A 111,072-nucleotide genomic window follows, 5' to 3' on the forward strand; every position below is an offset into this window, starting at 1 on the left:
AAAACATAACTAATGGATACATTGGAAAATTGCAAATGAACTGCAACGGTTTAAAAAAAATGATGAATAAAAAGCAGAAAGGGTAAAAGGTTCGAAAAAATATATTTTACTGCACTGAGAAAAAGGAAATTTGAGATTAAATGAGAGTTTAAAGTTCGAAGATTTTAAAAATGTGATTTTATCATAAGTGCATCAATACAATGTTCCAAACTTCTCACCGTTCAACAGAATGGTCATTCATTTTTTAAATGAATGAACGGATCCGTTCATTTTAAGGATTCTTTCTTTTTGACCCGTTCGTTCATGAACGACATGTCTCTAGTTCTAATTATCCCTCGACTTTTGACTAAAGTTCAAATTGTGCAGAATTTTAAGGGCTTTAGTATGATGCAAAAACCTAACAAATATGACCTTTTTTAGATTGGATACTCTCAAATTAATGATTTTCGTTTTAATTGGAAACAAATCATTGAATACTTTTTTTCTAAGCGAAAAGTTCATCCAGGCACCCTTGAAACCATGTACACTGCTTGAAAATGCTAAGGAACTATTACGTTATTTTGGAATAGTTAAGAATAGATAATGATTAAAGAAACAGAACGAAATATATAGTTACTAAGGAGGATGTGCCTTTATTAAATAATACAGATATTACTGTATCAATGAAGTAAACTTAAAAATAAAAAAATAATAATACTTAAATGATTTTCATACAACCACAAAAAAATGATCTAGATCACAATGATGGAGACAAGAGTATCTTAATATGATGTATGATTACCAGGGACGCTAATGCACAATATACATCTGTTTTCCATACTCCCCACTAATTATTGAGGAATGCTTGGGAGATGTTTTCCCACTCCTCTCTTAATGCGGATTTGAGTTCTTGTACTGTTTTGGGAGGGACGGTTCTTCGCGCAACCCGTCTGCCAAGAGCCTCCCAAGCAAGTTCAATTGGATTCAAGTAGGGAAAGTAAGCAGGCCACTGCATACAGAGAATGTTTTCACTTTGCAATGTGTCTGACACTTCAATGCTCCAGTGTGACCGTGTATCGTTGTCCGTAAAGAGAAAGTCTGGACCTAACGCCCCCCTAAAAAGACGAACATAGTTCATCATAACATCTCTGCAATAAATTTGCAACTTATCGCTTTCTTATTCAAAAATGTGAAGCGGTGTTCTGCCATTGTGCATGATGCCTGCCCACACCATGACGCCTGGGCCGTAACGATCACGTTCACAAACAAATTTTTGTGCTTAATGTTTTCCACGCTCTCTCCACAGTAGTTGATGACCAGAATCACATGTCACACTGAAACAAGATTCGTCAGAGAACATCACTCTAGACCAATTCTGACGATCCCATCAACATGTTCCTTACACCAGCGTAATCTCTCTTGATGACGGCGTGGTTGAACTTGGATGCAATGTACGGGCTTCCCTGCATACAAACCGACCTTATTTACTCGCTGTGAGATGGTTCCTGCAGGAACATGCATACTGGTAGTGGTTGTTGTATTTGCAGCTATCTGTCCAGGAGTGAAATTTCTGTTCCTTTTTGCCATGTGGGCTACATAGTGATTCTCTGAAGGTGTGGTGCTCCTACCACGACCCCCGACATGCTTTTGAAAAACATTTCCACCAGCGGCCTTCTTTAATCGGGAGATGGCACTTTTTGATACACCCATTGCAACAGCCACAGTGGTGACACTTTGACCTGCTTCCAGTCGTCCAACTGCTCGTCCACGATCGTAGATACTCAAATGATGCCTTGCTGACAGCTTACTCTTAAGTATTTCAAGAAACAAACAGAATTTCAGAGAAAAACCTTTTTTAACATCCAGCACTATTTTCGTTAAAAACCAAACAGCATGAATTTTCGTACGAATCTTGAGCATGTATATACTGTCTTTTATACAGATAACGAGTCTTGGTCTACCACGCCATCTGAACTTAAATTTATTTCCATTGGCCAGGTGGTTGAGGTACAAATTTGCATAAATTACTTGTTCCTTAGCAATTGTCCAGCAGTCTATATAAAATTTCATAATGATCGGTTTAAGTAGTTAAAGCATGAAAAGGTAACAAATGGTCACTTTCGCGTATATAATATTAGCAAAGATTATCATGCTATGGCTTGAGTTTCATTGCTAATGACTTCAGGAACGTTACTCGATCACTGAATTGGTTACTATACGTATGAGGTTTTTAAATTTTTTTGTCAATTATTTTATTCCCAGTCCGACTCTGATTGTGTGCATACCTATGTTCAAAATCCCTGTAACCTAATTAAATTAGTAGTTTTCCTAGATTGATTTAAAAGGGAGGGGAGGGGGGAGGAGAAAGAGAATAAATGAACAATTTGGGAATAGTTTTTAAAAAAAAGTTTTCCAGCATTAAAATGTTATAACTTGCCTCTTTTTTATATCTATTTAAAATTTGTTAACAGTTTGAGTTCTTTTTTTTTAAACTAGAGGTCTCTGTCCCCTACTCACCAAACTGTGAAGATTGTTTCTGAATCTTATTTAGTTTGCTAAGATTTAAATTGTGTGTTACAAAGAATCAGATCAAAAAGCATGTTACAGTTAGAACAAAATAAAAAAAATTCCCCTCCCCTACCGTAGAAAATAGAATTTATGTTAAGGGCTCATTGTAATTAGACCAATAATAATATCAAACTCCCACCCAAAGAAGGAAATAAAAAATTATGAAAATACACTTAATTAAATAATTTTTTAAAAACGCTTCAAAGAGATCTCTTTTCCGGGGTCCAAGCTAACTTGTATTAAATTTCACAACTATGTGAGTGTTAAAGGATATTTTAAGCAATTTATGTGAAATTTTGGTGGGGAACTGAAGGTGGGATAGAACACAAGCTCAATTTCTTTGACATTTCATATGAAGAGATAACTCAAAGGAGCAAAATGAATAAAATTATTAACAGTGTATCATTTCTCAATGTAATAAAATATCTTTCTGTAGCAAAAAATAATTCTACATTGGTTCTCTAGTTTCTTTTTTAAAAAGGTTTTTTGGAACCAACTTATATTAAAATTGTATTATTTTTACAGTTCTACCCCCCCTCCCCCCACATACTACAGTACTGATGTGCACAGGGAGTTAAAATAGTATTTAGGCACTAACAAACTTGAAATGTTTTGTGAATTTTTTGTTAATATTTGTTTATAAGTTCTTATGTGTTGCTTATTTCAGAGGCTCCCATAGTGGTTGTGCCACAAGGTATCCATGGTTTTAATATAAATACAAATAATAGAGATAGACTTGGATGCCATGAGAAAGTTTTGTTTCTTCAGAGGGCCTGTTAACCGGAAAAGTTTGAGAACCCCTGGCTTCTATGAAAATTTTCCATTAGGTAGGGTGATTTTTTTCCTCTTTTTGTTATAATTGAGTGAAAATAACCTGTTTTTTCTTGATGGTTGTTGAAAAGTTTATTTAATTTCTTACTTCAACAGGAGGAAGGATTAATTTAAAAACATGGATCTGAAGAAAATGTGTGAAGAGGTTGGAAATGGTAATAAATATTTATTGCAAATTACTTTCTTATGCTGGTACTGCTAGTATTTAATATAAATTACCTTCAGTACTCCCACGTTATGAGCTTCCTTGTAATTTTGGAAAATTTCACTTTGTCTTCAGAAAATTTTACTTGGTACTTACACCCCTTGTTCTGTTATGAAACAAATAAGGAGATGCTATATTCAAAAATATGCATTTTTAAAAGCTTTTATGTAAATGCATTGTTAAAATTAAAAATCTACTCAATGCGATAACTTCTTGCAATTTTTACTTTCTTCAACTGTTGCCGGAAAATTAATTTTGAAATTAAAAGAAAAAGACAAAAGGAAAAAAATTAAAGGAAGAGACAAAGTTTGTATCAAAAATCAACATTCTAGCAAATTTTGCATCGAGACCCATTGCATATGACATAAATAATACTAAAATATTGATATTATATAAATGTTTAGATCTATATCGGGGCATTACCCGACTTATGTTTTTAGGAGGATTTTACCAAGCACATTTCTCGTGGTATATTTAATCACTAAAATATGTTTTCCTTCATCTATGTTATTGATATTTGTTACTATAGATCACTTAAATGAGGGGACATAAATTTAAAGTCATTTACATGAGCAACTTTCAAGGATATCTATCTTTTAAATGAAAAAAAAAAAAAAAGAGAAAAAATCTGATGTGTACAAGGGTTTGCACTGGGTTCAAAAGTTCTTTCGCATACCTCTGACCCTCTATTTACAAATAGTCCTCTGACTATTTGTAAATAGAGAAAAACCTGAAGTATTTGAAGGAAAATAAATCTTAAAGGCTCTCTTTAAAAAAATCTTACTAATGTATTTTCTGGTTTTAATACACATCTAGCATGTACTGGTATTAGCATCCTACTTTTAACTCTTTCTCAATGCTCATTTAGATTTTACCAATAATCCAATGTCGGTTTAGCTTGTAGACTATGTTTTGGTTTCTAATGAGCTTTGCAGACTGCTGAAAAGAGTTCTGGTACTGCTGCATGTGGTATTAAAAATCGGAAAGTAAATGCTGTTTTGTTATGCAAGAAATGATGTTTCCAATAACTACAATAGAAATAAATACTTCAGGTAAAGCTGAGTTTGTGCAATTCTTTAATTATAATGATTTTACTTTTAAAATGAAATTGAAAAATAAATAAGTAAAAAATAAAATAGTAAGATCAATTTTTTCAGCAAAAGAAGTAATAAAAGGTGTTTTGTGGAATAATTTTGAAAAATTTTGGAGAGGTTTTGAACTCTAAAAATAAAAACCTACCTCATGAATACGACCCTGATCTATATATGTGCAGAAAATAATTTTCTGAATTTTGATTTCAGTTTCTTGTTTTTATTTATTTAGTTTATTTTAACAAGAGCTTGAATTTTTAGATTTGAATTCTTATTTCTCACACTGCTTTGATAGTAAATATATTTTAGATTTGTATAAACCTACTTGAATTAATTAAAAACCTTGTAAAATTTATTACTATTATTAAAAATATTAAGTAATCTAACTGATGATTAGTTCATTATTCATGCAATTTTTCATGTGATGAGATTTTTTGTAATTTTATTTATGTATTTCCTCTAGAAATCAGGAACACGAATTTTGAATTGCAGCAGTTTTATGAGCAAGAACTTCCAGTTTTATTCAAACATCCGTTGGACAAAATTCCTTTAGCCTTGCTTCGAGAAATGGCTGAACAGCTTCATTACACTCTTTTAGATTATGGGAAAGGAGAATGGCAGGCAATTGTGCAAAAAATGGGTCTTGAAGATAATCGTCAAATTAGGGTAAGATTTATTTTAGTGTTAGTATTTCTACATTTCACATTCCCCGTGTGGTGACTGGGGTGCCCCAAAGGTGACCATGTCGTAACCAATTGGCAAGAATAGTTCCAATGTATCCCCATGCATATCGTAAGAGGCGACTAAAATGGGCTGGGAGAAGGGTTAACAACCCTACCCTGTAAAAATAAAGGAGCCAAATCAGTCCCCTGTTTTCGAGTGCTCCAGGTCTTTGATCTCCAGGGGCTGTACCACATTTTCTTTTATCATGAGCTCCTAATTGCTCTCATAAATTCAAAATTAGAAATCCAGACTTCTGTTCCGTTTTTAGATCCGAGTTAATTGCCAGTGACGAAACTCTCAGAATTATCAAGATAGTAACATTATCTGCTGAAATATGGTTTTTATCCGACAGCCGCAGTACTATCCAACATCTTACCAATTGGACAAACGTTGGAGACAAAACAACCGTTTAAATCCTTAGAAATCTTAAAGAACTCACCCAGCATCATGAGATATACCTACAATGGATTACATCCCTCATTGGTCTCTTTGGCAATGACACAGTAGACCTCCTGGCAGGGTTGGCCGGATTGGACCCAATGGGTTTTTTTGAAAAAACCCATTATTTAGCCCACTTTTGTTTTTGTTTTTTTTAATTTTGAGAAGTTTTTAAAAAAATTAATTAATTTAAATACTTTTATAATTTAAACTTCTTTTTTATTTGTTCTTCATCACAGACAATGTAAAAAAAAAAAGATCTTTGAACTTTAATAGTATTTCTTAACTCTTAGCGCATTAAAAAAAATACTTCAAAGATTTTAAATAAATATATTTAACTTTTTCTTAAACTGATCAATAAATAACTCAAATTTTCTTGACTAAGTCCTGTCACATCTGATTTCCTCAATATTTGTAGATTGTACAGAGGAAACTACTCTTGCTAAAAGGCTTTCATGTGAATTGTTTTCTGCAAACCAACACGTCACAAATCTCGAATAAACAAGGTATATTTTTTAGAAATTAATAGGCTTTACAAACGGTCGGACAGAAAACAGAATAGGATGTACAGTATTTATATTATTTTACGAAAAAGTTTAATATTTCTTACTCTGTGTACAGAAATAGAAAAACGGCCAACATAAAATTCAAAGAAATGTCTTGAAGCTGGAATTCAGTAAAAAGGGATTTAAACTACTTGAGGTTCCACAGTAGTTTTGCATAACAAAATGAAATACAATAAAGTAAAATGCCAAAAAAAAAAAAAAAAAAATGTAGCAATTAAAAGCGAAGAATAGATTTTATCACTCAAGAAGTAACTTGCCTTAACTGATGGTAATCATGGAAACTAAAAACGCTGAAACTTCACTATTCTTGGGTTTCGTCGTCTTTTATACTTTTCTTCAGAAAACGCTGAGTTTTAACTAGTTTTCCAACTTTTTTTACCCCACGACAATTTTTGCGCTTTGTTTGTATACTTACACTACAATATGCCACAAGTACCCCACATTTTGCCTAAATGGGACGAAAAAACCCAATTTCTTTTAAAAAAACCCAGCTTTAGTTGGGTTTTTTTGGGTTTTATTTAAAAAAAACCATGGGCCCATGGGCTTTTTTAAAAAAACCCGGGTTTTTGCCAACCCTGCCCCCTGACCAAGGAAGGTGTCACTGAAAATTTGGTGTCATGAAGAACTTTGACCTTCTCAGAAATTTTTTCTGAAATGAAAACTTTGAACCAAGAATTTTAGAAGACTCCTCTGACTCACTCCTGGTACAATAGGCAGTCCCCAGGTGGCATACAAGCTACCTTTACTCCTGTTTGGTCATAGGAAAATTTCAGGCCCTCTCATTGACTTATTCGAGTGTCAATCAAAGCTTCAAAGACACCATTGTAATGTTGCTAGTCGTCTTTCGCACTTTGTTTCTTGTTTGTAATCTGCTAAATACGAATAAGCATTTGCAAATGATATCTTTAATTGAATGTTGCTGGCAAAAACAGCATTATTATTTCCAATCAATTTCATTCTTTGCGAAACAAATGAAAGCTGCCTTTGAGTAACTATGTTTTGAAATAAAAATAGGTGGCGCCATCTTTGGGCAAAAAAATGCATGTTTTACGACATTGTTTTGATTTAAATTGAAGTTATTTTTAAAATAATTTTCACGGTAAATTATTTTGTAGATGGAGAAGAGCGAATTCTGCAATTTTTTATATTCTTAATGATATTTAATGCAATTTGAACAGCACTTCTTAAAGAAATGATTACTTTTTAACTTAATAATAAATACTTCTAGTGAATAATTCAATACATAATAATTTCTAATATAATTTTCTCTTGTGCCAATTTTTTTCTAGCTAATTTCTATTGAATATGAGTTAGCATTCAAAAATAAGACCTTCAATTGAGTAGTGAGTGCATCTGGAAAAAGTTCCTTTTTGTTTTGGAAGAATTTCCTTCTTTACAAAAAAAAAAAAAAAACCTAATCCTTTACTTCAAAGATTATGTTTAAAAGAATCAGCTGTTCACGCACTACTATTGGATAAAGTCAGCTGAACAAAATATCATATCGTTATTGGTCAAAAGCTTTATAAAGCTCTCTAACAGGTAGTCCATTTTTTTATGTTAATCCGATTTTTTTTTGTCTATATTTTGTTTATCTTATCGTTCATTGGTTGGATTGCTTTATGTGTGTCTTCACTGGTTAAATTCATAATCCTGAATTAAATTATAAATAGTCGATGTGTACTCTTTATAAAATGCTAAAACAATTGAGATGTCTGTATTTAAAAAAGAAAGGCTTCCACCTTCATTAAATTCAATTTTTTTAAATACTTTAAAAAATTTTCAATGAATGTATGATATTTAATGTATTTGAATGATTATATTCAAATTGTTTCAGAACTATTCATGAAAACACGAAGGTCTTATCAGCAGTACAGCAAAAAAATAAGGGAAACTTTTTTGCTAATTTTGCAGAAAATATTTAACAGCTGCAATTCTCTTCATGGGCCAGTCTAAAAAATTTCGCTGTATTTTTTTATTACAATACATTAAAAGTCATATATTAATTTCAAAATTGTCTCAAAAATGGTTGAGTTTTCAAGTTTTAGAATTTTGTGAAACTTTTTTTTCCCCAAATGTATTTAGGTTAAATAGTAAATGAACTGCATGAGAAACTGCATGAAATTCTCTTGAATTGCCTCATCAACTGTGTGTGATAATTTTTTTAAATTAATTATAAATGAATTTAAGGTAACAAACGATGCAATTTCTGAAAGTTTGACTTGAAATAACATATATATAATTTTACATTATGAAACATTGCTTTTTAATGTTATTTTCAATTATTTCATTCAAGAGTTTAAATTACCTATTCCTTTTTACATAACTTTAAATATTATGAAGAATATTAAAAGATTTGCTGTTTAATTAAAAAAACTTACATTGAGAACTAGTCGACAAATGAGTTAAATTAAACTCCAATAGCTCCTTCTGCAAAAGCGCCATTTTTTACTTAAAGATAATGCTATTTATTCGTTTAATTATATACTTTACAGGTTTTTTAAAAAAAAGCAGAGCATTATTTTATTTTATGAGTTATGAAATTAGAAGGAGACAAAAAGGATATGTTTGCCAGACTCACTCAAAATTCAATTGGAAGTCTTATTCTTGAATGCTAACTCATATTCAATAGAAATTAGCTAGAAAAAAAATTGGCACAAGAGAAAATTATGTTAGAAATTATTATGTATTAAATTATTCACTAGAAGTATTTATTATTAAGTTAAATGGTAATCATTTCTATAAGAAGTGCTGTTTAAATTGCATTAAATATCATTAAGAATATGAAAAATTGCAGAATTCGCTCTTTTCCATCTACAAAATAATTTACCATGAGAATTATTTTAAAAATAACTTCAATTTAAATCAAAACAATGTCGTAAAACATGCATTTTTTGCCCAAAGATGGCGCCACCTATTTTTATTTCAAAGCATAGTAGCTCAAAGGCAGCTTTCATTTGTTTTGCAAAGAATGAAATTGATTGGAAATAATAATGCTGTTTTTGCCAGCAACATTCAATTAAAGATATCATTTGCAAATGCTTATTCGTATTTAGCAGATTACAAACAAGAAACACAGTGCGAAAGACGACTAGCAACATTACAATGGTGTCTTTGAAGCTTTGAGTGACACTCGAATAAGCCAATGAGAAGGCCTGAAATTTTCCTATGACCGAACAGGAGTAAAGGTAGCTTATATGCCCCCAGGTGGTGCCCTTTCCATCAAGGCGGATAGAGTTGTCCAAGCAACGATCAGTAAGCTTGCAAGTGGGCACATCAAGTGCCAATCTTTTCATTTAGGTGAGAAAGTTTTTGAGACCCGTACCAAATGTAGATTGGTGCAGGCATCTCCAGACCATGTTTTGATTTGTCGTGTACTGGACAGAGAGGACATTTACACCAGTCCTCTCTTGGTTTATGATTTTTTGGGGACATTCGGGCTCATGGACCTGGAGAAATAAGTCATCATCACATTTCACATAATACAAATAACTTTGAAAGAGAAGATCAGAACAGGAACTCAGAAATCAACAAAGCTGGTACCAGGCCTGTAACCTGTTGCCAAGTATAAGCATCAGGACAGGCCTTAAACTTTGTAGAGGTGCTTGAAAAAATTAAACACATACACATCAGCAGCATCATGAGGATCATGACTGATCCCCACAACAAAGCCAAAGGTAGTCTTAAACTATGTTTTTCAGATTTCAATTTCAAAAAAATACTGGGAAAGAGCCCAAGACCCCCACCACCCTATTTGGCTTGAATATTACTCTTACACTCCTCCCCTTCAGATTTGTGTGCTTTAACTTCAATAATGAACCCCCTACAAAACTAGAAACTGGATTCACCTTTGTGCTGTGTGCTTAATTCTCAATTTTTCCATGGAAGAGCATCTGGAGTATCAATCTTCTAGGTGTAATTCTTTACCATTAGGGCATTAGGCTAAAGTGCTGTCTGAATTGTCTCCTCTTCTACCTAGCCTGTGCATTATTTTTTTATTTATTTTGTATGGAAAGTTGACTCAAACCAAAAAGACTATGCATGTTAACCTTTTCGTGCCTCGAATCTTGTTCTAGAACTGAAACTTCTTTTGCTCACCCTCTGACCTTTTCCCACTAAGATAATATCGTTCTTAAGATGAAGATAAGACTGCATACTCTTAATGAAGTCTTTACTACTTCTGTATGATGACAGAACTGTATAATTGTTCGTAATAGATGTATTGGCAAATCTGAGAACGCTGGCAAATAAAAGTATTATGTTAGCTTTGTTATGGGCTGTGTTACTGATGCATTAATGAGGATTTACTGTATTTACATTTCTGTGCTTTCTGTATCTTACTTGTGTAAGAATATTTTTAAATGCGATGTTTAATAATGATCTTTTAGAATGTAACACTTTACGCCAAAGCGGCAGGAGAACTTCCCATTACTTTTGCCCTTCAAGGTCCCCTGTCACATAACAGAAGCTATGGGGACATTATCAAGTGTTTGCTTGAAGAAAATAGATTTGATGTGCTAAGGGATTTAAAGCCTTTTACTGAAAGTAAGTATTTCCTTGTTCTATTTTATTGTTCTTATTTTCATCTTTGGTTGTCGAAAAATACATTCTAAGTACAGTCGAACCGCCATACATATCGAAGTAACAAATTGCTGGAAAAAATTCGATACTTAGAAATTTCGATACATAGAAACAATCTTATTTTATCCCAAAAATCTCCTAAAACATTAAAATTAAAGCTAATTTTCGTGCATGAAACCCAATTTTTTATTTATATGAGCATCGGTTTAAATGAAGGTTAATAATTGAAAAAATAACAGAAGTTACATTTTTGTGCCTTCGTACATCTTCATTCTTTGGCAATTCAACTTGATTCGCAACATTAGGGGATTATCGTTTCAACAATGTAATCGAAAGAAAAGTAAAAAATCAATCTACTTAACTTGAATGATTTTTATTGAAGCTAAAAAGACTGGGAATGATAATCAACAGACAAAAGGGATAACTTGAAACTGATTTTAGTGTTACTGGTTACAACTAAGATTTGAAATAAACTTGAGAGAATTTAAGAACTCCAGAACGAAACAACTTCCTATCTACACACCCCTCAAAACCCAGTTTGCTTATGAGTTTCATAGCAATCTTTAGTGAACAAAATTTTCTCCCATGACCTTCATTTTTCATGAGACAAACAGTCCAAAGTGGCAAAAAAAAATCTACAAAAGCCTTGAAATTTTTTCGATATATAGAGATTTTTTTCAATATATAGAAACAATTTTTCTATGTAATGAACATAGAAATTTCTGGGATTTTGATGCATAGAAAATTTTACATTTGTGGAAGCTCGATGTATGGAGGTTTGACTGTATATTCCATTAAAGTTTCATAATTTGTAATTGTTCTCACAAATCATTTTCAAAGGAACTTCAGGTTTAGAGCAATAGTTGTTAATTCTTCAGTTCCTCCAAGAAACTAAATTAAATTTGTTTTTCTGTATAGGTTTGTATATGTCATCAGTGCAGATAGAATTCACCTTCTTTCCTTGGTCATAAGAGTCCTTTCCTGTATACTATAAACTATCATTCTGTGATTGCCAATATGGCTTAAAGTTAAGAGTTCTGGGAGGGTTTTACCCCGAAACCCACCTCGCTTCATGCCTGGTATAGGTTTTTAGGGGGGGGGGATTAATTTGAGTTAAAGAATTTTCGAGGTTGTTGACCACCTTCACAATTTTTAATCCATCGTGTCATGAAAAGCTATCTGTGTATGTGGTCTAATTTGTTGGAATAATATAAGGATTGCCCAAATGAAAACTGGACAAGTGTAATAACATCAGAATGAATGATTCAGTTAGAGCGTCACTGCAAAAGTATATAAAGGGGGGTATGAGGTATGCATCTCAAATGCTGTTCAGCAGTTAAACATGTTTGCAGTAGTGGAAATTGTACAAAAAGAAAGTTGTGCTATCCATGGATGTGTCCAGATCGGAAAGAGCGGTAATACGGTTAAGGGCGGCAAAAAACGTTAGATCTGCCTAGACCGGACCAAGCAAACATCGCGATCACCAATGATTCCATTGCCTTCGTTAATGAAATGATCCTGACTAATCGTAAGATTAAGAGACCAACTCAACCTAAGTCAAGGAATGGTTCACACTATCATCCACAAAGATCATCACAGGAAACCTTGACACAAGGCATAAAACTGGTCAATTAAAGTTAGTATTTTAGAAATTAGTCATTATTAGTCAGTGTTTACAGAATTTAGTCAGTAAAGTCAGGGTTTTTTTTTTTTTTTTTGAAAATTTACTAAATAACTAATTTTAAGATAGTGTTCATTGTCAATATCTTTTAATTTATTTTCCTAGTTTCAGAAAAGTTTTATTCATTATACAATAAATGTATGAATTAAACTAAACATTCAGTCAAAATTTGTACCGAATTAGCTGTATATTATGCTGCTGCATATTACAAACAAAGCTAGTATCTATTTCACTAAGTATGACACTTTTTTGTTACTCCAAAGTTTGTTAATTTTTTAAATTTTAGTCAGTATTGGTCAGTATTTTATAAAATTTGCTCAGTAAAGTCAGTATTTTTGACCCTCCAAGCAGTTTTACCCCCCCCCCCCTGCAAACGACCCTAAATAAATTTTTCATTGGGAAGCTTTGGAGCACCTTATAGTCCGAAGGTGTCAACCTGTGACTTCCACATCTTTGGGCCACTTAAGAGACCATTAGAGGGGAAACGTTTCCATTCAGACGATGAAGTGAAGGAAGCAGTGCAGGACTTCCCCAGGAATCAGCCTCGATCTTTTTACAGCGATGGTATTGACCTGCTGCTGCAGCGCTGGGACCTGTGAATCAATGCCCATGACGATTTCTTTTGATTTACATTAAAAGTATTATTTTTATTCAACCTGTCCACTTTTCCTTTGGGCAACCGTTATATATTGCAATGAATTTAAAATAATAGAAAATAAATATTTTCATTGAGAAAAAATTTTAAGCTTAAAGGAGACTTTGCTCCTCAGTTTGGATGTCTCAAAAAAAAGTCCATAAACACAAAACAAAAGCTCACTTTGAATTCTCTTTTTATGATCTTTTAAGACTTTTTTTTAATACCTATGAATTTTCATGCTGAGATAACCTTTCCGGACTTATTGGCCGTGGTCTAAAGGAAAAAGAAGAAAAACCAAACGTTTTGTTGAGCTCTGCAGCTGACATCATCTGTGGATGGGTTTGAAGCGACTAATGGGCTGCTCCATTCGCTCTGGTATTTAAGACAAACCACTGGTGGGTGCCGGTTCCTTATTGGATGGCGTTCCCAAACTGCTAGTGGATGCCGGTCAAGGGCGGATCCAGAAACTTCTCAAGGGGGGGGGGGGCAATAGATTTTTATTATATATATTTATATATATAACTGACCCCAGCTAGAGTGGCCCTTAGTCGATTTATTCAATTTTGTTTTTTCTAATTTAATAAATTTTTGATAAATATTATCATCTCGGAACTTAGATTTTGTGTTTTCAAAGGATACAACAAGCCTACAAGGCTACAGCAAGGGCTACAAAGGCTACAACAAGGTTTTCAAAGGCTTAAAATACAAACCGTTAATTACAGTTCACTATATTTTTGAGCCGTCTTTTCGATTTTTAATGCGTGTGTTTATGAGGCGTTAAAAATATGTATGCACGCACAGTCACATGCAGACCAAAACTTGTCGAATCAGAAAAAGAAAAAACGTAAAGAAAATACAAAATACATAAACGTACCTTGTCTAACAACATCTGGTAGCTCACTAGTTTCATGGGTTTTTTCTTTGTCTTCTTTCTTCTTGAAAAATCCTAATAAATTGATTTGTTTTCTTTTGGACATAGTCAACTTTTTGAAGTTAGATGTAACCAGTATTCAAGAGAGACAATGACTGATCATTTCCCCCTGTTTCCTAGAGTGACTCTCTACAGAATGACTGGCGTCATCAAAAAATCGGTGGCTTTGAATGTCTGATTGCAAAGGTTATGTTTCCCCCTTTCCCCTTTATGATTTGCATTTTAGCCCGTTAGACTTTTTCTTTCTCAATGAAGATCTTGAGGTTTCTGTTTCATCATATTTTCAAGCCAAAATTCAATTCCAACAAAGAAGAAAAAAATGTTATAAATTCTTATTCCTATAAAGGCAAGAAAGAATGTTCTTTTGCCTCTGAAGAATATTTTGTTTTGCAAATATTCTTTAGTTGTTTTTTTTTTTTTTTTGATTAATTTTGGTAGATGCCGGGTTATTCCTCTCTTGGCTCAAGAGAGGGGGGCGATCTCCCCCCCACCTTGTATCCGCCCTTGATGCCAGTTCCTGATTGGATGGCGGCCTTCTGTTGGATGGTGATCTCTGAGGAACCGGCACCCACCAGCGGTTTGTCTTAAATACCAGAGCGACTGGAGCAACCCATTACTTACTTAAAACCCACCCACCAATTATGTCAGCTTTAGAGCTCGACGAAACGTTTAGTATTTCTTCTTTTTCCTTTAGACCACGGCCAATAAACCCAGAAACGTTCTCTCTTCATATTTATGCCGGCCGTGAAAGCCTTAAGCATATTTTAATTTTTATGCTGTTTATTTCTTTTTGCCTCCATACATGTAGAACAGTAAGCTTTGTTTGGTACTGTTAGCATTTTTTTGATGAGACTTCATCCTCTTATTAAGCAGGGGTGCCCCTCCCCTAAGGGGAAGGGTGCATGCCCCTCAAGTCATAAATACACCCCAGAAGCAAGACCCCCTCCTCCCAAAAATGAAAAAAATACCCCTCAAAACACCCCCCTAAAAATTTCAATGGCACAGTCTGCGCCACGACCCCCCTAGGTGGGCACCTCTGTATTAAGTTTTACCTCATTAAAAAAAAAAATATTTTTCTTATTCTCTTTAGTTCATGACAGCATAATATTCCATAAAATTTTAATTGTCTACATGCCCACCATTCAGGGGAGTCAGTCGCAAAAACAGAATTAATAAATCTTGATAAAGTGGATACAACCATGTTAATTTGAAGAGCCATTGAAGCATAATGAATTTGCTCTAATATTTTCACTTTCATTGAAAAAAAAATGCCAAAACTGTTCTTTAAGTAAAGATTAAAGTTTACTTTAATTGTTCTATTTGTTTCTGATGCTTGCTTTAAATTCTTTGAATTCCTTTGTTGAGAAACTGTTTTTAACTATTTTTCCTTGTGATAACTTGCATAATCTCAGAATTTTTTTAACATTTTGATGTGAAGTTTCACTGTTTTTTATGTCTTCTCAGTTATGTTTTGATTTGGAAGGCACAGACCTTAAGTTTTGATTCCATTTTCAAAATTTGTTATGTCTTTAAAAACTAGTATTTGGTGCATGACATCAAAACACTTTTTTTAGTATATAGAACTGCGCTGCCGTGGGCAGTTAATGGGCAATAACTGCAAATTTTTCATTTTTTTTCTTGCATTTTTGTCAACTGTTGTACAAGCATTATTGTATAAACTTGCTTATTTGGTTTCTGCTGAAAAACAAGCGTGGAAAAAACTTCTAATTCCAACATCTTAAGAAAGATATTAATATATTGGAAAGGGTTCAATGATGGGCTACAAGGCTAATAAATGGACTTTCTCATTTAGACTATGATTCCAGACTTAGAAGGCTAAAAATGTACAGTCTTGAGCAAAGAAGAGACCGAGGGGACAGTTGCTGGTCGTCACTTTTGTATTTCTATTTATATCCCTATTGTTAGGATTGAATTCAACACACATTTCCCCAAGTATCTCCAAAACTCATTTCTGCAGATACTGCCGTTTATCTGCCCACAGCAGTACAGTGCAAACTCATTTATCTGGACCAACTAGGGTCAAAGGCAACCTGGAGTATCGAATATCCGTATAATCCAGGTGATATTGGCAACAAGCAAAGTAAATCCTTAAATATGTGCACTTACTGTTTATTATGACAAAAAAACCATGTTTTGTAACAAATTTGATAGAAATGTTTGCAAATGCAAGACAGTACTGAATATAAAACAATTGTCCATATTATTTATTTAAATAATGGGTCGACTGTCTTCTGTTTGAAACACCTGTTGCATCTGAATCGTGTGATGAATTGGTGATCATAACTTTTTGCTATATAGTTCCAAAAAGAGAAAACAAGAAACTGGTTGGACATGTCCATTCAATTACTGAATTGTTGCACTTTTTTGCCCTTGTCCTTTCGAAAAAATAAAAAAAAAACTGAAGTAGAAAAATAAAAGTTATCCTAGTTTGTTTCTTAATACCGCACAACCTCGTTTATCCGGCCATCATTCATCCAGATCTCTGGATAATCAGGATCAAATTTGCAACCTTTTTTGAATAAAATTTTATTTTTCATCAGTAATTATAAATCTCAAAGCGAGTAACCTGTGTGGTGAAAAGTAAAAGAATATATGTAACAAAATAATTAGACACACATTTGCAGGAAAACTGCATGTATGTGTTTCATGGTTTCTAGGAACCACTATTCTTTTATCAGATGTGTTTTCATCCATAAGTTCACTTTTTCATTGAAACAGGTGTTCCTTGTAACCCTGAAACACATGTATGCAGTTTCTTGCAAATTTGTGCCTAATTACATTGTTTTATATTCTGTTACTTGTACATGTTTTTGTATATGAATTGTTAGTTATTTAATTTTTTTTAGGAGATCTTTTAACAACTCTTTTTAAAATCTTTCCTTCTGTAAAGTTTTTTATCTCTTGATTCATTGTAAAAATTCCCTTAAAAGTGGATCATAAATGATGTCACACATTTTTTCAACATTTTTTACACCCTCTGCCCCTTTGAAGCAGAGGGACGGAGGGGACCTTTCCATGAGTTACATGTCACATTATTTTCATGAGCATATGAGAAAAGGCTTGATGTCATACTTGTTACTCTCTCCCACCCCTTTGTCACAAACTGTCACAATTTTGCAATCCCCTCCCCTTCAAATACAAATACAAAAGTGACAACCAGCAACAGGCTCTGGGCCCAGCTAGACTGGTCCTAGTCAATTTACAATCCCCAGTGAAGATCAATGGCCCTCCTAAAACTATCTACTCCCTTGCTCATTACCACCTCTTCCGTTAAACTGTTCCAAGGTTCCACTACCCTGCTAAAATAATAATTTTTCCTAATATCCATGTTAGCCTGAGATTTAAATAGCTTAAAACAATGACCCCTTGTCCTGTTTTCAGTGCTAAACTTCAGCCCCGTAACATCTTTCATTTTAATAAATTTAAACAACTGAATCATGTCCCCTCGGTCTCTTCTTTGCTCAAGACTGTACATTTTTAGCATTCTAAGCCTGGAATCATAATCTAAATGAGAGAAGTCCATTTATTAGCCTTGTAGCCCACCTTTGAACCCTTTCCAATACATTAATATCTTTTTTAAGATAAGGAGACCAAAACTGAAATGAGGTATTATTTGTGGACGGCCCTTATTAGATTTTTTCTACTAACTTTTTAGTGTTTTACTATCGTAGTTATCAGTTTTACTACATTGATGATCTTTATTTTAGAACTCATAAATGAAGGACAAAATAGCTCTTTTTCTGGGAAAACCTTATTCTATAAATTATATTCAGATCTTCAGCCACCTGCTGATTTTACGAAAGATCCCCCAAAAGAATCTTTGAAAGAAGAAATGATGCTGGAAAAGAATTCAATTGTCGCTCCGAAAAGTGAAAAAGCTTTGGAAAAAACGTCCCTTGTTGTAAAGCTGCCTAAAGAGCCAGAATACATTTCTTCTATAACTGCTTTTATTCCGCATACAACTCAAGATCAAAGAACAGCCGAAGTTGTGTTGACGGAATTGCGGAAAGGAGGCATCTTGGGAAAATTGTTGTCAGAGCTGGATCACCTATTTGCAATAAATAGATCTCGAGCTTTAAATGCTGTTCTGTGTGAGGTAATTTTAGTTATTATTAGTACTTTTTTTCTCAACTTTGAAAAAAACGAAACAAAATCACTATATAACCACATTTGAAAGTAGTAACTTGAATGTTTGCTTATTTATATTTTTTATTGTGTTACCTTAAATATTTTCTTGAATCTTCATGCAAGATTGTGTTGTGAACTATGTGTTTTATACAGAAGTGGATTTATTCATAGGAAAGCACTTTCCTGGGGGGGGGGGGGTGGCAGAGGGGGCAAATTTATGCAAATATCAATCCGATGTTTTTCATTGAGGAGTTTAGATTTAGCAAAATTTTTGCACTTGCATGTTTCAGTAAATGGCACCACTATAAAAATTATCTACTTTTAAAATAGTTATGCTATTAATTTTTATGCAGTTTTTTTTTTTTTTTATTAAATGAATAATGTCCTTGACGGTCAAAGAAAATTAGTTTGGAGGGAGAGAAATATATGGGAATGGGAGAAAATGTTTTTTTTTTTTGTCATGCGCTAAAAGGGTTTGCATTGCATTTATGCGATTTTGGGGGAGAAGTGAAGTACAGTGGACTCTCTCTATTCTGAACACTCAAGGGACCAAGCAAAAGTGTTCAGATTACAGGGGTGTTCATTATAGAGGGTTTCAAATCGTTTTCGATTCATGGCACCCTTTGAAGAATTAGCATTTTCTCACGGCTCCCTAGCCTATCTCTGTTACTTACATTGATACCATGGACATTTTGCAGCACTCTCCGCCTCTACCTACGGCACCCACTTAGAAAACCCCTGCGTTAAAGGAATGTGCTCAGCATTTTACCAAGTGAGCTATACTAGTTATTGAGATAAAGGTGCTGAATTTGGATTGGCAGCTATTGCAATGTCCAGATAAACTTAGTAGGACCTAGGAACTAAACTCCTGCATTTTTCTTTCTTTCTTTCTTTTTTAATTAAAAGAGTTTTACGTAACATTCAACTATGAAATATTACAATACAGCTATCGGTACAATACGTGTTAAAAAAGAGCAATTTTATGTTTTTGCAACGTGTAATTCTCCTGCAAGGTACGTGTTATCATCTGATTGTTTAAGCGAAAAGTTTTCCAAGTGATTCTCAGACGCATATTGCTATTAGTTGATCGTCCTTTAAAGGTCTTGAATTCTACTTGATACAATGGTTAGATTCGTGAAATAAGCAGTTCAATGGCAGTAACTTCAGGCTCGTTTGTTGCTCATGCTGAATGATTTTATGTAATGCAATAATATCCATGAAAATAATTTTTCTTCTTTTTCTCTTCATCTTTTTAAATGTTCTTCAATTATTCTGATAAAATTGTGAATGTATTTCAGATTTGCCAATTTGACTAATAGGAATTTCCTAGTACTAATTGTAAACATGTTCAGTATATAGAGAGGTAGTAGTTGAAGGGGTTAAGAAATAGTATTCATAATACTGGGGTGTTCATATTATAGGGTGTTCACAGTACAGAAAGGCGAGCCTATGTTAAGTCTGTGAAGTCTCGCCGGGACCATCGAAATGTGTTCAGAATATCGGGATGTTCACATTAGAGAGTGTTCAGATAGAGAGAGTTCACTGTACATTGCTTCCACATGAGGCTAAAAACTCTCTTTAAAAGCAGAACCCAATTTAGAAATATTAGGACTGTATTCCCAACTGATCTGTTGGGAGCCCATTGAATTGTTACAATCGAAGAAAATGTTGTGTAAGAGTCTCAATTGCACATCTTTTTGTCATTGCATAGGTGCATTGGTAGCCATCCTCCCAAGAACAATGATGTACCTCTCAAAAGTTTAATTGCTGCAGTCTGCACCATGACCCCCTCCCCATAGGCACCACTAGCATTTGCATGGCTATAGACTGCAATACACTGAGGGTGTAAATAAATGATATTCAACCTTTATTTTATGCAGGCCACGTATGCATGGTATGTTATTTTACATCGGGAACAACCATTCATTATTGATAATTAATTTGTGATTTTTTTTTCTTTGATAATCACTGAATGTATTACATAGTGGTGGTCTCTTCCTCTCCAAAACTAGTTGAAATTGCTTGCAAAAAGAAAAGTGCATTTTTAGGGTGTACCATGACCAAGTACATGCTCAAAAATAAGTTTATCACATTGTGCGAAGGTTTTGGGAGAACTTGACCAGGCAATTCAGGAAAGTTCATTGAGCTACATGTACCCTGTGAACCACAGTTTGAGTGGTGTTCATGTAAACTGACTAGAATAAGTGTGTTTCGAAAATTCTTAAACTCTAAAATAATAAAAAATGAAAACATATGAAAAAATTTTTTGTTTTGGTCTATAACTTTAGCTTATAATTTAGCTCTTAAGCTAAGAAGATTAGCTATCCAGATTTCATTATTTTAAACAGGGAAAATCAGACCCTGTTTAAAATATTGCGTATTTGTAAGCAAAGTTAAGATTCAAAAATCGGATGAATTGTGAACCAGGATCCTGTACATTGATGTGTAGATCAATGCTGTGTTGATACTAGTCAATGCTGTAATGATACATCAAGTTGGAGAAAAGTTCTGTGTTTTAAGATACTGTACGTCGACAAGTACTTATTGATATATCACTTAGCTTTAATTATCTACAAGGCTTTGAGCTATGTTGCAAATAAGCTGATTCTAGCTCTTTGCAGATTTAGTGTTAAATTTATCTTACTAAAATTAAGGCAGGCATAAAATTAATTATTCTAAAGTTTTGATCGAGTAACATGATTTAGGAGTCGTAGATTTTTTTTTTTTTGAGCTAATTATTATTAGTGCATGCCGAATAGAGGAGACTTGTGAGTCATTTAAATGCAGGTTTACCCAACAAATTTTGGCCGCAGATACAATGTCGCACAAGTTACTTTTAAAATATTTTTGTTATTTTTTTAATTTGGTTATTTAAGAAGTAAACAAATCAATAACATTGTCATTGAATTTAAGTATGCAATTAATCATGTTTTTTTTTTCATTTGAGAGATGGTTAGAATGCTTATTCTGTCTTTGCCATGGCAAGATGATATAGATTTGCACTGTGTTGAATATTATTAACTAGCGGTACCTGCACGGCTTTGCCGGTAGTAGAAAATTAAAAGGTCTTTTGGTTCGCCTGTATATTTACGAAAGACGTATGGTGAATTTCTCGCCAATTGACTTGCCCATGTTACGGTCCCACGTTATGATAACTTGATAATTTACTCGTCCATCTTATGATAATTTTGCTTGGGAAAATGTTCTTAAAATAGGAATAGAAAAAGAATAAAATTGAATTTTTGAAAAATCGCTTCGAGGTGCACACCCCCATACTACAGACTAACTTTGCCAAATTTCATGAAAATCGGCGGAATGGTCTAGGCGCTATGCGCATCACAGACATCCAGACATCCTCCAGACAGAGAGACTTTCAGCTTTATTTTTAGTAAAGATATAGTTATTTATTGCTGTGCACATGACTCGATCAAACTAAGGCCCCCATAGTAAGGAGCCGACGCATCCGCCATCTTGGATCAAAAGTCGTCTGCTGTTGATCCATTATCGTGGAGCATGCATGTAAAACAATGTTATTATTGGCTGTATTAAAGACATAAAAATGAGTGGTTGTGCCGCAGTTAATTGTACAAACAGTACAGAGAAAGGATTTCACTCAGTTAGATTCCCGAATCAGGCAAAAAGAAGAAAAAAGTGGATTATTAATTGCCAACGTGGGGGCTGACTGGAAACCTGGACCTGGAGCTCGATTGTGCGAAATGTAATCTTTATACCATAAACTCTTACGTATTTTTATTTTCAGTATGGTTGAAGGACTTATTTTGAACATTAGTTTTAGACAGTTTCAGTTCATTTCTGATTAATTTCTAATTTTATTATAAAAATCTAAGCTTAAAGAATACAAGGTTGCCAGAAATTGGACTAGTTTATTTTCTTTCGAATTCTAATACTGTTAAAGGAATTAGAGAGTTTATGCACTCATATATTGTAAGTAATAGAAGTAATAATTTAATTATTTGATTTCTAATCATAATCGAATAGTTTAAAAAAGTTTTTGACCTCAATACTAACAGGCGAAGCTGTAATAGCTCGCCAACTGAAATTGCTTCGATTTTACGACCTGTTTGTTTTGCTTTTCGCTCATTCTTGACAATGCTCATTCCCTATACTTCATAAAAGTTGTTTCTGCTCCTTTTTGTTTCGAAAGAAGAACTTCTTAATCATTTTTCTATAATAGAAATGTTGACATAAAAATTCATTCTCTGTTATTAGCGGTTCTTAACATATGGCAACAACTTTGGCGTCATTTTTAAAAAGCTGCAGAAAGTTGTTAACGTAGCTTTAAAAGCTTAAAAATCAGATGATCTTTTCAGCAACAAAAATAAAATACTCCTTTTAGGTGTACTACGTCCCCCATGGCTTTTTCAAATTTAAAAGTAAACAAGCTAGTTGAAATCTGAGAAGCTAGTTGAATACAAAGTTAGTTATTTTGTTTTCTGTAACTTCTCATACAGTATTCAACCTGGGGAGCGGGGGAATTTAAATGTAAAAGTCCTGTGTTAACTGTGTCGTGCAACATTTTTTGTACACTATTTGAAGCCTTTTACTTAAGTCTTGAATTTAAGTATACCATTTTATTAGAAAACACTTATTTTTCAGCCTCTTTATTTTTTTTACAAGCATTGTAAATATTGACTACAAGCAATTATTCATAAATTGCTACAAACTCTCTTTGTGTGTGTGTGTGTGTGAAATATTATTTATGCATTCAAAGCACTAAATAGCTCCAAACTATTAATATTTTTGAAGTCATTTATCTTGAAAATGCAGAGTGCATATCAGGGCTTGAAATTATAGTGGTTCGCTGGTCTGGGACTATCCCATTTTTTGTTAAAGATTTTAGGTCTTATAATTTTTTTTTTAACCGGAGGATCAGGCCCATCAATTCTATTTTTGGGGGGGAAAGGGGGGATTTTATCAGGAATTAATTGTAAATCCCTTTTTGAAATAAAATTTAAAACTTATTTTCCTCTATGATTTTTTGACAAACATTTCAAACCAAATTTAGGCAAACATTAAATAAATTAATACTTTTATAATATAATTAAAAAGATATGAAGTAAAGGAGGTTAAGTGACACAAATATTCTTTTTTTTTTTGCATGTACACAGTTATTTGTATTTCCTGCATATTTGCATTTTTATGTTGCGTATCTGCGTTCTTGTATTCATATATTTAGTGCATTCCAAATTCAAATCTCATTATGTATTTGCGAGAAGAAAAAAAAATGCATTGCACGAGTACGAAGCTGATCTGAAAGGAGTGATAACACGCCAAGCGAGGCAGCACGCCTGAACACCTTTTGATCCAAAATGGCTGATAAGTCGGTCTGAGTACTTATAGGGGTTCTAGATCAAGCCAAAGTGATGTCCTGCTCCAGTTCATGTTTGATGCTCCTTTCACGAAAAAAATCTGCAAATATTTTAAAGTAGTTGTTTTAAAAAGGGGAAGAAAGAAGGAAATTTACCTTATTTTGGTGCACCTAAATTATGGTGCTCAGGTCCACGGATGTGTCAATCAGACCATAGCTGTGCAGTTATGTGTATCGTTTGATAACCGTTACTTTATATCAATATTAAACGTTGGTTATCTTCAAAATTTCCAGATAAATCAAAGAAAAAGTTTCACTTCTTGCTCCCATGGATACATAATTGAAAGCAAAAGGGGTTATTACTAAAGATTTTGTCTACACTCTGTATATTGTTTTTCATACCTGCAGATAATTTTGAGTTGTGTGCGCATATATTTCTGATATTTTTATTCCTCGTTAAATATTAAAGAAAGAAAAATTTGTATTACATGCTAATTCAGCTCTTTGTTTTCCAGGTCGATTTCATCATTCCAATAATTTCAGAAGCATATATTCGGCAAGTTTGTCCTTCAGTTTGTGGGGTTCAAGACGAAGAGACTGCAAACAATTGCTTTATTTTTAACCAATTCTGTAGTGAGGTGTTATGGACTGGTTGCTTGAACTACCGTGTTCGTCCCATTCTTGTTCCAGATTTCAACCGAGAGCTACTTAATCCTTATGCCTTTTTACGTGATTGTGCTCTCGGGATTCCCGAAATACCAAAGCTGACTCGTATTTTAAAATGCACAAAATCTCTCATTCGCAATGTTAGGTCTTGATGGCTGCAAAACAGATTCTGCAAGTATGCAAAAGTATTAGGTCTTTCATTTTTTGAACAATCTTTTCTATATTTCATAAGAGGTTTGTATTTAAAGATACAGGCAAACCTGTTTTTGTGCGGTCTTTTTTTTTTGTGCGATTTTTTTTTTTTTTTTTGAGCAGTATATGAAAATTTCAATCAGATTTGACTCCATTAGCAAAATTATCTATGAAACAAGTGCGAGGTAGTATCTTCAAGAGACAGGGGCATCCCGATGGGAAGTCATTGTGTCCTTCCAAAAATTTTCTTATTCGGGAACAAAATTATCATCACTTGGTTTATTTTGATTTCGTTTAAAGAAAACTTTTTCGGTTATTTTCTGCGTAAGACTTTTTTTTATGCAGTCCCTATCCACAGCATATATATATATATATATATATATATATATATATATATATATTTTAACTGTGTTGCGGAAACAGCTTTTTATAGCTACTTGTGAAGTTTCAAACACCTTTCTAATGTGATTTTTTATGCGGTCCCTATCCACCGCATAAAAACAGGTTTGGGTGTATTGTTGTCAGGGGCGCAATGGGAAGTTACTGTGACCTCTCAAAAATTTCCTTATTTCGCAAATTTTGTCTGACAATTCCGCAGAATTTGAGTTTTATTCTGCAAAATTTGTAGTTCCATTCGGCAATTTGAGACTTTCCGCTCTCCCAAAAATTTAAGGTAGGGACGCCTATGGTTGCAATTCCAGATAACAGCTTAAATTTTATTGATGCAGTGGTGTAGTGGATTAAAAAAAGGTGGCAGGACACTTAAAGATACAAGCATAATTTAATATAATCAAAACGTGGTTTAATACTTGTATTAAAATCTAGAAAAGTGGAGTAATGTTGTGCCCTGGCATCCCTCTTGACTACGACTATACCAAGACAACTGCACTGATGCTACTGTTACAACTGCTGTCGTATACAACCTTTTTTCTAAATATGAGAAAAATATAGCGTGAGAAGAGATTGGTTCAATTTTTTAAGTTTAGAAAATTTTAATAAAAAGATATTTTTATAATTTTGTATATATGAGAAAAATATGAATTTTATGTATTTAGCAAAGTAATGCTTGGGCTAGGATAGGATTATGGCTCTGACCAAAATGCAGTGTAGCATCTCATAAATTTAATGAAGCTTCAGTTTTGCTTCAAATACAAAAGAGACATTTAACAATAAGCTCTGGGTCCAACTAGGGTCAGGGTGTTCCCTAATAGTTTTGCTTCCCCATGCGATGTTGACAAGTGCCACCCCCTCATCTTAATAATATGTATATATATACAGTGAAACCTGTATATAACAATAAACCTGTCTATAACAATATTTTTTTAGGTCCCAACAGTATCGTTGTAGACAGATTTTACTGTATATATACAGTTGGCTCTCTGTTTAACGACGGCTTTTCACGGTCCCAGATGGTCCACTATAGTGTTAAAAGCATTCTATTTAAAGACATTTTCTACTTGAGGACGATTTTTCGTAGCCCCTTGAAAGTCGTTAAACAGAGAGTCAACTGTATATATATATATATATGACCAAAAGTATTAAGACACTATCAAAAATTCACATTTTTAAGGGTTTCTCAAGAAATAAAATTGCTTTGTAACTTTTGTCATGTAGCAGGTATGCTCCAGCTGTAAACTTCCAATGAAAATTATATCACCCTTGCGTTTTGGGGGTCAGCAACAAATTGAGGAAAGCAAAAATGTTTTTTGGTCATCATTCGTCGTAAATAGCTCAGAATAAGATATAAATTTCAGAAATTGTCTTGCTTACTATATACAATCATTTTTCATACTTTTGAGAAGGTATCACTGATATTTACAAAAATATAAGCATTTCTTCCAAAACTACAAATTTCATTTGCAGGTTTTTGACTCATAACACGCAAAGTTTTTCATCAAAGCTTACGAAACTTTCAGAAAACTTCACCGTATACAAGCGAAGTATAATATTAAAATTTGAAATAAAAATGTTGAAAATTTTATAAAATAAGGACATTTAAAGCAATTAATTATCGCTGCTCATGTGCGAAAGGTATCAATTTATGACTTTCATCATCTAATACCCAACTAAATTCCTTAACTCATAAAAAAATTCCAGTTCAATATCTCAAAAATCTAGAAAGTTATCAGCAAACTAATGAGCCGAATTTGAATAATTCATAGGTAGGCGACATACTGTGAGGGGTCCTTCGCAAGTTTGTAACATTTGCTTGCAATTGTTCAGTATGATTCATGATAAAAACACCTTATTTGCGAACGATCCCTCGTGATACGTAGCCTATCCAAGAGTTACCACTGAGAGCCACAAGCCCCTTTAGTACAATGCCCCCCCCCCCCCGCACTGCGATGTCGGGGCCTGCAACTTCACCAACAGCAGGATATGTATTTAACTTTTATACAAACCCAGAAAAAAAAATTGCATTTTGATTCTTGGTTATGTCTCATTTTTATTCTAATACATAATAATCATTTTGAAACATAAGAAGATACCCTTTTTAATTGTATAACTATATGAAGCATATATGGAGTTTTATATAGGAGTATACAAACGTAAAGAGTATTTTGATGAATCTACAAAAGACTGTTCAGGTAGTTTTCTGCACAATTCCATTTTTAAAATTCATAATCAAAAAAATATTTTTCTAAACTATTCTGGTTCCTTTTATCAATGCTTTTTATTCTTGTTTCACTTTGTACGTCTGATATGTATTTTAATAATTTTTATGTAGTAAAAATTTATATTTTGTTATGAATAAACTTATCAAAAATTGACTAATTTGTATGAAGTAACTGAAATCAAACCAACTGCTGTCATCAATTCTAAGAATGCCAATTTTATAAAATAAAAGTTAAAAATAAATGTATAAAAAATACATGATTTTTTTTTTTTTTTTTTTTGTGATGAATTAATTCTTGCATGATCGATTCCAATCCATACTATATTATTTGTTTTTTTCTTACGGTGAATAACTCTCAATCAAATAAAAAGCGCTTCAGTATAATATACATTCCAATAGTTTCCTAACAGCATTTGTGGTAACTCATACAAAATTAACTAAAAATTATACCGAATTTAGAATACACTCATTCTAGGTAACTTTTAACAAGAAAAATTAATTATTTGAATAAAAACTATGTAGAGAGAGAGAGAGAGATGCAAATTTAAATCGAAAATCTTTCATACATTAACATTTTAAAACTATACCTAGTTTTGTTCTGTAGCATCACAAGCTTAGTACAAAATGACTATATTGTATGCAATATAATATGTAGAAAGAGTGAAAGAAGAAAAGCATCAATATTAGAGGAAGAATGCTTTTTGTCTTTTATGTAAAAAACAAAAATGCAAAAAAAAAAAAAAAAAAAAAGAAAGAAAGAAAAGAAAAAAGACAATTTTAGATTATATTAAATAAATGCACACACCCGGATGACAATTCGCAACTCCAACAAACTATAGGGGGCACTGCAGCCACTGTCTAATGGCGGATGAAAAAGGTAAAACAAACGCATGCTGTAGCGTAGAAAACGCTAAAAAGCTTAGTAATTTTTGTTTGTATGCATGATTTTTTTGCTTTTGCTTTATTCTTTTTAAATTTTTTAAGTCTTGTGGATATTCTGGCCCACGTAGAAAGAAATGAGAATTCAAGAAGCATTACTCTAAACGTCAGAAATTAATGCAAATTACATAGTTCGTAGTTCTAAGCAGCCATTTCACAATGTTGAATTCGATATTTATCAATTCTTGATGGAACAACATTTTCATTGTGGCCATAAGACTGGCAGAATAATATTAAATGCTATATAATTTAATTATATGACATTACGAATTATTACCAAAAGAGGAAGATGATACTTCTTTGTCTTGTTTGGCTAGCGCTTATTGTTTTGCATTTGTAGCCGAGGATTTTTTCTTAAATTGCCGAATCGGTTAATTTAAAATTTTTCTCTTTCGTATGTTTATAATTTCTGAATCAAGATTTAATTCTGTCATGCTATGCAAATCATCAGCAAAATTCTCACGGATATACGATGGTAGTTTTTTTTTTAATTGATCTTCCATTATTTCTTTAAACTTATTGAATACTGTAATCTTTCTACCATTTTAATCTACTAAGGATAAAAAATAAAAATGGTTTAACTGACATGCGAAATCTCGCCAAGTGTTTTTTGCTCGCACAATACTAAAACTATAACCCTAAACAAATTTTTAGCGGAACTCTTCAGCTCATTATGTAAGCAATAAAGTAAAGTTGGAGATGAAAATTCTCAGCTTTTATTTTTGACATTCTAAAAACGTTCTTTCTCGGTTAATCATTTTTCATTTCGTTCTACGATAATATTTTCATGAACATATTTTGCATATTGTAAATTCCAACTAAATTTTGCAGAAAAAAATGGTTAGTTGAATTAATTATTTTTAAATTAGGCGGAGATGAAAGCCCTAATTCTTCAGCTAATGTTATCAAATCCTCCTATCGAGCTTTAGATTTAAAGGAAAGAAAACAACTCATGCCTCTACAAATTTACACAAAACAATGAAAAATGTTACCTGCTGCCTATTCAAGAAAATATTTTGTATGTCCATTCTCGCTAAATGCTGCTTGCTGCAGTAAAATAAGGTTAGTTAAATTAATTTTTTTTAAACTAGGCGGAGATGTAAGCCCTAATTCTGCTAATGTTATTAAATCCTTCTTTCGAGCTTAAGATTTAAAAACAAAACCCATATTCTTGCAAATTCACACAAAACAATAAAAAAAAATTACCTGTTTTAACGTTATTCTCTTTCAAAAAAAAACATTTTTTTTCGCCTGCAAATGCGAAGTTTGTTAATCCATAGATTTCTTGTGTTTACGCTTTCGCCATTTACGACAATCAACTTACTTTTTAGAAGAAAATAATGAAAACTAACATAATTTTCAGAAGCTAGGGAATGCCATTAAGGGACGATTTCTGTTGCTGAAAGCAAGACAAATCGAATGCGTTAATAAATACTCATAAACAAACTGGCTATATGTTTACCAACAGACACACGTGGACCGCAATGTTTTACCTTTTTCTTTAACTTTGTAAACCACCGCAAGGTAGCGTATTCGAGCGCTGGAGTTGAAAATCTTGCTGATTGCGTTTTCCTCTGACTTGTGACGTCACATGTCTGCCATCCGATGTCCGAAAGCGGGAATCGTGTAAAAGGGGTCGAAATGTAACATTATCTGTACATTTTTTTTTTTTTGAGAAAAATTTATTGCTTTAAAAGTAATTTTTAAGTCACTCTTTTAACTGTTAGGTTGCCTCCAGCGTTTCAGTGCTTCAGGTGTTTGTTTACATTTGATTAACCGCGCATATAGAAGTGAAGAGGTAAAATGATTGACGGTTTGTCAAATTTGAAACTACTCTGTACTTGAAGCTGTCTTTTATCCAATTCAAAAACATTTATTCTCGTATTTGTTTATTGATATTTCTGCTTTAAAAAGACGATGACAGGTGCAAATCAATTTCCACAAAATACTGCTTTTCATTCCAGCGTTCAAAGTGCGCTTTCCAACCGCGATATAGAGCTGTATGAGTTAGCCTGCTTGAGTGGAGTTGCTATTGATCCTCAAGTTTTCAGGTGAATTGTTAGTCATTAATTTAAAAATATTATTCTTCTGCTCAAAGATTTATTTTCCGTTTTATCGCATAATTCGTTTCTCTTTGCACTCATTTAAGTCTCATATGTAAAGGGATCAGACGTACCGATTTTGGCAGCAGTCCCACTTGCGTCACGGTCCTGCTAAAATATCCCGCTTTTCCCTAACAAGAGCGCTAAAGTCCCTATTTTCCATTAAAGTTTCAGGAAATGGAGAAAATAAAAATTTTCAATATTTTTGTGGGCATTCATTGTTAACAGTAAATTTTGACCAAGATAAACTGTTCATATTAATTCAAGTCATTTTTAGATTTTTGAGAGGCAATGAAAATTCACTACTGAAAATTGTGCATTACAGTTTGTACGAAACCAACATCTTTGTAGTTATTTGCTGAAGCTTCAGTTTCTGATGACATATTGAGTTACTTTTCAACTTAAGTTATTTTTAGTAGGAACATCTGAATTATACTTTTCATTTATTAATAATGGTCTTATGTCAAAATTTAAGCGCAATTTCTTTTCATAAAATATGTATATTACACGGCTTAATTCAAAGTTTTTTTTCATGAGTATTTCAGTGTCCGAGTGGGATAATGAGTGACTCAGCCCTAGAAACGAATTTTAAGACTATTTTTTTAAGATGTTTGCGAGAACTGCGGAGAGGAGGAGAGAGCAGGTTGGCGACCTTCTTTAGAAAATTTTCGAACTTGTATCTTTTAGCAGGCAGTTTTAGGCGATCTTTAGGAATATTAATGAGATGAGAGGTTCAGGGGTCGTCCACAGGCATTTTTTTGAAATTGAGCTTCCAGAAACTTGATTGTAGATGATTTTCGATAATGGGGGATTGAAGAAAAAAATTCACGGCTTTGCCGCAAAAATTGTTTTAAAATCGAGCCTTAAAAATAAAATTTATGACGGTCTTTAATGATAAGAGAGTTCTTCTGAAATCTTTTCGAAATTAAAGTCCTAAATACGTATACAGGTAACTACCAAAAATCGGTCACACATACATACACAGAACTTGATATATCTGGAAATGGTCAAAATGATTCATCTATTGAGCACATAAATTCAAGAATTGAACTACACTTCTACGTGTTAGATACAGAAGAAAGTAAAAATGATTTGTGAAAAATAGTTAAGATATTATAAGATCAAACTGCTCTACTTACATCAGTAGAGTCACACAGTATTGAAAGTTTGGTAAAAATCATCTAATAGTAGGGGAGGGTGGGCCACAATTAGACATTGTAAATTCAAAAATAAATACAATTCTGACAGCTACCACCACCTAGGAGGAGTAAACATAATCGAAATGCTTCCCAATACTCCTAGTTTCATGCTGTTCTATGCTTTTGTTTTGTAGAAAAAAATTAGTTATACTGTTTGGACACACTGAAAGTCATTTGGATAATTTCATGCATCTATCATAATCTTGAAAAGCTTCAACAATTAAGCTAAGTGTTGTAGTTTATGTTGTTACTGACACTTTAATCTTCTATTATTCAGTGACATTACTTTTAACTCATGGTTTATTTTAATGATATGAAGCAAAAATCTTTATTTTGTTGTTTGGGCCACAATGAGACACATTTTTTGGGCCACAACGTCTCATTGTGGCCTAAGCAGCTGTAAGCAAGTGTAAAGTACTTATCTACTTCTTGCTTTAGTTTACAAAAAAGAAATTTACCAATAAAAAAAGGCTTGATTTAAAAATGTTTATATTTTAACTAATTATTACAAGTGAACTTTTTATTTTACTACACAGCTTTGTACAAAACAAAACTAGAAACCGGTTAGGTGTTGATAATGTTGAAAAACATGGTACTTATTTCAAAGCACTTTATAATTATAATTGATATTTGTATAAAATAATTATATAAGTATTATCAATAAATATTTGGCATTTATTAATTTATTCTTTTCCTGTTTTTTAAATCCTTAAATGATGTTTTTTTTTTGCTTACTCTAATTAAAATTGTTTTATATGTAAGAAAAAAACAGTTTTAAACATTTAAAATATGCTTTAAGGGCACACAGGACCTTGAACCCATCAAATTTATGAAAAAAAATGTTTTCGTTGGAATTGTGGAAAAAATCACGTGTTGTTGTAATTTTTTTGTTGTATTTTTTTTAAATAACTCTGTACCGAATTAAGTTTCTTTAATAAACTAGCTAAAGGTACTTATTTTGCAAACTTTAGGTAAAAATGCAGTGATTATTCAGCTGTCTAATTGTGGCCCTACTTAATATCTCATAATGGCCCATCACTGGGCCACAATGAGACACTTTTCCTTGAATTTATAAAGCCTCATAACTTTATTTTTCTAACATTAAATAAGCTAAATTTGGTGCAATATACTATAATTTGATACCTTTAATATAATCAAGTGTGCTTCTGGGCTTTTAGAACTCACCAATATGCGAAAAATGAAAAATGAGTTTTTTGTTTCATTGTGGCCCATCCTCCCCAAAATTGAAAAAACGAACAAACAAAAAAAAACAGTAATTTTAGAAATGATACGAAGCACGGGAGTAAAGTGATATGAAAAATTCTACACAAGCTCAAACTTGTTTGTAAAGAAGGTATATTAATATTGACCAGGCAATGGTTAAAATACATATTATTTTAAAACTTTAAGATGAGTTCTTATTGATTTTTTTCAGGTTAATGAATAAGTAAAAGGCTGTGGAGTGGAGCATAATGGTCTCGATTCTTACAAAAAAAAAGGATTTTACTTTATGCATTTTTGACCCCCACTTTTTCATCGCTATAACACGTGTTCATCGTACAGATCTGTATTAGTTCCAGAAAAATTCATGATAAATTAAAATGAAATTAAACCTTCTGTGACCATTTTTTGCTCCTGTCTTCATTGAAAAATCTCTATTTTGATCTGCTAAATTTTGGAAGGAGTGCGTCAAAAAAGTATTAATTACTCTTGCAATTTACCATTTCTTATTGAATAAATTTAAATATATTTGTTTTGTCCAAAAATTTCATTTATATGAAAAAAAAAATCCCCCCCTCCCCCGTGGGCACCCCTGGTAATGTCACTGAATAGCTTAGTCTTTTCCTTCCCCAAACTAGTCTCCAATTGCTTGCAAAAAGAAAAAAGTGTTTTTTTTTTGGGGGGGGGGGAGTATACCTGCACAAAAATAAGCTTATCACCTTCCGTCATGATTTTGGCTGACTTGCCCAGGTCATTCAGGATTGCTCTATCAGCTGCATGTATTTTGTGAGTCCCATGTCAAGTATTGCTGATGTAAACTAGCTAAATAAAATACTAGATAGTAATAAAAAGTTGTTGTGATATTACAAATGCAAAGTTGACAACTCACAACAGGCTCTGGGCCCAGATAAACAGCTGCTAGTTAATTTACCAGCCCCCAATAAAGATCAACAGCTCTGTATTTGTAATTTGAAACTTACATAAATAAACATTTACAAAATATTCAAACATCTTGAAATATAATAAAAAAAAAAATAAAATAAAATAAATAAAAAATAATAATTGCTTTAAGCAGTAATATTGAGCTCCATACCAACATGGAGCTCCATCTGAGTGGTCTCATTCTATGCTAGATATCACTCCAGATAGTTTTCTCACTTCATGGGAGAAAGTTAGTTTTCCTTGGAAATCATAAACCTTGTTAAAACAGAGCCACCAATAACAATTTAATTTTTAAACTTACACTAGAATAAAAAATATTTTGAAAAATTTTATTGTGAAAAACAAATAAAAACAATCCTTATGATTTTTTTTTAAACTTCCTTTTGCAAAAAAGGAATTATTGTATTAGCGAAAATTTTTCACTTATTGCCTTAATTTCCATTTTGCTCACCCCCGAATTAATGTTGAGGTTTTTTTTCAAAAGTGCCTAAGAACGTATAAAGACTCGAAATACCCATTTTGACATTCCCTGAGTTATGTACAATGACGTATGTATGTTGCATAACTCAAGAACGGTATGTCCTAGAAAATTGAAATTTGGTATGTAGACTCCTAGTGGGGTCTAGTTGTGCACCTCTCATTTTGGTTGCATTCGGGTGTTTCTAAAGGGGTCTTTTGCCCCTTTTTTTTGGGGGGGGGGAAGGATCATTGTTAATTTTGATGTATACTCAAGTGGTGTTATAATTTGGCAGACACTTGGCGATATATCGCCAGTCTTTTGGTCGTCAAGTTGGCGACAAATTTGGCAATTTTTTTTTTATAATCTTGTTTCAATTTAGCCACTGGTGGTGATATTTAGAGAGTAAACAATTGAATCACATTAAAATTGCCAATAATGGGAAAATGACATTAAAATTGGAGTAAAAGGAAGTCATGTGATGTACACATCAGCTCGTTTTTGTAATTTTTGGGGGCCCCAAAGCCCGTGCTTCTCGGGCTTACTCTTAAATCAGGCCCTGCATACTTTTTTATAAACGGGTGTGACTGTATTGTACAATGTTTATAAGTTTTTATTTTGTATGGCTCTGAAAATTCCTTAAAAATTACGTTTTTGATGACGAAATTTAAAAACATTTTATAGGATTTTGTTGGAACTGTTGAAAATGGACATTTCACCAACTGAAATATTTCGTGTGTTGCAAAGTATGGCTCATCAGGCATTCAAACCGAATACAGCTTTGAAAAAAAATTCTCAAAACAAAAGTCACTCTTCTCAAAATCCAAGCAAGAAAAAACCTCCAGTTGCAGCCAAGCCCAAAAAAATCAGCGTGGAGAAGCAAGGTGTCTATTGATTTTTTTTCCCTTTCTTGAAAGCTGAATGGATTTATCAACTACAATTTTGTTGCCTTATAGTGGTTCCTGTATCCTGTAGTATGAATGATAGTAATGAGTGAAAGAGTGTTATGAGTGAAAGAGTTTTAGTTATGTACATGGGTAGGATGTTGATGAACTAAAAATTCTTCAATATTAAAAAAAAACGAAAAGGCTCTTAAAAAAAAAATTATTACCCTTTAAATTTTTGAAAAATTGTTTTATTTAGTTTTTATTGTAAATATATTGTGAATTAGACTCGTATTTATTAATTACAGTAAAAAATACGTACGCAGACATTTATAAAGTATAATAAAAAATGAAGTACTAATTCAAATGCTGTAATTTTGTCAATGAAATAAAAAGTAAATTAACACCTAATCAAAATAAATAAGAATTTGTACGCCTTTAGAAATAATTTTTGAGAACATCAGAATTGCATTGTAATTGTTAAATGTTTTTGACATTATAAAAAGAATAATAATAAAATCGTATGAAATCAAAAGAATACCTATAGTCTAAAAGCAACTTCTTATTATGATGAAAACCTCCACATTGTTACTGAAGACACGAAATTAACTTATGGAAATGATTGATAGTTATTTATTATGTTTCTTTTTGTCTCTAGTTAAAATGTCCAAAATTTTCATCCGTGCATGAAGGCATCTCCCCCCCCCCCACAAGGCAAATGCTTTAAAGTGAAAAAAGAAAAGATAAAAATTCATCAAATTACTATAAAGGAAATATTTGCCGAAAAAGCATTTATCCACATCAGAGGCTTAGCCCTGTTATTTGATATTAAAATTAAAATTGTTAGAAACGAACAGCATGTCCCCTGAAATATTCAGATTTGTATTGTAAAAATAATGCTAATTGATTTCAAACCACCTTCTCATTTGGCGAGTCTTCGAAAGGCCCAAATATTTTCCCCCACCTTCAGTGCTGCATAGAATTCAGGCCCATCATTTGGGGGGGGGGGTCAATTGCCCTCCCCCAGATTGAAAAATTAATGTTTTTGCATACCTTTTGCTCTTTTCCCCCTTCGGAAAATTTTGATATGACAGGCTTGATGGAACTAATAACAAAATATATTGTATACTAGTCATTGATGTTAGAGTTTCTTGTAGCCTTGAAATATGTGAAAACTTTATTTTGTAATTTGGGTTATACAAGCTTGTTTTTTCAAATTGAATCTGTACAAAAGTCAACTTTTCATCTCAAAAATATCAACATGTTTAAACAAATCACTGTACATATTTCAAAATTATCATTAATTTTTGTGTGCCATATTTTAATCATTCAAATCTTATTTTCATTTCATCTGATGGATTTGCATTATCTACTTTCTGAAAAACCAATAATTTCAATTGTGCAGGCAGTTCATGTGATAAATACATAAATGATTGTTTGTGCATTACAATAAATCATTTGTAATATATTCAATATTTGCTTTTGCATTATGAACTGTTAAAACTGGAAAGTATCCAGTATAAAAATTTCAGTAGAACTCCAATAATTAACACTCCGACAATCCTGAATCGTTTTCATAATTTTAAGGAAAAAAAAAAGACTGAAGTATATTGCAATTCACAAAATACTAATTTTGTGTACATGTGCTATAATTCCCTTTCACTCCGCGAAGATAGTGTTGGTGCAGCAGGAACATTATTGGGACGATAAATCAGTCTCGTAGTGCAGTTCTATCACACTATCATTCATTGCTAGGTGACCTGGTCTTTTCATTTAATCAATTAAAAGCTTTTTTTTTTATATAAAAGTAGTTTTTTTTCTTCCATTTTCAACATACATACGGTGATTGCACTGTGAAATAGTTCCCGTTTGTATTTAAATTATAAGGGTTCAAAGAATACTTGATTATTTTGTGTTAAAGAAATCATGTTCTTATTACATTATAGTAAAAGTTGTTGTAAGGATATGTAGGGCAACGTGAATCGTAGAAATATTTTACTCTGTTTGCAGTTTCTGTTCTTCTGTAATATTTTGACTATGTTGGACATATTGTTGATTTCAGTCAGAAAATAATTCTCTGAAGATCAAGGTACGTTGATAATGCAAGCCATTTTTAAAATTTGTTACCGATATTGTAATATTTTGTGGTATATCAAAAATGATTTTTGTTGTAATAAAGTAAAAGTTTTTGTTGTCAACATTGCAAAAAGTAATCAAGACCTAGTGATGTTTAGTACAGAGTTTATTTCATATAAATTAGGAATGTTTCGATTTTAAATGTATATAGGAGAGCTATTGGCCCCCCTACTGGTCATTGTACCTTGAAACGGCACCTTACTATAGTCCAACCACGGATTGTATGGAATTTTCAAACGTCCAGATAAGACGAATCTATCTGAATGAGGGGGAAGAGTAAAAATTTGATGCCCGTACTCCGCTCATTTGAATGAGACTCTGCTTCTGCAAAAGCTGGCATCGCTAAAAAATAATAGATTTGTCCATTTTCGGCTGTAAAACGGATGTTTGTCTTTCCATACAATCCGTGGTCAGACAATATAATGGGTATCATTGATGATCCAATTGGTAGATGTCGCTTTCACGAGGAAACTGTTGCACACATCTTGTGTGATTGTGATGTCTTTTGTGCGTACAGGTTTGAACACCTTGGCCGCCATTTACTTGAAACTTAGGAGATTCATGATATTCCCATTAAATGCTTGTTGATGTTTGCTTCGGCTACTAGTCTGTTTTAGGACTTCTGTTCGGGGTTTAGTACAGTAGACCTCTGATTGCAGAGCTTGGCTCCGCTCTGAACCCCCCTCTCCATCATTTCATTCATTCAAATGTATAATATTTAATATGTCAAGTGCATGTGGGGGCAAAGTCAATATGGGGCATTTCATTTATTTATCCATTTCCATATTCATTGATTCTTGCCTAGTCATTCATTTATTCATTATCTTTTATATTCATCCCTCATTTATTCACAAATTCATTTAACCATTAGTTTTGTATTTTGTAGTAAGTTACTGCCCTAAAGCCAGGGCTAAGGCAGAAATACTTGAAATACACCGCCAGCTCAGTTATTCCATCCGAGGACTGCAGTTTCGTGATTTTTAGCACTCATCGGCCCGGAACAGGAATCACATGAGCTGGAGGCGAAAAATCTCTTAAGGGAGCCAAGAGAGCCAAACAAACTGGTAGCTAATGCAGAATTAGCAAACCAGATGAGCGACGCAAGGTATTTTGTACAAAATATCTTAGCTTTGCCATCAATCTTTGAGTTGAGCCGCACCATTGTTGCATCGCTCATCTGGTTTGCTAATTCGCATTAGCTACCAGTTTGTTTGGCTCTCTTGGCTCCCTTAAGAGATTTTTCGCCTCCAGCTCATGTGATTCCTATTCTGGGCTGATGAGTGCTAAAAAGCACGAAACTGCAGTCCTCGGATGGAATAACTGAGCTGGCGGTGTATTTTAAGCATCAGTTTTGTCTTAGTCATCAACAGATCTGTACTTCAGGACCAGACTAACCAAAGTTCAAAAATGGTGATTTTCAGGTTATTACTGCATTTTATGTAGTTATTATTCTGTATTGTGCCATAAGAATGTAAAAAAAAACTTTATAATTTTACCACTGTTAAAAGAGCGTGAGTCCTAATCTTTGTATGCAGCAGACAAACGTTTTTAAGTTCTCCTGTAAAGTTGTGATAATGTGACCTATGTTGAGTCTGGTTTTGAGGTACAGAAATAATAAGAAAGTGACAAAAAAAGTTGATGTTGTTAGACTCTTGTTAAAGTTTGCCTCAGTGTAATATATAAATCTATTAAAAATGTTTGAAAAAATCATTCTTCAGTATTTTTTCCCAGTTCAAAAGAATAAATATAATTTTTGGTTCTATTTGCTCTGCAGCTTTGAGAAGAATGAAATAAATTTTCACAAAGCAGTATCCAATATTTTCATTGGTATTAAAAAAAAATGGATATGGTTACTTCATTTCATGTTTCCTTTTTGAAATAAACCATTCCATGACCGTATACAAGGGGTGGTTTTAAAGGTTCAAACTCTCTCCGAAATTTTTCAAAACCATTCCAAAAAAGGCTTTTTGTCATACTTTTATATTTTTGAAAAATTTATTTTTACTATTTTTTTTTATGTTTTCAATTTAAAATTAAACTTTTATTATTGAGGAATTGTAAAAATTCAACTCTGCAGTATTTAATTTTTTACCTTGATTTTTGTGAATATCATTTGTTACGAAGTATTGCATTTTTCTCACTGAATTTGAAACCTAACACTAACAAAAAAAAAAAAAAACCTAAATTCTTAAATTTGAAAAGGTGGAACTCGACATTTAACATATTTTTTATTGTTGCCAAATTATACGAATTTAAAAAGCATTACTTCACATGCGCATATATGAGTACACCCATCTCTTATTTCGAGTTATCAAAGATATATATTGTTTAATAGGGGTACACGGAAGTTACAGTTGATTTACAGTTGATGGAAGTTACAGTTACACATCAAATTTGTTTCCTGCATTAAATAGATACATAATCTTTTACATTTGTGTTTTAAATAACCTATTGTTACAAAAATCAATAGAATCTTTACTAATAATAAAGCTGAAAGTCTCTCTGTCTGGTTCTTTTTTAAGCGCATAGCGCCGAGACCGTTCGGCGGTTTTTCACGAAATTTGGCATGTAATTAGTTAGTAGCATGGGGATGTGCACCTCAAAGCGTTTTTTCGGAAATTTGATTTTGTTCTTTTTCTAATCCAATTTTAAGAACATTTCACGGAGCAAATTATCATTACGTGGACGAGTAAATTACCAAATTGTCATAACGTGGAACCGTAACATGGGCGAGCAAGTTAACATAGCAATTTGGCGAGAAATTTATCATCCATTAATTGTAAATATATAGGCAAACCAAATGACCTTTTAATTTTCTAATACAGGCAAAGCCGTGCGGGTACCGCTAGTATATGAATAAAGTCAAATTTAGTTGGTCATAGAGATTTCAGGAGAAATGTGAAACCCTCCCCAAAGCAAAAGTCTGGTTACAGCCCTAAACCATTTAGTTGTACCTCAGCGAAGTAATTTGTCATAAATAACACACCTAAGAAGTAAGCCTAATTTTATAGCATCTCAAAAACTGCTTAAAGATTACAGTAGAGGGTGCTCGTGTAAGATTTTTGATTACTCCAATGTAAATTACAAAAGCTGTCTGAAAGAAACACAACAATCAACTTTTCCTTGAAATGACTACAAGAAAAATTGTGATCATTCTTGTTTCCAATAATTTGCCACTTTCTGGATATACGAAGGTTGATCCAAAAGTAAGGTTCCCATCCAATTTTATAAATATACAACACTGTTGATTCTCATTGAATACATCGTTGGAAAGAAAAAACGTTTCTCTATTTTTATACATTTTCGCCATCTTTTTCTGTGCATTATTGTCGACAGTGCCCTAACTTCTGTATCAAGTGTCACATAAGACCACCGCCAACCTGTTGAGCAAGCATTTGGCCACTTTTTCGAGTTTGTCGTCACTCCGGAAATGTTGGCCATCAAAGTGCAAACTTAGGAAACAAGTGATAATCACTAGCTAGACTCTAGCTCTGAACTGCAATCAAGAATGGAGTGGTTTGTTGACTGTAATGTCACACTCTGGCGTTGGAATTCTGTAACACTTAATACAGAAGTTAAGGCACCGTCGACAATAACACACAGAAAAAGATGGCGATGATGTATAAATATAGAGACATTTTTTTCTTTCCAACAATGTTTTAAGTTTTAAGCACTTTTACACTAGAGTAAAATTTTCAAAAAGAATCCATTTGTAATGCGAAAAGTATTGAGTAGCTACCATGAACCAGAGTCCGAAACCTGCTTTAAGTTCGTAAGCCCGAGTCCACTTCGGGCCTGGGGTTGAGCCATTACTACCTACAAGAAAGCCTCATCAGTGGTTTCTTTAAATGAGTGATGACGTACTTGAAAACGGCTGAGCCTAATCCTTATTTGGCTGTTTATCGCTATCAGCGCTCGCCAATCTCAAATTAAGTTTTAAAATTCTTTGCCATTTTTCCCCCACTAATGCTACTGTACAGCAGAGTTCACTCTGGATTTAGTAAAACTCTTTTTTATATTCAGTAAATTACCGTCCATTAGCCAGGGCTAAAGCAGAAATACGTGAAATACACCGCCAGCTCAGTCATTTCCAGCCGAGGACTGCAGTTTCGTGCTTATTAGCACTCATCAGCCCGGCATAGGAAAGTGACTGAGCTGGAGATGGAAAACCTCTTAAGGAAGCCAAGAGTGCGAAACAAACATTAGCTACCAGTTTGTTTCGCACTCTTGCTTCCTTAAGAGGTTTTCCATCTCCTGCTCGGTCACTTTCCTATGCTGGGCTGATGAGTGCTAATAAGCACAAAACTGCAGTCCTCGGCTGGAAATGACTGAGCTGGCGGTGTATTTCACGTATTTCTTTTTTATAGTTTAATTAGGCAAATTTCAAAGCATCTCAGTAATATTACAACGTAATGAAGAATTAAAAAAAAGGAAAATCTTTGAACTTTAACAATCTATAATGGATATAATTTACAACATAAAAAGAGGTAAGAAATTTTGTTTTGTTTTTTTCAAGCCATGAATGGCTCATTCTTTCTCACAAATTGCATTTTTGCAATGAAATATTTACAAAACTTTAACATTTTAGATATTTTTTTACATTTTGCATAAAAGAAATTCTGATCACTAAATTTTTTGTCCTCAATTCATTAATTTTAATAGAATGCAGTTACTAACTTCACAAAAATCTGCAAGAATGAAGCTAAAAACTTGTTTTGATTGTGAACGAACAAAAAATGAAACTTATATCGCCAAGGAAAGTAAACAAGAAAATATTTCACTATTTATCTGGTGATCTATGGGTATTTCTGGTGGTAATCTGGTATTTTTTACTTATTATTTATCTGATGATCTGGCAGGCCAAGGAAGTGTTTGACAAGCTTGCAGACAGTTTTTAGCAACACATGCCGTATGTGTTCAGGCATTGTCCTGCTGAAAAACCAGGCGAGGGTACTGCAGAAGGAACGGTAGCAAAACAGGTCTTAGGATGTCGTTGACGTATAGTTGTGCAGTAAGTGTACTTCTAGTTACGATCAAAGGGGTTCGGCTATTAAAGGAAATGGCACCTCAGACCATAATGCCTTGTTGAGGGCCGGTATGATGTGTAATAGTGAAAGCAAGATCCCTCCTCTGCCCTGGGTGTCTCCAAACACGTCTTCGATGATCGTCAGGAGAGTTGGAAACGGGATTCGTCGTTAAAGACTATACATCCCCAGTCGGCATCATTCCAACCCAACTGGCCTCTTTCAATCCAATGACACGACCTCTCTCAAACCCTGACGGTTGCTCGTAATGAGCATAAACCCTGGGGCGAGGCATTTTTTAAGTTGTTAAAAGGTAATCTGAATCACAGTCAAATCGAAAATTTTAACAACCGTTGAAGAAATGCTCCTTATATACACCTGCTTTATGCGCAGTTCCGATGCACTGGAGATCAAACTATTCATTCACTGGACACCAAATTTTAATCATTTGCATATCTGGTCAAAACACTCATGCATACAAAATTTCAAAGCAATTGGATGATTGCTTCTTGATGCGTCAATTTTTTTGTTATAGAGTCAATTTAAAGAAAAAAAAAAAAGACTTAGAAAATAAACTTTTGATTTCTCCTTTGATCAATGTTAATATGTTTGGTGAACTACACTTCTTAAAATAATAGATTTAGTATGTTAAGAGACATAAATTAAAGCGATTTTCATCAGGAAATTTCCTGAGTCGGTTTCTTTCGGTAATGTGACGAAACCAGTGATAGGGATTTCTATGTAGGAGGTGGTGGCTGAGCCCACCCCCTCCTAATCTCTAATCCAAATCCAGATGTTATGTGATTGCATGTAATACATTAGCAGTTATGAGCAATTCTTTTTTTCACATTTACATAAATTTTTACATCCACTGCTAGTTTGTAGCTACAGTGCAAATATATGTGTGGGTGCTACTGATTTTTTTTTCTCCATTTTGTGCACTAACATCATTTTTTGCCTATTTGCAGAGTATTTGCAAAATTTCCGTGTCTGCTGTTGTCGTGTCACTTTATTCCGCAGGTAGTCCGGAGTTTACTGAAGATTTAAAATTTTTAAATGTCACTACAAATTTAATCAAGGCTGCAAGTGAAGAGAAATAAAATGAAAGCAAAATGAAATTGTAGAAAAAAAGGGCAGTCATTAAAACTGACTGCTTTCATTTATTATTTAAGAAAATGCCTGAGCACTGTACATTGTATATATACATTTCAAATCGATGTCATTCTGGTTTCTGTTTTCAATTCACACAAAATCAAGCAATTGAAAGGACAACATTCAGCATTGGTTAAATTATAAATTCAATTTCAAAATTTCTAAAATAACTATTTTTTTTTTTCATACTCTGGACTAGACGTTATACAGTGGAACCTCAGAATGTGAAGTGAACACTCAAAATTAGATTTGAACAAAAGGCAAATCTAACTATGGTTCAAAAGCTGTTAGTTTTTTTCCTGACAGCTTTTTTAGTTCGGGAATCTTTTGCTAAGGGAAGGGGGGGGGGGGAACCAGTTTAGGAGGCCTAACCTATTTATTTAACTGGAAGGAAATAATCAGAATTTCTTTAAATTTGGGGGATATTTTATACATCTTTTGAAGTATTACTTGTAATTTTTTCAAGTCGTTTCCACCAGAAATAGTGGGGTTAAAAGCTGCTGTCTATGGCTAGTCACCATTAGAGCTTGTTGCTGGTGGGCACTACCAAAGCCAATTTTTATCTGTAATAATTATAAATTTTTTGTTCTTGTAAACAACATATTTCCTAAGAATATAAACCTAATTGTGATCAAAAAAGTTGAAAATTGCATGTCTTTGAGGTTTTTAATAACAATGTCATGTTTTTCTACCATTTTTTCCCATTTCTTGAATTAAAAAATATTTTTATTAATAATATCATCCCAAATTTAGATTCATATAGAGTATAATTAAATAAAGAATATTCACATAAATTTTCAGAACGATTGGTCAATAACTCTTTGAGCTAGAATCCCACCAGTTGAAGAAAGTTTTTTCGAGAAAAACGAGTTTGAAAGAAAAAAACTGCTGTGAGCGTTTCCGAATCTGCACAGTCATTATAAGTGCTTACAGCATTGGAACTAACTGGAATTTTTCACTGAAATTTGGGAAACATATTCTAGAACAGTTTTACTAACATTTTATGACAAAAAAAAAGAAAGATTTTTTTGACCCATCTAAACTGGAAAGGAATAAAATCTATTTGCTAAGGTGATGTTGCAGCCCCACACGCTTCGGATTTCTTTACAATAATTCTGTACTGTACGATACTTACAACACTATTCACGCTACTCTGTCATGGGCAGGTTAACAGCAATATCTACCGAAATAGATTTTAAGACAGTAAAGAAACTCATTTTGGATTCAATATTAACAATAGAAAAATGTTGGAATTAGACTTTTTTAATGATTTTTTTACAGCAGGAACCAAATAAGCATGTTTGTACAAGAAAGTTAACCTGGGGTGTTTCTGATCCGAAAAAATTTTGGGCTGTCAACACCATCTAAAACTGAAAAATTATTTAAAAAAAACTTTTTAAATGATTTATTTAAATGATTATTATGTGACTTTTGTATGCATATTTGAAAAGTTTTACTCGGGGGGGGGGGGGGGGGGTCAAGCTGACTCTAAATATCCCAAAATTTGACTATGTCTTCAGAAAATTTTACTTCAGTCCACTATCACTCCTGGCTATACTGCCGTGTGCAGGCAAACGGCAGTATCTGCAGAAATGAGTTTTCGAGATCTTTGAAGAAACGCGTTTTGGATTCAATACTAACAATAAGGAAATGCTGGAATAAGAAGTCTTTTTGACGCCTTTTTTCAGCAGAACCCAAATAAGCAAGCTTGTACAATAAAGATAACATACAATAGATGACAAAAATGTAAAAAAAAGAAAAATTTGCAGTTACTGCCCTTTACCTGCACACGGCAGTATATTGTAAATGACATTAAGCATTCTTGCTTTATCTAGGGTAAAATTGCTTCATTATTAACCGAAAACAAAGACTTTCAAAACACTATTGAGCTAATAACTAGTTTAAGTAGAGTACCAGATAAAAAAACTTGCAGAAATTCTAGTAGGGCCAATTAGTTTGTTTTTCTGAGGTTGCACTGTATTTGCATAACAAGCTTAAATTCAAAGTTAGAGCAATAAATACATAGAAGCTATTCCACCTAATTCATCTGGTTAATGAAATGTTTTCAATATCTAACATGAAAAATGTGAATGTTTCTAATATCGTGGTTTTCTCTGAATCTATAGCCATTTTCTTTATTATTATAACTTTTAAAAAATTTGGTTTGACTACGATCAGTTTAATACAAGTGGTTTTAAACTAAGATCATGGCAATAGATGCATTGCACGTCTATATATTTAATGCTCCAAATTTCCTACACAAAAAGCATACACTGATTAGCTTCAATGCTTCTGAAGTATCAAAATACCTACACTACAGCACCATATAATGCCAACTTAACATTCAATAAATCAAGAAGAAAATCTATGTTCTATAATTCAAATAAATATATAATGCAAAACTGTTTAACAAAAATTAATTTAAAAATCCATATTTTAAATTTTTTTTTGAATATGTTTACACTTTTGAGAGGTAGAGTGAAATTTTAAATTGGTCCTAATAAGAGAGCATTGATCATTTAGTTTAAAAAAAAAAATTGCTTTAATCATACTAAATCATGTTTTGATTAATTTTTTCTTTAACGTTTCCGTTGAACCTTTGTGTACACTACCTTTCTGTTAATTCTGTTCTAATTTTTTTCGGAAAACAAAGAAAACTACACTCGCTTATGCGTAAAAATATTAATTTTTTAAAGCCCAACAACCCAAGTTTTTACAGACAAAATTTTAAGAACATTAAATTTAAGGAAATTTTATGTTGTACAGCACAAAACCCTAATGTTGTTTATTCTCTACTTTAGCTTTTCATATTACGAAACATTTTACTAACAGTTGAATAGCGTGACTTTAAAAGTTTTGCATTATTGTGTAACAAAAAATATCCTTTAAATAGGTTATGGAAATAATCACAAGTACTTTTTTTCCTAACTGATTGCGAGGTCACGATGCAGAATGTTGTCTTTTTGATGTGCCTAATTTTGTATAGAAACCTAGTCAAAGGGCTAAAAAGTCTTTTAAAAGTGTAGTTCTCCTTTTCTCAGCCACATCCATTTGATTTTCTAAATCCTGAAAGTAAAAAAGTCAACTGAATGTCTAATCATGATGAAACATTTATCAAATACAATGCTCAAAAAGGATCATGGTTTACAAAACACATTATATATTTTTAAAGATTTCAGAAAAACAATGAGAAATAAAGGGAAGAGAAAAATTTTGGATCTAAATAAATACTTTTTACTTCCTTTTACAAAAAAAAGGAAGTATTGGATTCGCGAAAAAATTTTCACTCAAAATTCGGCCTTAATTTCCATTTTGCTCACCCCCGAATTAATGTTGAGTTTTTTTTTCAACCCGACCACACGTGGATAAGTGCCTAAGAATGTATATGCATCCAAAATATCCATTTTGACATTCCCCGAGTTAATTACAACGACTTTTCTCGTGACATCCGTATGTATGTCGCATAACTCAAGAACGGTATGTCCTAGAAAGTTAAAATTTGGTACGTAGACTCCTAGTGGAGTCTAGTTGTGCACCTCCCCTTTTGGTTGCATTCGGGTGTTTCTAAAGGGGTCTTTTGCCCCTTTTTGGGGGGAAATCATTGTTAATTTCGATGTAAACTCAAGTTGTGTTATAATTTGGCGATTTGGCGACATATCGCCAGTCTCTTGGTCGCCAAGTTTTGTTGCCAACTTGGCGATTTTTTTTAAAAATCTGTTTCAATTTGGCCATTGTTGGTGATATTTAGAGAATAAACTATTCAATCATGTGTCTGTATGTATGTTTGTATGTATGTGCATACGTATGCCGCATAACTCAAGAACGGTAAGTCCTAGAAAGTTGAAATTTAGTACGTAGACTCATAGTGGGGTCTAGTTGTGCACCTCCCTATTTGGTTGCATTCGAATGTTCTAAAGGGGGTCTTTTACACCTTTTTGGGGGGAAATCAATGTTAATTTCAATGCAAGCTCAAGTGGTGTTATAATTTATGCAAACACCTGCCAATATATTGCCAAGCTTTTGGTCGCCAAGTTTTGTCGCCAACATGGCGACAAGTTTGGCGATTTTTTTAAAAAAAATCTGGTTTCCATTTGGCCATTGTTGGTGATATTTAAAGAGTTAACTATTGAATCACATTAAAATTGCCAATAATGGGGAAATAACTTTAAATTGGTGTAAAAGGAAGTCATGTGATGCACACATCAGCTCGTTTTTTCACAATTTACAGATCCTTTTTGAAAGCTCTCTCTGATAGATATATATACAACACTCACATAAATATGGTAAAGCTGTAGTGTTACATTAAAAAAGGGGCTATTACGGCAGACACAGGTAACAAGATAATAGAAGACCAATAAAAAAGAAGTAATTTCATTTCAAGTTACAATAAAATGTTTTCAGACAAAGAGAAGAACAAAGAATATTGACCTCAACAGTGATCGTAATCCGAGGTCACTTCTTAAACTCACAATGTTTTAATGTGATAAAGAGGTTCTCTTGAATCCTGAATGCACAATTTAATGTGTGTGTCAAAAGCTTGACTTTTTTACTTATCAAAAGAAATCTAGCTATCTTTAAAAAACAGCATTAACATGTACTTGAAGGTCTTTTCAGCATGAGTCAGCTCCTACTCAGTTAGATATAAGTGGTTGTTTATCATATTTTGCAACTAAAAACTAGTTTGACTGCCACAATTTAACATTCATTGTTTGGAAGCCAAATGTTTAATTTAAAAAATTTACATGCAGTAGCCTTTTTTGGGTAGATTTAAAAATAACGGAAACTTGTTCAATACATGAAATACACCGCCAGTTCAGTCAATTCCAGCCGAGAACTGCAGTTTCGTGCTTATTAGCACTCATCAGCCCGGAATAGGAGTGACTGAGCTGGAGGTGGAAAACCTCTTGAGGAAGCCTAGAGTGCCAAACAAACCGGCAGCTAATACAGAATTAGCACTGACCAGACGAGTGACCGAAACAATGGTTCGGTTCAACTCGAATATTGAAGGCAGGGCAGGTATATTCAGTAAGTTACCGCCCTATAGCCAGGGTTAGGCAGAAATACATGAAATACACCGCCAGCTCATTCAATTCCAGCTGAGGACAGCCACTGTAAGCGGTAGGGCGGTAACTTACTGAAGCCCTTGCCTTTAATTATCGAGTTGAACCAACCATTGTTTCAGTCACTCGTCTGGTCAGTGCTAATTCTGTAATTAGCTATCAGTTTGTTAGGCACTCTAGGCTTCCTTATGAGGTTTTCCACTTCCGGCCCAGTCACTCTTATGCCGGGCTGATGAGCGCTAATAAGCATAAAAGAGCAGTCCTCTGCTGGAATTGACTGAGCTGGCGGTGTATTTCATGTATGCCTTAGCCCTGCCTATAGAGCGGTAACTTACTGAATAAACTTGTTCAATATTAAACGATTTTTATCGATATTTTTTAAGTAGCATCAAAACGAAAATGTTAAAATTTTTCTTCTTGAATCTATTTCTTTTGTCTAAACCAGTAAGACAGAAATGAATTTAAGTTACTTACACCCCTGTCTGTTGTTTCAGCTCGCTCAATTTTCCAGGATAAATTTTCAATTTCTGCTTCAAGTTGAGCTTGCTGATATTCAAACTAAATGGGAAAAAATATTTAATTAAATTTCCCTTCTACTATTTACTAATATTTTTGAAACAGCATACTTATGTATAATTATTACTGCTACTGATACAACTCTGTTCTTCAACTAGAACATATTTAATTTTAAAAAAAATTTAAAATAAGTACAAAAAATATTAAATTCTGCTAAATTTAAAAAGGAACTGATATTAATGTTACTGATAAAGATGTTCACTCACACAAAGTAAAAAAGAATGGAAAAATAAATTTACTGCACTAAAATAATTAACTCACCAATTCTTTTCTAGGACCACTTTCCATATAGTATGCATACGGATAAGTATACTGCAAGGTGTATCGACACTATTTTAAGAAAAAAATGCTTAAATAAAAGCTCAAAATTGTGATAAATCATTCCATTCACATTTCAATTTTACAAAAATAATGACATTGATAATGTTTATTGCGGGTTAAGGTTAATGCTTATTGCCATGGGTGCTACTTCAACTAAAAGTTCATTTTCTTCTAAATATTTTACAGAAGACAATCTTTTTTTAATCCTTTAAAATAATATAACTTTTTAGGGTTCATTTAAAGTTTTTGGAATTATCAAAAAAATTAGAAACTTGAACTTTGCACAAAATCGCAAATTTTATAAACGCCCCTTTCACAGATTTCAGAAGTTCAAAAATGAAATCCAGCGAAATCTATCAATAAAATATTTCTATTTTGCTAATAAATTTCAATTAAATCTATTTGCAATTATTATTTGGTGTACCAGACAAGGATGAGAGTGGTCAGACAGGAAAAAGGAGATGTTCCAAAAATACTTTGCAAAATCATGCGGAAAAGGGATGATATCCAAAACTGCTTCAAAATAGCCCCTGGAAGCCATGATATTCCAAAATTCAACAAAAAATGGTTAATTTACCAGTTTTAAAAGTAATACGATTTTTTTTTTAAATGTTAATTACGTATGAAGTAATTGGGGTAGTGGCATCTATTTTTCTTAAAGCATAGTATTCATTTCTTAAAATTCAGATACAAGAAAAGGTAAGGAAAAGGGGGAAAACTGTAGTTAGAAAATTAGATATATATTAAAGCATTCTGTTAAAAATATTTAGGGCACATTATTGAAGTTGGAGGTAAATTGAAGGAAAATAATTTAAATTAATTTTTGGCACGATATTTAATTTCTGTTATTATTGCTTTTCATTTGTTACTAACATACCACTTTGTACAAATTTACTGCATTGAACCGTTTATAGCAAGAGTGTTTACTCCTAAATAAGTTTTAATTTTGAAAAAGAGGCAGCGATTTCTAAGATCTGGGTCCTTGATAAAAGGTTGAGGGAGCAAGAGTTCAATCTTTGCTGCATCTCTCAATAATGTCAATTTTTCATATAATTTAGAGAACAATATCTTTTTTAATTAAAAACATTTGAATTTATAGTTTTGAAAATGAGAACCCAAATTTTAAAATTAGGTTTATTTGGTAAAAATGTAGAACATAGTTAAAAATTTAAGTTTTCTTTATGTGGTACAACATACTTTTCATAACACGAATTGAAAATCTACATAAATAAAACAAATATACCGGGTGCGGTAGACAAATAATGAGACTGGCCACCGCGCGGCGCCCCAGTCACTTGCAGTTTGGTCTCCACCGGCTGACATGATGGTGGGGGAATCTCAGCTAACAATAGAACCAGTCCACAGTCGCATCAGAGCTCTAGACCAGTGAGGGTCGAGCTTTGCGTAAATGTTGTTTGCATGCTTGTGACACTTGTGAAAAAGCAGGAAGATGGATCGCTCCACACAACAGCGGTATGCAATCAAATTTTGCATTTGCTTGGGCAAAACGAGGTCTCCGTGAATAAATTTACGGTCCACGAAATTGTTATGCAAGATTTGATGATGAGGAAAGTTTGAGCAGAATTGGTTCCCCGAGTGCTCACTGCCGAACAAAAGCAACGACAAGTGGACATTTGCCTGACACGACTCCTCCTGACTTCTTCCTATTCCCGAAAGTAAAAAGAAGTCTGAGGGTCATCGTTTCAACAATATTCTGTGACATGCTGTCACGAAGGCACTAACTGCGATAACTCCAGCGGACTACAGTGGGGCCTATAAAGCTGGAAAACATGCTGGCAACAATGTGTTGATCCCCAACGCGACTACTTTGAAGAATATTAACGTTTTGTATGGGCCGTGGTAGCCCGATCGGTAGAGTGTCGGATTCGGGGCCGGAGGGTCCTGGGTTCGAACCTCGATGGTCGAAGACCCACCGTCGTCATTAAAGGGGACTGGGCGACGTTAAATATGCTCGTGGTCTCAATGTCCTCTAAGTGAAACGATATCTCTGGGGGTGCTAGTACTAGGTAGCTATTAGCTCCTGGACTAGTTCTAAATTCTCATTAACTGTTCGATCCGGTGATGGTGCTGCCATCTATTGGTATATAAAATAATGGAGGCAAGGCGCTTAGTATGCAGTCCTCGACATAAATACAGTTGTAGTCAGTTGTGACTCGGAATAGGAATAGGAACGTTTTGTACAAATCGGTTCCATACATTTATTTTTCTAGACTGAGTCTCATTACTTATCTACTGCACCCTGTAATAGGGGGGGGGGGAGTCATAAGGGTCATTCTTCAAAGAGTGTAACTTTTCTGTCACATGCCTTTTACAGTAAAAATTTTAAGGAACAATTCATTTAACAATGATTTTTAATTTCATCAAAAATCTATTTAAACCTGCCAACAGTTTTTTTAATAATAATTTTTATTTTAGTATATTTTTGGTTCACAACATGTGAATTCTCACTTACATGGAATGTCTCACACCTTGTGTGACTGTTTATGTTGCTTAAGACTGTCCCATTTTATGAAAAAAACTTCCTTTACCCAATAGATGGCGCAAAATGTTGCACCCTGGTTGTGACGAAAGCATCATGCTCGTTGTACGTTTTAGCCGCAAACTAGTTTTACAACTGACAGGATTTACGCGACATCCAGAAAAGGGGACAAACCGGAATTTGTGTGGAGGAGATATTGTTCTTCAGAGGAGTCAGTGGGAGGAATGTCTTTCATTGTTCGAAACACACCCCTCAAGTGCCTTCAGGCATTGACGGCGCGAAGGAATCGGAAAAGCAAACAAAACCGCTGCAGAGAAATGAGATGAGAGCATTTTTGCTTCGATTTGAAGTTTAGATCAGAAATGATTTCGTTATACTAAGGGTTCATCTTTTTAACCGCGGAAACTTCGGTAAATTTATCGCAACATATTTTAGAAATGTCTTCTTTTTGGCTATTAAATCTACTAATAAAAGTTGTCAATCTAATGTAGTTTTTTTTTTTTAAATATTAATCTTTAGAAGCTTTGTTTCCTTCATGCTGCATTTATAGAAATTGCTAAATAGTAATAGAAAAGACTGGAAAGTTTGTTAAATCAGACTTGGACAGTTTAAAAGAAAATTGTGTTTGAAAGGTCACATTATTTTAATCTTTACGAAGAATTTTACCTTTTGTTCATGACAAAGGTCCACAAAAATTACCATGGAATTACAGAGAAAACTTGGTGGTACGAATCTTTTAAAATTTTGAAGAAGAAAACATAGTTTTTTACGGCATTTAACAGGGCCCAGTCGTGCAAAGAGGGGGAGGAACAGCCCCCCCCCCCCCGAGATCGATCTTAGTTTTCGCCTAACTTGGAAATAGTCGGGGGGCTACGGAGGAAGAAACTGCAAATTGTGATAAAATTATGAAACTCAGCATGCTTGTAGACATTGTATAAACAAAAATTTTACAAAGGGGAGGCATTCCAAAATCCCCCCCCCCCCTGGCTGCCATTTTTGGTCCAGAACCAAAAACGGCGATTCTTTTTAAATTTTCGTTATTATAATTTTTTTAATCATTGGTTGTGTCATTCCATGGATGTTTATTACATTTTTTATTATTTAAAACTCCAAAAAAATCTAATTTCAGAAATAACTTCACAAAAAATGGTTTTTTAAAAATAAAATCAATATTTTTAAATTATGAGTTCTCTGAAGTGAATTTTTCCCCCATAACAGAATTACAGGTTTCTGAGTTTGAAGATACATTACATTTGTGTTATATCAAAGTAGGATTCCAGTTATCCAAACTCTAATTGCCCGAACTGTCCAATTATCCGGTCATGATGCCCCTCGTTTTAAATGACTGAGCACGCATAATTGAAACTATTTGAGAAGGGTATAATAGAATAAGGACTTGAAGAAAAAAGAGAGAAAAAAAATTAATTTTCAGACAACATAATTCTAATAGAAAGAAATTTAAAGTTAATTTTAAATTTCTGTTCATTATTATTATCACTATTGTTGCTGTTTTTAATTCTCCGTCACCCAATTGATCATCAGTAAGTTTTTCTCATTTTATAATTAAAAAAAACAAAAACATATATATATATATAAACAAATTCAAGTTTTGGAGCACCGTATCAAAGCTGGTGCTTTTAAAATTAAAGTTTATTAGATCATAGATTTCAACTAACTTTAGTATCGTTACTGAAACTTTGAAGGAGTTGATTTTGTGTGTGTGTTATATACAAATATACGTGTACAATATGCGAATTTTGTATTAACTTATCCAATTATTTAAGACATTTTTAAACACCCTTTTAACTGTTCCAGACCATTTCTTAACAATATATTACCGTTTCTTGCATAAACAGCTGAATTTTTACCGTATTTTAAAAAAAACAGCAGTATTCAAACGATGCACAATATCAATTATCAATGGGAGAGAGGGACATGAAAAAAAAAAAAAAACAGTACGGTACATATACAGTATGCAGTAATAATAAAGCACTACACTGTAATAGTACTATACAGTATTGCTGTGCTATCTTCGATCAGTGGCGGATTTACATTCTTTTCAAGGGGGTGGCGGTTGAAAAACGTGGAAGCCATATTTCTCCCCTCAACCCACTATGTAGGGGGGGAGGGAATCAATTGCCCCCTTTTAGCCTGTATTTTAAATTTTAATCACCCCCTATCGCCCCTCACAAACTTATCGCTCCCCTCAAGAGTTAAATCTCCCTTTTGGTGGCTATCACCCCCAGGTTTAGAAACCACTGTTCTAAATCATAGCAAAATGTATCATCATACCAGTATAGTGTAGTCCATGGAAGAAAAAGGTTGGAAGATACATATAGAAATATAAAAATTATTAATGTTCAAAAAAGAGGGGAGGGGCGAGCTTCGGTTTCAAATTAAAAAGTGGGTAATGCTGTCCATCTTCGACTACACTGTCTCAACTTAATTTAAAGCAAATTTGTGGAATGTACTTGATTGAAATTAATAGCGAAAGCTAGTAATTACTTTAATTCTATATTATTTGTTTTCGAAGATGACAGTTACGGAGGGGGCGGTCGTCTCCACCACCCCCCTGGTAAATCCGCCAGTGCCTTCGAACCATTTTTTAGAGTTTCAAGCGTTCAAGAATTCCTTATCTTGTCACAAATTTTCACTTTTTCTTTCTATCTTCACAAACATAGCATGAAACAGCGTGCTTTGGTGCAGAATATTTCATCACCTTTCATATTTAGAATTTAAAATATTAAAAGAAAATTGTGGAGTTGTTATTTATACACACTAACAAAGCGATGTTTTGACTAGCGCTGGGTGGGAACTAGAGCAGTTAGTGATGCTAAAAGGATGAAAGTATATTCACGAAACTAATATTTAGTAGTAAATAGCGAAGCCGTCATTTTGCGCCACGATTCCTTTCCAAAAGTTTTCGTGTTGTGGGTGAGAAATTTGCGTTAGCTCTAACATTCGTTACTCGAGAAAAACTCGCGTTATAGGCATTTGGCGTAAGTTGAATCGCTTTGGAGCGGAAGCCGACTGTATATGAGAGATATAAATGTTCAATTTTGATTGGGGAAAATGTAAATTTATCATACATTTCACGACAGTATATTTTTGAGTATTATAGTTTAAAGTTGGTTGTATTCAAAACGTTGATCAGAATAAAACATGCGTCTTGTTTTGCCACAATGACTTGAGCAGAAAACGGACAACCAAGTTAGAAAAGTTACTTATTGGATTTAGTTCAAGCACTTCTCTGCTTCCCAAACGTGATGAAATTTTAACTAAATACTGATTTTTTTTTCCTTTTGTTTTAGCAAGATTAGTGAACTCCCCCCCCCCCTTCGATGATGAGTAGTCATTTGATTGTCATCATTTTTATTTGGAGGAGAATGGAATATATACTATGACTACGAGCATTCTTCGGAAGGGCTAGAGAGGTGAAAACCAGGAAAATATGTAGCAAAAAGAGAGATCCAATGGGGTATTCCCCCAAAAATATTTTAAAAATCAATAAAACGATCCATCCTTCCTGGATTTCGTTTCAAAGTTTATTTCAGGTCCGTCATTTGGGAAATCAGGGTGAGGAGGGGCCATTGGAACCCCCTGGATTTTAGAAATATTTTTAAAAAAAGTAGTCTTTTTGTTCATATTTTTTGTTTGTTCCTTTAAATATTAGGCAAATGTTTGGATAGGTAGCCTCTCCCCCGGAATTTTTCCGGAATTGAAGTTACCAAAACGTATTTTAATCAAGTTTTAGTGATTGGGGGGGGGGGGAGAAATGATTGGGGGTAATATGAAGGAAACTTTGGAAATTTAAGTTTCAGAAATAGAATAGTAGATTATCTTTGATGGCAAGGCGAAACGATCGGAGACCCTCACCCGGAATTTTTTTTTAAATTTAAATCCTGAAAAGGAATGTTTGTACGGTCTTTAATTATGCAAAAGGAATAGAAGGCACTCCTGTGAAATATTTCCGAAATTGAAAACTTAAAAATCCATTTCTTTGCTATTTTTAGGGAATGGGATAGGGTTCTAGGAACTTCTCGAAATATTTCCAAAATTAAGTCCTGAAAACGCAATTACATGACATCTTTCAGGATGAGGGTTGGGGTTAAGAGACTGTCTCACAAAAAAATTCGATATTGAAGTTCCAAAAACGAACTTTCAGACAATTTTAGATAATGTTATAGGGAGGTTTTTTTCGACTCTTTCGCGGCAATTTGTAGGGATGCAAGTCCGTAAACCAAAATGTAATAATGCTGAGGGATCATCAGGCTCTTTAAATTCGCCACTACGCTCAAGTATTGATGCTTCTCTAAAATGATTTTTTTCCTCTACATATTTTAGTTTTTAAACTGTTTAATGATATGTTTTTGAATGTGTTCTCTTATAAGAAATTCTTCGCGACTCCCTTGGAAGTCACAACATGCTGGTTGGGAACCGCTGATCTGGAGCATTAGTAATTAACCAAGCTAGTCAATTAATGGTTAAAATTTTTTTTTCTCAATAAAAGTTGTACTGTACACATTCATATCTTTAGCATAAAAATGTTTGTAATTACTTTGGTATAAAGAAAAAAGCTTTAAAACTAGCATTTAACTATGTCATTACTACAGGTAGATCGTGTTTGTTAATTACTGGCGTTGAAGGCATTTTAGATCAATGCATGTAATCGACCAACCTTCAATAACAAACAGCATAAATGGATAGTTATTAAATGCATTTTTTTTCCTTCACTGAGAATAAGCATTGATCAGCATATCTCAGTAAATGAACCTGTAAAATTAAATTTAACCTAGAAAAAGGTAATTCAACATTTTATCTGATAACAATTTGCACCAGTAAGAAAAGTGACTTCCTTGAAAACTTCTAGATGTCTCTGTAAGTATATCGTACGTAACCTTCATAATGGTCAAATCAAAACCTTTGTTACAAGTTAGTTCAACTTACTGGCTGATGGTCAGTAACTCGCGGATCACACTATAATACTTCCTGTGCAATTTAAATAAACGCTTATCAATATCATGTTTACTTAATCTGTTACTTTTCCAAGTCTAAAACTTTAAAGTATAAAATTGAGATGAAGATTTACTTAATCCATTTGCACAAATTTGACATTTTTATGCTTGTATTTGCAATTTATTCCCAGAATTTTAAGCTTTGTCTTAAAATTTTGATACATTCAAATATAAAAACCATTAAACGTTACATAATATACGAAGTACCTACTTTCTAAAAAAGTTTCGTGTCTACAAGGTAATGATTTGAGCCTATTACGCGTACGCACACAATATGTAAAAATCTTTACTTTTCAAGTTCAATTTTTTTTTTTTTTTGAAAGTTCATATATTATCATACATAATACTTTGCTCTTTGTTATAAAGGGCAAATATATGCACAAAGATGTCACACCTGCGCAAATGGATTGAGCAAGGTTTTTTTAATTAAATAAGAACTATTTTCAGATCATCTTTGTCCTTCGTTAACATTAGAAAATATTAATTACTTCTTGAAAAATAGTTAAAATCGTTGTTGAAATAAAATATCACGAAATTTTAATGATCTCTGTTGCGTCAATTTAGAAAGATATTCATTGCGGATTAGGAAAGATTGTGTGGCGAGCACTCGTAGGCCAACCCTCCAATTCTAGTTCACCCACCTGTTTCTAAAAACACGGAAAATACACACGGGGACGTCCTCCCTCCCCCCTTTCTCTTTCCTTGACTACAATCACTGCCGCCTCGAGCCCAAGCTACAAGCACTGACATCCGATACCACTGGCCATCACTTCGGGCACACGCAAGGAAAGCCTCTCTTTTTCGCAAAATCTGCAAAACTGACTGATGGCGATATTTGTCCGGCGGGATCTCCACGCGATCACGAACAATTGGTTTTAGAGAAAAAAAAATCTAGACTGATTTATGAAGAATATGAAGGAATGAAACTTGTTACAGAAAGTTTATGGTCCATATGGAATCATTTATTAGCATAAAAATGAGAAAAAAGCCGAGCTATTAATAAAATAGACCTTAATTTCACGTATCCTTACTTATTCGAGTTTTTGACGCCATCTATTGGCACTTTAGGCAACTATAAGATTAGTGGACAGAATCGAGTAAGTTTCAGAACACGTGAGCATTGAAAATTTTTTTAATGATATTTACAAAATATTTCAATTGCAATGCGTCTACATTGTTTCTATGGTTCAGAGAAAAAAATCTCGAATCTCTGTGTTTAGATGATTTTTCATGAATGTGTTTAAGAGAAAGATTTCATATTTGACAAAAAGTACTTTTTAATATCATTTTGTAATAAATGTAGGTAACTCAGCAGCAATTTACTTCATGCACGTTGTTTTTTACACATTCATCTGATATAGTAAAAAGTTTCATTGCAATCCGGCGCTTAGATTTTTTTTGTCGCTGTTCCCAAAGAGTCAAGTTTAGCATGTTTTTCTACCGGAACAGCCTTAATAACCTGTTTAATTAATTTTTTCGAATCGCTACAGAAAATTTCGACACAGAAAATGTAAAAACATACACTCACAGCAAAAGTTGTGATCTTTTTCCTGATAAATGATTAAGATAATAGCAACATTTTCTCCATTTTACTTCTACCTTTTAAAATAAGAAATGAGTACTAGTACATTCTGATATAATTTTATATCGTCAGAAAGCAACATTTACTACACTAAAATCCTGATTGAATGAGAAGTGTGAGAATTGCCAAATTCCGAGTTCTTTAATCTTTTGTACAGTTAATTAATTGCATGGAAACTGGAGGTAATTTTTTTAAAAAATCATGAAATAAAACTATAAGAAATAAAACTAGAAGCATTTTTTTTTTTTTTTTTTTGATATCAAATCAGTATGAAATCAAAACTTAACAAAATTCATAATTGCAAAAACGAATTTGTCTAAAAAGGGGCTAAAATAAAACCTTTTTTCTACACAACACACAAGTATGATAAAAACATTTATTTTCCATCGTTTTTGAAACATTTTCCTTACATTTCATTTCAGAACATTTATTTCCCCCAAAACTGTTCTGACCACTTTCTCTGTTGACCACTTCCCTTTGTCCACTTTCCTGATATATTTTCTTAATATTTCTTTCCTTTTTTTAAATTATTTAATTGAAACTTTTATATTTTAAAGTTGCTTAGATACTAAAAGTATTGTATTTTTATATTATCTAATACTGTTTTAACTGAAAAACAAATAAAATACATATCACACCATATTGTCAGAAAAACGAGTACAGTTTTTAAACTGGGATACATGCTTGCTAAATACAACAGTGTTCTTATTTTTTCTCCTCTTTAATCTTTACTTATTAATGCTTATTATTTTTACAATTTTAGTTTTTTTTTTTTTCGATTGGAATATTTAATTCCCAGTTTCTAGTTTTATGCGTAAATAACACAAAACACAATAAAATTTGGAAACAAGATACATACCTTTGCTAGTAAGGCAGCAGCATTTCTAAGATATTGCCAATCTATCCAAGTTCCTTCATTAGCCATTACTTTTTCATCTATTCTATCTTTGATTTTTTGGAGTGTCTGTTCTTCCAGTCGAAGACTCCTTGCATGGTTTTCCCACTGAAAATATCAATAATAAATACACCCAAATTTTGATGACATTTGTAATTTTGGACATCTTTATATTTATTTATATTTTGGGGGGAGGGAGAGGGCTTTTGGAGATTTTGCAGTCCATTTTTTGTATAAAATAAAATTCCTCCAATGATTTTGGGCTGTATTGTGCAAAACTATTCCTTTTTTATAGAATCTAACAGACCATACTCACAAAGATGGCACGATTTGTCAGAAAAACTGGTTTTTCAAACCTCTTCTTAACAGGCGATGCTGTGATTTTCGGAACTAAAGAAAAATTGCGACCTCTTGTAGTTTTATGAAAGAGAAATTTTAAACTACAGTAGTTCATCGTTATATCCCTCATTCGGATATAACGCTCTTTATGTCTCCCAAAATGAAATATTAAAACCTAAGAAAAAACCTTGCTTTAAGCTTTAAACCATTCATGAAAACATATGGTATTACTCAGAAAAGGACTCTTTCTTCTTTATTTTGTCAATAAACAAAGACGAAGATTTTTCTATTTTTCTGACTTCTCTAGAAAAGCAGCGGCAATTCCTGTCATCCAAATGTACTGGCAGTATATTTCAGTTTAAGAAATAGTTTGGAAACTACTTGACATTTGCTTTTGTAGTAAGAGACAGCAGGCTAGTGTCATACTGGCCCAAGTATAAAAGAACATACACCCTCTCTGATTGCATTTTAGTACAGAAAAGATTTGTGCTTGGTCGGGAGGGATTAGCATCAAAGAAAGAATGATCTGGACAGGCAAAAGTTTTCTGAAAAAAAAAAAAATCTAGTTACTTTTACTTTTCACATCCTTTCATCTGCAAATCGAAGGGATTAGAAAGTCTATTGGGAATAAGAGGACATTGGAATGCTCACTCTTATCTCACGATAGCTAAGAAAGATCGTCTTCATTCGCCATTTGATATTTGTACCTCTCTGATGCTGAAAATTTACTCAAATTTAAATTGTGTTTAAATTTTAATGCATGTGACAGCAATTTGTGACAAACAGTGCATTTGTGAACTACATCAAAACCATTTGAAAATCATGTGATAAAGAACAAATGCTAATTTACCTGTTAGTTGGACAGATAACTATTTTTAATGAACTTGGTTACATTGCGCTTTTCCTTTGTCCCCCGAAAAGCGCGATATAACGAGGGGTTACTGTATTTTAGAATTCATAAAACTAAGGTTAACGTAGCATCAGGTATAAATACATTTCTTCTTTCAACTTCTTCTTTTTTAAGTTAATATTTATTTCCAACATTAAAGAAAGTGTCAATTTGAGATATAATTTCGTTGTAAATACCTACTTTTCTTATATAAAACATGCAGGGCCGTATACAGGGGGGGGTCTTAGGGTTCATCCCCCCCCAAAAAAGTTCCTTTTGAGATTTAATTGTTTTTCTTTTTTTTAATTTCCAAAAAATTGTTCCAAAACTCAAATGTCTTTCATATCTTGTTATAGATAAAATGTTTACCATTGCACAATTAATTACATGAATATTGCTATTGGTGCCAATTGTTTGTAGATAATATAATTATTAACACAAAATAGTTCCTCAATTTTAATGTGTAAAAAAATTCATTTCCATTATTCAAATGTTTTATGCTCATTTTTTTTACAAACACTTATTATTATTTTTTTAAGATTAAAAAAAGCAAAAACTAGTCAATAACCTGACCTACATATCAATAAAAACTTAACATTCATTTAATATTTATACATGGGCGCCCATATGCAAAGTTGCAAGGGGGGGGGGGCTCAAATATTTCCCCCGTGGAAACTGATTTCAGGACAGATTAGAGTCATTAAAATTTGACATTTTTAATAACTTATTCATTAATGGCTCAGGAAGAAATGTTTTTACATTTTTGCAAAGAAAAAGATACTAAAAGCAAGAAAGTTCTAATTTCAAAGGGGGGACTCGAGCCCCCCCTTGCACCCTATATGGGCGCCCTTGGCTTTATAAACACAATAGAGCATTTTTCTGTTATTTAATGCTGAAAGACTTTGAATGTTTTAGTTTCATCACTAAAAATTCCTATTTTCACTGGAATACTAGCAAATTCTTCAGTTGCTTACCATATACTCGCATATAAGTTGAGAAATTTATTTAAAAAATTGAGGTTCAAAGTTCGGGGGCGACTTATACACCTCAGAGCAGAATTTCCGAAAATTCTTACATTTTCCTGATTTTAGTCCATTCCTTTTAAGCAGATGCTAAAGAAGTAAATACTCAAACATTCTGCTATAATTTTACACGGTCTGACTGTGAAAGAAAGACTAAATAATTACAATAAACGGCTGGCTATGTGGAAAGTGCAGGGATCGCTGTATTTACAATTTTTTCTGATAGTCGCTAATTGATGCTCATTTTTTTTTTTAAATTGCAAAAGTGTAAAATTTTACTGATATAAAATCAAAATAAAAGCAACATATAAAAAAAAACATAACAGCGACATCCTTTACAAAAATCGCGATCCCAAAAGTGAACACTTTTCGCATTATAGTACAGTGAAACCTGTGTAAGTTGACCACTTGCGGTGCAGTAATTTGGTGGTCAACTTAGACAGGTGGTCAACTTATAAAGGGGGTAATGATTTTTTTTTTTTGTCATTTTTTGCACCATGTATTCATTTTTTGACTAATTGACACTTACTATTTCTGTTCAACTCACTTTCATTGTTTAGTATTACTTTGAAACAATAATTTAAAATGTTATTCAAATATTTTTAGAGATTATTTTCCCAGAATGACGTATAATGTGTCACGCAAATTTAAAATTTCAGTAAATTGATCAAAAAAAAATCTTATTGTTTATGAAAAGTTACTCATTTGATATTAATAGTTCCTAAAAATTCATAGCTAATCAAAAATTACAAATTTTTCGCTTTATTTTTTTTTCATATACATTGATAACCCCATGATGATATAATTTTCAACAAAATAACTCCTTATTGAAGTTTGGCGCACTTATTAGACCAGTTTTGGAAATTCCATATGTCTCCCAGCTAATTTTTTCTGGATTTCTCTCTTTTCAATTAATTTTAATATTTCATACTTTTTATCAATCTCAAGTTCAACTAACTTTCTTTTTGAAGCCATTTTATGTAAAACTATAACACAAAGAGCAACAAGTTGGACTCTCATAGTTCAAAAAGGCAGTTGAAAATGAAAATGTCCTATCTCTTAATCCCTTGCACCAAAAATACTGCAATGCAAGTAACTTCTCTCTTTAGCACAATTCCATTGTTGCCAAAATATTGCAACTAGAAAAAAATACTTCGTGTTTTTCTATTGACACATGTTTTCATTGAACATAGAGTACACAAAAGTCAGTCTCAAATAAAGCAACAAAAGAAAAACAAGTTTGGAGAAAAAAAGGGTTCTTAGTAGTTTTTACATGTGGTTAAACTCAAAAGGAGGTTTAGTTATGCTGCTGTTTCATTTAGTTGGTTGAATGCTGGTCTGGTATCAAAAATATTCTTGGAAAGCTATAAAAAAATAATAATGAAATAATAATTTGCTAAATAAAATTTTAAAAAATAAATCAAGTGGTCAACTTACAAAGGGTATTTTACAATACTCCAAACCAAATTTGGTGTTCATTAGTGGTCAAGATAGACAGGTGGTCAAGATAGAGAGGTGGTCAAGTTACAGAGGTTTTCCTTCAATATATAAGATAGGACTAATTCCGTTCCTAACAAAAGCGGTCAACATAGACAGGTGGTCAACTTACAAAGGTGGTCAACTTTACAGGTTTTACTGTATAAAAATCTGACGTTTTTATTAAAAATGTTCATTACATTTCATTTACCTCCTTTTTAACCTTTAAATTCAAAATTAGCGTAAAAACTTTCCCGATTTTCTAAGGAAGAAGGGATAGGACTTATCGATTTTTTCCCGATTTTCCTCCTAAAAGTAGGGAGGTCAGCTTATACGCGAGATTGACTTGTATGCGAGTAATACAGTAGTTGGTTTGATTGGTGTAAGATTTTTAATCAGCTTTCCTGTACCAGTTTTTCAGGAGCAGTTTAAAGATAGCATCCCAGATAAAATGATTTTTTTTCTCTATCAATATAATCATGTTTAAAATTTAACATTACTCAACACACATAGAGCATTATTCCAGATAGGGTAAAGTCACCTAATATGATGGTATTTCTTCATATGGAGTACCTATATATTACAATATACATGCACTTGACATCTACGGAGAATGGTGGAACTAGTTTTCTAAGAGCTAATGATTTGTGTTAAGACCAGAATCAGTGGTCTGAGTCGAAGTTGTAGAGATTATAGGTGCTTGCTTGTTTCAGTGGAAAAACTTTAAGAGGACTACAGAAAACAGGTTGCAGCGTTCTAGAAATTATAACTTAATAACTTATAATTCAGTCTTAGCATTCAGTAACGTGTTGTTTCAGTATTTATTCAATTTCAAGTATAGTTAATGCATATGATTGAGAATAAAAATCAGATTGGATAGCATGCAATATGGGTAGGGTACAATATAGAGCAAAATATGCAATATGGAGTGAAGCAAGTTAATTTTTCTTCAGAAAAAGAAGAAATGCGGATGCAAAAGTGAATATGAAATTGGGGCTGCATCTATTCATTGTATAAGGTCATCTCTACGAACAATCAAGAGGAAAACAATAGGTTTGGTGTCAAAAATTGTTTTAAAAAAAAAGAGCATTACTCATTTGAAGTCAATATAGTTGCTTTATAAAATGCAAACACTTGTTTACACCCTATAACAGGAAGCATTCTGTGTAAACAAACCGTTTCTGGATTTTTTTTCCAAATTAAAATTTATAGCATATTTAATTTATATATTTTATTTATTTAATTTTTATATTTTATTATATTGTTTAAAATTTATATTTTCATTTTAAGCATTTAAACTGATCTGATCCTCATCCCATAATCATGAATTTTATTATTTTCTCCCTAATCATGTCAGTTATAAGTGACAAAAACAAAAGGTACCCCATATTCAGACCCCCTACCAGTTGCTTTCGAGTGAAAAAAGAATCTTCTTACCCTTTCGAAGTAGAAGAGATATTTTTTAAGAGCTTCTCTAGCTTGAGCATGAGCCGATTCATTAGCGATATTCGGATTCTCTTTGTATCGGCTGCATTCGTAGTACTCGCTGCCATGAGAATTCCAATCTGAAAGATGCATCACAACAGTTATTCTGCACAAGAAATAGCATTATAAATTGTGTTTTTACATAAGACTTAAAAAATCTGAAAAGAGTAATAAAAGGTTTAGAACTAAGTTAAGGGTTGATTATTTTATTTAATATTGCATTTTAATGTCATAGACGCTGTTAGAGAAAAGTGCACTTACCCCCTAAACACATCCAACAAAAGTCGAATTTACAACCATAACATTGCTAAAAGAAAAAGAAAATCATCAAATATATTATTGCAGACAGACACTAATATTTTCATCATTTTATCTTTGAACATGAAAGCTGCTGTGGGGTGTATTGAGAGGGTAATGCGCAGCAGCTGCATTTTTTTTTTTTTTTTTTGCATTTTTGTCATGTATTGTACTTTAAGTTGATTATACAAGCTTGTTTGTTTGTATCTACTGAAAATAAAGTGGGGAAAAAAATGTCAAATTCCAATGTTTCCCAGTTGTTAGTATGGAATTCAAAAAGGGTTCCTTAAATATCTCAAAGCCTAATTTCTGCAGATATTGCGTTTTACCTGCCCATGGCAGAATGAGTTACACTGTAACAAATTTCGGAAACGTTTCTGGATATATCGGAAACGTTTCCAAAATAGTAAGAATCCTTCATCCAATAGCGAACTCCTCATTATTTAGAAAGCTTTTTGTTATTTCAAAAAATCTAGAAGCGGAATTGCTGACGCAATGCTTCACAATGTATTTTATCCTTCCCACATGGGCGCCAGTGAGTCGGAAAAAAGAAGAACTTATTTTTTCCTTATCTATGGTTGCTGCAGTCAGCAACTGTTTAGCATTGGATTTCTTGTTATTTCATGTCTAGAGAGTAGTAAATTGTGTCGAATTTAATTTTACGCCTTTCATTTTGGGCTGCCCTTGATTTTTTAGACGATGTACGCAGCTATTAAGTTAGTTAATAACGATTTGCTTCTTTACAATTTCCAGTAGGACTATGATTAGATATATATTGTGTGTTCAAGCATGAATAGTTTCAACACCCGTGTTTATACTTAATGAAATGAAACCCTTTGGATTACTTATCCAGTTATAATGGAGGTACTTAGATTTTCTTCTGCTCATGTTCACTTGTAAGTCTTAATGAATATTTTAAAACATGTTGTTATATACATTTATATTTTTGTTGATTTGCATTTGATGAGGCTCCAATTGTAACTGTTTTTGGGTTTATCGAATTAATTTAAAGTTATCTTACATACCTATTTGCGCAGTATACTATTTGTTGTAACCAATTGAGACTGATTAATCATGCAAAAGAAATACGATTTATATTTGAAAAGCAATCACAGAAAAGTTATTTCGAAATACTTGGATATACATACATTGGTTCAACAAAAAAAAAAAAAAAATCGTTTAATTCATTAAAAATATGGTAATGCAAATGTTTTCTAGTACTGTAATATGCTTCCCAAAAAATGTGCCAGTATTATTTATCTTTTTTATTATAATTTATTCATTCATTTAAAAATATTTATACCATTTGAAAATGACCCAGTTATCTATTAGTAAGCAACATAGTTATGCAATTAATTCATGTGCTTATTCATTTTGATAAATGTGGTTGACAATAAAAAATTCCTTGACATTAGTTGTTCGGTAAATAACATTTCCTTCGTGGATATACTAAGTTTAATGTAGGACAGTCAGGAGGAATAAGTCAGTGGCAAAAATGGAACAGCTGCATTTACATGCCGAAATAAAAAGTAATATTATTTCACGTCATTGTTTTAAAAGTGATAATTTTTTAAATACTATGTTATTAATATACAATGTACATATGGGGAGAAGACGAGGGGCGTTCACCACGCAGACTGCCATTGACGTTTTCAGGGGGTTGCTTTTTTTAAGGGGGAGGCACTTTATAGCATTCTATGGGTGCACCATCACTCTTATGGTGTGGGAGAGGGGGATTCTTGTATATATTAAATGGAATAATCATGCAGTAGAATTCAATGTTTTAATAAATATATAATGCATTTTGCGCACATTGTAAAAATAAAATCAGTAACCTATTTTGATTAAGTATCTATATTTGTGATGAACTGGAAAAGGGCAAGAACAGAAGAATCAACCCAAATGGTTCCAGCAGCGGGACTTGGTGTCATATTTGAATTCATCAATTCCTCTGTTGGTACTTTTTGGTACACTTTGTACGTCAGAGAAATTGACTTGAGGTGAACGAATTCCGGAACGCGAAGGGTAGATAAGTCCTATCAAATTTTATCCGAAGATAAAAGCTATCAAGTTTGATACAAGATATGTTTTAACGTTCTGCGTTAAAAATATAACATGTTGATAGTTTTGTCTTGAAAATATTGAGAGAAAAACTGAAGTTTAAGATTGTTTAACAAACAATCCCCACTTTTCAGAAAGTACCCCCTCCAATCCCCCGACGATTTTGTGATTAGGAATGAAACTACTATATTATTTCATAAATTTTCAAAAATTTATAACTGCATATGTTATATTGTTAACCATGCTATTTGTCATTAGAAATTCAAAAAAAAAAAAAAATCCACGAATGATTCTAAAATTGCTTGTATTATTGCTCTTAGATATGAAAGAATTGAAACTGATATGGTATGCAATACTATTGTAAAAAATTATATTTAAAAAAAAATCACGGAAAAAGGATTCCGAAATTCTCGGAAACGTTTTTGAAAATTATTTGCAGAATTCCAATATACTCGGAAACGTTTTCGAAACTTTCATGAACCACAGCTGCACAGAATACTCAGAAACATTTCTGGAAATTACGGAAAGAGGAATCTGAAATACTTAGAAACATTTCTAGAAATTACGGAAAGAGGATTCCGAAATACTCAGAAACGTTTCTGAAAATTACAGAAAGAGGATTCCGAAATACTCAGGCACGTTTCTGGACATTACAGAAAGATAATTCCGAAATACTCAGAAACGTTTTTGAAACTTTCATGAACCGTAGCTGCACGATATACTCAGAAACGTTTCTGGACTTTTTTTACAGTGTAGGGTTAAAAGCAAAATTTATATCTATACTTTATCTGAATCTTTTAATAATTTGTCGGTCAAAAAAAAAAAAAAGTAATGTGTTTTACTTGTAGAAAATACAATGTTCAAAAATGTCTAAGTGAGCAATTTCAGATGATGATAATCTATGATATTAATATTTTACATTGGCAGTGGATATTAGCTGCCAAAAAAACATTTTCCAGATTTTTTTTTTAAACATGAGATATAAATTAATTTTGAGTGAACTGTACAAAAAATGAAGTTAATATTTCTTGAGCCAATACAGCTTAAGGCTGTCTCTAGTCAGAATATTTCTAATTCCACTACTGATGACAAAGCATGAAACAAGTATTTACTTTAAAACACATGAAAATATGTACACTATCATGCATAGGCGTCCATAAGAGCAAATTTAGGGGTGGCTAAGAACATTTTTAATGTTTCAAAGCTTAATCCAAGGAAAAAAAACTTTTACTTTTTCATGTTAACGAAGTACAGTAAAACCTGCAAAGTTGACCACTCTTGTAAGTTGACCACCTGTCTATGTTGACCGCTTTTGTCAGGAACGGAATCCTATCCCTTACATTGAAAGAAAACCTCTGTAACTTGACCACCTCTCTATCTTGACAACCTGTCTATCTTGACCACTAATGTACACCAAATTTGGTTTGGAGTATTGTAAAAAACCCTTTGTAAGTTGAGTTGACCACTTGGTTTATTTTTTAAAATTTTCTTCAGCAATTATTTTATATTTTATTATTTATTTATTTATCTTTTTTTTTATAGCTTTCCAAGAAATTTTTTAATGCTTTTACTAACAGACTAGCATTTTACTAACTAAATAAAACCGCAGCATAAAGCTTATGCTGCTCTTTATTCTCCAAACTTGTTTTCAATTTGTTGTTCTATTTAAGTTGTCTGTTCAAAGAAAATAGGTGACAGTACAAAAGTCTTTTCTTTCAGTTGCAATATGTTGTGGCAACATTGGAATTGTGCTAAAGAGCAGGCCCGGATCTATAAATTTTGGGCCCCTTGGGCAACAAAATATGTAGGACCTCTCCCTAATAGCCAGCAGTGTCTATATGTAAAGTTAACAAATCTTAGTGCTAGTTTTTTTCAATTTCTAGGGCCGTTAGCCCCCTTAAAGACGTGGACCCCGCACAGCGGGATTGCAGATCTGGGACCGGTAAAGAGTCAAGTTACATATTTCTGGTGCAAGGGATTAAGAGATAGAACATTTTAATTTTGCCTTTATTAACTGGGAGAGTCGAGCTTGTTGCTCTTTTTGCTATAAGTTTCATAAAAAAGGCTTCAAAAAGAAAGTTAACTGAACTTGAGATTAATAAAAAGTGTGAAATATGAAAATTGATTGAGAAGGGAGAAAGCCAGAAAAAATTTGCTGGGCACAGATGGAATTTCTAGAATAAGTGTCGAATACGGTTGAAAACAAGGAAAAAATGACAAAAATATTTGAATAGTATTTTTAATTAGTGTTTTCATAATGTTAAACAATGAAAGTGAGTTGAACAGAAAGAGTAAGAGTGAATTCGTCAAAAAATGAATACATGGTGCAAGAAATGACAAAAAAAAAAAAAAAATCATTACCGCCCTTTATAAGTTGACCAACTGTCTAAGTTGACCGCCAAAGTACTGCACCGCGAGTGGTCAATATACACAGGTTTCACTGTATATATGGGAATTTTATATGGAGACTAATAAGATTTCAAGGCTTTAATTTAAAGAAAATTTTTTGAATATTGTTTTCTGCTTACAAAGTATGTAACTGAAAGTATTTGATTTGTGAAGATTCTTAGATTTGAAATTTACACAAATTTAATCATTTTAAGGGGATTCATATGTTTACTTTCCATAAAACACAGGTGGAAATCTCATCTAAGATGCATTGTTATAATTATGAAAGTAAATTCAGTGCGGATCAAAATTATTAAATTTTTAAGTAAAAAAACTTTTAATAACTGTCATTTATTACTGGCTTATGTTGAAATAGTTGGATATTTATGTTGAATATTTATTAAAAGTTGGAAGTACTAGTATTTCAAGGGGCTCAGCCCCCATCTGCCCTCCCTTTATGAGCAACCATGCTATCATAATCTGAAAGGGGAGAGAAAATCAGCTAGAAAAGCAGAAATCTGCATTCTACTAAAAAAGGAGCACATCTGATTTTAGAATACTATTTTGTTTTCTATTAAGTATCATTGCTTTCAAAACTCTTTTGATTTCAAAAAAATATATGCTTCTACTTTGATGATTAATAGAAATAGAAAATACTCAATAATTAGAATAAAATTTATAAACATCTACAACATACAATAAATACAAGAAGAAACTAATTCAAGCTATAAAATTAAGTTTACCATATGATTACAGCCTCCATTTTTCTCTATACAAATATTACATTTTGGGCACTGAAATTAAAAAGAAAAATTAGTTTCAATAAAAAAATACATTAAAGAAAGCGGCGTTGCTTAGCAATTTAGCTCATGTTTAACAATTCAGTAGATGAAACAATCGTGACACATTGAAATTTTTTAACAATAACTTAAAAGTAAGAAAACCAAAGTAATAAAAAGATTCTGAAAAAATACTTTTGTAAATACATTAAAAAAAAGGAATTGTAAAATAAAATATGCCAATTTTATGCACAATATATGTTATGACAAAAACTAAAGTAAAAAAAAAAAAAAAAAACGACCTCAACTGCCTTTTCTCCTATTAAAATGAACCTTGTGAGCCACAAGATATAAAAAATTCAAGTATGGGGTGGTTATTAAATAAGTATTTCTATTTGGAGCAGTCTGCAGCTTGAAGGAATCATCCAATTACAACCAAAAAAAGAACACTTACTAATATTGAAGGGGGAAGAAGGATCGTGCAATAAAAAAATTTTAGTTGAAAAATTTGCCTACAGGTGGCGCTTTTGAATTTATAATGTGTAATACAAGGGGAAAGAATTAGCATATAAAACTGGGTGGTGCATTTAATATTGTTACAGGCATATTACGCTTGTGCATGGCAGTGCTGATCAAGTTCAGGTTCCACGACGTGACCATTGAGTTGGAGGACACAATACAGGCGGTCTGCAAAATTCAGAATGCAAGGCATCTGAGGTGATGTTTCGCACATGTTGAGTGATGTTATCTTTTAGCTCACTGAGGTACACAAAACAGAACCCCACTCTGCTACTGCCATCTTGGGCTTTCAGAGTACTGCCGTGCTAAGCACAAAAGTGGTATCTACACTTTTTGTCAAAATTGAGTTATTGTCACGAGGTGGTTCTTTATAACATGTTTTACCTCTATGCAATGTTTTATTGTCATTTGTAAATTGGAACTATTTTTTAAAAAAATCTAAAAAAGTGAAATCTGGATCAAATACATGGAGGCGTAAAACTTTAAATAGCAGTTTTTCGGTTTGACCTCAGCTGCAGATATGACTTTTGCGCTTAGCACGGCAGAGTACTAACCTTTCGGCTGGGGCCCCCGAGGCCCTGACGGGAACGAAAATCCAACCACTTACGACTCTAGGCACCGTGGACCAAGGTACAGACCTGGCTCCAGTGACACCCATTGCCTACTAACTGTTCCACTCGATAGCCACTGGGCAGATACAGATCTGCTCAAGCATAGTAAAGAGTGGTAGTTTTACATGCGTGGATGCTACACCATCGCAAAACCCTCCCCATTTACACAGGCTTGGGACAGGCATAGGGACGGGCCTGGTTCCCCAAAGATCAAACCCCACCTACGGCTATGTGAACACCTTCACGGTACATATTAGACTTTAAGAACTCCCGAAACCAAAAATCACATGGCGTCAGATCAGGGGACCGAGCAGACCACGTCATTTGAAAATACTGCTTTGTACCCTATCATCTGCGAAATGTTGCTGTAAGAAATTTTGTACTGCTTGCCCAATATGGAGTTGGGCTCCATCTTGCATAAAAACCGTTTCGGAAAGACATCATCTTTGCTGCAGTTGACGAACAACAAATGTTCCCAAGATGTTCTTTAAAATCCCAACATGTGTAAATGGCTTTAAAATCAAAGCGCGATCTGGCAAACTGAGAGACATTTTGTACCACATTACTGGCAAAAATGACTGCTTCTTTAATTTTTTCATGATTATTACAATGATTGCATTGTAAACTCATTTTATGAAGGCTGCAGCACCCCCTGTCGGTGATTGTAGCAACTAAGTTTTTTTATTGCACCATCCTTCTTCCCCCTTCAAGATTAGTAAGTATTCCTTTTTTGGTTGCAATCAGATGATTCCTTCAAGCTACAGACTGCTCCAAATAGAGATACTTATTTTATAACTGCCCGGTATATTTAAATTCCTTCTAGAAGATATAGAAAAACATGGTAAAAGAAAGATAATCACACCTCGTAACATTTGTAACTCACAAAAGCAAAATGAAGAGGGAAAACTGAAAATCCATTTAAAAACCTTGATTTTATATGCTGAAACCACGGTTCGTTGATTTAAATCAGCTTGATTTAAATTGTGATTAAAATCATAAATTAAATCAAGTGATTTTTTTTTGAAAAAATCATTGATTTAAATCAATTGATCTGAATTAAGCAATTTTTAAACAAAATCATTAACTAAAATCAGTTGATTTTACTTTTATAAATTAATTTTGTATTTTTTGAATGTATTGCTCTAAATTTAACTACACCGCATTATACTATCTTAACTTCAACAGGCAAAACTACATAGATCCCTCTTTCAGTGTGTGTAACAGATTTTCACTCTATTGCTTTTACTCCAAAATTACAGTTTAGAACAAAATAAAAATTTCTTATACACCACGATTAATAGAATTCAGAAAAGTAATTGTTCAGCATATTATTTTGCACTAAAAACGTACATGATAATGGAAACTTTATCTTTAAGCAAAGTATAAAACAAAATCACATCCTATCTAAGTATTGTAACGTATTTATAAATCTTAAAATATTATTGAATAGTTAGAGAACTTATCTTAATTTTAAAAGTAAGTTGAATGGATTCATCTATTGTATGAAATATATTATGTTTATAAATGTTAAGTAATTAATATCTACACATTTTTGAACATTTTAAAAAAATCAAAAAAATCTGATTTAAATTTTAAAAAAAATCCAACTTTGTTTTTTTTTTTTTTAAATAAAAAAAAATCACGAACCTGACTGAAATTAATTACTAGTATTTTATTTGTTAATAAATACAAAATGATAACATATATACATTTTAAGTCACAGAGGTTTCCTTCCTCCAAAAATGAAACTGTTACCAATCACTAAGTTCTCATTGCCAAAATTGCATAAAAGTGCTAATTGTTGTAGTTTTAATTAGTATTTCCAGTAATTGAACTCTTACAAAGACAAGACCTAGCTAAGAATACTCTTGATCAAGTTTCCTTTCACACAAAAACATTATTATCAAAATTGGTCACCTGTTTAGGGGCTACGTTGCCACAGACATATAAAAAATCAAACTTATAACCTCCTTCCTTGTTGCATTAGAGGTTAAAAAGAAACAAAAAGCAAATATTCATACTGAATGAATCCTACACTTACATCTTTTGTGTGAGCAGAAATATAATTTGCAGTCTCTGAATCATCTGCACATTTCGTGAGCCATTTCTTTATCGTCTCACAATCAGTTGGAGCATGATAGTCAGTTCCACATTTGAAGCTAGATATTGAAAAAAGGCAAACAATTCACTGTTGAGAACTTACCAATGGAAACAACAAAATTTAATGTTTGGAAAATATTGGGGAAAAATAATAAGAAATTAGAAATATTAATATATATATATATATGTGTGTGTGTGTGTGTGTATATATATCTAATTTGAATTCTGACACTTTGAATTCGAATTATGTTTTTCGCAATCACGAGTTGCGACAGGACCCTACTCATTGGAAGCTCATGTCCTCCCAAGCCTGCCCCTCCTCCTGGGTGGTTACGTGTGTGTATGTGTGTAAGGACTTGTTTTTGTGTAGACGTGTGTGTATGTAGGAGTGTGTATATGCAGGACATGGAAGCCACCGCCTAGGAGGAGAAGATTCCGGTGGACAGTGCTGCTAGTGGAGGCTAGAACTAGAGGAGCAGCTCCGTCCTCCGGTGGACGGCGGTGCTGCAGAGGCCCCTAGTCCATTCTGAAAAAGGAACCAGATCTTCAAAGACGCTCAAATGAAAGCAATAAGCAATCGTGATTGCTCAAAAAAAACAAAAATCAACTATTTTTCTTAATATACAAATCATTTCTCAAAGCTGTCTCGGATAGACATACAGACGGTAAAACTGCATTGAAACATCAAAAACTGTCTGTTAAGAGATGTAAGTAGTTGCATAATAGAAGAGCAATGAAACAGGAAGAATTTCATCATTCAAGTTTCAATAAATTAAAATTAGATTTTGTAAAGAACAGCTCAACTGAACTGGTGAGTCAGCTAAAACAATGAACTCAACAGTGATAGTAAATACATTTTAAGAAGCAGGAAATCCTGAGTAAAAAAATCACAAATAAGGCATTGCTATTGTAAAGCATAAATTGAAGAGTTACATTTAAAACTGAAAAAGATACATTTTTGTAGCCATTTTAGGGGGGGTGGGGGAATCTGAAAGTCACATACTACCATGTCTAAAGGTATGAACATTATGAAGTTTTATAACCATAAAACTGCTGCTTTTCAAATTTAAAAACTATATTGATAAATATTTTTTTAAACATTGTAAAAGACAATAAAAGACTTATGCTATACCTAACACATTTTTATGATGAATAGAAAAATAAGTTGGAAGAAAAAAAAAAATACATTCAAACTCAAAATCAAGTTTGGGACAAGAAAAGATTAAACTTGAAAATCTACATACTACGTAAATCAATTAAATCCATTTTAGAATAACAGCACTTTTTTAAAGGACATTTCTTAAATAATTCAAATGCATCCTGATATGTATGAATTTAATAAATTTAGGAGCTGTTTAAAATTAACAATTTTACACAAGTTTAATAAACGTATTCATGAATCTTAGAGCCATGACAGAAGAGTTCACTAAAATAAAGATTATCATTTCCAGTAATCCAGTCAACTTATGTTTAGCAGTTCAACCAGTAAATAAGAAGCTTTGAAGCTGTCTTTAAATGATGTCGCTGTATTATCTTTACTAATAATAAAGCTGAAAGTATCTCTGTCCAGATCTCTCTCTCTCTCTGTCTGTCAGGATCTCTGTGACGCGCATAGTGCCTAGACTGTTTGGCCGATTTTCATGAAATTTGGCACAGAATTAGTTTGTATCATGTGCACCTCAAAAGCGATTTTTCGAAAATTCGATTTTGTTTTTTTTATATTCCAATTTTAAGAACATTTTGCCGAGCAAAATTTTAAGGGGGGCTCAGATATTTTCCCCAGGGTTTAGCAGGATATTTTATTTGTAAATATACAGGCGAGTCAAAAGACCTTTTAATTTTCTACTACGGGCAAAGCCGTGCGGGTGCCACTAGTGTAAACGTAGCAAGCAGTTGAGAAACAGTACTCATTATAGCTCTGTTTCACCTTGTCTGAGTAATACATGTAGGGAGTGATAAGATATATTGTTTACATTTAAAAGAGAAAGAATTATGGTCCCTACATTTCTCCCAGTGTATCCATTCCTCTTCAATTATTGTAAAAATCAAAAATAGGAGGACAGCAAATCAAATATAAGCTGAAGCTTTCCATTGATTTTATTTGGTATTTCTTTAGACTTTTTAATCTTTTTTAAAGCTGTAAATGCACAAAATTCATAGAATGATTTTTTAACTAAAGGATAAATAAATATAATATGGACGAATTTTCAAAAAATTGCTGATACGTGTTTCACGGTTTCAAAGTACCCCTTTTTAATGAAAAAGGTTATGCAAGGACGTAAAGTCATCCAATACAAGTTTGAGAGTTACAAAAAATTTTAAAACATGCATCTGCAATTTTTTGCAAATTGGCATTGATAAGTGTTTATTTAACATTTTAGTTAAAAAATTGTTCAATACATTTAAAAGAAAAAAGTCTTAAATTAAGAAATAAATAAATCAAATTTCAAAAATAAGATAACTCACCAGAATACTGTTTTGCAATGCTTACACGTTATTCTTTTGCTCTGAAATTCTTTGGCATAAATTATAATATGACAGTTAGGTCCGGGACAGAACCGAAGGGCTGGATGACTCTAAAAAGTAAGTTATAATTTCAATTTTATATTAAATTTGGTTGTTATATAAATTAAAATCCTTTCACTTTTCCTTTCAATCATATGATGGACTTAAAATAGGAAAGATTTTCTTTTTTACTTCCATTTACAAAAAAGGAAGTATTGTATTCGCGAAAAAAATTTCGCTCAAAATTCGGCCTTAATTTCCATTTTGCTCACCACCGAATTAATGTTGAGTTTTTTTTTCAACCCAACCACACACGGCCTAAGAACGTATAAACACCCGAAATATCCATTTTGACCTTCTCCGAGTTAATTACAACGACTTTTCTCATGTCGCATAACTCAAGAAGGGTATGTCCTAGAAAGTTGAAATTTAGTACGTAGACTCCTAGTGGGGTCTAGTTGTGCACCTCCCTTTTTGGATGCATTCGGGTATTTCTAAAGGGGTCTTTTGTCTCTTTTTTTTGGGGGGGGGGGAATCATTGTTAATTTCGATGGATACTCAAGTGGTGTTATAATTTGGCAGACACTTGGCGATATATTGCCAGTCTTTTGGTCGCCAAGTTTTGTCACCAACTTGGCGACAAATTTGGCGATTTTTTTTTTTAAATCTGGTTTCAATTTGGCCACTGTTGATGATATTTAGAGAGTAAACTATTGAATCACATTAAAATTGCCAACAATGGGAAAATGACATTAAATTGGAGTAAAAGGAAGTCATGTGATGCACACATCAGCTCGTTAAAATATGGATACATACTTAGATACACTAATTAAGATAATTTTATGCACACCACAAAACTTTCTTTATCCAGTAGGTTTTTGCCCTTTTTTGTCAATGTTTTAATCATTACATTTGATACTGTAGAGAACCGATTTAATGTCTCTCATATTCAACGTTTTCCAGCATCTGAAGTTTTTCTTGCAGGTTCGGATTTTCTTCAATGCTGGTTAGTGTAATTTCTACAAACGTTTCTTTATTCACCACATTCTTGTTTTTAACTTTTTAACTGAAATAATATGAGGCAGTGAGAAGCAAAGGGGTGTAATTGAACATTCTCAAGTTTTGAGTAAAATGCGTTTAAAGATAAGGTCCTATGTAGGCTTTCATTGAAAAGTTTTTTTAAATCATGCTCTATAACAGCACCTACGAGGGCTACTAGTACTATCTCTTGCCCAGAGATGAGAGAGAGGACTTAAAAATCCTTTTATGTGATTGAGATTAAAATGAAAAAGCTCTTTCTGAGACTTGAACACATAAATGAATAAATGAATGAATAAGTAAGAAATTTTTTTTTATAATAGCTAATTGTAAGTATTCTCTTATGTCAGATTGTTTATGAAATTACTTTCATGTAATAAAAATGTTGTAAAATATTTTTTATGGTGTGAATCTACTCAATTGTATGAATCAATTCAAATTAATTTGAATTATTTAATGAAAGTATGATTTACACCTGTATAATCTTTCTCTGTTTATTGTATTTTTCTTGTCAGTCACGTGAAAAACATTAAAATGGGGTTCCACTGTATTATTTAAATTTGATAAAGTACATATGCTTCAGTTGGGGACATCAATCTATGTTGCTATTAAAGGATTTTTGAACATAGAACAAAAGTCACAATTATCTTTTTATTGACAATTCAATAAGAAGTTTTTTTTTAAACCCACTCAGAGCCAGAGCCACGTCCTCAATAGTGTTAAACTCCACTCATTAGCAAAATATACAAGATTTTAGCCAGGAGGCTTAAAAAATAGAAACAAAAATAGTGAAAAGAAAAAAAAAGACGTTTTTTTCGAATTTTGAACAAAATTAATGGCATTCCTAAACTTTTATTTTCTCAGTTTTTTTACACATGGATGAAGTGTTTTTCACATTGTGTATTAATTAGAAAAATAAAATTATTCTGGAAATGATGAAAATATAAAACATTTCTAAACAATTAAAATCATATACCTTAACATAATCTGAAAATGAAAACTGCTGATACTTTTCACGCAAGGAAGACTTATTGACAATATTAAGAACAAAATCTTCTGGTACCAGTAAGCTACACTTCTGGGCCATACACTCCATTGCTAAGAAAAAAAAATATAAATTGTGAAATTACAAAAATAAATTAAAATATATCCAAAAACTACAAAAAGTCAATAATTGAATTATTGATGGAAAGAAATACAAAGAAAAAAACTGGTAAATAACTTTGTGTATTGTTTATTGACCATTCAACTATTTTACATCCAGAATAAAAAGTTTTACAATATAACATTAAAATAATTACATAAAAGAAAATGAAAAATAACATTCACAGATTGGTTGACTGTTTTAAGCAAGACCTAAAAATTCCAATACACTTACGTCAGCCTCAACAATCATCTGAAAGAGTGGAACATGGGTGTAAGTTAGGTGATGTTTTCAAAACTGAAAGTACTTGACTTGTCTTTTTCGAATTTGGAAGTCTTAAACACAAAATTGCTAGCTATATTTGATGCTGTTAGGGCATGGCATGGGGTTCAAGGTTTCTTTCCAAGCAATTCTTTGAAATTGAAGTCTCAAAAACGCAATTTTCGGCATTCTTTGACGATCTTGCAAACAAAATTTTACATGATCTTTAAAACACTAGGGGAAGAGGTTTGGAGGTGCTCTTCTAGAAATTTTTTTAAACTAAACTTTTAAAAATGTGATTGTAGGACATCTTTGACAGCATTTGAAGAGCAGGGTTAAGGGGCTCTCCCCCTCAAAATTAACCTTGCATTACCAACAACACACACACACACACACACACACACATATATATATATATATATATATATAATAGAAGTGAAAAATATTGAAAAGACCACACGAAAAGCCCATAGATGCGCATTGCAGCAAAACTAAAAAGCCAAGTAAATATAAAATTAAGCAAACAGAATTTCAAATATTAAACAAATTATAAAAATTAATGATGATAAAAAGGAAAATTACAAACAGCTATTAAATAGGAAAAGATTAAGTATGAATCCAGAGCTCATCAGCCATGGAGGATTCATTAAATATGGTCAAAAGACCAAAAATTTAACTATGAACTAAAAGAGAATGTTTAACTAAAAACAATAAACTAGAGTTTATTGTTTTTAGTTTAGCAAGTGGTGCTTTTGCCCAATGTTACTCTATATTGCATGTACTGGAGCTTAAACATTCTCTTTTAGTTCATAGTTAAATTTTTGGTCTTTTGACCATATTTAATGAATCCTCCGCGGCTGATGAGCTCTGGATTCATACTTTGTCTTTTCCTATTTAATAGCTGTTTGAAATTTTCCTTTTTATCATCATTAATTTTTATAATTTGTTTAATATTTGAAATTATGTTTGCTTAATTAATATATATATATATAAATCTGCATGTGTACCTATATCATACTCGAGGGGGCCATGAAAGAATTTGGTGCTCACAAGTCAAAAAAGGTAGAGAAACCCTGGATTAGACCATTATTACCATGAAAACTAGGCTTCAGTGCCACTTATATGCAACTTAGTTTGGTATTTTTCTTATTTACATTCACTTTCATTAACTGTTGCAAGAACAATACATATGAAGTTAGAGAATGGAGCCATGGTTTTAAAAATCAATAGAAAAAGAGAATCACACAAAATTGCTCAAACTTCAATAAAGGAAGTCTTGAAATAACTCACTTGTAGTGATGCCATGAAAAATTTGAATTTCAAAATGAGTGGACCAACATTCTTTGCAAAAAAAATGCCCACACGCTAGAGCACGGAAATATTCCCCAGAATACATCATTAAGCACACAGAACAGTTGAAAGATTTTGAGGCTCGAACAACCTAGAAGAAAAAGAAAATTCATGTGCTCCTTAAATATGTGTAGGCAGACTTTAATTGGTTAATTATTTCATTACTATTATTTTTGAGATGATTCAAAAAACTAATTAGGGTAGGGTGGTTCACAATGAGACAAAAGACACAACGAGACTTTTGGAATTTCACATATAGCTGCTTCACAGACAATTTACAATGTAGGTGTGTTAATCGGAAGTTAATTGCTACTCAGAATTTCATTTTTTACATGGCTACTAGCTTGTGTATTACAGAAGTTCTCTTTCATTATAACTACTTGTAAACTTACTTTTATTGAAGTTTTCCCCTCTTGTTTTCTGGGCTTTAATTAAATAACAGAGTTCAGTGTTGCTTGTTTTTCTAAAACTTAATGCATATTGTACCTCATTATTAAGTGCACCATTTTGATGAATTACGTTGTATTTTTTAACATAGAATTTCTACATATCTGGCCCTATTTTAACTTCGTAAAAAAAGACTAGCAACACATTTACTAGGCTCAGCAGCCATTTTATTTTTCAGAATACAAAATAATGCGTTTATAGTAAGTGATAAACTTCTTTCTTGAAAAATTTACAGGAAGAGTTCTGGAAAATTTTTGCTTGGATTTGATAGGAGAAGAATTTTGCGAACAAAAAACTCAAAAGAAAAAAAAAAGTAAATTTTAATGTTAACAAAAAAATTATAGTACTTTTAGTGATACGTGGTAAAATGGGTATAGCTAATATTTTTGAGTTTAAGACATAGAATGTTTAAAGATTGAAAATTTGAAGGACCTTTGCCAGACAGCTGTAGAGTATTGTTTGTGTTTTAAACTTGAAGTATGCTTTGTAGAAGGTATATAAATAAATATTACGTATTTATAATTTCTATTTATTATTTTACTTATCACAATTTATGCCAATTAGTACTGCACGGCATTATATATTTTTATTATTATAGATAATTCACGATTATAAAAGTTTAGTAATTTACAGTAGTTTATTGTTACATAAAGTTTGACATAGTAGGAATGTACATGTTTTATGACATAGTAAGAATGTACATGTTTTTTGACATACTAGGAATTCATAACTAATATATAGTCATTTTGATTTCATTTTAAAACCAACAATGCCCCGAACATAATTGAAGTACAACCTCACATGCAACTACAGCAGAATCCTAATGCCTCAGAATATAAAGTTTTACTGAAACTAGTATTGTTCTTCTTTGTGTGAAGCAGCTAAGACAAGCAATCAAAATACCCTTTTGCCACTGCCTTTTCTATCACTGGTGAGGCTATGAAAAATTCACAAACGTAGAGAGAGTAAAGAACAAACGTAAGAAATTGCAAGCAAAGGTGGGAGAAGTTTTAACTACTGATTACAGGTAACGGCAAGATTGTACACAGAAGAACAGCCAAAAGCTACACACACAAAGAAAAAAAAAGAAAGAAAAAAGGGGTCAAACAATGAAGGTGATAAAACAACCAGTAAAGCAGAAGTGAAACCAGTAGTTCTCCTAGTAGTTAAATGCGGTCATTTGCGACCGGGTCATTGTTAAATTTGTAAAAAGAAGTCTATTTACGAATTCATAGGTTTGATTATAGAAATCCCAGATGAAGGTGAAGTTTGCTACAAAATTATCTGCAGATTATTTAATGTGTACCCCGAAAAAGTTGACATTGCTGGTGTGCAGGCATCAAATTGTAAAAATGTTACCTCAATCAAGTCCCAACAGTCTTTGCCTATACAGCTTTTGCTCATAAATTTGGTTCAGTAAATATTATATTATGGTTGTTTTGGATTAAAGTTTGTTTCTTTAATGCAGTTTAACTTTTTTTCAAATATTTTATCTTTGAATTACAGTGTAGTTCAACTTTTAAGAACATATACCCATTTTACCTCGAAACACAGGGTGAAATGGGTATATACCGGAGTAAAATAGGTTACACTAAACCCTTTACACAAAAATTAAAGCAAAAAGTAAAAGCAAACTACTGAGTTCAATTTAGAGCTAAGATACACAATGTATAGAATATTGAGTAAAACATTGATTATATTTTATAATGTTTCTGCTATGGATCATCAAAGTTGAAAAAGTTGTTTTTTATACCCATCTTACCCCCGGTTGACCCTATAGTTTAGAAACTATTATTATTTCAGTAGATTTACTTTATTCTGAACACTAATGGGACTGAACAAAAGTGTTTAGATTTTGAGGATGTTTGTTATACAGGGAAACTGAATAATGCATATATACAGTCAACTCTCAATAACTTGAAATCTCAAGGGACCGAATAAAACGTTCGAGTTATGGGAAGTTTCCACAACAGTTTCAAGAGTTTGGGACCCGATGAAAACTTCAAGATAAAGGAACATTGGAGTTATAAGCTTCGAGTTATCGAGATTCGACTGTATTTGCAGGGGCCATCAAAATGTATTCAGAATATTGCCTTTCAAAGGACATTAGAATGAAGCAACAAAGTCCTGAAGAAATGTTTCAAACTGCATTTAATCATAAGAGCTTGTTAATATTTACTGATAGATATTGCATAGGTGTTCATACTTATAATTATTAGTTTTCCAACTGATCATTTTAAACGAATGAAATAACATTTTTAAGGTTATTTAGCTGTGGCCTACAGATTGTCTCAAAGTGGCCTACCTACTCCTGGGTCACAATGACACATTTCTTTATTTTTAAAAGGAAATAAAGTGCTTGCATAAAATACACCGCCAGCTCAGTCAATTCCAGCCAAGGACTGCAGTTTCGTGCTTATTAGCACTCATCGGCCCGGCATAGGAGTGACTGAGCTGGAGGTGGAAAACCTCTTAAGGAAGCCTAGAGTGCCAAACAAACTGGTAGCTAATACAGAATTAGCACTGACCAGACGAGTGACCGAAACAATGGTTGGGTTCAACTTGAATACTGAAGGCAAGGCAGATATATTCAGTAACTTACCACCCTATAGCCAGGGCTAAGGCAGAAATAAAGCAGAAGGTAACTTACTGAAAATAAAATGCTTGATTTCCCAAACCTAAGGATAAAACTTGCTGGAATTTTTAATGATTTAATAAAATATTATAACTGTTTTTTTTTTTTTTTTGTCTCATTCTGTCTATACAGTTGACGCTTGATTTCAAGAGCTTCTAATGAATGAAGAACAATTTTAAGAGTTGTAAAATATTTTGTTTTGAAGTAATACTATTCCATTTTTTGAACTCTTGAAGTTATGAACATTATTCATGGTCCCAAAAGGCGCGCAAAATTTAGGATTGTGGTATTCTTGCAGCTGAACATAGTTTTTACTTCTGTCAGGTGGGAAACAGGGTGTAAAAACTGTCAAGTATTAATGACATCTACTAATAGAGATGTCAGGTAAGAGAATATTTACTAGTTCCAGGTCCAGGGGCGGATTCAGGGGAGGGTCAAAGGGTCAGCTGATCTCCCTATGACAAGAATTTTGTTATGATTATATTACCAATCTTCAAATTTTTAGATTCTATAAAATAGTACATGGAATCAATGTCAACCTGTTTTTTGTTTCGTTCTGTAAGGAATTTCTTCTTCAGCACGTCACAGTTCAAAGGATTGACTGGGTTCATTTAAACGGGCTATTGCTATTTGCAGTTTTTTTGTTCATTTTCAAAAGCACAATCATCTCTAATGAGCTTAACCATTGAAAAATAGTAGGGAGGGGGTATTTTTGAATGAGTTTTCATCTTATTGGGGGAGAGGAGGGAGGATGGGCACCCCTGCTTAAGAGAAGCTTTTTTTGAGTGAGATATGTAATGCTGGCTATTAAAACTTGACCCCCTTTCCAAATATTTCTGGATCTGCCCCTATCCTGGGCAATGCATTTGATCCACATAGCACCATTAGAAAAACTGCAAGCAAATTTTTGATGCCCCCCCCCCACAACATTTTAACTTTTAGTTAACTCTCCAACTGATTTTCAAAACAAAATGCTACTGGATGATGTTTATGCTGATATTAGAGTTGAAGCAATTTTGTTAACATACCTGAAACTCCACTTCCGGAGATTTCGAAGGCTTGATCTTAGAATCAATCAGCAATTTAAATGCATCTTGTCTGTAAGAGGAAATAATTTCAGCGGTGTTCCAATGATGTGTGTGTAGGAGTAGCTTTGCAAGTGAAGGAGTTACCTGTTAAAAACAAAGTACATATGAAAGGATTAAATGCATAATGAAGAAACTGTTGGCTATTCAAAGAAAAGTTATCGATTCCCATGCAGATTCGTCCTTGCATGTTGGCTGGGTGCGGGCTGACGCAATTGACGTCATCAGCGATCGGCATGTGCCGAGTCAGCGTGCATAAGACACGTGCATTGAGAAGGAATGAGGTGGTATTTGGAATGAGTGTGGGTGACTATCAGATGGATAGATGAGATTGTTTTCGTTTTTAGGAGATTCTGTTTTTATTTTATTATCTTGTAAATAGTTATGCTTGTTTGAGTATTCAAATAAACAAGTTTTTTAAAATTAGTTTTTCTTTCAAAAACAACTGCTACATGGGTTTAGAATGTTGGGAAAGTTCAGGAAAGGAATTTTTTTTCCAACAGAAACAATAATTCTTTATTTAGTTCAGGGTTTTAAAAATAAAGAATAAAATACTCACAGGTATATTGGCACATAGACTTTCCACGCATTCATTCAATAGTCTCTCGACATCCTCAATCGACAAACATTTGAATTCAAAGTACTCGGGATCGGTTTTCTTCGGATCGGCGGGCTCCATTTCCGAATCCTCTGAGCAATTGTAGTAGTCGTAATATCCGCCATCATCGCTCTCTTCATTCATGTCATCATCTGAATTCATGACCGAAATCTGATAAAATGAGAAAATAAATTATTAGTAAATCAAACAACGTCTAGATTACTTACATTTTCATTTAAAAAGACAAAAATTGACAAGACAGATCTTTAAATTCAATGCATAATTTGTTTCCGGAATTTCAGGCAGGTTCTGATACAGGTATTCTGAACATTTCAGGCTCTGCACCCCTCTTTCAATACTCATGTGAGGTTACACTCCAGAACTAATTTTAACAAATCACAGAACAAAGAATAATTTTAGAAAGTACAAAATTCCAACACTTGTACATATGTTTTAAAGATGCAGCATACACTCATACACTTAAGAAAAATAAGACACTTGTATAGTGGGGTTTACATTCTCTAGCAGGATTTTTCACAACCTTATAACATAATTTTGAGGACTGTGTGTGTGTGAGAAGGTTTTATTCATTTATTTTTTCTGGTGTAATTTCTTTCTCACCAATATTTCGCTAAATCAGAGTTTGTTTAGCCGAATTTACGATTTTATCGCATTTGGCGCTGTGGCGAATGCTTATAATGGGCATTGCTAATCAAATCAAAGAATTAAATGAAAATTAATTAAGTGTAATCTAGGATTTAGGTGAGGCTGGCACGTGATGCCACTTTCACAAAATCAATGAGAGGGTGACACCAGTGGCAGTCCTAGAAATTAATTTTTGATACGTCCTCCCTTTATAAAAGAAAAATAGTAATGAAATGAGTACAAATTATATTAACTATGAATAAAATATATGTTATCTGATTAATGCACATTAAAATATATTCATATTTATTACCAAATTACAATTTACACAACATGATATCTTCATTCGCTTATCAAAGAATCTATGTTTTTTATTGACTAAAAAGATTGCATACGTGAGCTCATTTATAAGCCTTAGAAGTTCAACTTTTTCAATACTAATTAATTTATAATTTTTTGGCTTTTTCATGAATTCTTCGACTTTTCTCACAGTAGAGACTAAGAAAAAACTTTCAGAATTTAAAGATATAGTTTTTTTTTGTTGGTACCTCTGAGATCTGAAATTGCAAAAACTAAATGGAATGTATTAAAGAAATAAAAGCACAAGATTCATGTACCCTACCAATCAATAATAAAATAGCAGAGTATAGTTAAAATAAATTTGAATTTGCTAAGATCTTCAAGAGTTATATCTTTGGTAAACCTGATAAGCATTAAAACTAGATTTAGGAATGATGTTGGCTTAAATTAACTCGGATGGAATAGGATAAACAGTTTTGAATGGATGTGGCAGTCTTCATAAAAAATAAATAAATAAATAAAGTATAAGAAGGGTCGAAAATATTAGTCTACAAAAAGGTATTACGGCGTAGAACGGCATAGCAGGTAAAAATGAGAGAATGTTACAGAAGCGGATGCAATCGGATTTCAAAAGCTACATCTAACGGTTTCACCCACTCACCGTCACTCTCCAGCATTTCCCCCTCCACTCCTATTTCACCCACCCCATTAACAGCAAAAAGTTCCTTACTTCTTTCTACTCAAGAAAGAACGTGTGCCTCAGCAAGAATCCTGATGGGGAGATCGGGGCAGAAGGGAGGTGAGGGGGTATTTGCGTGATGGCTAGAAAGTGGCTGTGAAATGGGCGTGGCAAAACAATGAGCGTACAAGTCTTCAGCAAAAAATAAAATACATACAAGGAGGGTTGAAAATAATAGTCTATGAAAAGTTATAAAGGTCTAAGTGATAGGATGGCATAGTAGACAAAAATGAGCAAGTGTTATGGAAGCAGATGCAATCGGATTTCGAAATGCATAAATGCCGACGCTTTCTACGTCATTCTCGAGTCTTTTTCCCTCCTCACTCACAAAACGAAGTTCCTTTCTTCTTTCTACCATAGAAAGAAGACATGAGTCAACAAAAATCCTGACAGGAAGAATGGGACTGCGATCAATCACTTGAAAATGTTTGGCGGCAGGGAAATAAAAAAAATACAAAAAGCAGAAAATCGCGGATTTATGGAACATTTTGATCCCTGATTGTTGATACATTTGAATGTTTTAATGAAGCGGCAGTTAAGTGCACATTTCTTGCTTAACTTGGAGACCTTTTAAAATGCTGCCAGATTTGAAAACCTTATATTTCAATAACGGAGGGACAAGGAAAAGTGATTTATGCCTCAAAAACATGTCTCACTATACTCTTTTTATTGTTCCTTATTTTAAAAATTTCATTTACACTAACTAATAGTTTCCTGGTTAGAGTGAGCAAAAGAGCATTTCAAACAACCCTAGTTTTCTGTGAACCAATGCAGGAACAAGTTTTACACAGATTCATAAGGGAAATTATAACAATGTTTAACATATGGATTCTATAGGAATCTCGCTAAACATAAACAATAAATCCAAACTGATGCTGGATTCCAAACACTTTGGTGATGTCACCAATTAATGAAATTACTTCAGTTGGTATTGAAGTTAACCTTGACCTGCCACCAAAAAAAAAGGGTAAAGAGTCTTTCTTAAACATCCTATTGTAAACTAAAAAGAGAGGTGCAAAAGTAAAACCAATAAATGCCAACTTTTTTGGGCCTTGATTATGTTCTTTTATAAATCAAGCATTTGCAATAAGAGAAGTATAAGATTTCCAAACATGTTCAATAGCATTTGGGTCATCCTCCAGAAAATGTAACTTTTGAACACAAATATTTTTCAATTTCAAAACCTTTTGTTTTCCTTTTTCTTCATTCTTACATGAAAGTGTTACCTAGTAGAAGTAACCATAAACAATGGCCCAACTAAGTTCCAATTATTTTACTTATAAATTAAAAAATGCCTTGTTCAAGGAAATTTAAAAAAAAGAAAAAAACTTTTAATATTTAAAAATCAAGGTCAATTTTATATCAAAGTGGTAATATTATTAATTGTGCAAACAATCAGCTATTTTAATAATTAGTGGGAACATAATATTAAGCTCTCTTAATTAAAGTTCGGACTAATTAGTAATTTCAATGTTGACAATTTTTCATTAATCTATACTTCTTGTTTTATCTATTTTTTCAAAAAGGTTTTGCTGCATGGAATTTTTTTTAAATCTGCTTTGTATTATGTACCTTATGCTATTAAACTGAAATGTGATTTAGTATTTCTTCTAGAAATTATGAATGAAGCAGGTACAGCAACATGAACACAATAGAGCTTACAAAATTAAATTTCTAATTCAAATATGTTGATAAGATTACAATAGGGTTTTTTTTTTTTTTTTTTGAACTTTCATTGGTTAAGGGAAAATATTTACTTAGATCATAACAAGGGCATAATTTGCTTGGAAGCTCTTTAGTAGTTGAACTCCAGAACTTCTCAATTCTATCAGAATCTAAAATTTTAAACAGAACTCAGGCTATTTACACAAAATTATAAGTTCTGCGAACTTTTGGCATACTTCTTTTTGTTAGAAATTAAGTCCTAATCAAAGCAAATACTTAAAAAAAAAAAAAAAAAAAAAAAAAAAATCCAGTTCTGACAAACTGATTATTTTATTTAGTGAAATTGTTGAAACTTTGTTAAAACATTTTGCATCAATTCACGCTTAAGTAAGGGAGTATAAAAGTTAGTACCTGAAATCGATAGTAGTACTAAGAGAGCTGAAATTAGAACATTTAATTTATTCAACAAAGCTCGGCTTATGAATAATAATTCACCTAATTCGAGAAAAAATGAATTTCGAACCAAAAGAAAAACAAATGCATACCACCAAAAAAAACCAAATGTCAGCCACCAACAAAGCCAAATATCCACAGTCAAGAAAGACGAAAGAAATTAAACATGCAACTAAGGACAGTTTACACGACAGAACAAGTTGGGGTTTTCACCCACACTGTATCTCAGCCCATGAAGAACACCGGAGCTGATTTTCGGTATACCCAATCTCTTGTGGCCCCTGACAAAGTATACCAAAATACAATACAAATACAAAAGTGACGACCAGCAACAGGCTCTGGGCCCAGCTAGACTGGTCCTAGTCAATTTACAATCCCCAGTGAAGATCAATGGCCCTCTTAAAACTATCTACTCCCTTGCTCATTACCATCTCTTCCGGTAAACTGTTCCAAAATTCCACTACCCTGCTATAATAATAATTTTTCCTAATATCCATGTTAGCCTGAGATTTAAATAGCTTAAAACAATGACCCCTTGTCCTGTTTTCAGTGCTTAACTTCAGCCCCGTAACATCTTTCATTTTAATAAATTTAAACAACTGAATCATGTCCCCTCGGTCTCTTCTTTGCTTAAGACTGTACATTTTTAACCTTCTAAGCCTGGAATCATAGTCTAAGTGAGAAAGTCCATTTATTAGCCTTGTAGCTCGCCTTTGAACCCTTTCCAATACATAATTGTCTTTCTTAAGATAAGGAGATCAAAACTGAACAGCATACTCCAAATGAGGTCTTACCAAACTTCTGTATAAGGGCAGAAGAACTTCTTTAGATTTGTTTGAAATAGATCTATTGATAAATCCGCAGGACCATCAGGGAGAGAAGGAATTAAAGTTAGAAAATCGCTATTCAACAACCTTTTTGTGTTCTTTGACAAAGCTACAGCCCACACGAGAAAAACAATCCAGCTGAAATTTCGTACACACATTCCTTGTGCCCTACTGATGTGCCATTTGACACCCCTCTCCCTCCCTCCTCGTTTATATCCTTCAAATCATACCTTCTCGGGGGTCTGTAACAGCTCCCCGGGGGGTCTTTTTTAATGATTTTTTGTATGCATATTCTTGGGGGGTTATTGAGGATATATACAAAAATTCAACACCCGGAGACATCATGGGCCAGAGTAATTAAAGTTTGAAAATCACAAATTTCCCTAAAATTCTTATGTACTTATTCTCAGCTCGTAGGGTTTGTTAATCTATGACTGAAATTGCACAAGACTGTAACAGATCTAATAGTTGTTCAAAAGTTGTCTTAAAAAAAAACGTTAAATAAGACAAGCTGCATCAAAAAGAAAGATAAATCACCAAAACAACTAAAATTAGCCCACAAAATGTAAAATTTACGGAAAGAAGTCATTAAATAAAAAGTGAAAAGCTAGATTAAAATAGCCCGCAAGCTGTAAAATATAAAAAACTTCATGAAAATAATCCGTCAAAAAAAGAAATTAATAGAATTTATTGCCAAGTTGTAAAATACTCGTTAAACAAAATAATTTAAAATAGAGTATTTTATTATCCAAATGGTTTTCTTAGCAACATAGAGGATATAAAGATGGCAATAAAATTTAAACGGCCCAATTCTTGCCTAACCAACATAGAATCTTGCTGGTCAGAAGACAACATGACGTAAAATTGAGCTTGCCATTATTGCTCCTTAAAAACACAAAATACATTGAAAATTTACGACTTGAAATTCTCAATTCTAAGAATGCAAAGTAATAATATTTATGCAAAAAGATGTGATATATCATCAAAAACAACCCTGTTGTAAAAATTTCCCCGCCAAGAAAACCTTTATCTCTTAACTACAAAAAAGAAGGCCTTCATTCTAAACCCAAAAATTCCTCAGCCTTAAAAAGTTATGATATCTAGTTTTCCCGCCAAGTATCTGCCAAACTACCATCCTCCCTGTTTTCTTCTTTCATCACAACTATTTTCGCTAGAAGATGCCCCCATCCCCATGTCTTTACCGGTGAGGATATATTCTTTAAATTGTTTTCAATGCTGTTTGGCGGGAAGCTTCGTAAAGTGAGGTAGTTGCTTGGAGGACAGAAAGCTACTCGTTAAACAGGATTGAAAACAATTTAAAGGATCGATCCTCACTGGTAAGGAGTTGGTGATGGGGGCAGGTTGGCAGGTTCTAGCGAAAATAGTTGTGATGAAAGAGGAAAACAGGGAGGATGGAAGTTTGACAGATACTCGGTGGGATAACTAGATATCGTGACTTTTTAAGGCTGAGGGTCTTTTGGATTTAGGATGAAGCCTTCTTTTTTGTATGGAAGAGATGAAGGTTTTCTTGGCGAGGAAATTTTTACAACAGGGTTGTTTTTGATGAGATTACAATTTACACGAGTTTAAATTCCGTGTTTCATGCCATTTAAGTTCAACATGTTACTTTATTTTGCTTTCATATTTCTGGAACAAAAAAGTATGAGAAGCATTGAAAGTCAAGGCTCATAACCAATCGTGAATGATAGATAAACAATATTATTTTCAAATTAAAACAATTAAATTTAAATATTTTTTACCTATAGTTGACACAAAAGTCTTTGAAACTACGGTTGATAAAACGTAAAATTGATGTCAGATCATGGTTAAATGTAGCATTGCAAAGTTTAAAGTGCATGTACGTAAGAAACCGATTAAATTTAGAAAATTTTCTTAATAATAAACAAATATCTGCTGTTCAATGGACGGCAACTTTAAAATATTCGTTGCCTAATTGAAAATTCGGCAATTACAATTCAAGGTTATAAACTATCTACAAATCGTAGGCTTACTACGATTCTAGTTTAATGCTCATATTTACTCGCAGAATTTCTGCATACACTACAGTTTAAAATTACAAAACGAAAAATTAGAGGGGGGAATCAATTACCCTTTGTATGTAATTAATGAGAGGAGTGCGTGCATCATATATGGACGAAGCTATGAATTTGCACAATGAATACCAACATCGAAAATTTTCTCATGCAGTCACGTGTTGTATGAAATGTCAGTGTTGTTTTGACCGTTCCCTAACCGCCCAAATGACAGGCCTGCTCTGTTTCGAAATTGATGTCCTAAAGACGAATTTATTTAAGACGTTTTATGATATCAATTTCCCATTACTCCTCCAACCTAATCCTTTTATTAAATTTTTAGTTTTTTTTTTTTAAAGTCCAAAAGCCGAAATTTATTCGATCTTGAATGATGATGAATGAGTAATTGAGAGGGGTTTTATCGGAGGTTTTGGGAGCACTCGGAAGGTTTTTCGAAATTGCAGTCCTAAATACCAGGGAGGTCAGTGCTAAATACTCATTTGTATGCCATCTTTGATGACGTCAGACCGGGATGGGGTTTGAGAACGTTTTCCCGGAATTTTTTCAAAACCTAAGTTTTAAAAACTCACTTCCAGGCCGGCTTTGGGGACGTAAAAAGAAGGGTTTGGAGTTCCCCGTTCTTCCCTCAGTTTGACTATATCCCTATCTTCATTTTAAATTTTAATTATTGATAAAAATATTGTGGCAAGACTTTCTTTCAATTTTCCTTTGCCGAAAACGATTTTTTGCTTGGATATCCCATTGTAAAAATTTTCAATTTCCCGTTTAATGTTTTTGTTTCCTTTTGAAATACAAGCGTCTGCGGCCCCAGAAAAAGAACTTTTAACATTTTGAACGGATTTGGTAATTTTCTGCGACACCTTTTAGGTCTTTACTCCGCTTCATTTTATTTTAAATATGCCTCATTAAGATTGAAAAGCATTAGCTCTGTGCAGGTAAATTGGATAAAAATGAAACAACGTTTAAAAGTACAGAAAAGATAAAGAAGTCTATAAGTTATCAAGATTAGTACTTTTAGAGCTTCAGAATCTACCACTCCTTTCCTTAGCATCCCCAAAGATAGCTTTAGAATTGTGTTTTTTGAGCCTCAAATTCTAAAAAAAACTTGGGAGAGCTCCTAAATTTTCATATCACCGGATCATGATCCATTCTTTAAGAGTAAAGTTCTAGTCTAGGAATTCTGAATAGTCGTCAATGGCTACCTGAGTCACAAGAAATGGTAGCCACTTTTGACTTTTGGTAGCCTTTTTTACTTCCTTTTACGAAGTAAAGTATTGTATTCACGAACAAAATTTGACCCAAAAATAGGCCTTAATTTCCATTTTGCTCAGCCCCGAAATCCCGAATGAATGTTGAGTATTTTATTCAAACCGACCACACGTGGATATATGTCTAAGAACGTATAGTCACCCGAAATATTCATTTTAACCATTCCCGAATTAGTTACGACGAGTTTTCTGGTGACGTCTGTATGTAGGTATGTATGTGCGTATGTATGTATCTCGCATAACTTAATAACGGTATGTCCTAGAAAGTTTAAATTTGGTACGTAGACTCCTAGTGGGGTCTAGCTGTGCACCTCCTCTTTTGGTTGCATTCAGATGTTCTAAGGGGAATCATTGTCAATATCAATGCAAACTCAAGTGGTATTATAATTTGGCAAACACTTGGTGACATATCGCTAAGTTTTTGATCACGAATTTTTTTCGCTAACTTAGCGACAAAAAAAAAAGGATTTTTTTGAGCACTCACGATTGCTTATTGTTCTCATTTGACCATTTTTTATGTCCGTGCCTTTTTCAGCTTGAACAAGAAACCTCTGCAGCACCACCACCCACCGTCCTCTGCAGGCGGCGCGGCTGCTCCGGTCCTGAGCTATCCGCTTCTTCTGGTCGGAGGCGTCCTTATCCTACACACACGCACACACACACACACATGACTTCACACACATACTCACACACACGCCTACGTGCATACACATAGGTCTACGCACACACACAAGCCTACACACTTACAACTATGCACATGTAACCGCCCAGGAGGAGAGGCAGGCTTGGGGGGAGGGCAGGAACCGTTTTATAAACAATAACTCTAATGAGTAGGGTCCTGTCTCAGTTCGTGATTGCGAAAAACATAATTTGTTTTCAAAATTTCAGAATTCAAATTAATTTTTCTTTTTTTAGTTTGGTTTAATTTTGGCCACATTTAGTGAGTTAACCATGAATACAAATAAATACAAATACAAATGCGACGACCAGCAACAGGCTCTGGGCCCAGCTAGGCTGGTCCTAGTTAATTAATTAGTCCCCAATGAAGATCAATGGCCCTCTTAAAGCTATCCACTCCCTTGCTCATTACCGCCTCTTCCGTTAAGCTATTCCAAGTGCCCACGACCCTGCTAAAGTAGTAGTTTTTCCTGATTTCCAAGTTAGCCTGAGATTTAAATAGCTTAAAACAATGACCCCTTGTCCTGCTTTCCCCGCAAAAATTTAATCCATTTACATCTTTCATTTTGATAAATTTAAATAACTGAATCATGTCCCCTCTGACTCTCCTTTGCTCCAGGCTATACATGTTAAGCCTATTAAGTCTGGTATCATAATCTAAATCTGAGAGTCCCCTTACTAATTTAATTACCCTTCTTTGAACCCTTTCCAATACAAAAATATCTTTCTTCAGATAAGGCGACCAAAACTGAACAGCATACTCCAAATGAGGGCTTACTAAACTCCTATATAAAGGCAGAAGAACTTTCTTAGATTTGTTTGAAATAGATCTATTGATGAACCCAAGCATTTTGTTGGCTTTGTTACTAGCAATACTGCACTGTTGACTAAACTTGAAGTCCTGATTTATAAAGACACCCAGATCCATAACATTTTCTGCCTGATTTATGACTGAACCCTGTAAACGATATCTCATACGCTTATTTCCATGACCTCAGTGTAGCACTTGACATTTCCCTACATTAACTGCCATACCCCATTTATCTGCCCACTTAGTAATATGATCTAAATCCTCTTGCAGCTGTTTTACTTGTTCTTCATTTTCGACAATCCCCATAACTTTTACATCGTCAGCAAAACAATTCATGCTTCCAGAAATATTTTCATTGATGTCATTCATAAATATAATAAACAAAAGAGGCCCTAAAACTGATCCCTGAGGAACCCCACTTAAAACATCACTCCAATTAGAATGATTTCCTCTCACAACTACTCTTTGCTTCCTACCAGTAAGCCAATTTCTAACCCAAAGTAAAGTTTTTCCTCCTATTCCAATGTCAGCTAACTTGCTGAGAAGAGCAACATGCGGTACCTTGTCAAAAGCTTTTTGAAAATCAATATAAACAACATCCACACATTTTTTGTTATCTAAAGCTAAGGTAACCTTGTCGTAGAAATGCAATAAATTAGTAGTACAGGATTTACCTTTCCTGAAACCATACTGCAAACTAGTCAACAGACTATTAGTCTCTAAGAACATCATGATCTTAATTTTGATCAAAGTTTCGAAAATCTTACAAATCACCGAAGTCAAACTTACAGGTCTATAATTCCCAGCAATACCTTTAGACCCCTTCTTGAAGAGTGGCGTTATGTTAGCCAGCTTCCAGTCCTCTGGCACCGTCCCCGAGTTATAAGAAGCATTGAAAATATTCAAAATAACATCCACTAATTCCTCTGCACATTCAACTAAAATTTTTGGATAAATATTATCTGGTCCCGGAGCTTTAGTTGCTTTAATCTTTTTCAAATGAAATAAAACTTCCTCCCTGGAAAATACAAAATCCTCAAGCTGTATAATAGCTTGTGTCTTGTTAGTGTCAACTGTTGAGATACAGTTATCGTTAAACACACTGGAAAAAAAATTATTTAGAACATTTGCAATATCCCTATCGTTTTGGAATAAATTTCCATACTCATCAACCAAAGGCCCAATTTGACTGTTTCGAGCTTTCCCAGAATTAGCGTAAGCAAAAAACCTCTTAGGGTTCCCATCAATGTTATCTGCCAGCCTTTGCTCCAATTCCCTTTTCTGAATCCGTACCAAATACTTAAAATTTCGCCTTGCCTTACCATACTGGAGCCTCTCCGCACTCTTACCAGTTTCTTTAAACTTACGAAAAGTGGCTTGCTTATAATTTAGAGCTTCTTTAGTCTCCCTGGAGAACCACATGGGCCAAATTTTGGTACTAACACCTTTTCTCCTAAATGGAACATAGTCCCCAACGGTTTTAGCAAGTTTATCCTTAAATTCCGTCCACTGCTGATCTACGTCGCTATTTTCCAACCCTGACGAAAAAACCTCTTTCAAGCTCTGCCTAAGTGCAACAAAATCAGTGTTTCTGAAATTGGGCACAAACCATGGGTGCAAGTTTGGTGATGTGTTCAAGACGGAAAATATTTTCAGTCCCCCCCCCCCCCCCGCATGCGGGCTTAAGAAAAAATTTGTATGCATAAATGTTGCAGATTTTAACAATGCCAGTTTTAGAATGTTTGATTTAAATTTTAAGCCTTTAAAATTGTAATATTTAAGTGTTTTGTCATCATAATTCCAAAAAATCTAAAATCCGACAAAAAAAAAAAGGTGTTGGGGGGGGGGGGGGGTCTGGGGGCTCTCCCCCAGAAATTTTTTCAAATTTAAGTCCAAAAAACGCTGTGGTAGGCCATTTTGGTAAAGATCAGAGAAAGGAGGGGTTCAGGGACTCTTACATCAATTATTTCAAACTAATAGTCCCAAAATCACAATATTGGGCAACCTTCAAAAAATATTAAAGAAAGAGGGGAAGGGGAGGGGACGCTATAGGATTTCCCCGAAATTGAAGATTTAAAAACGAAATTGTAATTTAAATTTCACAACGTTTATACGCTTTTTGAATGCACTACTTAAGGGATAGAGTTCAGGAACCCTCCTTTGGCAATATTTCGAAATTGAAGTTTCAAAAACGCAATTTTAGACGATGTTGGATAATGTAAGGGGTAAAAGCGTTTGCAGCATCCCACCATTAGTTTTTTGCCGATCGTAAACATTTTTATTGTAGCAATAAAATCGCTTAGGACATAAGATTTTCACTTTTGCAACATAAATCAGTTCTGATTCGAAAGCCTACCCAAGGTAGCGCCAATAAACTAGAAAAGAAGGAAAGGTGGGGGAAGGGTAAGGCCGACTAATGATAATGAACTGTCACCATTCCCCACAGTCTTCATTTGAAAAAGAATTCTTTTATAAGATAGCAGGTGGTGAAATTAGCAATAAAAAATCGCTTCTGGGAAGTAGATATATTTTTTAAACAAGATACCCTTTCCAACATTCATTAATTAAAAAAAGAAATAGGGGAACTGAATCCTAACCCCAGGCAGGGTTCCCGAATCACATCCCTCTTAAGGCACTCAAATATAGCCTGAAGTGGCGCTTTAAATATTTCAGCATCAAAGAATTTTCGGAAGAGAACTCCCGAACCCCTTCCTCACCACAAATTTCCTAAATTTCAATTTTGAAGTTTCAGTTTCTAAATTGTTTTGTAGGAATAGTTCCCCTCTTACCTATAAACATGACTTATGATCGCCTAAAAATTTTAATACTTTAATTTTGACATTGACAAAGACAGCCTAAAAGATTTAAGACTTCAGTTACAAACACTTTTCGGGAGAGGGTCGCAAATGCCCTTTAACTTAAATCATTTCAGTATAGCCTCAAATAGTTTTTAATACGTCAGCTACAAAACATTTTCATGTTAGAACACCAAAACCATCTCGCATAAATTCACCAAAGATTGCCTAAGTTAGTGTTTTTAAGACTCCAATCTTCGATTTTTTTAAAACACACTTTTACATCATTAGAGACAGCCTAAAACTTTTTGACTTTTAAATTTTTAAGAGGTTGCAGAGGAGAAATATCGAATCACTCCTAGCATCAAAAATATTTTCAATTCAGTTTTTCGATATTTTATACTGTAACCCGTGAGTAACCCCCCCCCCCCCAGATTGTTCAAGATATCAACGTTTTAAGACCCCAGTATCGTGGGTTAATTTGCGGACAGATTACCCACTTTGCAAGAGCAGCGTTTTTTCGCAAACTCGTGCTGCCGTCATTTTTCTCCCCTTTCCTTTCTCTCCCCCCCCCCATCCCATATTTCCATTCTAGCGAGTGTTTGATTCAATGACATTAGAATTTAGTGATTCCTCAAGTCATTGTCAAAAATGCAGGAACGGTTGTCCATCGGTGTTTCCAACCAGCTTGAAATCCCCCCCCCCCCCCCCGATTATTTCCAAAATTCTCATTTTCATTAAAATCTTCAAAATCCTTGATAGTTTCTGTTTTACCTGGTATGTGGACGCCCTTTGCTTTGGCGAAAATATTTCATTTATTTTTGTCAATCACTCTCATTCGGTGATGCAGATTCAACTCTTAAGACATTTTAAGAGCATACATAATTTTCATTTATGCGTGTAAAGTTTGCAAAAAAAAAAAAAGCAAATGAAAAAAACGAAAGAATGATTTAAAATAGTATGAGAAAAGGCTAAATTTTCAATTAGAGCCGATTGCCTCGAAAAATCAGGGAGAATAGCGAGCAATTCCTCGGTCTGCAATGCAGTGAGTTGGGTATAACAAAGCTATACCTAAAAAAAAGTCAAACGGCGCGAGTCAAAAAGCCACTCCTCCAAAAGCACGTTGCAAACAAAACAAGCACATGGCGGAAAACCGAAAGAATGTCAATGTAAATTCGTGGTTATGGAACGGTCCAGTAATATTAAAGCATATTTTTCAAACACTCAATTTTTCTTTTTTCATTAAAAACTAAAAGAAAGTCATTGAATTTCTTTCCGTCCCGACCTCCGTCTCGGAAATTTTGTCAAGACGGAAATCCGTCCTGAGACGGAAGGTCTTGCACCCATGGCACAAACCTAAAATTATCATCTTTGCACACTTCAAATTTAACCCGGAACCTAATGCTGTTACGATCACTATCTCCAACATGCTCCCCTACACTCAACCCCTGAACAAAACTACCTATGTCACAAAAAACTAGATCCAAAATCGCCTCCTCTCGAGTTCCCTGAGTTACAACTTGATCTAAGAAACAGTCACCAATTACTTTTAAAAATTCCTCTTCTTTGCCATTACCAGGATAAAAATTATTCCAATCAATACCCGGAAAATTGAAATCCCCGATTATGATAACGGATCCCTTACTGGACATGTCACTAATAATACGGTACATCTGTTCATCTTGTCCCTGGTTTGAATTAGGTGGCCTATAAATGTTTCCAAAGCGTAGCTTTTTGCCCTTACTGCTCATCAACTCCAGCCAAACCATATCAATATCAGTAGGCTTATCATTTATGACCAATTCATTGCAAATAAAATTGTCTCTAACATAAAATAAAACCCCACCACCTCTTTTAGCTACTCTATCCTGTCTGAACAAATTATACCCAGCAATATGTAATAACTCTGCATCAGATTCGGTAGCCCATGTCTCTGTAATTCCAATAACATCCAACTTCTCATCCATAACTATGCTTTTCAATTCATCCATCTTGTTCCTAATACTGCGAGCATTGGTATAGAAAACTTTAAGCATGCCTAAGTTGCTTTTATTTAACACCCTGAAATTTCCTAAATTACAATTGTTAACATTACTACTTTTGTTCGTCACTTTGTTTCCATTTCTAGCAATACCCAAAAAAATTTCATTCTCTCGATACCTGATGCTTGAACCATGCCCCCCATTCCAACTTAGTTTTTTGACTCTGAAGCCCTTAAAATTAATCCACTAACCATTTTGACCCCTATAGAGCTCAGATGCAGGTCATCCCTAGCAATCCAATCCCGTTTACAATGACTCCATACATCAATGAACCTGATACTGCGCTTTTCGCAAATTGACTTCAGTAGCAAGTTCATACACCTCGCACGTTGATTTAGCCAGCTCCTATGCACTCCATACCTGGGAAGCAAACCAACCACTTGAACATTCGTCGAAAAGCTGGTTGCTTTATCCAACAGGGATTCCCATTCCCTAGAAAACTCCTCATTTTTACTGTGGCCTACATCATTTGTTCCCACCCACAAAGTAACCATGTCCTCCTTATTCAATACTCCCTTCTTTTCAGCAACCATATTAACGTCTTTTACCCGAGCCCCTGGTAAACAACACCTAGCCACCTTACGCTTTACTCTCCCAACTGTGTTACCCACCTCCCTTACCATAGAGTCCCCCAAAATTACACCCTTAGTTTCCCAATCTAACTCCTCATTTGAAACTTCCCCCTGAATCTCTGGAACATTTATACCCTCTACAACTGGCCTACACCCTAATGCTAACTGGGCTTCCAAAACTAGCATCTTAAGTTTTAAGTCTGAGAGTTCAGCACATTTAGTGCAAATATAATCCTCCTCAAAAACAGACTCATTTTCCTCCTTATACAGGCAGAACATATGACATAAATCACAGGAGATCCACCTGTTCCCCCTTCCCACTCTTTACCTCTTTCATAATGCATATAACACCCGTTTCTACTCAGTGAATATGTTCCAAAAGGCAAAACAGAAAGATAAAAATGCAAAAAAACACAGAATAAATACTAGAAACAGCAGTAAATAAACAGAGTTGCTACACCCAATAAAGCAAGCACACAAGATCAAAAACCAGGAGATCACCACATGTTAGGCTTAGCTCCAAAAAATGCAAAAACACTTCAAGAATACAATAACAGCAAAAATGAGCCCCCAAAACACAATAAAACTAAATTACATGATAAAGTGAAGTAAAAAAACCTAAAACTAGACAGTAATAATGAAAAATTATAGTAAGAAAACACTTATCAAATTAGCAGCAATAACACTCCCTGCATCACAGGCGCCCTCTAGTATGCGCCAAAAAAATGGCCACTAGAGGGCGCCTGAAATCACATTAAAATGTCCAATATTGGGAAAATTAATCTGTATAAAACATTTTTTTTTTGCTTCAGTTTGTAACAAACATGGGGCAATAAATATTTAAGAGCCATTATTTTGAAGTTCAGACAAGGTGTGGCAGTGACCATTTTTGATTTTTATAATTTTTTTATATGTCAAAGTAGGTCATGAGAAGTGAACATTCTGAAATTTTTAGCCTTCCAAAAAAATTTTTTCGCTCGTTAAAAATTCCCAAAGTTTGACGTTTTGCAGCGCTTTTTAGAAAAATTCTAAAAGTCGCGTTTCAGTGCGCTTTAGCTCTTTACAGAAACACCACCCCACGGTTATGTTTATATTTATTGGTTGTACTGTATCTAGTGATGATGACTTCATAGTTATTTTGGTTGGGGGTTGTTGCTTTCTTCAGATAAGCGGTCGCAAAGTATGGATTTTATCCGTTTTCGAGCAAGTTGAACCTGCGTTATTTCCCCCAAAAAGCCACCCCCCCCGAAAAAAAATGTAACATATACTGAAAGTTTATACTATGAAGAGAGTAAATGGCACAAAATTTGTTTGAGGTTTAATTTTTTTAGGAGAAAAATACTCTGATATTTTTCAAATTATCAAAAATTGTGCTTTTTTGATCGCAATTAACTCAAAACAGCATCACTAGGAAAAAAAAATCTTTTATATATTATGGTACCTGGCTATGTGTAAAACATCATGAAAAAGAAAGCAGCATTGGATCTCTTCTTGTTTTCCAGAAAATAATTTTTTTTGTAGCTCATTTTATGCGTTTTCTCGTACGTAAAGCATGTGTCCAGTATGCAGATTAGATCTTCTAAAACTTTAAGGATGTAGTAAGAATGTATATATGTGTGTATAGAGAAAGAAAAAGACTAGTAATAATTTATTTTTCTGATTTTTACAAATTGATGGTATTTTAATTGCAGGTAATTCAGAAAACGATAAATCCATATCATATCACACACACACACACACACACACACACACACACACACACACACACACATATATATATATATATATATATATATATATATATATATTATATATATATATATATATTGATTTATCGTATCAATACCAAAATAATTATTTTTTATTTATGTCCATAGCAGTGGAAGAAATTTCATGAATAATATCTGCTTCACTTTCCTCTAAATGTCTATTTTCTATGTCATCTTCAAATACCTCTGCTCTAAAAGGCTGTCAGTTCTTGATAAATCAGTATTATTCGCTTTCTCTTGCTTGGGATATCAGCTAAAAACAGTTTGAATTTGACTTTTTGTCAGATATTCGTTCGGTTGGGGATATTTTTATGTCTTCAATCATCTCTGTTCTCATTGCATGTTCTACTTGGTCGGACGTCTGTTTTCTGCCGGTTTTTTTACCATAAAGGAACTTTTCATAAAGAAATTCTATTTGTTTCAATGAAAATTGTGTACTTTTACGAGTTGGGAGAGCCCACCCCCTCACATGAGATTTCCAAAATGTTTTCTTCTTTGTTTTCTCTTTTGTTGCAGAACATGCAATGAGAATAGAGATGATTGAAGACATAAAAATGTTTCAACCGAACGAATATCTGACAAAAAGTCAAATTGAAGCTGCTTTTAACCGATGTACAAAGGAAAAAAAAAGCAGATAATACTGATTTATCAAGAACCAACAGCCTTTTAGAGGTATTTGAAGATGACATAGAAAAAAGGCATTTAGAGGAAAGTGAAACAGATATTGTTCATGATATTTTTTCCATTGCTACGGACATAAATAAGAAAGAATTTTGGGATTGATACGATAAATCTATATATATATATATGTATATATATATATATGTATATATATATATATATGCATATATAAATATATACATGTACTATATATATATATATATATATGATATCGATTTATCGTTTTCTGAATTACCTGCAATTAAAAAAACATCAATTTGTAAAAATCAGAAAAATAAAGTATTACTAGTCTTTTTCTTTCTCTATACACACATATATACATTCTTACTACATCCTTAAAGTTTTAGAAGATCTAATCTGCATACTGGACACGCGTTTTACGTACGAGAAAACGCATAAAATGAGCTACAAAAAAAATTATTTTCTGGAAAACAAGAAGAGATCCCATGCTGCTTTCTTTTTCATGATGTTTTAAACATAGCCAGGTACCATAATATATAAAAGGTTTTTTTTTCCTAGTGATGCTGTTTTGAGTTAATTGTGATCAAAAAAGCACAATTTTTGATAATTTGAAAAATATCAGGGCATTTTTCTCCTAAAAAAAAATTAAACCTCAAACAAATTTTGTGTCATTTACTCTCTTCATAGTATAAACTTTCAGTATATGTTACATTTTTTTCGGGGGGGGGGGGGGGGGGGGGGGCTTTTTGGAGGAAATAACGCAGGTTCAACTTGCGCGAAAACGGATAAAATCCATGCTTTGCGACCCCTTATCTGAAGAAAGCAACAACCCCCAACCAAAATAACTATGAAGTCGTCATCACTAGATACAGTACAACCAATAAATATAAACATAACCGTGGGGTGGTGTTTCTGTAAAGAGCTGAAGCGCACTGAAATGCGACTTTTAGAATTTTTCTAAAAAGCGCTGCAAAACGTCAAACTTTGGGAATTTTTAACGAGCGAAAAAAATTTTTTGGAAAGCTAAAAATTTCAGAATATGTACTTCTTATGGCCTACTTTGAGACATAAAAAAATTAGGAAAATCAAAAATGGTCACTGCCAAAATTTCCGTTTTTTGTCTGAATTTCAAAATAATGGCTCTTAAAGTGTTTCTTTGCTTACTCCAAGGCACTACTAATATCATTAAATTGGCGTAAAAAAGAAGTCATGTGATGCACACATCAACTCGTTTTTTTCTCAATATATTCAAAAAATAAATAACCTTAAGGGAGTTTGCTCCGAATTACGTCTCCAAGGGGTGGAGTCGACTAAGCTGAACGTCTTAGGAATGGAAGCGTGTTTCCTAGCACAATATATAATATGATTTCTCTTTACTAATAATAAAGTTGAAAGTCTCTCTGTCTGGATCTCTGTGACGCACATAGCGCCTAGACCGTTCAGCTGATTTTCATGAAAATTGGCACAAAGTTAGTTTTGTAGCATGGGGGTGTGCACCTCGAAGCGATTTTTTCGAAAATTTGATGTGGTTCTTTTTCTATTCCAATTTTAAGAACAAAAATATCATAAGATGGGACGAGTAAATTACGAAATTATCATAATGTGGAACCGTAACATGGGCACAAACCAATTGGCAAGATACGAAATTATCATAACGTGGAACCGTAACATGGGTACAAGCCAATTGGCGAGAAAATTCACCTTACATTATTTGTAAATATACAGGCGAACCAAAAGATACCTTTTGACTCTTCTATTATGGGCAAAGTCATGCGGGTACCATTAGTAACAAATAAAATAACACATGGTTGCCACTTCTGGTAACTAAGACTTGATTTTTTGGTACCTATTTTCAATGAAATGGTCGCATGTGGGCGACTCTGGCGACTACTTATCTAGAGTTTTACTCAAAAGTGTCTTTTTAGGATTTTTAGACTCCGAAAAATTTCCAAAGGTTAGTACTGCCGTGGGAAGGTTGAAGTAAATCGCAGTATCTGCAGAAATGAGTTTTTGAGTTATTTGAAGAATTGCGTTTTGGATTGCACACTAACAATAGGGAAATATTTGAACTTGATGCTTTTTTTCGTACTTTATTTTCAAAGGAAACCAAATAAGCTAGTTTATACAATAAAGCAAAAGTGCAACAGATCATAAAAATGCAAAAAAAGAAAAATGTAATGTTTTCAGATTCTTCTCTTTATCTTCCCATGGCAGAGCGCCCATTTACTTCCCCAGCATCTCAACAGATAGCCTAAAATTGCGTTTTAAAACTTTCAATATAAAAAGATAATAATAAATAAATAAATAAATATAATAAAATAAAAAAAGATCTGCCCCCGACTTCTTCTCCTAATATTATGCAGCACAAAATGCATTTTTAGGACTTCTGCTTAAAAAACTTCCAGAGGAAGGCCCCCAAATCAGTCCTTGCCTAATGTCAGTGATGGAAGGAATAACAATAATCATAAAACTTGAAAAAATAGACAAGCTCCATTTAAGCATGTTTTACTTCACTTATGAAATGTTTTAGTTATTTAATCCTTTTACACCTTCAACTTTTATGCATGACTTCTATGATCAGTTTGTAATTTCCAACTTTATGAAAAAAATAACTGTATGCAATTAGTACATTAAAATCGCCCCTATACAATCGCCCTTGTGTTAAGTTGTCGATCAAAGTATTTTAGTTACTGTCATAGAGGAAGTGTAGGTAGCATTGAACTAAAAAAAGGAGATAAAACCAAAATGAAGGAGTTTGAAGGGCCCTTCAAAAAATTCCTAAATGAAGGAGTATTGGAAGGGGGGTTGTTTGAAGGGGCATACGAACCCTGAGATACATAATTTTGTTTTCAACGGTTTTAAATTATTTCTCAACAAATGAGATGTTTCCTTCATGTTTGAACCTTAACTTATGCAACCTATAATTTGTTTCCACATTGCTATATTAACAGAGCAAAAATACAGTTGGCTCTCTGTTTAACGACTTTCAAAGGACCACAAAAAATTGTCGTTAAGTAGAAAGCGTCCTTAAATAGAATGCTTTTAAAACTATAATGTACCATATTGGACTGTTAAAAGCCGTCGTTAAATAGAGCGTCGTTAAACAGAGAGCCTACTGTATTAATTAAATCAATTAGCAAATTACAATAGATTGACTTTGGATTTCCCGCACGTGATGCATGCAAATAAATTAAGTCTTAAGAAACAAAATTAATTAGTAAAAATATAACTATGTCAGGACTATCTTTAACAAATGTAAAGATTAAAACATGTGTTCACTTATGTTTAATTAAAAAAAAAAGATTTATAACAAAATGTTCGTGAAATTATTACATCCGATTGTCCCGCACGTTACGGTGGAATGGCCCAGAAACGAACTTTTTTGTGGCACGTTTATTATTTTTCAATACAGTTATCAGTTTTGTTCTATTCAATAAACTGCTTTTCAAGTAGCACAGCTTTTGCGTACATTTGAAGATCCTAAGAGGTGAACACATTACAAACGATATTCCAAAACTTGGGAGCAGTAGGCAGTACTGAACTTTTGCCTAAAAATAGCTTTACTTTTAAAAGGTATGGAAAAAAGCTATGCTTAGGGGAAAATTATGTATACAAAAAACTGATCTCTCTATAAGCTACTTAGATACCCAAATAATAGAATGCTAGAATTCCAAAAGGTTGCAAATCAATTCATTCAGTTCGAAAATAATTCAGCAATGAAGTCTTTGACTGTGATTACTGCTAAGTGTCCTAAAGCTCAAAAAAAAAAAAAAAAAAAAGGCATTGAAAACAAAATTTGAAAGCTCAAAACACATCTATAGAATATTTTTGAAAAAAATTACTTTTTTTTCAACAGTTTTCTTACAGTTGTTTCCATAGAAAGTCCAAATCAAACGTACGTTTGAATCCCCCCCCCTTCTGAGTTACATTCTCAATAATTTGAGTTTTAATCACTCAATATAAAAAGTAAAAAGTGGTATAAAATTAAGTGTTTGTAAAAGAATTTAAAAATCCCATGTTTAATATATATATATATATATATATATACAGTGGAAAACGTTTAACACGAAGCTGTAAGGACCGGAATTTCTTTTCATTTTAAACGAATTTCGTGTTAAAAGATTTATATTTAAGTGCGCAGTATACAGTCCGGATCACTAATATATATATGTACATAAATAATTTTTTCTTTCTTTTCAATGTAGTGATATAGCAATTATTGGTAGAGAGTTTAGGGAGAGCTGGTGGCTTTGTTTAATGACTTTGATTTAAAGCTTCTTTAGAGCTCCAGGTTTAATGCCATTAAAAGTTACAATTCATGTCACATATGAACACACCAACAGAAACAATTTTCTTTTAAACATTTTTTTTATCTAATAACGACACATATTGCTTTGCACAGCATGATTTTTTTTCAACTTAATATAAAATTTGTAACTTTTAATTGTGTTTCAAAAAGTTATTTAATTTTATTCAGAGTCACACAGCCTGAAATAAAAATCTTTTATTTTCTTTCTCGAAATATATGCAAAAATTATGAGACATGCAACAATTATGAAACTCTACAATGTATACGTTATCAATGTAGATTACAATCTCCACAGCAATAAAATCTGGTTTAAAGGTTGAAATACATAACATGATCACAAACAAAGTTAAAAGATTTGTGAACAAATTTTAAGTTGAACTGGACTTGATCTAAAATGAGTACCACCTAATTAACAACATGAAGCTATCATTACAACCAAAAAACAAGAAATTTTCTGTAATATTTGAACACAACCACACACTTTTTTTTTCTTCCGTTGAGCATTAAATATCAGGTTGTAAAACATAAATAAACATGAAAATGACCAGAATGTAGTATGACTAGCAATAAATATCACCAACAAAATAAGATATCACAGTATATGAAGAAAGCAAAACAAAGAATATGCTCAACATAAAATTATAAATTAACAAAAGTAAATAAATAAAAATAAATAAATTATATAATTAAAATGAACTAATTAAAATAAAAACCTAAAAATAAACATATACATACAAATAACAAATAAAATTAATAAATAAAATTGTTATTATTGATTTGACTCGTATAACATTTAAGTTTCTATGCTTCCACAAAATATTTACCAGGTATTCTATTTCAATAGGTATTCTTGAAATTTGGAATTCTTATTCAATATTCCGCACATAGGCTTTAGAATTAGTTAAAGCTTCAATTTAAAATCAAGTACTACTATGTATATAACAAAAGAACAGCGCTTCATAATTTTTCTGCTCAATGAAAATTTTTTTAGAAATAATCTTTCATTTCAAACAGAAATGAGAAGCATCCTTGATTGTTTGCAGTTGTAAAAAGATTAAAGGGAACCATAATTGCAAAAGGGTAAGAGGGGGAATCTATAGTTATGGGGTGACAACCCTCCCCCCAAACATATGAAGTATGAGTGGAAAATATGTTGGAGGAAAAAGTAGTTTGAAGGGTATGGAAAAAATTATATACAGTGGCTGCCGCTTATATGAATCAGGTTTATTCTAAACAGTTTTGATTCCATAAAGTGGCTGATTCAATAAAGCTGGATTTTGTTCTGTTTTTTACAATAGGGTGGTTTCCTTCAGTCAAAAGTACTACTTTTAGTCATTGAAATGGATAGAATGAGCAAAAAAAAAATTACATGGACCCAGAAAATACTTTCAATTTCCCAACAGTTTTTTTAAATTAATTTTTTAAATGTCCAATTTTTCAAACAAGGAGTGGTCTTTATGACGTCACAAATGATGCAATTTGGCTCATCTTTCTATTACGTTTCCACGTTATGATAATCAAGCAGCGAATTAAAATTGCGCTCTATGTTTGCTATCAACCATATCATTGCCAATACACGTGAGTAAAGACGCGAATTAAATATTCTGCACTGTGAATGACAACATTGAATGACAGTTCATCATTTGTGATGTCACACGACAGAAGTGTAAACAATGAAAGCACACCGATCTAAGTAATTTTTTAAAAATATTAAACTTAAATTATTTAAAAAATGGTCAGATCCTATGTTTTTAAGCATGCTCTTTTAGAAAAAAATACTTTTAAAATTTTGGAAACAACCCCATTTTATGCATAAAAGCTGTTGATTCAATTAACCACTGATTCAATAAACCGGCATCTACTGTATATTGAAAATCAATCTTTCTCTCCGTAAGCTACTTTTGGATAGTATTCCAAATTCTATCTATGATAAATATACTCCATCAATTTGAATGAACACTTTTTGACCAATACTTAAATAATAGAATGCTTTTTCAGAAATTGTTCCGGAGATGGAGAATGACCTCTTTAAACCCTATGGTGGTGTGAGTCCAATGCTTGTCCCTCCCTTTGGAGAATCAAGGCTACGCCCATGCCTGTGGGGTGCAGGGAGCTGAATTCGACTTGGTCTGCACCCACTCCCCAAAATAGGAATATCTTGCTATGTTATGAAAATCTAAGGATGCTGTTGCAGCAGCCAATGAAATTGCTGAAATGTTACCAAGTGGAAAAGTCAATTGACCTTTAAAATTTAAAGCAATAGTTGAAATAAATCAAATGCATTGCAAACAATAGATCAAAATGATACTACAGTGGCACTGCTAAACAAATGTTTTGCGTTATATTCATGCATTAACAAAATCAATTGAATTTAGCGTAGGCGTGCAATGGTGCAGAATACTTTGACACTAGAAATGCTGTACTCATCGGGCAATTTGGGCAATCATCTTTTCATTCTGACAACATAGGAAATGCCAGAAAACTGCTTGAAGCAAACAAAGGGTTGGTAAGCAATAGCAAGCAGGAAGTGGCAGCCCCCAATGAAGAAAAAAAATAATTAAATAAAACAGAAAAGTTACAGAATAAATACATTCATTTTGCCCCCCCCCCCCCTCCTTTGAAAACACCTTTGAGGTGAAGGCGATCGTTTTGTTAGACATAGAGCATAAATTATCATACACTAATACCACTTTTTCTAAAAAACCTATGGGTTAAGGTTAATACATACAAATATTTTCAAGGGTGAAAGTTGTAAAAAATCCCAAGATGGACAGTTTCAAAGTAAAAAGGGTGCGTGCTCCAAATTTAATTTTCAGGTAAATAAAAGGATTGATTACAGAGCTTCATACTGAAAAATTGAACACCTTTTTTCTGAAACAAATATTAAAAAAAAAAAAAAAAAAAATTAACTCACTGAAGAACTATGGTGCCTGCTTAAGAAATAAAATTACAACTAATTGTCCCACTTCAACCAAGAATAATTTATTTTTATCATTAAGTAGCTAAAATAGTAGCTTGTTATTACACTCTTACAAATAAAAAAAAAAAAAAAAAACTCATTTGTCTGAATTTTCTCCCTATTTCAACTCATTCAAATTATTTCTCACTTAACTTCTACAGTGAAACCTCTTCGAGTGGTCACCCCTCTTAAAGACCAATTTTTTGTGGCACCTTTTTTTGAACACAAAGACTTCATGTTAATAACACCCCCAGGAATGGCCAATCAACCCATCTGAATGTTCACCGGGTGAATGTGTCCATCCCATTTTTTTAAGGAAAATCTATTCACTTCCTGTTTCTAATCGACAGCCTTCCAGTTCAAGGAAGAGAAGTCTTACTGGCTGTTAACAGATTTCCAATAATTTTGAAGTAAAAATATCAGACAGGCTTATTTTATTAGTTAGTCAGCGTGTGTGTGCGATCTAGGTTGCAAACACTGTCGACGATCATTTTTATGAATTTCAAACAGCGCATTGAAGTTCTGAGCAATATGAGCACAGAAAATCGGCGAGGGAATTAATAGAGTACTATTTGGAATTCTTTCTAGCATGAAGCAGCAGTGGAGTGCTTTGATAATTAAGTGCCGACAGAGAAAAATGTCTTTTGACTAGCGATTCTGCGAAAGTGTTTTTCAATTAAATCTAATATTAATTTGAGATTGATTTAACTAATCAGTTCACTATGAGCATTAATAATGTTTTTACAACAAATACATTTTTGTTATTTTTAGGCACTTATTCGGCCTTGATGACCAATTTACTAAAACGTTTTGTAATCGTTAGCAAAGCTGAGCTTTCAACTGAAGTGATTTTGGGGACAATAGATAAAATTGGAAATTCAGATGCAATGACAAATAATTTGGGTAGAGATTTACGTTTAAACTGAAAACGACTTTGAAAACAATTGGTGGAGAAGAATGAAAACTTAAGTCACAAATTGTATCTTTTCTTCGCAAAATGTAAACAATAATTAAATAAAATACTACTTCCCCTTTAGAAAAGTCAAAAACTTCATTTTATGTGTTACACTTGCATATATTATGTATTATAGAAATTATATTGCAACTGTGACGAAAACCCTTTAAAGAGGCCACCCCCTCTGAATGGTCGAAACTTTACGGAGGGGCGGCAGTACAGAGAGGTTTCACTGTATCTTGTTCCGCCCACTCCCTGTCAAACTTTTACAAAAAGACAGAAATCCGTCAAAAGACTGAAAACTTTCACCCCTGCATATTTGCTCACAGCTGATTGATTTAGTTTTGCATTTTAAAATACAGGGTGTCCAGCGAAGGACTCCCTGGTTTCAAAATTAATTATCTCGAAAATAAAGGTTGATATTGGAATAAAATAAATAGTATGTTTATTGGGAAACCCATACAAAATTATATACAGGAACTTGGAAATAAGTTTGAAAAATGGCCAACAGGTGATGCTGCACGCTGTAGTTGCAAACAAAGTCTCCATTAATAGTGCTGCAAAGAGGTTTAATGATAATTTCTAGTGTATATTTAAGGTTATCTTAAAGGCAAAACTGCTGTGGAAACATCTAGCCTCTTCGCAGCACTATTTATGGAGCCTTCTATTGCAATTACAGCATGGTGCGCCACCTGTTGGCACTTTTTAAAACTTATTTCCAAGCCCTTGCATATGGATTTTATGGGTTTTACAATAAACATGCCTTTTATTTTATTCCAATATCTTCCTATGTTTTTGAGATATTTAATTTTGAAACCAGGGAGTCATTTGCTGGATTCCTGTATGTATAAGTTTTCAAATAAACTGACTGTACAAGGGTCATGTGAATAATAAGTTCATTACAATGTCAAACTAGTTGAACTGACAACATTAAAATCACATATTTTTAAAAATTTCATTTTCCTAAAATGCCATTCAATTCATAATAATAAGAAATGCTTACTTTGAAACCACTAATACATACAGAAAAGATATTTTCTGAAAGACTTTCCTTATGATTTTATAAGTTACGAGACGCATGAGAAATGTATAAAAATAACTTACCTAAAATGTTTCTTTAAAATATCACACTATGTATGGCAATCATTTAAAATTAAACTAATAAAACACAAAGCAATTTTCAACGTTATCAACATGAAAGGGGAGTTTGCATTCTACTCTAAAGAAAATAAGCTTGCTAATAGAATGCACATATTTTAAAGAGTTGTAAACTTTAATTTATTTCAACACAATTAGCTATTTAGCAACAAGGTGGATACAGTTAAGAATTATATTAGATTTTATTTAATATATTATAACGAATTGGAAGTCATA

The 111,072-nt window shown here is 33.1% G+C and overlaps 3 protein-coding genes across 3 annotated transcripts; 2 read left to right on the plus strand and 1 right to left on the minus strand.

The window, feature by feature from the left end:
- Nucleotides 1-3,216: 3,216 nt before the first annotated feature.
- On the plus strand, nucleotides 3,217-27,394 carry LOC129220130 (uncharacterized). The gene is made up of 6 exons (XM_054854473.1): nucleotides 3,217-3,374; nucleotides 3,475-3,533; nucleotides 5,138-5,340; nucleotides 10,787-10,943; nucleotides 17,957-18,345; nucleotides 24,222-27,394. The coding sequence occupies exons 2-6, from the start codon at nucleotides 3,497-3,499 to the stop codon at nucleotides 24,522-24,524; spliced, it is 1,089 nt and encodes a 362-aa protein (XP_054710448.1). The 5' UTR covers nucleotides 3,217-3,374; nucleotides 3,475-3,496; the 3' UTR covers nucleotides 24,525-27,394.
- A 2,541-nt stretch (nucleotides 27,395-29,935) lies between these two features.
- Nucleotides 29,936-35,036, plus strand: LOC129220131 (mitotic-spindle organizing protein 2-like). Its single transcript, XM_054854474.1, has 2 exons — nucleotides 29,936-30,171; nucleotides 34,726-35,036. Exons 1-2 carry the CDS (start codon nucleotides 30,038-30,040, stop codon nucleotides 34,934-34,936), a joined length of 345 nt encoding a protein of 114 aa, XP_054710449.1. The 5' UTR covers nucleotides 29,936-30,037; the 3' UTR covers nucleotides 34,937-35,036.
- An 8,168-nt stretch (nucleotides 35,037-43,204) lies between these two features.
- Nucleotides 43,205-90,747, minus strand: LOC129220253 (potential E3 ubiquitin-protein ligase ariadne-2-like). Its single transcript, XM_054854628.1, has 14 exons — nucleotides 90,605-90,747; nucleotides 84,177-84,386; nucleotides 83,561-83,704; nucleotides 79,391-79,541; nucleotides 77,672-77,793; nucleotides 75,619-75,728; nucleotides 73,094-73,211; nucleotides 69,887-69,937; nucleotides 64,659-64,704; nucleotides 64,350-64,477; nucleotides 59,151-59,294; nucleotides 49,135-49,203; nucleotides 48,772-48,855; nucleotides 43,205-46,303 (listed from the first exon to the last, which is right to left on the minus strand). Exons 2-14 carry the CDS (start codon nucleotides 84,375-84,377, stop codon nucleotides 46,232-46,234), a joined length of 1,440 nt encoding a protein of 479 aa, XP_054710603.1. The 5' UTR covers nucleotides 84,378-84,386; nucleotides 90,605-90,747; the 3' UTR covers nucleotides 43,205-46,231.
- Between the last annotated feature and the right edge of the window lie 20,325 nt (nucleotides 90,748-111,072).

Source organism: Uloborus diversus, chromosome 4 (assembly GCF_026930045.1).
Source record: "Uloborus diversus isolate 005 chromosome 4, Udiv.v.3.1, whole genome shotgun sequence".
Classification (NCBI taxonomy): Eukaryota; Metazoa; Arthropoda; class Arachnida; order Araneae; family Uloboridae; genus Uloborus; species Uloborus diversus.

Bases quoted from the DNA above. Each gene is read 5' to 3' on its own strand.
- LOC129220130 (XM_054854473.1), top strand. From the start codon at position 3,497: ATGGATCTGAAGAAAATGTGTGAAGAGGTTGGAAATG. The intron at 5,341-10,786 runs GTAAGATTTATT...ATGATCTTTTAG, and splicing joins AAGATAATCGTCAAATTAGG to AATGTAACACTTTACGCCAA. The intron at 10,944-17,956 runs GTAAGTATTTCC...TCTTTATTTTAG, and splicing joins TTTAAAGCCTTTTACTGAAA to AACTCATAAATGAAGGACAA.
- LOC129220131 (XM_054854474.1), top strand. From the start codon at position 30,038: ATGACAGGTGCAAATCAATTTCCACAAAATACTGCTTTTCATTCCAGC. The intron at 30,172-34,725 runs GTGAATTGTTAG...AACATTTTATAG, and splicing joins ATTGATCCTCAAGTTTTCAG to GATTTTGTTGGAACTGTTGA.
- LOC129220253 (XM_054854628.1), bottom strand. From the start codon at position 84,377: ATGAATTCAGATGATGACATGAATGAAGAGAGCGATGATGGCGGATAT. The intron at 64,478-64,658 runs GTAAGTGCACTT...TGCATCTTTCAG, and splicing joins TTGTTGGATGTGTTTAGGGG to ATTGGAATTCTCATGGCAGC. The intron at 49,204-59,150 runs GTATGTATCTTG...TTCTTAAAATAG, and splicing joins CTGCTGCCTTACTAGCAAAG to TGTCGATACACCTTGCAGTA.